Genomic DNA, 144,179 nt, shown 5'->3' on the forward strand with positions numbered 1-144,179 from the left:
TACCCACTATGATTCAGCAGGTTTGGGTAACAACCAACTAAGCAGTTTTTACCAGGTTTAATCGTAGTTTGTGCCTAATTAATTGAACTGTCATTGTTCCTTCTCTTGCCTACTGCAACTCATGATAGTTGATTAACTTGGACATTTTAAATGAAAAATAAAAGCTTTATTTGAGAAGAAAATTTTATTTTGAAAATTTTCATTAACCTATCCAGCAACAGGAATATTTTAAATAAAAACAGTAAAGCTTTGTTTCAGAAGCAAATTGTAAAGTTTCAAAAGTTTTATTTTCAAAATAAATATCAGTCAACTTAACTTTTCAAACACTTCAATTTCAATCGGTTTGTTCAGTATTATCATTTGTAGGATCAAAAGGGTAATAGCTTATATTAGGATTTTCTGATTTAAATTGATCTCCAGATAGTATTAAGAATCATAAGAAACCATTTTTCATTCATTTTAGACAGCAAAAATTGACCCTTGGACCCAGCACAACTCAAAACACAGTTCAGATGTGATTGAATGGCCTCGTCGTGCCCAATTTGGTGACACGGCGAGGCTGTAAAATCTTGCGAGTGGCCTTGGAACCCCTCTCGAGACCTAACAAGTTTTAGTGATCTGGATCTCTATCTTGCGGGGTGAGATCCAGATTAACATATTTAAATGACTTAGTGGCTCAATTGAATATGTGGGAGCCTGATTCTCCCGCGGCCCGGGAACGAACTGTCTCATCTGAGAGACTTGACCATGGCGCTGTTTAGCACTGGCCCACACCAACATGGACCAGGCATGACGGCATCTGGGGACCATCTGAGAACCTTGGTGGTCAGGCTCTGGGCAGGGTGGTACTCTTGGCACTCCTGTTGGCACCTGGTCACTGCTACACAGGCGCCTACGCAGTTCCACCCTGGCACTGTCAGGGTGTCAGAGGACCCCCTAAGAGGTAAGTTGGGGCAGTGGGTGGGGTGGGGGGGGAAAGAGTTCCGGAAGCAGTGCTGGGGTGTTGGGGCAGCATTCAGAAATGGTGCCCCGATTACTTCCTGCACTGACAAGCTGATTTTGTCAGCGCAGGAAGTGAGTTCAGTACAGGGCGTTTCCAAGAGGCCAGAAAAAAATGACCGAGTCCCATTTGATAGTGGTGGCAAGCTCATACCCCGCTATACGCACCCGAAAAGTTAAGACATCCTGTCAACACCATCCCAGTCCAAAAAATAACTTGATTATCGATTTAATGATTATATTGCTATCATGTATGGCAGTAAAATAATCTTGGGAGGAAAATTTTAAATGGCAGACCCACCACCTCTATATCTTGTGCTTGACAAAAGGTTTTGGCACTTTTCACGCAGATCAAGTTTCCTAGTTCTGGAATGGAAACAAAAGTAAATGCTTAAAGGGTTGGTGTGTGTTTCAGGGCACCACAATAAGGGATCACATCATGATAGCATTCTAGTTTACAGACTGCATCTAAAATTTGAAAAAATTATCCCCACACGTAATGCGAGCTTTCATCTTTTGAGGAAAAGTTTCTAGGTTTATATAAACCAGTGTTTAAATGGTAACCTCAAATTGCAGGTGCGGTTAGACGCCATTTCCAAATTCAATGTGGCTGATGGGGACAAGATGAAGCAAAGTGGGAAGAGGCTTATGTGAAGCACAAACACAGGCATATATTTATGTCTGTTGGGCCAAATGGGTCATTTCTATGCTTTTAAAATTCTTTGCAATTTGTACCTTCAGATGGGATTGAATATAAAGAAACAGAAGTGAAGCCAAATGCTGATAAGCTATTATATTTTCAGTTTACAAAGTTCATAATAGAATTGCTGCTGTTGACACATTTTAGGACAGTGCAGGGTGCAGAATGAATATCGTGAAAGAACTCTTGCTAAAGAAAAAACATAAGTCATATCAGCCATCATTTGAAATTAAGTGATTTGAGTGCAATTTCCATTAGAACTCCTTTAAATAGTTCTCTTAAAAGCACAACAGCTGCTGAAAATTACAATGTTGTTTCAAAAAACTTACAAAAATTCAAAAATACAAGTTTCTGTAATACAATATAAATGCATACTTTCAAATAGATTACATTACACAACCATGAAAATTGGTGCTAAGCACTTTTAGCCTACTTTATTTTATAAAGGATCAATATCGTAATTGTCTACTCAAATTTATGCAATTAGAAAAAGACAAGGTTATACAAGGGAGCAGCAGTATCAACCTACATACGTACTGAACCAGAAGTAGTTTTTCAAAAATGTAAATTTTTCTGCTTTAACAGCGTGTCAACGAGAAAAACAACGAATTGAAGTTCGATAAAAAGCTACAGAAACTAACAAAATTTTATATTTCTTCTCTTTAAGAAGATTAATCAAACTATGTACATCTCAACATTCAACTCAAAAGCTTCATATAACTCATGGACAAGTAATGCTTACAAAATGGTGTTACCCATACTGCACTACTCCCTGAAAAAGGTCCAAGAAAAAGAAACAGCAATTGTTTTGTTTTACCTTCAGGTTTTATATGGACTCTTTGCTTTCAATTATGGCAATAATTAGAAGAGTCACAAACAAGAAAGCATGGACAAAACAAGCAGATTTTAGTCTGTGCACCATATTCATTTTTAATCCAGACGTCCTTTTTAAAAAAAAACTTCAGGTTATGTTCACACTATGCCTTAAAGCGTAACTTTACACTCTTGACTTTTCCTTAGGGTAGAGAGAGAGAAGGGTTCTCAACATGAAATTTCTGCTGATTGAGGGCCAGAGGCTTCAACACCTCCCACATTAGTATTCGAGTTAGCATTGGTATTCTGGTTCAACCCCATGGGTGGGTGACTGTAAATCTTGGATGCTTCCCCGGTGTGAGCTCGACTCCTGTTGCCATCTACGCTGGATCCTGATGCTGAACGGGATCTCATAAGACGAGTCATGCTGGCTGCAGGCACTACGATTAAAGAACAAGGCAGAAATAAAAGAGTGCATGGCTCACTAGGTGCAATGATGACCATTAATATTGTACTCAACCCATCTAAGGTAAATGGTTTCTACTTACTGTAGCCCATGCCTTGCACAAAGTATTTGAAAGCTTCTGTAAGCTTTGCTGGCTACAAGAGAAAACCAAGAATGAAATAATTTAAAATGCATTAAACTTTTCAGATCTATTTTGTATTAAAAATATTCATCACGCTTACAACAGACTATGTCCATAATATGCCTTTTATTTGGAAGGTGGCGAGAAGTACAAGAGTGCTCAGAGAACTCTACTTGATTCAAATCTACCCAAGACCCTTCCCACCAAAAATATCCAGATGGGAGACAAAGTCAGTTCATACATTTGGAGGGTGTCCTAATGGGAGGATGACACCACCACAATTTATATTTATGTAGCACCTTGAATGTGATAAAATGTCCCAAAGTGTTTCACAGGGTCATTACAAATCAAGACCTTAGGGTAGTCATATAAATAGATAAGGAAGAACGAGTGGATGTGGTGTATTTGGACTTTCAGAGCACTCTTGATAAAGTAAGAGATTGTGTGCAATATTAAAGCGCTAGGGATTGGGGGCAATATACTGGCACAGGTTGAGAATTGGTTAACAGACTGGAAACATAGTAGGAATAAATGGGTCTTTTTTCAGATTGGAAGGTGGTGAATCACAGGGATCAGTGCTTGGGCCCCAGGCATAAATCACCAATTTGGATGAGGGAATCAAATGGAATATTTCCAAGTTTGCTGACAACACAAAGCTAGGTGAAATGAAGAGTGGTGCGGAGGAAGTAAAGAGGCGTCAAGTGATTTAAAATACATGGCAATGACGTATCGGTGAATAAATTGAATCTATCCACTTCAGTAGGAAAAACAATGGCAGAGGATAACTGAAAATGGTAATAATTTGGAAATGGTGATGTACAAAGGGACCTGGGTGTCCTTGTAGACCAGTAATTGAAAATCAAGTACGCTTGTGCAGCAAGCAGTTAGGAAGGAAATGATATGTTTGCCTTCATTGTAAAGATTTGAATACTGGAACAAGGATGTTTTACTGCAGCTGTACTGGGCCTTGGTGAAACCACATCTGGGAGTATTGTGTGCAGTTTTAGTCTCCTTACCCAAGAAAGGATATACCAACCATAGGGGGAGTGCAGTGAAGGCTCACCCGACAGATTCCTGTGATTGCAGGATTGTCTTATGAGGAAAGGTTGGGTCAACTAGGCCTGTATTCACTGAGGAGTTTAGAAGAATGAGGGGGAAATCTCATCAAAATGTTTTAAATTCTGACATTGCTGGACGCAGGGATGATGATTCCTCTGGCTGGGGATCCAAAACAAGGGATCATGGTCTCATAATTTGGATAGGCCTTTAGGACTCACCTATACCACATAAGGCTGTGGAGACCAAGTCACTGAATGTATTTAAGGAATAGAAAGATTTCTAGACACAAAAGACATCAAGGGGTATGGGGTGAGAGCAGGAGTACAGCATTGAGAAAGAGGATGAGCCATGATCACTTTGAATGGTGGTGCAGGCTTGATGGGCTGAAAGGGCTACTCCTTGCTCCTATTTTGTATGTTTTAAAGACTATCGTAGAGGAAAGTGAGTTCAAGGCCCAGGTAACTGAACACATGGCCCCCAATGCAGAACAGTTTAAAAATCAGGGTTGCTATAGCAGCCAGAATTAAGATGAGTGGGGATATCTTGGAAGGTTCTGGGGCTGGGGTTAAGATTAGAGATTAGCAAGGTTGAGGCCATTGAGGGATATCTCCTTAAGTCAGTATGTGAAAGACTATTTGACATAGCAGGTTTCAAATATACCTGAACAACTTGTGGCAGTCCTCCGCAGTCAGACATCTATTTCAAATCAAAAGGAGAGAATAGTTAATCAAAATCTTGTATCTAAATTTGTGGGAATGGTACAGCTCATTCTTTTTCTGATAAGAAATGTTATTCTAAACGTAAATAACAACATGAAAACCACATTCCAACAAAACAGAGTTAACAGTTTGTACATTTTCCCCTTTTAACCCCCCCTCCCCCCTGCGATGAATAGCTCCTCAAATATTGCCATGAAGGGCCTCCACCTTACCTCAAAGCCCTCTTCTGACACTCTCAAGCCAAATTAATCTCTTCCAACCGGATAAACTTGTACAGATCTCCCAGCCAAGCCGCAATCCCTGGTGGCGTATCTGACCTCTAATTCTAAAGAATTTGTTGCCGGGCAATCAGAGGCGAAGTCCAAAACATCGGGGGCAAAGCCCCCATGCCCTCTAGCAGCTCTGGCACCTCAATAGATCGTCACCATGGGGATGTGGTCCGGCTTCACATTGGCCCCCACTATTCTCAATAAGGTCCCGAACACCGCCTCCCAGAAGCTCTCCAACGTCTTACCAACCCAGAACATGACTCGCCAGCCCGCGCCCACACTTCTCACATTCATCCATTACCCCCGGAAAGAACCCACTCATCCGCACCCTGTGCACAACTTTAAATTGAATGAAGCACATTCTAGTTCACTCGCAGCATGCCTCACACCAGAGACCCCATCCTACCTCCCTCCCCAATTCCCCCTCCCAATTAAACAATTCCACCAGTGCCTTAATCTGCTCTCTCAACCACCCTAACTGTCCCCGATCCTGCACTCCCCCACCTCATCTGGGACCAGCTCCAGCAGCGCATATTCTGTAGTCGGGGAGATGCCAGCAGCTCTTTTCGCACAAAGTCCTACATCTGCCAGTAACTCAAACTGGCAGTAATCCCTCTCAGTAACTCAAACTTCTCCCACAGCTCATTCAACCCAGCAAATTTCCTTTCAGAACATATCCCTGACCTGCTCCAACCCCTCCTCCCTCAATCGCCTATACATCCCATCCATCCACACCACCCTCCCCCTTGCTTAAACCTGTGGTTCCCATGCAGTTGGGACGTCAAGACCGATATTTGGTCCAATTTAAAGTTCCCCCTCGGCTGATTCCAAATCTTAATAGTCCCCCCCCCCCCCCCCCCCATACACAACGCCCCACCTTCGCTACATTCACTGCCCAATAGTAGTGAATCAGGTTCAGGAATGCCAACCCCCCCCCCCCCCCCCCCCCCCCCCAACTGCCTCTGCTCTTGTAGCAGAGCCCTCTTCACCATGGCATCTTTCCTGCCCACACAAATTCTGAGACCAGCGCCTCACCCTTCCGGAAAAAGGCTTGAGAGAAAAATCAGGAGGGACTGAAAAACAAGCAGGACATTCATCTTTACCACCAGAACACTCCCAGTCCATGTCAAGTGCAACGTATCTCACATTTAAAGTTCCCCTTAATCCCTTCCACTAACCCTGTCAAGCTCCACCTATGCATTGTGGCACTCATGCATTACCCAAATCCCCAGTTACCTGAACTGCTCCCTTGCCACCTTGAATGGTAGCACCCCTAGGTTTTCCTCCCCATCCCATTCACCGGGAACACCTCACTCTTCCCTACATTCAACTTATAGCCCAAAAAAGTCCTGAATTTCTCCAACAAGCCTATAATTCTGCACCAACTTTCCAGTGGGTCCGACACAAACAACAACAGGTCGTCCGCATATAGTACTCCCTAACCACCCCCCGGCCCCGCCCTCACAAACCACAGAGTCATGAACATAGCCCAGTCCATCACGTAAACCCACCTCCCATCCATTGACTATCTACACCTCCCACTGTCTTGGGAAAGCAGGCAGCATAATCAAAGACCCCTCCCACCTGGTTTATTCACTCTTCCATTGGGCAGGAGATACAAAAGTCTGAGAACACACACCAACAGATTCAAAAACGGCTTCTTCCCCACTGTTACCAGACTCCTAAAAGACCCTCTCTTATGGACTGAACTATCTCTTCATACATCTTCTCTACTGAGTAGTACTACACTCCTGTATGCTTGGATTGGATTAGTTTATTGTCACGTGTATCGAGGTACAGTGAAAAGTATTTTTCTGCGAGCAGCTCAACAGATCATTAAGTACATGGGAAGAAAAGGGAATAAAAGAAAATACATAATAGGGCAACACAAGGTATACAATGTAACTACATAAGCACCGGCATCGGATGAAGTATACAGGGTGTAGTGTTAATGAGGTCAACTTCACCTGATGCATTATTGTGCATTAATGTTTGCCCAATGCTTTTTTTCATGTATGAAATGATCTGTCTGGACTGTATGCAGAACAATACTTTTTACTGTACCTCAGTACACGTGACACTAAACAAATCAAATATCTCTGCCAAGAAGCCAACAGTTACTTTGGGTACTCTCCACCTTTTTATTATTTGTATCAGTTTTTAACATCTCTAGCTAACTTGCTCTCACTATTTTTCCACTCAACTTTTTGGTTGCCCTTGCAGGTTTCAAAAACTTTCCCAATCCTCAGGTTTACTACTATTCATCACATTACACGCCACTTCTTTTAATCTGATGCTATACTTGACCTCCTTGTTAAGAAAGGAATGGGTCATTCTTGCTACATTTTGTTACGGAATGTATTTTTGGGGAACATTTATAAGTAGTCAGGACACTGGCATAGTTGAATACGCTGTTCGAAGTACTCAGCTAATTTTGATGAGCATTAATAAGCAATCCTTGCAGTGCTCCACATGATTGTTCATTACAATTGATATTTCACATTTTTCAATGCGGAGATAAACTAAGTGCATTCTAGTATGTAAACAGCACAGGATATGCTTTGAGGTTGCTAAAAATGTTAATATCCATCTTTGATGCATAAAAAGGTGTATGCAGTTTGATAATGAACTGCGTAGAACATGCAGAGAGATTCTATAGAGGATAATTTAGCATTCAACTATGCTGTTTTACCAATATTTTGTCCACATTACTGATTTAAAAAAAAACTAACTTGACATTAGAACAGAAATATAGCTGTGTTGGAGCTAGTAATCTCCTGGTATCCATACAAGTACCTAAAGATACTCCCCAAACCAAAATAAACTTTTAAACCACTTATGCAAAACCTATTTTAAACAAAAAAGTGTTTCCGAAAACTTCCCAGCTCATGAGATTTCATTTTACACCAATAAACGTCATGAAAATAGCCCAGAAGCTCAATTCCCAAGTAAAGAGCTTTCAAAGGTCACTTCTAGCAACCTTTTAAAAGTAAGCAAGGACTGGAAACTATTGAAACAAGAAACCTACAAGTGAATTTTAAACAATAGAAAAAAAAAATGTCTATTACCATGTCCTGACCAAATCACAGTTTGGTCAACAGTGATGTGACAGTGTTCAGCACGTGTAAAGTTGCACTTTCACATATTTTGTTACTGGACGCAAAAGGATGATACAGTAGCTGCATGTAGCTATCTCCAAAAATATCTGTCCAGGAGCCTCTCTCACCATGGAGTGATTCCACACCAAGTTTCAATTGGTCATCCAGGCCAGGTGACCCCCTACTCTACTACCCTTAAAGTGTAGCCATCTCACATGGCCACCTGCAAAGACCATAAGAATTATGGCCAACCCAGGACTCAGACACACTCAGAGCTTGTGTGTGTATTTGCAATCCAGATAGCTAGACGCGATCAAAAACCCCGTTTGTTTGCATTCTAATGGCCCATTTCCCCAGAACAAAAGGACTGTACTCAGATAACCGATACAGATGCAGACTAACCGGCACCACTCCCGTTGCTAAGAAAGCCTAAACCGCCATGGTCAATGACTGCTCAGGTTATGCCCAGCCATCAAGGCACCCGCTCCTTTATTGGCCAAAATCGAAGGCAGTGATCGAAGCCTGTTGAATTATTGGGTCCAAAGCTAAGGACCGCCCCAAAGAGCGTGAAATCCCAGAGGGATAAAAAGAGACACAGCCATGTGTTCGGACTCTCTTGGATCCGGCCTATGCCAACCCAAGTGCAGCATAACGACCAGACAGACATGTTCAAGACCAATGATCGCTACCAGACGGATGAGCCCAGCAGAAACAGAGCCACTTCTTCCACCCAGCCATGCAAGATCCGGACAAAGGCCTTGTCCATCAGCATAGAGCCGGTTGCCCTGAAGTTAAGTATAGGTTATTGTAGTTGTTAGGTGTAGTTTAACTTGTAGTATTTTGTGTTGCATGTCGAAGTAAATGTGTGTAAATAAACCATCTTTGAACTTGAACTGACTAACTGGTTGTGTGATCCTTTGATCGATATCCGGTAAAGCCTTGTGGTGGTATCATTTGATACCTGGCGACTCTAAAGAGCATCATTACTAATTGGCAACAAAAGGGACAATCACCACACCACGGATCTTGCAAAAAAGCTGTCTGCAAAGATCTAGTGAGTTCCGCGGCACTGCATTAATTTAATTTTGACACGATCTAGACAGAATCTCTAATGACATCACTTGACAAATGTCAAAGAGCTAATCATATGGAAGGATTCTATGACAGCAAACTAGGAAGCGACACTGCTTTTATCAGTCACTTTTCACTTTTTTTTTTAGAAGAAAAAAAATTGGGACATGCAATTGGCATTAAGATAGCTGAAATCTCAAGATTTTCAAATTTAATTTTTTAGCTTATGGAATGTTTATCATGGAACAGATAATTTTGCATTCCACAAAAACAAGTTTTTCCAGGCCGGATGTTGATCATGGCTTAGTTACACTTCATTCAACAAGGCATAACAAGTTTTTTTTAAAACAAAGAATAATAAAGTGCAATTTCTCATCAATTCATTGATTGCAATCTGCAGGAAATTCAATGGCGCACCATATAGCGTAGTAGGGAATCAGACATCAACATAATAATCTTTATTATTACCAGAAGTAGGCTTACATTAACACCGCAATAAAATTATTGTGAAAACGCCCTAGTCGCCACACTCCGGTGCCTGTTTGGGTACAAGGAGAATTCAGAATGTCCAATTCACCTAACAGCACGTCTTTTGGGACTTGTGGGAGGAAACCCACGCAGACACGGGGACAATGTGCAGACTCCGCACAGACAGTGACCCAAGCCGGGAATCGAACCTGGGACCCTGGCGCTGTGAAGCAACAGTGCTAACCATTGCGCTACCTTGCTGCCCTGGATCTCGGCATTTGCCTAAACAGGTGTGAATGTCAGAGGTTTGTAAATTACCGCCTCGGATTCACCCGCCCTTTTGAAGACCAGGGCATCATTTTCAAAGGCTGCCCCAGGTTCACCCTGGAACTCCCCACACACCACCAACCTGCACTGCCCCAGGTAGCGCCTGAGGTAATACCAGGGCATGACCCTCTTCCCCTCCACTGAGCAATGCACACACTGAGCAGGTGCACATCCTGGAACCAAAATGGGTTTTATGCCGTTCTTCCCTTACACTGATGTGGATGGTTTTCCTGACAGGGGTGGGGTGATGATTCAGGTGTAGACGCCCGATAATGATATGCTAATTAATTCAAATTATATCCTGGCATACAACGTTGGAGGCATGACCCATCATGTCACGTGTTCACGTCGATATGAAACACGATGTGGCCATTCTTGAGATTTTTCACTCCTGTTGTCGAACCCACTTGATGCAATCAGGAGTAGAAAATCCCGACCAATGTTTCACCTTAAGAAATGGTGAAAAAAAAATCTAGCAACTACAATAACAAATATAGAAATTACAATACAGAGCTACACATTGCACAGAATATTGCATATAGTACACAGGAACAAACACCCTCAAGCAGTTCTTGGCATCCTACATTGATTGTTATGAAGGTATTGTATATTCTAAATAGATATTTCAATGTTTCAGCAACTAATAAAATGAGTTCACTTTCTCCGCTTTGATACATTTCTTACAACATTAGCATGTACAGTAGTGAACATTTAAGCTTCATGCTGTACACTGTCAATTATTAGCATTTCAAAACACCAATGGGCTGTTACTCGTATAACTCAAAAGTCATTTTCTTCTTAAAGATAAGCTGTAGGTATATTGGTGTAAGCCACAAATGACATCCATTTTCCTACAATTTTAATACTTTGATACAAGGTTGAAATAACTGGATATTAAAGCTCATTAATAGCGACTTCTAAACCCAAATAGTTGGTCAAAGAGAAGTGGTCTGCCAGAACAGGTTCACTACCAAAGTGTAAATTCTGACATTAATTGTACCGCACGTAGACTTGGTCAAAATTGAAAATCGTTCTGCCACCAAACACTAGATCCAATTCTACACCAATCACCACTTGCAAGAACATTTTTTTTTTGTAATTCTAAAGACTTCCCTATTTATCCTATTTCACAGAGTCCTCCCTAAAGAGAGAAACTAAAGATTCTAGTTTGGAGCCCAGCATAAATACCGGGTTTACCATGTAAAGAGACACCATCACAACATCCCAAGAATGATTGCTTGTATTTTAAACTCGCAAGATTCATACACATTCTGGTTCAAACTGCAAGCAGTGCCTTCCAACAATGTCTTTTGCCAACAATGAAAGTTTCAGCTACACCAAACTAATTATGTAGCCATTACAACAGCATGCCAACATTTTGCCTTTTAGTAGTCATGTTATATTACCTTTAGCAGAGTAGTCTTTGTTGGATCAAGCTTAGTATTAGAGTCAACCTGAAAAAAAAAAAATCAACATTCTCAGCATTAAGCACTTTTTCATGGTTATGAAGTTATCAGTTAACGAAGAACCAAGAAGGTCCAGTTTAAAATAAACAGGTCTTATACAATCTGAACCTGTTCCAATTCCGGTTTTGATAGTCAAGCTGCTTTGTGGAATGACAGGAGGGCGAGTATGGTGTACACAATTTAAATGCAAGTAAGTTCTATACGGGTCAACAGCTTCTGGTCAATGTTGACCCTTCAAGACATGGACTCTGCATTTCCACTGATGGTACACATGGGACTTTTTCAAGTAATCAAATTCAAGCATGAAACACGCCAGCAGCTAAAAGTGACTTTGGACGGGGCAGGAGGCCAATTGGGGCTTTCAAAGGAAATTGGATAAGCGCCTGAAGAGGAAATATTTGCAGGACTATAGAGACAACGTAGGCACTCATGCCTATTGGAGTTTCTCTTGCAGAGAACCACAGCACAGACATGACATGTTGAATAGCGTCTTTCTGTACTGCAGCCATTCTCCTTGTATTCTGTAATTTGCATTGGGTGGTACGATGGCACAGTGGTTAACACTTCTGCCTCACAGAGCCATGAACTCAGGTTTGATTCTAACTGTGGGGAGGTTGCACATTCTCCCGGTACTCCGGTTTCCTCCCACAGTCCAAAGATATGCAGGTGAGATAGATTGGCCAAGTTAAATTGCCCCTTAAGTGTCCAAAAGCTAGATGGGGTGCTCTTTTGGAGGGTTGATGGGCCGAATGGCCTCCCTTCTGCACTGTATATGAATTGTTCTACCTCCCTAACAGCACTGTGAATGTGCCTACATACACCACATGGACTAGATATCTCACCATCACCAGATCAAGAAAAACTAGGTGAAGGGCAGTAAATGCTGGCATTGCCAGTTATGCCCCAATCACAGAAATAAATAAAAGTGCAAGTGCTGGATGGAATATTATTACAAGCCTGCTCTTATCATAACCAAGCATCCACTTCCACTAGGAAGTGGAAGGCTAAAATAATTTCATTCTTTTTAAAATCTTCTCTTCTAATTTTGAGGATACTTAAACCTAATGAAACTAGTCTTCCCTAGCCTGGTGTGTTGCTAAAATCCCTTTAATGTTTATTGCAGATCTCCTTCAAGCATTATTCCACTTTGCATTAATCAGCATGTACCACCAAAAGTGGTTTCCACATTCTAATTTCATTCAATTTAGATGTTTTAAATCCAAACAGTTTGGCAGTTCTGGATAAATGTGCTTACAATGTTTAAATGCTACTGGTGTAGCGTTAACAAAGTGTTGCACTTAATTAAATTTTCTACTCTAATGACTAAATCAAGTACTGAGCATTGTCATTTAAATCAGTTTGAGCAGGCTAAGATCGCAGCAAAAATCAATTGAGTAGAGATTCCAGTTTAATTGATGGATAAATCAACCAAACACTTGTGCTAATGATGGTTGCAGGTGGGAGGCAGTGCAAACAATTCAGGCAACATGCAGTTAATAACTCTTTTTTACCTCTGCCACTGAAGGTGGGTGAAGGGAATGCTGGTTAATATTCATCAGTTTGTTTCTCAATGCTAACTCAAAAACTAAATGGACGGATTTCAATGAAACTTGGTACAACAATTATTTTATTCCCTACAGGATTAATTTCCAAACATTATAATCTTTAAAGGATATAGATATTTTTGTTGAATAATTTGCACTGCATATAAAGTCAACAAGTTATATGCAGCGACATGAGTAGTCAAACCACTTTAATCTATTATTCCAACAAGAGTAATAAAATGGAATTAAAACCACTGTATTTTGGTATAGATTCCAAGAAAAACAGACTTTAGACATTATTCATTAAAATATTTCAGGCATTTATTATTTTTATAACTTACGGAGATGAAGTATGTCAGCATTAGGTACTGGAATCCATTTCAGCTTTCTTAGCCACAGGGATATGTGAATGATGGGACTGGTGCAAAACTTTAGAAAACTACCCAATTTAATTCAACTCAAATGTGCCAGTCACTAGGACTCTTTTTAAAAATAAATTTAGAGTACCCAATTCATTTTTAAAGGGTAATTTAGCGTGGCCTTTCCACCTACTCTTCACATCTTTGGGATGTGGGGTGTCATGCGAGTGTCCCTTTAAGAAAAGTGTGTATATCAAATAGCTGCAGTGATGTAATTGTGTCGGTGGAGCTGAGCTGTGTTTCTGGCTTATACTTTCATTTTGAGCTGGAAGCTGTTTTTATAGCTGAGTTTTTGGTTTAGTTTTCAGTTGGGAGCTGCATTCAAACAAGATGATGTATTTTGAGTTTTCTCTCTCTGCATGCTAAAGAATGTCTCCAGACCACTTGATAATTCAAAAGTGATAACTGTTCTCTGTAGAGAATTCAAACCTGCTGTTTTTGTTAAAAAGGGTATATGACTTATGGATGTTGTTAGGAAAATATTACGGGTTACATATAGAGTATTGTATCTGTGGGGAATATCTGTGTTGGTAGTTGATAAACTGTTTACTGTGTGTTTATAAAATGTTAACTGAATTCATAGAATAAACATTGTTTTGTTTAAAAATACTTAAGGTCTCTGTTGCATCACACCTGGAAAGAGGGGCCTGGTGCTCCCCATAACCAAAATCTCTAAACAGGCGTGGGTCAGGTGAACTCCATGATATACTTTGGTGTTCTCTAAACCCTGGCCCATAATAGGGGGTGAAACCCATGCAAACACGGGGGGGAATGTGCAAACTCCAAACGGACAGTGACCCAGAACCGGAATCGAACCTGTGACCTCAGCGCCGTGAGGCAGCAATGCTAACCACTGCGCCATGCTGCCCTGTCACTAGGACTCTTTACGATCAAATTCAAAATTAAATAATTACAGTTCCCATTTTGTGATTACACAAGGCAAGGAGTGTTAGCACAAGATAATTTGAGCATAATCTTAAATGGACAACATGGTTGCCACATCTTCAATAAGCAGCAACCTTTTTTTAAAAAATGAATGTCTATACAGTACTTTATGAAATTTGAATAATAATCTTAACATACCACTGCATCCACTGCAGGTGAAGCATCTCCAACCACCAACAAGGCAGGACATCTACAAACAAAATGCTGATCAGCACAAATTATTACAATCAATCCCGAGGTCATCCAGCCTCACTGTTACACATGTTTAAAAAAAAAGCCATTTTGATGTCATGGCAGAAAAGTCTGCAATAGTTCTGGGGAAACTGTAGCTGAAGAAAAAGGGCAGATTGAAGTCCAAAAACAATCCCCATCCCAACCAAAATCTATCCATATCCTGCTTTAATGGTAGCCAGAACATGGGCAAGGCAATCAACCCAATTCCAAGGAGGCAGCTTTGAAGATAAATGAAACTCCGCAAAATTATGTTAACTTGCCTCAAAAGCCTCTAATCAGGTCCCAATTTGTCCACTCCCAATCCAGAATGATGCCCAATTCGCTCTCTCTCACTTGCCCGCTCCAAAGCACAAAGTCACCCCGTCCTACCCCCAGCCCCCCACATTGGCAGTTCCCTTTGTTACCATATCAAAACCTGGTCAACCTGGCATGGACACATTTTCTGCTGCCAGTCAGTGACTAATACCCCACTGGGTGAAGGGCTGATCACTGGCATCACTTCATAAAAATGCCACAGCATGGGCACAAGTTGGAAGGAAATTCACAAATGGTGTTCCTCTGATTTTCTGGCTGATCCGCTGTTGTGCGTCAGGCCAGTGAATATCTGTCCCCAGTGACTAGCCAGACCTAGAATGCTCCATTGTTTTTATCCAGCAACGTTAAATTTTCTTCAATTACATTATAAATTTCAAACAAAAATCAGACTAGCTTTTATCCCAAATTACAAATTAATTGTTGGAGCTAGAAAATAACTTCTAAATAAACTCACTGCAAGGTAGTATTGTGGTGGTGATGATGATGCCCCGCAGGAAGAGGGCGCTCAATATCCAGATCTCTTCGGCTAAAAGAGGAAAAATAAATGTTTAAGAAAGCTTGTTTTAGTTAATTTGCTTATATTTGAAAAGTTATCAGTAGGTGCTTTCCTGGTTTAATTCACATATTCCTCTGCACATCTTTCTCACCATTCCCAAACTTCATCTACTTGACTCAATTTCTTCTGCCAAAACTACAGTTTTGCTTTGCTTTAGGCACAGGTGTTCTATATATTCCAACTCAAATTTTAGATGAGTATTTTAGAAATCTACCAGTTCAATCAAACTGCAAATAAGTCCATCGCCAGTTCCAGAAAAATTATTCTCATTTGGTAGCACTAATGCACCAGCCATGGCATAATATTGTAAACATTGCAAAACACTTATGTTTGAATGTTCAGTGATTTGGAAACCCCAAAGGACTACGAAAATGTTAATAAAAGAATGAGGATAAATTAATCAGGAATATAAAACACATTGCAAGAGTTTTGATAGGAAAACAGATAAGGTGAATGTTGGTCCCTTCGAGGCAGGCAAAACAGTCATGGAGAATGAGGAAATGGCAAAGACATTGAAAGAATATTGCGTACCTTTACAGCAGAAAACAAATTGTATGGTAGAAATAGATGGCAAATAAGGGGCTAATAAGAGTGAGGCAGAGAAAAAGACGTGGAAAAATTGGAGTTAAAATCAGACAAATCCCCAGGGCATGATGGCCCGAGGTAATTGGAGGAATAGTGGGGAAAAATTACGATTCTCCCCGCATCCCCCCCCCCCCCCCCCCCCCCCCCCCCCCCCAAAAAAAATTGTCTTGGATGAGAACAGCCTGCCAGCTGCCTTTTCTGCCAAATGTTAAAGTACTTAAAAAAAGATGGTAGAGGCGGGACCCACAACGTTACGCTGACAGGATTGGCTCATGCTAGCAGCCTCGGCCAGTTTGACCGGGGGGGGGGGGGCTGGGGTCTTGCCCACCTGAAAAATAAAGGACTCCCGCCCCCAATGGACAGAGAACCCCCCCCCCGCCCAAACCTGGCACCGCCCTCTGGCATGACCCCTCCCCTCTCCTCCCTGGGAGCTGTACTTACCTCTGCACTCCCGGTGGGGATTGTCAGGATCAGTTTACTTGACGTCATGCCGGCAGGGGTGGGGGTGATTTTTACATGGGGGATAATAATAGTGGGGAATTCAAGATTTAAGTGTATTCCAATCACCCTCTTTCAGACTCAGCTGGAAATTGACAGTACTTGACTCTCTTTGAAGTGGTTGTGGTTTGTAAACATTGTGGTCAGTGTACTTCAGAGTCACTGAACCATGAAGGATGGATGAATGAAGCAAGGCTCACAGCTGTGTGGAGAAACCATCAATCTTAGCCCACTATGGGAAATGAATGAATGGCTTGCAGGTCAAGGATCTGAGGGGTTTAAACACAGGTCATTGCTTTCTCTTTCCAGGAATTGACAGATGGTGCTTCCTCGGTCTGAGCCAGCAGGGTTATGCCCAGCTGAGCATTACAACAGCTTTTACCCCGGATGTCCGATTCTCCGCCACATCAGGAACCCCGCTACTGGCATCGGAGAATCCAGGCCACTGTTTCAGGTTCCTCCCTCCCTTTAGCCCCTTGCTTTTTTTCCCCATGTTTTCTGTATCTTCTACTGTGCAGACATATACAAAATACTTGTTCAAATTCTCTGCCATTCCCTTTTTAAAAAATTATTAATCCTATTATTAATCCCCAGCATCATCTTCTAGGGCAGTGGTTTTCAAACTGGTGGTCATGATGCTCTGGTGCTGCAGTCACACATTGTCATCAGTAAATTTGTATTTTGGGAAAGATTCAATACTTGTTACTCAGATAAATTACACAAGATATTTTGTATTCTGTAGGTAGAAGAGGACTTTCTTCTGTCCAGGTGCATAATATGATTCAATATAATTATTTTGTACAAGGGGTGTTAATTGGATTCTATTCATCAGTAATCACAAGGTAGAGAAATCAAATGACTGCTGAGCATCAAAGTGGAATGGTTGAACAACACAAGTCTTCACTGTCAGTAAAAACAGTTGGAGCCCTCAGGTGCCTCCCAACCTTTTTTAAGAGGCTAGAGGGCAAAGACGGAATGGTTCACAACTGTACATCTGTTTTCTTGACTATCAAGTCTGAAGACACTGCTTACTGCAGTTTCTCAAAATCTACTATGGAACACAACTTTTATCATGATATTTCAATGCCCCCAAAAAATACCAAGATGGAGTGCTAAGTAGACAAAAGGACAAGATTGAAGTCAATGGAAAAGACTCTCGGAAATAGTGTGCAACAGGTTACTTATTCACTATGAGCCCACTGTGCACTTCCATCCTGGCAATCACAATCCACAAATCCCACTCACAGTAAACATATATTAGCAACAAAATAAAAAGAACTCCAGCCATGATTTCACCCTCTATTCGGAGGATAATTATGGATGACAAAGACCATCTAGCCCAGCTCATCCCATGATGGGCATATGAATTATGGTGGCTCCTCGAGCATGCTCCGCTAATTGGAAAAATTTCCTATATTATACCAGTAAAAGCTCCCAATTTGCTGTGAAGTGATTTGGGACATTGTAAAAGGTGCTGTATAAACGCTGATTGTGGCCGTAATTCTGTTTGGGAGACTTGGGGGCGTAATTCAGTGACACCCCGTTGTCACCAGGCACAGATCTGGTCACAAGTGACTCACGCAAGAGCCCCAAATTGGGCTCCGCGCCAGTTCCCCGACTGGCTCCGTCCGATGTGATCTGGATCCCGCCCTCATTGGGAGTTCGTGCCAAAGAGCCCGACAGCTGGAGTTGTTTTAAGCGCTCCAATTCCCACACTCACAAAATTGCTGGCTCACAGAAGACCGGCACTGTTGATGATATTAAAGTCCATGTAAATTACAGTTTTGTATGGATCCGGCAGCGATATCGCCACCAGTGAAGAGGGACTCCGCAGAGCATGCCGTTGGAATCGGCACCGGGTGCAAAACGGACTTTTTTCCTTTTTGCATGATTCTCGCTTCTGGTGCTGCGAAACAGAGGATCCAGCCCTTTATTTTCTTCCATTCCACCTATATGCAGTAGGTAGGCAGTGTGACTTATGATAATCAATCATAAAGCAATCAGCTGACATTAGCCAAGTGGTTACGAAGTTACAAAGAAATCACTAATTTACTAAACAAGTCAACATTGCAGATAACCTCCCCTCAGGAGGTTCTAAAATTCCTGGACAAGATCACTCTCCTGATAGATGTTGCACTGCTGTTGACTTAAGGTCGCCTATGGCAGGCTTTCTTAAAACAAATAGACCCATGAAGCTACCCGAGGGTTGGAAGCAGTAGCACAGTGCTCAGTGAAATTGACGCTTGATAGACTGGCTGATCAGAAGTCTCTTTAAGCCAGTCTGAGCCTCAAGCTGCTCAGTCTGGACAGTGAGAAACCTAGTTTAAAATACCGGAGCCTGCCCATCCCCCGGCACCGTCCTTTATGAGGCCCCGCTTGTATACCAACTATTTGTGACGGATGTACCAGGACACCCAGTACCATAGAGCGCTGCAATCCCTCTCCATTAAAATATATTGCTTTTCTATTCTTCCAGTCAAAATTCACATTTTCCTCCGTCTGCAAAATTAAATTTTTGCCCACTCACTTAACCTTTCTCTATCCCTTTGTAGCCTCCTTATGTCCTTTTCACAACTTCCTACCTGTCATTAGAAATATTTAGCAGCGTACAAGGTCCTTTCATCCAAGTCATTGATACAAATTGCAAGATTGTACCTAATTATATTTATGGCCCCAGCACGGATCCCCATGGCACTCCACAAGTTATTAAGAGTTCCAGGCCCAGCCACAGTGAAGCAATGGTAGTATAGTTCCCAAGTCAGGATGGTGTAGGGGCCTGGATGGGAAATTTGCAGGTGGTGGTGTGTTTGATTTGGTTGTATCACAACTAGCTGCCTTGAGGAACCAGCACATTCTGCAATTGAGCTTGGAAATTTCTAACGTGTGGCTATATGCTTTACAATAGGGTATCGTTACCCAAATCCTAATTATTCATTATTTAAAAAGAAAATTAAAACTGATCCAGTAGTACTTTACCTGTTGTACGAATCAACAAATAGTTGCAGATTGTTGTGATTAATATCAGAAGAAATGTAAGAGCGGTACAACTGGATCAAATCAGGATTAGAATGCATTTCATCCTAAAATAGATTGCAAACATATTAAACAGTGTTAATTACAATATCATAACACAAAGTACAGGAAGTAGTTTAACTGTCTAGGTGACACAAAGTGGATTGACAAGATTTTACCTCCCACAAAAGACCAACCACATTATTATATGCAATATATAATCCGAAACACAATACAAACGTACAATGAAAACAAGAAGAAATGCTCCAGTCTGGCAGCAACTGTGGAGGGAGAAACAGAGGTAATACCGCCACAGATGCTATCAGACTTGCTGAGCATTTCCAGCATCCATAGTACTTTGCTCTTTTGTATCAACTGTAGATTTATAATAATCTTGGCTAAATTTCCTGGGTATACTTATCACAATTATCCAGATTTCTTCACAACATTCAAACCTGTTTTTATATCAATGGCATGGGAACTATCCTTTTTAAATGTTCGTTGGATATGTATGACGCTGCGAATAGTCACATTTATTGAATGCAGCATCACTAGTTCCACTCCACCCGCATCCCCCCCAAAAGGTGGTGGTGGTGACCCTTCTTCAAATGCTTCCACCTCATGATGCTATTTCTTCAGTAAAACCATCATGGGAACAGATAAGATATTGTGTCAGCAAATGACAGAAATTCAAAAGACGCCCAAAGGTTATTTATGCGACTGTAAAATTTGATGTGATTTGCATGAAATCTGATGTTATTTGCACAATATTGTTGCTCGTAATCTAATCTACTCAGTGGCAGAGGTCACATGGAAGCAACAGGACAACTTGAGAGTCACAGGTTTGGCATCCTGTTGGTGATATACACTCCGATGATGGGGGTTGGAGATGGAATTTCAGGGGTGCAAATTATGCGGAATGCTCTATCCTACATGTTAATCTCGGTGTGGATGTGGTGCACCCGTCAAAGCGAATGGTTAAGCGATCCATGATGCACTTGACTTGCTGTTAGAGAAGATCATGTTGAAGATATCAGGGTGACCATACATTGAAGTACTCAGCATTTGGCTTACACTTGGATCGACCATTTCAACACTGGCTACAAGTTAAACTTCAGTGCAATAGGTATGCCCCAAATTGTTGACTAAGTGTGTGTGTGTTGGGGGAGTTGCTGGTGAGAAGGATGTTGGAGATGGTCATTACATGAAAAATTGCATCTTACAATTTATCGTCAACAGAACGTGCATGTTATTGAAGTTCCTTTGTAAGTTGACATGGGTTGCTTTACGGTGCTGTTGGAAGAATTTCCCTTTGAACTAACCTTATTAACTTTAGTTGTTACATGGCTCTTGGGGGCGGCTACCATACCTGGATCAACAGCATGATGGGGTCCAAAGTAGAGTGGTAACAGTAAGAATGTGGGCAGCACGGTAGCATTGTGGATAGCACAATTGCTTCACAGCTCCAGGGTCCCAGGTTCGATTCCGGCTTGGGTCACTGTCTGTGCGGAGTCTGCACATCCTCCCTGTGTGTGCGTGGGTTTCCTCCGGGTGCTCCGGTTTCCTCCCACAGTCCAAAGATGTGCAGGTTAGGTGGATTGGCCATGATAAATTGCCCTTGGTGTTGGGTGGGGTTACTGGGTTATGGGGATAGGGTGGAGGTGTTGACCTTGGTCAGGGTGCTCTTTCCAAGAGCCGGTGCAGACTCGATGGGCCCAATGGCCTCCTTCTACACTGTGAATTCTATGATAAGAATCTGAATTGACCATTAGCATGTAGGGTTCACTTGAAAATTCCTTCCAACAATTCATTCCCAGTTGGTTTGTCCATTCAGCACCTCCTAAAGATGCTTTAGTCTGCGTTCTTATATTAAGATGCTAATTGAGCCTCTTCTGGTTAGTTGCCCAATTTCTTACCATCATTCTTGACAAGACGTGTCGAACTAGAGAGCTATGCTCTTGTCCACTGGTTACAGAACGCTCTGAGCTACACATGCAGGTAGCCCTGCATTATAGCATAATTATTGGCACATTATTCCAAAGCAAGCCAGTTGTTGCTTCTGACACGACACACCTTTCTGCACTCCCCATTGAAGCACTGTTGGTTTTAGTACTCTTAAGTTGCATCATGCCCCAATACCACAGATTGAGGTGATACACAATTCTGATGCTGCAGTGCCTCACCGAATCTCAGTTTTGGGCTGCCAGAGATTTTCTATAGTGGCAGTACGAGATGTACTAAACAATGAAGCACATGACAGTGAAGACATGACTGGTCACCAGTCATTCTGACCAATGCAAGAGTAAATTACAATGTCTTCAATAGGGATGAGAATGAGGTAAAGCTAGCTATGTCCTCATAGATTCATAGAATTTACGGTGCAGAAGGAGGCCATTTGGCCCTTGGAAAGAGCACCCTACTTAAGCCCACGCCTCCATCTATCCCTGTAACCCAGTAACCCCACCTAACCTTTTGGACACTAAGGCACAATTTTAGCATGGCCAATCCACCTAACCTGCACATCCTTGGACTGTGGGAGGAAATTGGAACACCCGAGGGAAACCCACACAGACACGGGGAGAAAGTACAAAGTCCACACAAACAGTCACCAGAGTCTGGAATTGAACCAGATCCCTGGAATGTGAGGCAGCAATGGTAGCCACTGTGCCACCGTGCTGTCTCACGTAAATCAATCTGGCAGCTACATTCCTCAAGACTTTGTTAGAGGTAGTAAGATTGACCCCATCATGAACATTCAAGATTCGGTAAAAACTGAAGGGTAGAAGGGAATTTTTTTTCAAGAGTGATAATCAACTGATTGCCTCTTTCATATCAAATGTCATGAGACGTATAGTGTCCAAAGACAATGTTGAGGATACCCAGGGAGAGACAACTTATACTTTAGCTTATTTAGTGGCAAAAATTGAACCAAATTAAATCAGCACTATTCTTTGTGGTGGAAAAATATTCTAACCACATTTCTCGTATGAAGAGATATGTAAAATAAGGAACTCACCTTTCCAAACAGATGAGAGATCACAACATCTGTCAAGTTAGAAGTCCAACCAGTAATCTAGGAGGAAATAATAATTATTTTTTTTAATGTCAGTAATAATCCTCAATACACAGCACACCCATTTCTTCACCTCAGAAAAATTAACCATCAGTATCAAGTGATGTTGTGTAACAATGGTGAGAAGAATAACAGTCTTCAGGACATAGACACAAAGCAAATGAGATTTAATGCAGATGAGAGATTATTTATTGTGAAAGGAGTTCAATACAAAGAGAGATCCCTCACGCCTAGGCTTTGCCCTCTTCCAGACCCATCCATCAGGCAGAAGATACAGAAGTATGAAGACCCGCACATCCAGATATACGAATAGCTTCTTCACCAGCTACTAGACTCAACGACTCTCTCTTGGGCTGATCTGTCTCCCTGTAAGAGCAGCATTCACGGTGCCCTGTGCTGCTCTTGTTTGGCCCTTGTTCCGCATTGTAACCAATAGCTATTTGTTGATGTACAATTGGGAATGTACTCTGTTGATTATTCTTTTGTCTACTATGTACGTACTGTGTACGTTCCCTTGGCCACATAAAAATACTTTTCACTGTACTTCGGTACATGTGACAATAAATATCAATCAATCAAAATTCTGAGAAGATGGCAGGAAGGGCATACAGGATCCACAATTTTTGGAATTTATGCTAAACCTTTACGAATATCAATGATTAGGCTGCAACTACATTGTGACCAATTGTGGGCACTACACTAGAAGGAAAAATGCTAAGCCTTGGAAAAGGGACAGATAAGATTAATCGCAATTATACCAAAGATTAGGAATTTTAATTTTTGAGGATGAGCTGGGAGTGTTCTTAGGAGAAAAGGTAATGGTGAGATTTTTAAAATGTTTGAAATTATAATAGATTTTGATAGGAAGAACCTGTTTCTTCTGGGAGTGTCAGAAACTCCCCCAGGCAAAAGAATCAGAGGAGAAACAAGTATCCAGAACATGTATTTTTGATTATGAGGTCACACCGCCTTCTTCATCGAATACAAAATTGGCTCAGCAAAGTAGTCTTTCTGGGGTGGGTGCAAAAAGTGGATACTAATCCCAAAAACCCTGATTCAAGCACCACAAGAATCATTATTAAAACTAGGTGACACTGCAAGGTAGGACAACACCTGTGTAGGTCTATCTGAATGACTGCCTGACCTACCTCAATCCTTAGAGGGCAACTAAACAAAGATGACAGTTATACGGAAAATGTATAAATATGCAGAACTACATGAAAATCATTGCATGATAATTGTGTTTATGGTCCAAGTGTAACATTCTCCCAGATATATTTTATCAATATAATATTAGATACAGCTTAATCCAGGATAGTCAGCATGGATTTGTGAGGGATAAATCTTGCCTCACAAGTTTGATTGTATTCTTTGAGGAGGTAACTAAGTACGTAGATGAAGGTAGAGCAGTTGATGTCGTATACATGGATTTTAGTAAGGCGTTTGATAAGGTGCCCCATGGTCGGCTCATGCAGAAAGTAAGGAGGCATGGCATAGAGGGAAATTTGGCCGATTGGATCAGTAACAGGCCATCACATAGAAGTCAGAGGGTGGTGGTAGATGGTAAATTTTCATCCTGGTGCCCAGTCACCAGCAGTGCACCACAGGGATCAGTGCTGGGTCCTCTGCTACTTGTGCTTTTTATCAATGACTTGGATGATGGGGTTGAAGGTTGGGTTAGTAAATTTGCTGATGACACCAATTGGTGGAGTAGTGGATAATGTGGAGGGCTGTTGTAGGCTGCAGAGACATTGATAGGATGCAGAGATGGGCTGAAAAGTGGCAGATGGAGTTTAACCCTGATAAGTGTGAGGTGATTCATTTTGGTAGGACAACTTTGAATGCGGATTACAGGGTTAACGGCAGGGTTCTGAAGAATGTGGAGGAGCAGAGAGATCTCGGAGTTCATGTCCATAGATCTCTGAAAGTTGCCACCCAAGTGGATAGAGCAGTGAAGAAAGCCTATAGTGTGTGTTAGCATTTATTAACAGGGGGATTGAGTATAAGAGCCGTGAGGTTATGCTGCAACTATACAAGACCTTGGTTAGACCACATTTGGAGTATTGTGTGCAGTTCTGGTCACCTCATTATAGGAAGGATGTGGAAGCATTGGAAAGGATGCAAAGGAGATTTACCAGGATGTTGCCTGGATTGGAGGGAGGAAAGGTTGAGGGAGCTAGGGCTTTTCTCACTGGAGCGAAGGAGGTCGAGAGGTGACTTAATTGAGGTGTATAAGCTGATGAGAGGGATAGATAGAGTGGATGTTCAGCGACTTTTTCCTCGGGTGGATGTAGCTGTTACAAGGGGGCATAACTACAAGGTTCATGGTGGAAGATATAGGAGGGATGTCAGAGGTAGGTTCTTTACTCAGAGTGGTTGGGGTGTGGAACGCACTCCCAGCTATGGCAGTGGAGTCGGACACTTTAGGAACTTTCAAGCGGTTATTGGATAGGCATATGGAGTGCACTAGAATGATTGGGAGAAGGTTGATTTGATCTTGGTTTCAGACTAGTTCGGCACAACATCGTGGGCCGAAGGACCTGTACTGTGCTGTACAGTTCTATGTTCCTTACTCGCAGGGTCTTGCCCACCCAAACGAAGCCAGTGATCACTTTGTTGACCCGTTTGAAAAAAGGACCGCGGAATAAAGATGGGGAGACATTGAAGCACGAACAGGAATCTTGGGAGGACCGTCAGCTTCACCGTCTGCACCCACCCAGCCAGTGACAACGGAAGCGCGTCCCACCTTCGGAAATCGTCCTTCATTTGGTCTACTAGTCGGGCCAGATTTAATTTTTGCAGCCGGTCCCATTCCCGCGCCACCTGAATGCCTAGGTACCTAAAGCTTCCCCCATCACTATAAACGGCAGCTCCCCCAATCGCCTCTCCTGGACCGCAAACATCTCACCTTTCCCCATATTTAGCTTAGACCCCCAAAACCGGCCAAATCCTCATAATTTCTTCCATCCCCTCTAGTGGGTACGATACATACAGAAGCAGGTCCGCCTGCATAGAGAGAGACTCTGTGCCCCCCCCCCCCCCCAGGACCAGCCCCTTCAGGCTCTCAGAGCAATCGCCAACGGCTCTATAGCTAGCGCAAACAGCAGTGGGGAGAGGGGGCATCCCTGCCTCGTCCCCGGCGCAGTCCAAAATAGTCCGATGTTGTCCCAGCCGTCCGTACGCTTGCCACAGGAGTCTGATACAGCAACCTGACCCAATCAATGAAGCCCCGCCCAAATACAAACCGTCCCAGTACCTCCCACAGATAATCCCACTCTACCCGATCAAAAGCCTTTTCTGCATCCATTGCGATCACTACCCCCACCTCCCTTCCTTCCGGGGGCAGCATGATCACGTTTAACAACCTTCTTACATTGGCCACCAACTGCCTACCCTTAACAAACCCCGTCTGGTCCTCCCCAATAACATCCAGAAGACAATCCTCAATGACAAACTTTTGGCCAGCAATTTGGCATCCACATTCAACAGGGATATCGGCCTGTAGGACCCACACAGCTCCGGGTTCTTGTCTTCAGAACCAGCAAAATCGTGGCCTGTGACAACGTCGGGGGCAGCACCCCTCTTTCCTTTGCCTCATTGAACATCCTCATCAACACCGGCCCCAATATCCCAGAGAGCTTTTTATAAAACTCCACTGGGTACCTGTCCGGCCCCGGGGCTTTACCCAACTGCATGGCCTTCAGACCCTCCACTATCTCTTCCAGCCCGATCGGGGCCCCCAGCCCTTCTACCAGCTACCCGTCCACCTTTGGGAAATTTAGCCCCTCCAAGGAGTGCCTCATCACCTCCGGCCCCTTAGGGTGTTCCAACCTATACAGCCTACTGTAGAAATCCCCAAACGCCTTATTCACCCCTGCTGAATCTCCAACCAGGTTCCCATCACCGTCATTGACTTTCCCTATCTTCCTGGCTGCCTCCCTCTTTCTAAGCTGCTGTGCAAGCATTCTGCTAGATCAGCCCCTCGCCTTTCTCAGCTGCTCCACCGCCCTCCCTGTGGGTTAACAAGCCGAACTCCGCCTGTAGCCTCCACCGTTCCCTTAAAAGCCCTGCCTCTGGGGTCTCCGCATACCTCCTATCGATCTGTAGTATCTCCTTTGCCAGTCGGTCCATCTCTGCCCTGTCCACCTTCTCCCTATGGGCCCGTATCGAGATCAGCTCCCCTCTGACCACCGCCTTCAGTGCTTCCCAGACCACCGCTGCTGAAATTTCCCTCGTGTCGTTGACTTGCAGGTAGCTCTGAATACATTTCCTCAGCCGCTTGCACACCACTTCCATCGGCCAAAAGTCCCACATCTAACCTCCAGTGCGGGCGCTGGTTACTGTCTTTACTAACCTGCAGGTCAACCTAGTGCGGAGCATGGTCTGAGATTGTGATCACCGAGTACCCAGTGTCCACCATCCCTGCCAATAAGGCCCTCCTCAAAATAAAGAAAGCAATCCGGGAGTACACTTTATGCACGTGTGGGTAGGAGAACTCCTTCGCCCTCGGCTGCCCGAATCTCCATGGATCTAACCCCCCCCCCCCCCATCTGCTCCATGAACCCTTAGTTACGTTGCCATTGCTGGCACCCTGCCCGTTTTTGAGCTTCACCAGTCCAAGCCAGGGTCAATAACTGTGTTGAAGACCCCTCCCATGACCAACCTGAGCGAGTCCAGGTCCGGTATCTTCCCCAGCATCCTCTTTACAAACTCCACATCATCCCAATTTGGCACGTACACATCTACGAATACCACCTGCACCCCCTCCAGTTTCCCACTGACCATAACGTACCGACCTCCCACATCGGAGACTATTCTACCCGTCTCAAACACCATCGCTTATTGATCAGGATTGCGACCCCTCTAGTCTCTGAATCCAGTCCCGAGTGAAAGACCTGACTGACCCAGCCTTTCCTCAATCTAATCTGGTCAGCTGCTGTAAGGTGCGTCTCCTGCAACATTACCACATCCGCCTTCAGTCCCCTAAGATGCGCAAACACAAGGCCCTCTTGACCGGCCCAAGGGGCAGCACGGTAGCATTGTGGATAGCACAATTGCTTCACAGCTCCAGGGTCCCAGGTTCGATTCCGGCTTGGGTCACTGTCTGTCTGCACATCCTCCCAGTGTGTGCGTGGGTTTCCTCCGGGTTCTCCGGTTTCCTCCCACAGTCCAAAGATGTGCAGGTTAGGTGGATTGACCATGATAAATTGCCCTTAGTGTCCAAAATTGCCCTTAGTGTTGGGTGTGTTAGTGGGTTACGGGGAGAGGGTGGAGGTGTTGACCTTGGGTAGGGTGCTCTTTCTAAGAGCCAGTGCAGACTCGATGGGCCGAATGGCCTCCTTCTGCACTGTAAATTCTATGAATTAACCCTCGAACATTCCAGGTGATCAGCCTAGTTGGGGGCCTCGCCGATCAGCCACCCCCTTTTTTGAGCCCACCTCCAGCCCTCCGCGCCTCCACCGGCCCACCCCCAGGCAGCCTCCGCCCCCAACCTCCTCACTGTCCCCTAGCCCAAGTCCCTCCCTCGTCAGCAGAACATTTAACTCCCCCCTCCCAGTAACAACACTCTGTAACCCAAACCCTTTTAATAAACCGAACATATGCACACGCCCCACTGCGCTTCCGTGAGCTAGCCCACCCAGCTAGCTTGGTGGCCCCCATCCCTGGTGCCGGATAGTCTTCCACCTATTGTTCCCTCCCCCCACTCATGCAAACATACTCCAACATCAAACAACACCCACACAATTGCCCGACAGAAAATCAAAATCTAAACAAGCACACCTCCATCCCCCAACAGTGCAAATGAAAACCTTAACTCACTCAGCTCTACCGCTGGTCCCAAATCAATGCAAAAAACATTACAAACAGTTTCCACAAAACGAAAATCAAGATACTTTAAAAAAAAAAGACAATTCCCCCAAAAAACATGAACGTTGTAGCGAAGTTCAAAAGTTCTCAGTCCACCACCAGTCCTTTCCTTTTCACGAAGTCCAGCGTGTCCTCAGGCGACTCAAAATAAAAGTGCTGTTCCTCGTGCGTGACCCAAAGACGGGCCGGATACAACAGTCCAAACTTCACATTTTTCTTAAAAAGGATCGACTTAATCTGGTTGAAGCCTGCTCTTCTCCTGGCCACCTCCACACGCAGTTCTTGGTAAACCCGCAGGATACTGTTGTCCCCCTTACAGCTCCGTGTCTGCTTGGCCCGCTGTAGAATGCGTTCCTTATCTAAGTACCTGTGGAATCTCACCACCATTGCCCTCGGGGGGGGGGGGGGGTCTCCCATTCGCGGCTTCCTCGCGAGCGCTCTGTGAGCCATGTCCACCTCCAAGGGTTGGGGAATGCCCCATCCCCCAGCAGCTTCTCAAACATATCTGCGATGTATGCCCCAGCATCCACTCCTTGGGACCCCTCTGGGAGCCCAACGATTCTCAAGTTCTGCCGGCGGGACCTATTCTCTAGGTCCTCCACCTTCTCCAGGAGTTTCTTCTGCTGGTCTCTCAGCATCCCCACCTCCAAATCCACCGCAGTTTGATGTTCCTCCTGCTCAGCCAGTGCCTTCTCTACTTTCTGGATCGCCCGATCTTGGTCGTCCAATCCAAGCTGCAGCCGCACAATTGACTCTTTTATCGGGTCCAAGCAGTCCCGTTTCTGCTTAGCAAAGCCTTCCTGAATAACTTGCATCAGCTGCTCCATTGACAGCTGGGTCGACAAACCAGAGGTCTGGTCCTCCGCCTTGCTGTCTCCTTCTGCAGCTTCAGCCCAAGCCTTCTCGGTCTTTCGGTTTCTGCCTTTACGAGCACTTCTAGTCCGTCTCTCCATGCACCAATGTAGGAATTCAGTACACAATTGCCCGTCATCAGTTTTACAATTCAAGTCCGGTAGAAAATCGGGGGGGGGGGGAAGGTCCAAAAGTCCGACCCGAGCGGGAGCCACCAAATGTGCGACTTACTCCTTCATAGCTGCCACCGGACGTCAGAACAAGCTTTTTCAAGCAATTATAATTTACTGCTGGATCACTTGATGTCTTAATTAATCTAATTGCTCCAGCATTGCATTACCTTGGTTGCTGCCCAGTCCATCCATCCTTCAGCGCAGCAATTAATATTAATGAGGCATAATCCCTCAACGAGATCAGGAAAAGTCAACTGAAGAGAACAAAAAGTGAAAAAAAGTGCTTAAGTTAGTAGTACACTCAAATCAGTATGGCAAATTAAATCTAAGATTATGGACCAGATTGTCCTGAATCAGTGATCAGTCTCCATCCTGGAGTCTGTCCAGCCTATTTTTGTCAGGAAGGTGGGCACAAGCTGGAGACAGACAAAGCCCACCTGTTTTACTGGGACATTGGTCCAGTTTTCTTCTCGGTTATCAGGCTCTCCCACCCTCAACCACCACTCCTTCCACCAATCCTACTCCCTCACCCAGTATGCACTAAGTGTGCAACAAAATGAGCCATATAACACTTGTAGAACAGTGACTGTTTTTTCAAAGATTTACCAAATTGCCATTCAACATTTACTTTCAAAATTATTGCTTCTCAAAATCTTGTCCAAATAAAATTACATTGAAAATTCTATTCCGAAGATTTGGCAACTGTATCAACAAAAAGTAGATTGAGGCAGACAGCTAGACATCCGTTTACAGATGGCCTCATTATGAATGATGGGCTGATATGAAGGGAGTTTTTTTTTCAATCCCTGCAAGTTTATTTGTACAAGATTAAGAGGTGCAAGTGGATTAAAGATTTCCCCAATTGGACTTTCACTGCCTGGTGGTTGGGAAGGTAAGGGGGAAAATATTTTTCTAAAGGGAATGTTGATTGCCGAAACTTCTGTTTCCTGTCTCAAAACTAAGGTTCCTCCGTGGCTCACAACTCCAAGATGAATGAAACACACCTAACAAAAATATGCCAACTTTGCGGGAGCTTAATATCCACCGCCACAATGCAGCAGGCAAAGATGCGCCGTTTAACCAGTGACAAAAGATATGTTGGAAATGGGAATGGGTCCTGCCCACCAATTTTAGAGATCTGTTAACTTGGTTCAACTCCCATTAAAATTCAGACCTCCAAGCTTACTCATGCATGAATTTATAGGATACACTGCTGCTGGACAAAAGGTACCATCAGACTTACAGCAAATTTAGTCAGGACATATGCACCAGCTCCAACTCCTATTCCAATAATGCTCTTTACGCTGAAAAACAAAATCGTGCCATTTTAGCCATCTATACCAGAGCAGGTGAGATGCAACCAAAGAGGTCTAAAATACTTTGGCTTACAAAATGTCAACTTGAGGTACATCAGAACCATTGTAATAAGGCAAATCCTTTTGTATTGATTTCCGCAAGTATAATTGCTTACATTTCTTTTCCATAGAATTTACAGTGCAGAAGGAGGCCATTCGGCCCATCGAGTCTGCACCGGCTCTTGGAAAGAGCACCCTACCAAAGGTCAACACCGCCACCCTATCCCCATAATCCAGTAACCCCACCCAACACTAAGGGCAATTTTGTACACTAAGGGCAATTTATCATGGCCAATCCACCTAACCTGCACATCTTTGGACTGTGGGAGGAAACCGGAGCACCCGGAGGAAACCCACGCACACAAGGGGAGGATGTGCACACTCCGCACAGACAGTGACCCAAGCCGGAATTGAACCTGGGATCCTGGAGCTGTGAAGCAATTGTGCTATCCACAATGCTACCGTGCTGCCCCTTAATGGATGGCTTCTAGTAGAGAAACATTAGCTAAAACCTTAATAGTATTCAAACATTTATACAGGAGATTGAGATTCTATTGTTTTATAAAAAAGGAATTAAAATATTTCTCTGACAAGTGGCTGTACTGTTTGATGGGTGACTGAATGGTTCAGGACATATAGACTCATTAATACTAAACCTATTAACAAGAGGGTCACGAGAACTGGCTTCTCACCTTTGAGAAGAATGGATTTCAATGGTGCTTAAAGGGGGCTATCCCTTGCAGAACCAAGAAGTGATCTCCATTCAAGGTTTGTCCACCATCAACAAGACACAAGTCGGTGATGGAATACTCTCCACTTGCCTGGATGAGTGCAGCTCCAACAGTGTTGAAGAAGCTTGGCACCATCCAGGACAAAGCATCCCATTCATAAATATTATCCTTTCCTGCACTGACAGTGGCAGCAGTGAGTATGATCTACACGATGCACTACAGAAACTCACCAAGGATCCTTAGGCAGTGCCTTTCAAACCCACGACCACCACAAGAGCAGATGACGCTTGGGAACACAGCCACCTGGAAGTTCCCCTCCAAGCCACTGACCACCCCGACATGACTTTTTTTTTTAAAAAAGATGTTTTTAATGAGGATTTTTCTTTTTAGACAAAACAAAGATGAAAGTGAACATAAGGAACTATATACATTGGTTACAATTATAAGTTCATAAGATATAGGAGCAGAATTAGGCCATTCGGCCCATCGAGTCTGCTCCACCATTCCATCATGGCTGATATGTTCCTCATCTGCTACCTACAATGCTACAGACCAAGAGCTGGATTGTGAAATCAGTCAGGGCATATCCTCCCCAGAACACATGACCTAGGAGCAGGAGCAGGCAATTTAGCTTCCCAAGCTTAAACACCCTCAATGTAACCATGGCTGATCCCATCCTGGCCTCAACTCCACTGTCCTGCCCGTTCTCCAGAACCCTTCAATCCATTACCTATTAAAAATTTGTCTAGCTCGCCCTTAAATTTACTCACTCTCCTCCATTCTTACCCATTCGGTTTCAGGTTCCTTTATCTATCCCTTTACTCTTTCCGCTGTTGCTGCCCAATGTAACTGCACCAGATTTAAATGTGGAAGCGATTCCCAATCCCTCACCAATCAAATCTATGCATGGAGAAGGGTTCCCACTATTGGGCTGCCATTTTGAGCAGGCGGCCAATAGAGTGACCCCACAGCTGCCACCCCCCCCACCCCCCACCCCCGGCGTATGGGGTTACCATACCTGATCCACTTCAAACAGAGTTAAGTGCTGTCAATTTGCAGCTGCCCACTTCAAAATCACTCAAGCATGAAGGGAGGTGATTGGAAAGCACTTAATTATATTTGAAGTGGCCCTGGGCCTTCCAATCAAAACTTGGATGATTATACATATTGTGAGCACTTCAGAGTTACTGAACAGTGAAGGGAGATGAATGGAATAATTCTGACAGCTGCTTGTGCAAAAGCTGTCAATCACAGCCTGGTATAATCAATATCAAAGAGAAACAAATGAATGGCTTGCAGCTCAAACATCTAAGGGGGTTTAAAAACAGCTAAATGGTTTTCACTTTCCAGGAATTGACAAGTTCTGCTTCCAGTGATGAGCCAGCATGTGTATCGCCCAGGTTAGTGTTAAAGCAGTAATGTTTTTCACGGCCTCTCTCTGGACAGCACTCTCGCTTCCAGGCAGGGGTCTCGCATCTGGGGGTTCCCCTCATTCAGGGGCCTCTGTGGGGATCTCCTTATTTAAGTAGCCTCTGGTGGAGGGTGGCGCTCAGGTGAACTTTGTGGGGGAACATCCATTATGAGTTATTCCCTTGGCTACTGCAAGGTCTGCCGTGTCAGGGTCATGCTTGTCACAACCTGTAGTGATTCTCATCCACATGATTCCTGGCCCAGACGATCAGGGAATCACGTGGCCCCGCTAAGTGAATGCAATGGCCCATCTGTATCCTCCTGCTGGCGCGGGCCATGAACCTCAATCCTGATGCCAATGGGAGTCGGAGCATCAGAAACAGATCAGCACCTTTTCTTCACAACCGCTGAATTTTCAGCCTCATCATTCATTCCACTATCGGCAGCGAGAATTGAGAATTTTGCCCAATGTCTTAGTTGTGGATTTTTATTTTTCCAATTAAGGGACAATTTAGCATGGCCAAGCCAGCTGCCCTGCACATCTTTGGGTTGTGGGGGTGAGACCCATGCAAACACAGGAAGAATGTGAAAACTCCACACAGACAGTGATCCGGGGCCGGGATCGAACCCTGGTCCTCGGTGCCGAGAGGAAGCAGTGCTAACCACTATGCCACCCCAATGTCTTAGCACCTGGATCTCAGTTTGTCAGATTTGCTGTCAAAAATGCATATGAACAAATACTACAGATCGTGACAGAATATTTAGCAATCGCAATTACACAAATTGAATCACATTAAACAGTTTGAAGTCTTGCTAAGTCAATTATTGTAATAATAAAATTGAAATTTAACCTTACCCAAAGTGCTTCAAAATCGCTGGAAGCATCTCAGACATTTGGTCCATCGATGGGTACTGGTATCTACAGGCAGATGCACAAAGATTTTTCCAAATAATTTTCAAAACAGCACTATTTGATTATCATCTAAAACACTTTTGAAATCAGTTATTCACAACAAGTGACAAGTCCTATTTTTCGAAATATAACTTAAGGAGTTGGCTTTTTAAAATGCAAGATAAATGGAAACATCCGACTGAAAATGGTAAATAACCTTGATGTAAATGCAAATCAAACAAGCTTGGGCTAATTACAATTAAAAAACAACACAGGTCAAGTTGCAAGTGAGAAAACCGGAGCAACAGGTGGTCCATCCTTAAGCTTGTGGTGGAACCAGAATGTTTACAATTATTGCAGATTCACGCAAGTCACAGATCAAAGGATTATTTTGAGGTAAACGATAATTATTTTGTATTTCTGTTCGAACATCCCAAACTATGTCATATTGCTATGTGAATAAGCTAGTCAAGAAGGTGCTTTTGTTTTGAGTTTATCTGTGTGCTTTCTCATTGGAGCAGTCAGTTGAGGCCAGAAGCTGTAGAGAAACTATGGGAGCAGACTGGGGGGAAAAAAGTCGGTGTCTGTCCAAAGAGCATAGGGACCATTAGGAAATGGGTGTTCCTGATTTTTAAATCACTATGCAAGTAGGTGGATGAGGCCTATGCTTGAGCTGAGTAGTCTTCCACACTGATGATGTCCCATGGGACATGGAGAATTGCTTAGTCAAATGCTCATCGGGCACCCATGAAACCTTATACACTGGAAAATACCAGAAATATGGAGGAAGAATTAAAGTGAATTCCAGAGAGCTCAAGAATTTTATAGAATGGGTGTGTGGGGGGGGCTACAAAGTGTCAAAAAAAACTTTTATTAAAAAAAGAGAAATCTTGTTTTTCGTTCAGTTAATCACACTGGGTGTTCACATTTTGCTTTAACGTCAAGTCGTGGGCAGCACGGTAGCATAATGGTTAGCATTATGGCTTCACAGCGCCAGGGTCCCAGGTTCGATTCCCGGCTTGCATCACTGTCTGTGCGGAGTCTGCATGTTCTCCCCGTGTCTGCGTGGGTTTCCTCTGGGTGCTCCGGTTTCCTCCCACAAGTCCAGAAAGACGTGCGGTTAGGTAATTAAAAAATGTTTTAATTTTTTTTAATTTTTTTATAAACAGTACCCAATTATTTGTTCTCCAATTAAGGGGCAATTTAGCGTGGCCAATCCACCAAACCTGCACATCTTTTGGGTTGTGGGGGTGAAACACATGCAGACATGGGGAGAATGTGCTAATTCCACACGGACAGTGACCCAGGGCCAGGATTCGAACCCAAGTCCTCAGCGCCGTAGACCCAGTGCTAACCACTGCGCCACATGCCGCTCTGCTGTTAGGTAATTTGGCCATTCGGAATTATCCCTTTGTGTACCCGAACAGGCGCCGAGTGTGGCGACTAGGGGCTTTTCACAGTAACATCTTTGCAGTGTTAATATAAGCCTACTTGTGACAATAAAGATTATAAATATAAATAAATAAATGTCAATCCTTGCAGGACAGTGACCTTCCCCATTTGGCTGGGCAGGCAACTTACAATATTGTGATGTGGGGAGAAAAAACACACCCTATGGATCTGTAGTCTTGAAAAGACTGGTTATGAAAGAGTGTAACTTCAGAGTGGAATACTTGCTTAAATACGGAGCAACTTCTCAGACTGGAAGCCCTAGCTTTCAGAAGTGTCTCAGACCAGGTTTTTTTCTGCTCAGGTTGAGCAGGTTCGGCAGCAGGAGCGGAAAATATCACAAGAGCAAAGTCACGTCTTTGTAAACACATGATGCGATTGTTCGCTCCCCCATCAGTGATGGGGCACATTTCCAAACATTCAACATCCAAGACCAATATAATAAATGAACATATGATTATTGACCTCTACGCCGGAATAATTTCTGCAACCAATCAAAATATCCATCCACGGCGGCGTGATGGTAGACCAGTGTGAATCACAACTGGGGTCTTAAACTGTGTTTCACCCCCACAACCAAAAAGGTGTGCAGGTTAGGTGGATGGGCCACGCTAAATTGCCCCTTAATTGGAGAAAAAATAATTGGGTACTCTAAAATTTAAAAAATTACCTAACAGCACATCTTTCTGGACTTGTGGGACAAAACCAGAGCATCCACAGGAAACCCACGCAGACACGGGGAGAAGGTGCAGACTCCTCACAGACAGTGACCCAAGCCAGGAATTGAACCTGGGACTCTGGCGAGCAGACCTCCTCTGGGAGCTTGGCATCCGGGGGGGGGGGGGGGGGGGGAGGAGAGGGGCGGAAAAAGGCTAATGCTCAACTCCAGGGTGCCTAAGTGATTGCAGCAGTAATATAGTAAAAATGGCCTCCCTAGCCTGGGCTAGGAAAGGAGCATCAAAAATATCACGCCGCACTCCCATGTGTAAACTGCAATGCTTATTAATTTTGGGTTGTTATTGCACTTAATGCAGACTGTGGGTATACCTGGAGATTGGCTTGTTCTCTAATTAATCAGGAACAGATGGAAACCAAGGTGTTTGGTGGTTTTGTTTGAGGTGTAGTTCGAAATAAAAGTTTAACTTAAAGAAAAAAAAAAATTGGTCTCTACTTCAAACGTCACCACTTGGTTTCACATTCCGTAAATGGTAAATGTGGGGAGAGGACAGGACAGGGTTCATTTGTGAAAAGTGATTTAGGAATTTGCTTACTTGGTAAACGTGTATGTGGGAAAGCTACATTCCTACGAGAAAGCAATACGTTCAGGAGCATGAGAGAGGAGGAAAAAAAGCTAAAGGTTTAAGTAACTTATATTGTTAAAGATGTTTTCATGGCAATTTACATATTTCAGATGAGCAGTGAAAAATATAGGCACAAAAAGTATCAATTTGCCACAAGGAGACACAGGAAAATCTCGCCATTACAACTATACAGTAATAAAAGAGATCAAGTCATATCCTTTAGAAAAAGGAAGGAAATGCGCTACGCTTTTGTAAAAAATAAATTTAAAGTAACCAATCATTTTTTCCAATTAAGGGTCAATTTAGCATGGCCAATCCATCTACCCTGCACATCTTTGGGTTTTTGGGGCAAAACCCATGCAAACATGGGGAGAATGTGCAAACTCCACACGGACAGTGACCCTGAGCCAGGATCGAACCTGGGGCCTCAGTGCCATGAGGCAGCAGTGTTAACCAGTGTGCATCCGTGCTGTCCAGGAAATGTGACGACAGACCCATAGCAACATGGCCGACTCTTTCCGAAATGACTGGTAAGTAAGTCACTCAATAGAATCATAGAATTTAGTGCAGAAGGAGGCCATTCGGCCCATCGAGTCTGCATCGGCTCTTGGGAAGAGCACCCTACCCAAGGTCAACACTTTCACCCTATCCCCATAACTCAGTAACCCCACCCAACACGAAGGGCAATTTTGGACACTAAGGGCAATTTATCATGGCCAATCCACCTAACCTGCACATCTTTGGACTGTGGGAGGAAACCGGAGCACCCGGAGGAAACCCACGGAGGAAACCCACGCACACACGGGGAGGATGTGCAGACTCCGCACAGACAGTGACCCAAGCCGGGAATCGAACCTGGGACCCTGGAGCTGTGAAGCAATTGTGCTATCCACAATGCTACCGCGCTGCCCTAGTATGAAATAGTTATGAAAATGGTCCAAGAATAAAACCAGATGAGTCTGGCATTCACCCAGGTACCTAACAGTGCTATGTGGGTGCACACCCAATATGTGGACTGCAATAGGTCAAGGTTCACTGCCACCTTCATGGGGGATTAAATCACTTAAATGCAGGCTTGCCAGTGACAGCCACATCCCATAAACAAATAAAAACAGATAGCTAGTTATCTTTTACTTGCCTCTATACACTTAAATGTTACAAATTCAGAAACCACAAACCATTTGTACACTCTGGTACTGGTTTTGAATGGTCATTCTTACCCATTTGGAAAAGTTGGAGCTCCCTCTTGCTGGCCAGGTGCATTAATATGATAAACAGCAAAATGAAGTGTAATTTCTTGCATGTCTTCAGAATTGAAGAGAGCGTTGAAGCACGATTTGTCTTTGAAAAGAGAGACACCCTTTAAATGTTTGTAGTAAATGCTTAAAATGAATGCAAAAAGTGCTGATGGATGGTAGAGGCAATTTTACAACAATGAGGAAGTCAACAACAAGCTGCAAAACAATTTGCCATTTATTACAGTTAACAGATACAAAAATAAATCAAGACAGTGCAATGCATCTGCAATGTAACATTCCTAATCTGAAGTGAACTGGGGGGATATTTTTATTTGTTAAATCCATTTCTATAAAGGAGGACTATTGTCGTTCGGATAAGTACTAGAATAATTTATCAGGCCTATTGGGGAGTGACTAGTCAGGGAGTTGGAGTCTCATAGGAGTCACAAATGTGTAAGGAGTCCCATGCAGGAATTGATCTGGTGTTTAAAATAGTTACCCAGAAGTTACTAGAGTTTTTAATTCTAACTTTTGTTTTGTAGCAACTATTAGTGTAAACTTGATGGAACCATCCAAATTGGTGATTTATATCCCACCAATTGAGTGTTTTACGAAGGTCTGCACAATACCCTTGCTCCTATACTCATGCCTCTTTCTAGAAACCCAAAGCACAAGTAGCTAAAGAAGATTTAGAAGAAAAGCTCTTGCTCCGGACATAACGAGTGAGGTGGACGGGAGTAGCAATCATCTGCAGAGCAATTATAGAGTTGGGGTGATTAGAGATCGAAGCTCAGGTTGTTGCATTGTTTGAGTGTGAAAAGGTAGCTGCTGAAAACACATTGCAAAATGTGAATATGGGGAACCTCCATCAGGAAGAAAATGGCTGGAGTTTTAGGCATCATGGGAGTATTTGGAGTAATGTGTCAAGGATCAGTGTTGGGCCCGCAGTTGTTCACAATTTACATAGATGATTTGGAGTTGGGGACCAAGTGCAATGTGTCAAAGTTTGCAGACGACACTAAGATGAGTGGTAAAGCAAAAAGTGCAGAGGATACCGGAAGTCTGCAGAAGGATTTGGATAGGTTAGGTGAATGGGCTAGGGTCTGGCAGATGGAATTCAATGTTGCCAAGTGTGAGGCTATCCATTTTGGGAGGAATAACAGCAGAATGGATTATTATTTAAACGGTAAGATGTTAAAACATGCTGCTGTGCAGGGGGACCTGGGTGTGCTGGTGCACGAGTCGCAAAAAGTTGGTGTGCAGGTGCAACAGGTGATTAAGAAGGCTAATCGAGTTTTGTCTTTCATTGCTAGAGGGATGGAGTTCAAGACTAGGGAGGTTATGCTGCAATTGTATAAGGTGTTGGTGAGGCCACATCTGGAGTATTGTGTCCAGTTTTGGTCTCCTTACCCGAGAAAGGACATATTGGCACTGGAGTGCAGAGGAGATTCACTAGGTTGATCCCAGAGTTGAGGGGATTAGATTATGACGAGAGGTTGAGTAGACTGGGACTGTACTCATTGGAGTTTAGAAGGATGTGGGGGGGTGGCCCGGAGCAACAAGACTTCCTGCGGCGCTGTGTGGAAGAGCTGAAGAAGGAGTTGAAGAAGGTGGTGTTGGCCCCGATATTACAGGCGATTGAAGGGCTAAAGGAGGAGCAGAGGACCCAGGAGCTGGAGCTTCGGGTCGTGAAGGCAAAGATTGCTGAAAACAAAGGTGAAATACAGGGCCTGGTGGTGAAGACAGAGACGCACGAGGCACAGCACAAAAGGTGTGTGGAGAGGTTGGAAGCACTGGAGAATAATTCGAGGAGGAAGAATTTAAGAGTCCTGGGTCTTCCCGAAGGCGCAGAGGGGGCGGACGTCGGGGCATATGTAAGCACGATGCTTCACTCGCTAATGGGATCGGAAGCTCCTACGGGCCCTTTGGAGGTGGAGGGAGCCTATCGAGTTTTGGCGCGAAGACCAAAGGCTGGAGAAATACCTCGAGCTATAGTGGGGAGGTTCCTCCGCTACAACGGCAGAGAGACGGTCCTCAGATGGGCGAAGAAAACTCGGAGCTGTAGGTGGGAGAACGCGGGGATCCGCGTATACCAGGATTGGAGTGCGGAGGTGGCGAGAAGGAGGACAAGTTTCAATCGGGCTAAGGCGGTGCTTCACAAAAGAAGGTTCAATTTGGAATGTTGCAACCGGCGAGACTGTGGGTCACACACCAAGGGAAGCACCACTACTTTGAGACGGCAGAAGAGGCGTGGACATTCATTGTGGACGAGAAGCTGGAATAGTCTGGCGCGAGAAAGAGCTTCTGGGATAAAGTGGTGGGGTGATTATGTGGGGCGAGGAAGGGGAAGGGAGGGGAGAAATGGTTGTTCAATTTGTTAATTTTTCAATCCTGTAACTTTTCTCTCTTCCCCTCGGGGGGGGGGGGGGGGGGGGGGGGGGGGAGGGGGGGGGGGGGGGAGAGGAGGAGAGGAAGAGTATGAGGAACTGTGGGCGCCGGTGGGAAGGAGAAGGGAAATGCGCCATCAGGGGCGGGGCCGAGTGGGAAACGCGGGCTTTGCTCCCGCTCTATGGTAATTGTGGCGGGAACAGGGACGCAGGAAGGAGGGGGCCTCGCACAGTGAGGGGCCTCGGGCAAAGGGGGAAGCCGAGGTCAACCAGAGTTCGCTGACTTCTGGGAGCAACATGGGGGGGTGCAACTACGCTAGAGGGGGGTCTAGCGGAGGACGGGGGGGGGGGGGGGAAAGAGTTAACTGGGTTGCTGCTGCTAAGGAGAAGGGGGAGCTGTTATGGGACGGGGTGGTCGAGACGTGGGGGGGGGGGGGGGGGGGGGGGGGGGCACCGTCGGTGGGATATACAGGTACGTGGGAACCAGGTGAGGAGCTGGGTTAAAAAAGGGGATGGCTAGTCGGCATGGGGGGGGGGGGGGGGGGGGGAGAGGGAAGGTAAAGAGCCCCCCAACCCGGCTGATCACGTGGAACGTGAGAGGGCTAAACGGGCCCTTTAAAAGGGCACGGGTACTCGCAGACCTAAAGAAATTAAAGGCAGATGTGATTATGTTGCAGGAGACGCATCGGAAACTGATAGACCAGGTCAGATTACGTAGAGGATGGGTGGGGCAGGTGTTTCATTCGGGTTTGGATGCGAAGAATAGGGGGGTGGCTATCTTAGTGGGGAAACGGGTACTGTTTGAGGCAAAGACCATAGTGGCGGATACTGGGGGTAGATATGTGATGGTGAGTGGCAGATTGCAAGGGGAAGCGGTGGTTCTGGTGAACGTATACGCCCCGAACTGGGATGATGCAAACTTTATGAGGCATATGTTGGGACGTATCCCGGACCTGGAGGCGGGAAAGTTGGTAATGGGGGGAGACTTCAATACGGTGCTTGATCCAGGGCTGGATCGGTCGAGGTCCAGGACCGGGAGGAGGCCGGCAGCGGCCAGGGTGCTCAAGGACTTCATGGAGCAGATGGGAGGAGTGGACCCCTGGAGACTCATTAGGCCTAGGAGTAAGGAGTTCTCATTTTTCTCCCATGTTCACAAGGTATATTCACGGATAGACTTTTTTGTTTTGGGAAGGGCACGGATTCCGAAGGTGACAGGGACGGAGTATACGGCCATAGCCATTTCGGACCACGCTCCACATTGGGTAGACCTGGAGGTAGGAGAGGAAAAAGAACAGCACCCACTCTGGAGAATGGATATGGGCTTATTGGCGGATGAGGGGGTATGTCTAAGGGTGAGGGGGTGTATCGAAAGGTACTTGGAGCTTAATGACAACGGAGAGGTTCAGGTGGGAGTGGTCTGGGAGGCGCTGAAGGCGGTGGTCAGAGGGGAACTGATATCCATAAGGGCACATAAAGGGAAGCAAGAGGGTAAAGAAAGGGAGCGATTGTTGAGAGAACTTCTGAGGGTGGACAGGCAATATGCAGAGGCACCGGAGGAGGGACTGTACAGGGAAAGACAAAGGTTACATGTGGAATTTGACCTGCTGACCACGGGTAAGGCAGAGGCACAGTGGAGGAGGGCACAGGGTGTACAGTATGAGTATGGAGAGAAGGCGAGTCGGCTACTGGCCCACCAATTGAGGAAGAGGGGAGCGGCGAGGGAGATAGGTGGGGTGAGAGATGAGGAGGGAGAGATGAAACGGGGAGCGGAGAGAGTGAACGGGGTGTTCAAGGCATTCCATGAGAGGTTATATAAGGCTCAGCCCCGGAAGGGAAGGAGGGAATGATGTGTTTCCTGGATCAGCTGGAATTCCCGAAGGTGGAGGAGCAGGAGAGGGCGGGACTGGGAGCACAGATTGAGATGGAAGAGGTGGTAAAGGCAATTGGGAGCATGCAGGCGGGGAAGGCCCCGGGACCGGATGGGTTCCCGGTGGAATTTTATAGGAAATATATGGACCTACTGGCCCCGCTTTTGACGAGAACCTTTAATGAGGCCAGGGAAAGGGGGAAGTTGCCCCCGACTATGTCAGAGGCGACGATATCGTTACTTTTGAAGAAGGAAAAAGACCCACTGCAGTGTGGGTCCTACAGGCCCATTTCCCCTTTTGAACGTAGATGCTAAGCTCCTGGCCAAGGTGATGGCGACGAGGATAGAGGATTGTGTCCCGGAGGTGGTCCACGAGGATCAAACTGGGTTCGTTAAGGGGAGACAGCTGAACACGAACATACGGAGGCTGCTAGGGGTGATGATGATGCCCCCACCAGAGGGGAGGCGGAGATAGTGGTGGCGATGGACGCCGAGAAAGCATTCAACAGAGTGGAGTGGGACTATCTGTGGGAAGTGTTGAGGAGATTTGGTTTTGGGGAAGGGTTTATTGGATGGGTACAGCTGCTATATGGGGCCCCGGTGGCAAGTGAGATCACGAACAGGCAGAGGTCTGACTACTTCCGTCTTTATAGAGGGACGAGGCAGGGGTGTCCCGTCTCCGTTACTGTTTGCATTGGCAATTGAGCCGCTGGCCATAGCACTGAGGAGCTCTAAGAAGTGGAGGGGAGTACTTAGGGGTGGAGAAGAACACCGGGTATCATTGTATGCAGATGATCTATTGCTGTATGATGCGGACCCAGTGGAGGGGATGCCTGAGATAATGTGTACACTCAGGGAGTTTGGGGAATTTTCGGGGTACAAATTGAATATGGGGAAGAGTGAGTTGTTTGTGGTGCATCCGGGGGAGTAGAGCAGGGGAATAGATGATTTACCGCTGAGGAGGGTAACAAGAGATTTCCGGTACTTAGGGATCCAGACAGCCAGGAACTGGGGAGCCCTACATAGGCTTAATTTAACACGATTGGTGGAACAGATGGAGAAGGATTTTAAGAGATGGGACATGGTGTCCCTGTCACTGGTGGGCAGGGTGCAGGCGGTCAAAATGGTAGTCCTCCCGAGATTTCTTTTTGTGTTTCAGTGCCTCCCTGTGATGGTTACGAGAGCTTTTTTCAAAAATTGAGAAGAGTGTTATGAGCTTTGTGTGGGCTGGGACGACCCCGAGAGTGAGGAGGGGGTTTTTGCAGCGTAGCAGGGATAGGGGGGGGGGGGGGGGGGGGGGGGAGGGACTGGCACTGCCGAGCTTAAGTGATTATTATTGGGCCGCCAATATCTCAATGGTGTGTAAGTGGATGAGAGAAGGGGAGGGAGCGGCGTGGAAGAGACTGGAAATGGCGTCTTGTAAAGGAACCAGCCGACAAGCGTTGGCGACGGCACCGTTGCCGTTCTCCCCGAAGAAATACACCACAAGTCCAGTGGTGGTGGCAACGCTGAAAATTTGGGGGCAGTGGAGATGGCATAAGGGAATGACGGGTGCCTCGGTGCGGTCCTCGATAAGGAATAATCATAGGTTTGTCCCGGGGAGAATAGATGGGGGATTTAGAACATGGCAGAGGGCAGGGATTGTGCAACTGAGGGATCTGTTCCTAGACGGGACGTTTGCGAGTCTGGGAGCGCTGACGGAAAAATATGGGTTGCCCCAGGGGAATGCATTTCGGTATATGCAATTGAGAGCTTTTGTGAGGCAACAGGTGAGGGAATTTCCGCAGCTCCCGACGCAGGAGATTCAGGATAGAGTGATTTCGGGGACATGGGTGGGGGAAGGTAGGGTGTCAGATATATACAGGGAAATGAGAGACGAGGGGGAGATCATGGTGGATGAGCTGAAGGGAAAATGGGAAGAAGAGCTGGGGGAAGAGATCGAAGAGGGGCTGTGGGCAGATGCCCTACGCAGGGTAAACTCTTCATCCTCATGTGCCAGGCTTAGCCTGATACAATTCAAGGTCTTGCACAGGGCACACATGACCGGAGCAAGGCTCAGTACATTTTTCGGGGTAGAGGATAGGTGCGGGAGATGCACGAGAAGCCCAGCGAACCACACCCACATGTTTTGGTCATGCTCGGCACTGCATGGGTTCTGGGTGGGGGTGGCAAATGTGCTTTCGAAGGTGGTGGGGGTCCGGGTCGAGCCAAGCTGGGGGTTGGCTATATTCGGGGTTGCAGAAGAGCCGGGAGAGCAGGAGGCGAGAGAGGCTGATGTTTTGGCCTTTGCATCCCTAGTAGCCCGGCGAAGGATATTGTTAATGTGGAAGGAAGCTAAACCCCCGGGCGTGGAGGCCTGGATAAACAACATGGTAGGGTTTTTAAAACTGGAACGGGACTCCCGGGTGCGGTGATGACCAGCTAAGTCGCACGTTTCGGCAGCTCCCGGTGGAAAGGACTTTTGGGCTCTTGATAGGAGCCCCAACGGCAATTTTAACGGCTAAAAACACTGTGCGGTAAACCAGAAGGGAATCCTCCCTGGACACGGATGGAAAAAGGAGAGGAAAGTGGCCGGATTGCGGTGGATCCTCTAGAGCAGCGGCAAGGAAGGCAAGCACAAAGCAAGATGGCGTCGGAAGGAGGCAGTTTAATATGGGGCCCTGACCAACAAGAGTTCCTGCGGCGTTGCGTGGAAGAACTTAAAAAGGAGATGAAGAAGGAGCTGTTGGCCCCGGTATTACAGGCGATCGAAGGGCTAAAGGAGGAGCAAAAGGCCCAGGAGCAGGAGCTTCGGGTCGTGAAGGCAAAGGCTGCTGAGAATGAGGACGACATACAGGGCCTGGTGGTGAAGACAGAGATGCACGAGGCACAACACAAAAGGTGTGCGGAAAGGCTGGAGGTGCTGGAGAATAATGCGAGGAGGAAGAATTTAAGGATTCTTGGTCTTCCCGAAGGTGCAGAAGGGGCGGACGTCGGAGCATATGTGAGCACGATGCTGCACTCGTTAATGGGATCGGAGGCCCCGACGGGCCCGTTGGAGGTGGAGGGAGCCTATGGAGTTATGGCGCGAAGACCGAGGGCTGGAGAAATTCCTCGAGCCATAGTGGTGAGATTTCTCAGATATAAGGACAGAGAGATGGTCCTCAGATGGGCAAAGAAAACTCGGAGCAGTAGGTGGGAGAACGCGGTGATCCGCGTATATCAAGATTGGAGTGCGGAGGTGGCGAGAAGGAGGGCAAGCTTTAATCGGGCCAAGGCGGTGCTGCACAAAAGGAAGGTTAAATTTGGAATGCTGCAGCCGGCAAGACTGTGGGTCACACATCAAGGGAAACACCACTACTTTGAAACGGCAGAAGAGGCGTGGACATTTATTGTCGAGGAGAAACTGGAATAAGCGGGCTAGAAAAAGAACGTTTGGGATAAAATGGTGGGGCGAATATGTGGGGTGAAGAGGGGGGGGGGAAAAGGGGGAAGAGATGATTTCCCAAGTTGTTAATCCTGCGACCCTGTAACTTTTCTCTCTTCCCCATGCAGTGGGGGAGGGAGGATGAGGAGCTGGGGGCGCCGGCCATTGGGGGCGGGGCCAAATGGGAAGCGCAGGCTTTGTTCCCGCGCTATGGTAATCACGGCGGGAACAGGGAAGCAGGGAGGAGGGGGCCTCGCACAGTGGGAGCCGAGGTCACGGGGGGAAGCCGAGGTCGGCCAGAGTTTGCTGACGTCTGGGAGCAACATGGGGGGGTGCAATTACGCTAGTGAGGGATCTAGCGGGGGAGGGGTTAACTGGGTTGCTGCTGCTGGGGAGAAGGGGGAGCTGGTATGGGGTGGGGTGGGAGGGGTGGGAGGGCGCCGTTGGGGAGAGATACGGCTACGTGGGAACCGGGTGAGGAGCTGGATTGAAAAGGGAGATGGCTAGTCGACAAGGGGGGGGTAAAGAGCCCCCCAACCCGGCTGATCACGTGGAATGTGAGAGGGCTGAACAGGCCGATAAAGAGGGCACGGGTACTCGCACACCTAAAGAAACTTAAGGCAGATGTGGTTATGCTGCAGGAGACGCATCTGAAACTGATAGACCAGGTCAGACTACGCAAAGGATGGGTGGGGCAAGTGTTTCATTCGGGGCTAGACGCAAAAAAACAGGGGGGTGGCTATACTAGTGGGGAAGCGGGTAATGTTTGAGGCAAAGACCATAGTGGCGGATAGTGGCAGATACGTGATGGTGAGTGGCAAATTGCAAGGGGAGGCGGTGGTCTTAGTGAACGTATATGCCCCGAACTGGGATGATGCCAACTTTATGAGGCGTATGTTAGGACGTATCCCGGACCTAGAGGTGGGGAAGTTGGTAATGGGTGGAGATTTTAATACGGTGCTGGACCCAGGGCTGGACAGATCGAGGTCCAGGACCGGAAGGAGGCCGGCTGCAGCTAGGGTGCTTAAGGACTTTATGGAGCAGATGGGAGGAGTAGACCCCTGGAGATTTAGTAGACCTAGGAGTAAGGAGTTTTTGTTTTTCTCCTATGTCCACAAAGTTTATTCACGGATAGACTTTTTTGTTTTGGGAAGGGCACTGATCCCGAAGGTGACGGGGACGGAGTACACGGCTATAGCTATTTCGGATCACGCTCCACATTGGGTGGACCTGGAGATAGGGGAGGAAAAAGAACAGCGTCCACCCTGGAGAATGGACATGGGATTATTGGCAGATGAGGGTGTGTGTTTAAGGGTGAGGGGGTGTATTGAAAGGTACTTGGAACTCAATGATAATGGGGAGGTCCATGTGGGAGTGGTCTGGGAGGCGCTGAAGGCAGTGGTTAGAGGGGAGCTGATATCTATTAGGGCACATAAAGGAAAGCAGCAGGGTAGGGAAAGGGAGCGGTTGTTGAAAGAACTTTTGAGGGTGGACAGACAATATGCGGAGGCACCGGAGGAGGGACTGTACAGGGAAAGGCAAAGGCTACATGTAGAATTTGACTTGTTGACTATGGGTAATGCAGAGGCACAATGGAGGAAGGCACAGGGTGTACAGTACGAATATGGGGAGAAGGCGAGCAGGTTGCTGGCCCACCAACTGAGGAAAAGGGGAGCAGCGAGGGAGATAGGGGGGGTGAGAGATGAGGAGGGAGAGATGGAGCGGGGAGCGGAGAGAGTGAATGGAGTGTTCAAGGCATTTTATAAAAGATTATATGAAGCTCAGCCCCCAGATGGGAAGGAGAGAATGATGTGCTTTCTGGATCAGCTGGAATTCCCTAAGGTGGAGGAGCAGGAGAGGGCGGGACTGGGAGCACAGATTGAGACAGAGGAAGTAGTGAAAGGGATTGGGAGCATGCAGGCGGGGAAGTCCCCGGGACCAGACGGATTCCCAGTTAAATTCTATAGGAAATATATGGACTTGCTGGCCCCGCTACTGATGAGAACCTTTAATGAGGCGAGGGAAAGGGGGCAGCTGTCCCCGACTATGTCAGAGGCAACGATATCGCTCCTCCTAAAGAAGGAAAAAGACCCGCTGCAATGCGGGTCCTAGAGGCCTATTTCCCTCCTGAATGTGGACGCTAAGATTCTGGCCAAGGTAATGGCAACGAGGATAGAGGATTGTGTCCCGGGGGTGGTTCTTGAGGACCAAACTGGGTTTGTGAAGGGGAGACAGCTGAATACAAATATACGGAGGCTGCTAGGGGTAATGATGATGCCCCCACCAGAGGGGGAAGCGGAGATAGTGGTGGCGATGGATGCCGAGAAAGCATTTGATAGAGTGGAGTGGGATTATTTATGGGAGGTGCTGAGGAGATTTGGCTTTGGAGATGGGTATATCAGATGGGTACAGTTGCTGTATAGGGCCCCAATGGCGAGCGTGGTCACGAATGGACGGGGGTCTGATTATTTTCGGCTCCATAGAGGGACGAGGCAGGGATGTCCTCTGTCCCCGTTACTGTTTGCACTGGCGATTGAGCCCCTGGCCATAGCATTTAGGGATTCCAGGAAGTGGAGGGGAGTACTCAGGGGAGGAGAACACCGGGTATCTCTGTATGCGGATGATTTGTTGCTATATGTGGCGGACCCGGCGGAGGGGATGCCAGAGATAATGCGGATACTTGGGGAGTTTGGGGATTTTTCAGGGTATAAATTGAACATGGGGAAAAGTGAGTTGTTTGTGGTGCATCCAGGGGAGCAGAGCAGAAAAATAGAGGATTTACCGTTGAGGAAGGTAACAAGGGACTTTCGGTACTTGGGGATCCAGATAGCCAAGAATTGGGGTACATTACATAGGCTTAATTTAACGTGGTTGGTGGAACAGATGGAGGAGGACTTTAAGAGATGGGACATGGTGTCCCTGTCACTGGCAGGTAGGGTGCAGGCGGTTAAAATGGTGGTCCTCCAGAGATTCCTTTTTGTGTTTCAGTGCCTCCCGGTGGTGGTCACGAAGACTTTTTTCAAAAGAATCGAGAAGAGTATTATGAGTTGTGTGGGGGCCGGGAAGACCCAGAGAGTGAGGAGGGGATTTTTGCAGCGCAGTAGGGACAGGGGGGGCTGGCACTACCGAGCCTAAGTGAGTACTACTGGGCCGCCAATATTTCAATGGTGTGTAAGTGGATGGGAGAAGAGGAGGGAGCGGCGTGGAAGAGATTGGAGAGGGCGTCCTGCAGGGGGACTAGCGTACAAGCTATGGTGACGGCACCGTTGCCGTTCTCACCGAAGAAATACACCACAAGCCCGGTGGTGGTGGCTACATTGAAAATTTGGGGGCAGTGGAGACGGCATAGGGGAAGGACGGGAGCCTTGGTGCGGTCCCCGATAAGTAATAACCATAGGTTTGTTCCGGGGAGAATGGATGGGGGATTTGGAGCATGGCAAAGAGCAGGGGTAGCACAATTGAGAGATCTGTTCGTAGATGGGACGTTTGCGAGTCTGGGAGCGCTGATGGAAAAATATGGGTTGCCCCAAGGGAATGCATTTCGGTATATGCAACTGAGGGCTTTTGCGAGGCAACAGGTGAGAGAATTCCCGCAGCTCCCGACGCAGGAGGTGCAGGATAGAGTGATCTCAGAGACATGGGTGGGGGGTTGGTAAGGTGTCGGACATATATAGGGAATTGAGGGACAAGGGGGAGATCATGGTAGATGAGCTGAAAGGGAAATGGGAAGAAGAGCTGGGGGAGGAGATTGAGGAGGGGCTGTGGGCTGATGCCCTACGTAGGGTAAACTCATCGTCCTCGTGTGCCAGGCTAAGCCTGATACAATTTAAGGTGTTACACAGGGCGCATATGACTGGAGCACGGCTCAGTAAATTTTTTGGGATAGAGGATAGGTGTGCGAGATGCTCGAGAAGCCCAGCGAATCACACCCACATGTTCTGGTCATGCCCGGCACTACAGGGGTTTTGGGTGGGGGTGGCAAAGGTGCTTTCGAAGGTGGTGGGGGTCCAGGTCGAACCAAGCTGGGGGTTAGCTATATTTGGGGTTGCAGAGGAGCCGGGAGTGCAGGAGGCGAGAGAGGCTGATGTTTTGGCCTTTGCGTCCCTGCCCGGCGCAGGATATTGTTAATGTGGAAGGAAGCCAAACCCCCGGGTGTGGAGACCTGGTTAAACGACATGGCAGGGTTTATAAAGTTAGAACGGATTAAGTTCGTACTAAGGGGTTCGGCTCAAGGGTTCACCAGGCGGTGGCAACCGTTCGTCGACTACCTCACAGAAAGATAGAGGGAATGGAAAAGAAGAAGACAACAGCAACAACCCATGGGGGGGGGGGGGGGGGGGGGGGAGGAATCGGACAGACTCTCAGGGATGTTATTGTATATGTATAGGCACTTGTTTTAGGTAAGGTATATTGGACTGTTAGATTGTATCTTTGGAGAGTATTTATTTTTGACAAGGCAGTTGCCATTTAGTTTGGTTTTTGTTCATATATTATTTATTTATTTGTTTAAAACTGGCCACTGTTATTTATATTGCTTTATTGTTGTTTAAAAGAAACACTACGTACTGTTATGTTTGGCCAAAAAATCTTGAAGAAAATATATTTAAAAAAAAATAAAAAATAAAACTGGAACGGATAAAGTTCGCACTAAGAGGTTCGGCACAAGGGTTCACCAGGCGGTGGCAACCGTTCATTGACTATCTCGCAGAACGATAAAGGAACTGGGAAAGTAGCAGCAGCAACCCGGGGGGGGTGGGGGGCTCGGGTGGGTCCTCAGGGGAGTTTTTGTATGGATATTTTTACTTGAATATGTATATTGGCTTGTTTGACTTTATTATTTGGGAGAGTTAATATTATGTTATGGCAGTTGCCATTTAGTTTATATATTATTTATTTGTTAAAAACGGTCACTATTATTTATATTGTTTTATTGTTGTCAAAGGGAAAACATTTTGGACTGTTTTGTTTGGCTGAAAAAATTTGAATAAAATATATTTTTTTTAAAAAAAGGATGCGGGGGGGATCTTATTGAAACATATAAAATGATGCAGGGAATAGATAGGATAGGATAGAAGTGGGTAGGGTAGAAGTGGGTAGGTTGTTTCCACTGGTCTGAAGAGATAGGAGAGGTCTTGAACGAGTACTTTTCTTCTGTATTTACAAATGAGAGGGGTCATATTGTTGGAGAGGACAGTGTGAAACAGACTGGTAAGCTCGAGGAAATACTTATTAGGAAGGAAGACGTTTTGGGCATTTTGAAAAACCTGAGGATAGACAAGTCCCCCCGGGCCGGGTGGGATATACCCAAGGATTCTATGGGAAGCAAGAGATGAAATTGCAGAGCCGTTGACAATGATCTTTTCGTCCTCACTGTCAACAGGGGTGGTACCAGGGGATTGGAGAGTGGCAAATGTCGTGCCCTTGTTCAAAAAAGGGAATAGGGATAACCCTGGGAATTACAGGCCAGTTAGTCTTACTTCGGTGGTAGGCAAAGTCATGGAAAGGGTACTGAAGGATAGGATTTCTGAGCATCTGGAAAGACACTGCTTGATTAGGGATAGTCAGCAGGGATTTGTGATGGGTAGGTCTTGCCTTACAAGTCTTATTGAATTCTTTGAGGAGGTGACCAAGCATGTGGATGAAGGTAAAGCAGTGGATGTAGTGTACATGGATTTTAATAAGGCATTTGATAAAGTTCCCCATGGTAGGCTTCTGCAGAAAGTAAGGAGGCATGGGATAGTGGGAAATTTGGCCTGTTGGATAACAAACTGGCTAACCGATAGAAGTCAGAGAATGGTGGTGGATGGCAAATATTCAGCCTGGATCCCAGTTACCAGTGGCGTACCGCAATGATCAGTTCTGGGTCCTCTGCTGTTTGTGATTTTCATTAATGACTTGGATAAGGGAGTTGAAGGGTGGGTCAGTAAATTTGCAGGCGATACGAAGATTGGTGGAATTGTGGATAGTGAGGAGGGCTGTTGTCGGCTGCAGAGCTGGGCTGAGAAGTGGCAGATGGAGTTTAACCCTGAAAAGTGTGAGGTTGTCCATTTTGGAAGGACAAATATGAATGCGGAATACAGGGTTAACGGTAGAGTTCTTGGCAATGTGGAGGAGCAGAGAGATCTTGGGGTCTATGTTCATAGATCTTTGAAAGTTGCCACTCAAGTGGATAGAGCTGTGAAGAAGGCCTATGGTGTGCTAGCTAGCGTTCATTAACAGAGGGATTGAATTTAAGAGCCGTGAGGTGATGATGCAGCTGTACAAAACTTTGGTAAGGCCACATTTGGAGTACTGTGTACAGTTCTGGTCGCCTCATTTTAGGAAGGATGTGGAAGCTTTGGAAAAGGTGCAAAGGAGATTTACCAGGATGTTGCCTGGAATATAGGGTAGGTCTTACGAGGAAAGGTTGAGGGTGCTAGGCCTTTTCTCATTAGAACGGAGAAGGATGAGGGGCGACTTGATAGAGATTTATAAGATGATGAGGGGAATAGATAGAGTGGAACAAACCATTACAAGGGACATAAATTTAAGGTGAATGTTGGAAGATATAGGGGGGGGGGGGGATGTCAGAGGTAGGTTCTTTACCCAGAGAGTAGTGGGGGCATGGAATGCACTGCCTGTGGAAGTAGTTGAGTCGGAAACATTAGGGACCTTCAAGCAGCTATTGGATAGGTACATGGATTACGGTAAAATGATATAGTGTAGATTTATTTGTTCTTAAGGGCAGCACGGTAGCATTGTGGATAGCACAATTGCTTCACAGCTCCAGGGTCCCAGGTTCGATACCGGCTTGGGTCACTGTCTGTGCGGGGTCTGCACATCCTCCCAGTGTCTGCGTGGGTTTCCTCCGGGTGCTCTGGTTTACTCCCACAGTCCAAAGATGTGCAGGTTAGGTGGATTGGTCATGATAAATTGCCCTTAGTGTCCAAAATTGCCCTTAGTGTTGGGTGGAGGTGTTGACTTTGGGTAGGGTGCTCTTTCCAAGAGCCGGTGCAGACGCAATGGGCCGAATGGCCTCCTTCTGCACTGTAAATTCAATGATAATCTATGATTAATCTAGGACAAAGGTTCGGCACAACATCGTGGGCCGAAGGGCCTGTTCTGTGCTGTATTTTTCTATGTTCTATGGTCGGGGAAAGCAGAAATAAGGGGAAGTAGATTTAGGACCGAGTTGAGGAGAAACTTCTTCACCCAAAGGGTTGTGAATCTCTGGAATTCCTTGCCCAGTGAAGCAGTTGAGACTCCTTCTTTTAACGTTTTTAAGAAAAAGATAGATACCTTTCTAAAGAATAAAGGGACTCGGGGATATGGTGTACGGGCCGGAGAGTGGGGCTGAGTCCACAAAGATCAGCCATGATCTCATTAAATGGCGGAGCAGGCTCGAGGGGCCAGATGGCCTACTCCTGTTCCTAGTTCTTATGTTCTAAGATATTAGGGTTCCCACATTCTTGAGCGCAACTTCAATCTCCTTAGAGGTTTACTGCAACCGGAGAAGCCAGGCACTAAATAAGAGATGAGGACAGTTGTGAAGGATGATCTAGACTCGGACTATGTAGAGTCCATTTGGGTGGAAGTAAAAAAACATGGGAAACACATTGGGGGGGGGGGTCTATGCACTAAATCTACCAGAACAGTACTGTCATGCGAGAGTGCCTTTAAGAACTGGATGTTTAAGCAATGTACCTTTAAGAAAACAGTAATGTCATAGAGTGGGTGGAGCTCAGCTCAGTTCAGCCATTTTGCAGGTTTTTAGTTTCAGTTTGAAAAGTGCCTGACTGTTTTGCTGGAGCTGAAGGCAACCAAGCTAATATGTCTCTACCATTCTACAAAAAATATATATATCCTTTGACCTGATGTGATACCATTTAAAGGTGTTAGGTCTTTTGGAAGTTTGAAGGAACATTTTAAGGAGTTATTTACTGTTGCAATATTTTCTGAGTTATCTTTGAAGTAAGGGGTGTTAAGAGATCCAATGTTTATGTAAGATGTTAAGTTGAGTTCATGTGTCCATCCACGTGTCCATACTTGTAATCCCACACCTGGGGAACAAGCCATGTGTGAGGAAAAGCAACAAATACATTAAAGGGAGAGGTTGGTTGAACTCCATGATACATTTTGGGGTTCTGAAAATGCCTCGCCCATAACAATTGGGGGCTCGAGGGGGATAAAAGTCTATCTATTGGATTGGCTTTTGTGAACTTAAAGACAGTGAAGGATTGTTGCTTTTCCGGTGTGGTATTTTAGTTTAAGTGGAGAGAGTGTTGTGAACAATGGCTCTTTCAGAGGCTCAGAAGTTTTTGGGGGTGGAGAATGTCACACGTAGTACTTTATGGACAGAAACGAAAAACAGACTGTTAGATTTGGCAAGAACATTGCAGTTAACATTACCTGACAAAATGCGAAAAGATGAGGTAATTATGGCGGTGGTTAAGCATTTAAAGTTGCCTGAGATAGAGTTTGACTCATTGGAAATGGCAAAAATTCAGTTGCAGATTAAACAAATGGAACATGAGAAAGAATTAAAGCGGCTGGCATATGAGAGTGAGAGAGAGGAAAAAGAAAGAGAAAGAGAGAGAGAGGAAAAAGAAAAGGAGAGAGAAGAAAGGAGAAAAGAAAGAATAGCCCTAGCAGAACAAAAAGAAAAAGGTGTAATGATATCCACATTAACATATCATGGTGCAATCACACACACACACTGATGGACAGGTAGTTGGACCAACCAACACACACCGCAGCCAATCACCAGCGAGAGCACACGCACTATAAAACAGGGAACACCACAGTTCCCGCTCATTCTACCAGGAAATAGCTCAGAGCACAGAGCTCACAGCATGCCACTCAGACATAGACCATGTGCTGAGTGCGTCACCAAGATAGTGATAGGGCTGGGTCCACAGGTTAGCTGGTGAAGTACGAACCACAGCCAGAAGTTAATAGTTATTATTGTACAGAACAATAAAACAGTTGTACCATCTGCAACTGTGTTTGGTTCGTTTGTTAATGGGAACACCCAACACGACAAAAGGGAGATACAGATCAGGGAAAAAGATAGAGAGGGAGTTTGAACTTCAGAAAATGGCCATGAAACATGACAATCAGTTAAAATTGGCAGACGTAAAGGGACATGTACAGTTGGAGGAGATGGATGAGGATAATGAGACAGAGCGTCACAGTCGAAGACGTGGTGAGAATCTATTTAAATATGTCAAAGCATTGCCAAGGTTTGATGAGAAGGAAGTGGAAGCCTTTTTCATTTCATTTGAGAAGGTAGCTAAACAAATGAAATGGCCACAGGACATGTGGGTGTTACTGATTCAAACAAAGCTGGAAGGTAGAGCTAGTGAAGTGTTTACATCACTACCGGAGGATGTATCTGGAACGTATGAGGAGATGAATAAATCCATCTTAAGTGCATATGAGCTAGTGCCTCAAGCTTACAGACAAAAGGTTTAGAAATTTAAGGAAAGAATTTGGTCAAACATACATGGAGTTTGAAAGGCTCAAACGGAGTAATTTTGATAGATGGATAAGGGCTTTGAAAATAGATCAAACGTATGAAGCTCTGAGAAATTATACTTTTGGAGGAGTTTAAAAATTCAATTCCTGATGTAGTGAGAACTCATGTGGAAGAACAGAGGATTAAAACTGCGAGATTAGCAGCGGAAATGGCAGATGATTATGAATTAGTTCATAAATCAAATATTGGTTTCCAACATCAGTTTCAGGCGGTGAGGGATAGAAACTGGGGACATGAGAAACACGCAAGTGGTAAAGGTAAAGGTGATCTGATGGGAGACAATAAAGAGAGTGTACCTCAGATTAAAAAAGAAATCCAGGAGGGTAGAAAAGAAATTAAAAGTTTCAGATGTTTTCACTGTAATAAACTGGGCCATGTAAAGTCAGTGTTGGTGGTTGAAGAAAAGCACTGGGAAGGCTGATGTGGTAAAACAGGATAAGACAGTGGGGTTTGTTAGAGTGGTAAAGGAAGGCCCAAGGGAAGCGAAGGAGGTGCAAACGATTGTGCAGCCTGTTCAAGAAGTAATTGTTAAGAAGGTGCCAGATGTCTTTAAAGAATTTACTTGTGTGGGTAAAGTTTACTCATGTGCATCAGGAGGAGCAGGTAAAGAAGTCACAATTTTAAGAGATACAGGGGCGAGTCACACTTTAATGGTAAGAGATGAGGAATTACGTTGTTTGGGAAGAATGTTCCCAGAAAAGGTGGAATTCAGGGTGAGAGGAATAGCGTTCCATTATACTAAGGTAAGGTTGGAAAGTCCAGTGAAGAGTGGTGAAGTGGCAGTAGGAGTAATAGAGAAACTATCTTGTCCAGGAATACAGGGCGCGATTCACCACTCCCACGCCGAAGTGGCCGCGCCGTCGTGAACGCCGTCAAAGTTCACGACGGCGCGAAACGGCCCCGATCCCGACCGATTCAGGGGCCAAAAATGGACTAGGATCGGGGCCGCGAGAACCTCGGGATGGGGGGGGGGGGGGGGGGGGCGTGCCGCGAAGGCCGCGTCGTCACCGCGCGACGCCCGAATGACGCAGCACTGCATCATAAATTGCGCAATCCGCGCACAGAGGACCCGGAAGAGAAGAGAGGAGATGGCTGAGCCCCGAAGAGTCGCACCGAGGTTCCGGGACACGGACCTGGACACCCTGGTGGATGAGGTGGAACGGAGAAGGGACACCCTCTGCCCAAGACATGGGCATGGCCAGCCATCCAGCACGGTGAGGCGCGGCTGGCGGGAGGTGGGCACCACAGTCAGTGCTGTGGGGCAGACCCCCCGGACGGGGGAGCAGTGCCGCAAGAAGCTGCACGACCTCACCCGGGCTGCCAGGGTAAGTGCCATGAGGGTGCCCCCAGGCTCCCCCAGGACGGAGGGGATGGGGGGAAAGAGACTGGGGCATCAGGGGCGATGTTGGGGGGGGGGGGGGGGGGGGGGGGGGGTCACGGTGTCCAACTATCTACTCGACCCACATGAGCCCCGGGACCACCCCTGGAGCGAAGCCATGGTGTGCTGTCTCCTGAACCAGCAACAATGTTGTCTATATCTGCATGCCCTGATGATACCCGCCTAATGATGATGCTTTATCCAACCAACACCCCCCCCCCCCCCTCGACAAGACAGCGCACAGCCAGCGGGAGCGCCTGAGAACCGGAGGGGGTTCTCCGGTCCTGCACCCCCTAACTGTTCACGAGCAGAGGGCCCTGGACCTCGCTGGGGGATCCGCCACCCAGGAGGTCGCACCATGCCAGGTCGGAGGCGCAGAAGCAAGTGAGAGAACCCTGCATGTCCTCTCCACCCCCAACCCGTCATCGCCCCCCCTCACACTCTGGCCACTGCACCCCCGATCCCATCCCCCCTCACACTCTGGCCACTGCACCCCTAATCCCATCCCCCCCTCACACTCTGGCCACTGCACCCCCGATCCCATGCCCCCTCACACTGCGCACCCACCACCACCATACACCCAGGCCACCGTGTCGAACGAACCCCAAATCTTTTATGTTCCCCAGGGCCATCCGCCGAACCTTCAGGGACGTCTCGCCCAGGAAGCAGCGCAACGCCGCCCACCGCAACTGCACCCAGGGACGCACGCCAGGGGTTGGCAGTCGGTCGGACAGGAGGGCAGACCTCACAGTCTGGGACACAGGACCGGGACGCTGAGACCACCGGGACAGACATGAGGGGCACAGGGTGGACAGTAATGCCGAAGCCCACATCACGGCCACACACCCGCTGGATCGAACTGGAGGTCAAGACGACATAGCCCGCATGGAGCTTGCGCCGGGCCATGAGGGGGACCAGTACACACCAGACTTCTTGACGGATGATGACCTCGAGCTTGCGGCACTGCTGTCTCCCACACCGTTCACCATCGCAGAGACACTCACCTCGGTCGGGCATATAAGTGATGAGCCTCCCGGGTCACTGTCTGGTGCGCACCCCACAGCCGAGCCGGTACAGCAGGTGGAGTTTGGAGCAGCCGAGGGGCTGGACGGTCGGCGGGCAGCCCAGGCCCATCAGCCAGCTGCCACCCAGACGGTTCCCGGGTTCCTGGATGTAATTGACCCACCCGGACAACCGATGCGTGTGGACACCCAGGGACTGAGTAACGGGATGAGGACCATCTTCCAGGACCTGCACACTCAGCTGGAGGATCCGCGTCCAGGAGCAGGGAGTGGTGCCGCTCATCGCAGCCACCCAGGCCGACACTGCACGTGTGGCGTCCGCGGTGGAGGCAATGGGTGAAGGGGTTTCGGCCATGGGTCGGGTTCTGCAAGGCGTTGGGCTTCACGTGCACGTGTCATCCATGGCCCAGGAGAGGGCTGCCCTCTCACAGGCAGCCATCTCACAGAGCCAACACGACATTGCCGCCGCTCTCCGGGCCCTGGCTGAGTCTCACCATGCCATGGCCCGGTCCCAGCAAGCGATGACACTGTCCTAGCAGTCGGTTGCGGAGAGCATTGACCGCCTGGCGCACGCGATGGATGGCGTCGCGCACTCAACAGGTCGAGATCGCACAGACCTTGGCAGGAATGTGGCACTCCCTGGGCCCCGTCTCGGCGAACATTCGGACCGTGGTCGATACCGCTGCAGGCCTCCAGGACTGGCAGCGCCAGCTTTCGGGGGTGCGACGGGGCATGTCTCCGAGCGCATCTCCGTCCCACAGTGAGGCCCGGGGGCCACCGGGCTCCCCGAGGGAGGTGGTGGTTCTGGGGCCCGACTCGGTAGCCCCATCAAGGGACGTCCCGGTACACTCGGCCTCCCCCCGTTCCGTCCCTGGCGCATCTGGTGGGGAGTAGGCAGATCAGGGTGGCACCACGCCATCCAGCACGCCCGCAGAGCAGCCTGGCCCATCGAAGCCGGGCCGCCCCAGGAAACGTGTGCCGACGGGGAGCCATGTCGAAGGGCGTGATTCACAGCAGTCCACCTCCACTCCTGCTGTACCATCTGGGAACACACCTAGACGTAGTGGTAAGGCAAAGTCGTTAGGCACGTAAGAGGTTGGCACGGGTGCAGGGCATAGTCTAGCTGTAGTGGGTAGGGCACCCATGTTTACCACGAATAAACGCACTGTTAAATTTGACTTGTAAGACTGTGTGCTATGTCCGGTGCCAGGGGCCTCGCGAGGGTGCCCGATTGGCGTAGTGGCATACGAGCCGTTCAAGGTCTGTTCCGGATGTGCTAACCCTTTCCCCCCCCCCATAATCGGACACAGTTGTCCTCGGTACACCAACGCCAGCCACCCCACAGGCAAGTGGTGAAATATCCGTTATCGCAGAGCGGGCTGTCATCATTCAACATGGCATTGTTCACACCCGCTTACCCAATCATCAATGTTGTGCAATCCCGTAGTGCCGCAGTGGTACGGTGATGTGGAATTGTTGCCGTGAACGCGGTGCGGGGGGGGGCGCTGTGTGGTGCCCGTATACAGGAGTGACGGTGCAAGTGGCAGTGTTCAGCGAATCCCACCCCCACAGTGCGTGAACCGTGCAACCACCAACGCGTCGCGTGCCCGCTGTCCGCGGCGGAGACGCCGCGCAGCCTCCTGGGCGTAACGAGCAGCCGGGCAGTGTCTGCGTCCTCCCCCCACCCTGATGCGCCCCATCATCCTCATCCTCCTCTTCCCCATCCCCCTAGTTTGCGTTGGCTCCGGTGCCGTCAGGTCCTCCCTCCGACTCCTCCACCAGGTCATCTCCCCTCTGCATGACAATGTTGTGCAGTGCACAGCAAACCACAACCATGCGACCGACCCCGTTGGGTTGGTACTGCAGGGCCCCTCCTGATCGGTCCAGGCATCTGAAGCGCATCTTCAGCAGCCCGAGGCACCCCTCCACCACACCCCTGGTTGCTGCATGTGCCTCGTTGTATAGGCTCTCCGCGTTGGTGTGAGGCCTCCATATTGGCGTCAGCAGCCATGACCTCAATGGATAGCCCTTGTCGCCCAGCAACCAGCCCCTCAGCCGGGGGGGGGGGGGGGGGGGGGGGGGGGGGGGGGGGCATCCATCGAACATTGCGGGGATGAACGACTGTGCCAGAATGTAGGCGTCATGCACACTGCTGGGGTACTTTGCACACACGTGCATGATCTTCATGTGGGGGTCGCACACCACCTGAATGTTCATGGAGTATGCGCCCTTTCTGTTCATGAACACTTCAATGCTGTCTGCAGGCGGGCGCATGGGGACGTGCACACCATCGATGACACCCTGGACCATTGGTATCCCGGCCACCTTGGCGAATCCACGTGCACGTGCTTCCTACTGTGCTCGGTCCTTGGGGAATTGAATGTACCTGTCCACGATGGCGTACAAGGCGTCGGTGACGGCCCTGATGCACCTGTGGACCGATGCCTGTGATATCCCGGATAGGTCCCCGCTCGGCGCCTGGAAGGAACCGGTCGCATAAAAGTGTAGGGCCACCGTCACCTTGACGGAGACTGGTATCGCGGGTCCTCCTCCCATTTCACGTGATGCGAGGTGCGCCACGAGCTGGCATATATGTGCGACCGTCTCCCTGCTGAACCGTAGTCTCCTCCTGCATGTGATGTCCGTTAGGGCCTCGAACGACATTCTGTCACGGTACACCCTCAGCCTTGCTGGACGCCTGTGGCACCACCATCGGTGGATCCTCCTGCTTTCTCTCCCCCCCCCCCCCCCCAAAGCACTTCCTCTGCATTCCTCACCGTCTGGCGGTCAATGTTCCCCTCGGCAACCCCCTGTACATTCGGGTCCTGAGCGCCTGCGGCCTGAACTGGGGGTCACGCCGTCGGGACTTCGGCCCATCCGGGCCCGAGAATAGCAGGGGTGTCGGAGAATCGCCGTTTTGGGTGTCTCGGGCGATTCTCCGGCCTGCACAGCGCAGAGCTCGACGGGGCCGTTCTCGCCGCTTGGGAGAATCGCGGGAGGGCGTCGGATCGGCGTCGCGGGAAATTTTGGCGGCCCTGGCGATTCTCCCAAACGGCGCGGTTTACCCACGGTTAGCCCACAGTTTATCCTGGCTAATGATATAGCTGGATCGCAGATGGGAGTGAGGCCAACTGTATTTGATAAGCCAGTGGAAAATCAGACAACTGAAGTGTTGAAGGACGAATACCTGGGATTTTTCCGGATTGTGTAGTAACAAGGTCGCAAAGTCCCAGGTTAAGACAAGAGGAGAAATCAAAGAGTGAAGATGAAGTTGAAGTGCAATTATCAGAAACGATGGTTGAAAAAGAACAGGTGGAGGATGAGGCGGATATTTTTAGTTCAGGAAAATTGGTGGAGTTACAACAGAAAGATGTAGAAATAAAATGGATATATCAGAAAGCATATACGGAAGAGGAATCTGAGAGTATACCAGTGTTATTACCGTAAAAATGATGTCTTGATGAGAAAATGGAGACCTTTACATATGCAGGCAGATGAAAAGTGGGCAGAAGTTCATCAAGCAGTATTGCCGGTAGGGTATAGAAAGGAGGTGTTGAGAGTTGCACATGATGTACCAGTGGGAGGTCATTTGGGAGTAAGGAAAACTCAAGCTAAAATCCAGAAACATTTTTATTGGCCTGGACTACATAAAGATGCAGTTAAATTTTGTCAATCATGTCACACATGTCAAGTGATAGGGAAACCTCAAGCAGTGATGAAACCAGCGCCCTTAATACCCATTCCAGCCTTTGGGGAACGTCTTACAAGGGTCCTAATCGATTGTGTAGGACCGCTTCCTAAAACAAAAAGTGGGAATCAATATCTTAACTGTAATGGATGTGTCGACTAGGTTTCCAGAGGCCACTTGCAGTTGCGGCTATGCAGAGCTAAGTCGCACCTTCGGCAGCTCCCGCTTGGAACAGACTTTTGGGCTCTTTTCAGGGCCCCCAACGGCATTTTTTCGACATTTCCCGGTGTGGGAAGAAGACTGCAACATTCCCCCGACAGTGTATGGCTTGGACCAGGAGCGGGGGGGGGGGGGGGGGGGGGGGGACTAAAAATGTGGTGGTGAACCCAAAGAAGGTGCGAGGGAAGAAGAGCAAGATGGCCGCGGGCGGGGACCAGGCAGCATGGATGCAGTGAGCGCAGGAGGTTATCCAGCGCTGCTTCAGGGAGCTCAAAGCGGACCTGCTGGAGCCGATGAAGGCTTCTATCGATAAGCTACTGGAGACCCAAATGGCCCAGGGGGGTGGCGATCCGCGAGGTCCGACAAAAGATCTCCTATAACAAGGACGAGATCTTGGGCCTAGCGGTAACGGTGGAGGCGCTCCACAAGAAATGGCAGGAACGGTTCGAGGAGATGGAGAATCGGTTGATGCGGAAGAATCTGCAGATCCTGGGCCTCCCGGAGGGGCTGGACGTGGTCACCATGTTAAACTCGCTGATGGGAGCGGGGTCCTTCCAGGGGCCCCTGGAAGGGGCCCATAGAGTGCTGGCGAGGAGGCCCAAGGCTAACGAGCCGCCTAGAGCGGTGCTGGTGCGGTTTCATCGGCTCGCTGATCAAGAGTGCGTGCTCAGATGGGACAAGAAAGAGAGGAGCAGCAGGTGGGAGAACGCGGAGGTTCGAATATATCAGGACTGGAGCGCGGAGGTGGCGAAGAAGAGGGCCGGGTACAACCGGGCGAAGGCGGTGCTGCACAGGAAGGGGGTGAAGTTTGGCATGCTGCAGCCGGCACCACTGTGGGTCACCTACAAGGACCGACACCATTATTTTGAGTCCCCGGAGGAGGCGTGGGCCTTTGTTCAGGCCGAGAAGCTGGACACAAACGGAGGGTCAGGATGGGTGGTCGGGGATTGCTGTTGGTGTTACATTTTGAGGGGGGGTTCTTTGCTCGTTTCTTTTTGATTCGGTGAGGTGGTTGGGGTGGGTTGGGCACTGTTTTTGTTGGGTCTGTCGGGTGGGCTTTTGGAGGGAGGGTCTGTCGGGTGGGCTTTTGGAGGGGGGTAAGTAAATGGGGTAGGGGTGGATGGCCGGCAGGGGGAGATGTGGCCCCGCGGAGGAAGGGGAGACCCGAGTAGGGGGTGATGGGACTGGGCCTGTAAAAAGGAGCTGCGTCAGGGGTGGCGGGGCAGGTGGGAAGTGCGGGCTTTTTCCCGCGCTGAAGGCTGGAGGGGGCGGGGCAGCGAGGGTTGTTTCCTGCGCTTGGGATGGAAGGGGGAGGCGGAGAGCCTGCTGATGGGTAACGGAGGAGGAGGAGGGGATGTCCCACAATGGGAGGAGTCGAAGGAGAGGTGGGAGTGGCCAGGGTCAGCTGACTTGTGGGAGTGCAATGGGGGGAGCAAAACAGGTAGGAGGGGTCCTAGTTTGGGCGGGGGGGGGGGGGAACGGGTTGCTGCTGGTATGGTCAAGGGGGAGCTGGAGCGAGTAGAGGGGGTTGGGACAGGGGTCTGCCGCCGTGGGGAACAGGCCAGGCGTGGGGTGCGGGCGAGTGGCTGGCCGAGGAAGGGTTATGGCTAATCGGGTAGCCCCCTGATCCGGCTGGTAACCTGGAACATAAGGGGACTGAAGGGGCCTGTCAAGCGGGCCCGGGTGTTCGCGCCCCTGAAGGGGCTGGAGGCGGATGTGATCATGCTCCAGGAGACACACCTGAAGGTGGCAGACCAGTTTGAGGAAGGGGTGGGTAGGTCAGGTGTTTCATTCGGGCTGGATGCCAAAAAACAGGGGTGTGGGGATCTTGGTTGGAAAGAGGGTGTCGTTCGAGGCGTCGAGCATTGTGACAGACAATGGCAGCAGGTATGTAATGGTAAGTGGTAAGCTGCAAGGGGAGAGGGTGTTGCTGGTCAACGTGTACGCCCCGAACTGGGACGATGCGGGTTTTATGCGGCGCATGTTGAGTCGGATCCCGGACTTGGAAGTGGGTGGCCTGACAATGGGGGGGGGGGGGGGGGGGGGGGGGGTGAAAACCTCAACATGTTGTTGGATCCGGCACTGGACCGCTCCAGGTCTAGGACGGGTAGGAAGCCGGCGGCGGCTAAAGTGCTGAGGGGGTTTATGGACCAGATGGGAGGGGTGAATCCTTGGAGATTTGCAAGGCCAGGGGCTAGGGAATTTTCATTCTTCTCGCATGTTCATAAGGCCTATTCCCGGATCGGCTTTTTTTTTTTGTTATGAGCAGGCGGCTGATAGCGAGAGTAGAGGATACCGAGTACTCGGCGATAGCCATTTCGGATCACGCCCCGCACTGGGTGAACCTAGAGCTTGGGGAGGAGAGGGACCACCGCCCGTTGTGGCGCTTGGAGGTGGGGATGTTGGCGGACGAGGTGGTGAGTGAGCGGGTCCGAGGAAGCATAGAGAGATACCTGGAGGCCAACGATAACGGGGAGGTCAGAGTGGGGATGGTCTGGGAGGCGCTGGTTAGGGGAGAGCTGATCTCCATTAGGGCCCACAAGGAGAGGAGAGAGCAGAGGGAGAGGCTGGTGGGGAAGATGGTGAGGGTAGACAGGAGGTATGCGGAGGTGCCCGAGGAGGAACTGTTGAGGGAGAGGCGTAGCCTCCAGGCCGAATTCGACCTGTTGACCACGAGGAAGGCGGAGGCGCAGTGGAGGAAGGCCCAGGGGGCGATTTATGAATATGGGGAAAAGGCAAGCCGGATGCTGGCGCATCAGCTTCGGAAGCGGGACGCAGCTAGGGAGATCGGGGGAGTTAAGGATAGGGGAGGGAGTGTGGTGCGGAGTGGGGTTGGCATCAATGGGGTCTTCAGGGATTTTTATATGAGGAACTGTATCGGTCCGAGCCCCCACTGGAGGGAGGGAGGAATGGGACGCTTTCTGGACCAATTGAGGTTCCCGAAGGTGGAGGAGGGACTGGTGGCGGGATTAGGGGCCCCGATTGGGCTGGAGGAACTGGCCAAAGGGATAGGGAGCATGCAGGCGGGGAAGGCACCGGGGCCGGACGGTTTCCCGGTCGAATTCTATAAAACATATTTGGACCTGTTGGGCCCATTGCTAGGACCTTCAATGAGGCAAGGGAGGGAGGCTTTGCCCCTGACGATGTCCCGGGCACTGATCTCCTTGATTTTGAAGCGGGACAAGGATCCCCTGCAGTGTGGGTCTTACAGGCTGATTTCGTTGTTAAACGTAGATGCCAAAGTGCTGGCTAAAGTCTTAGCCACGAGAATGGAGGACTGAGTGCTGCAGGTGATCCACGAAGACCAGACGGGGTTCGTGAAGGGGAGGCAGTTGAACGCGAATGTGCGGAGGCTCCGGAATGTTATGATGCCGGCGAAGGAGGGGGAGGCAGAGATAGTGGTGGCGATGGACGCTGAGAAGGCCTTCGATAGGGTAGAGTGGGGGTACTTGTGGGAGGTGCTGAAGAGGTTCGGGTTTGGGGAGGGGTTAATCAGGTGGGTTAGGCTGTTGTACGAGGTCCCGATGGAGAGTGTGGCCACGAACAAGAAGATGTCTGAGTACTTTCGGTTACATCGAGGGACGAGGCAGGGGTGTCCCCTGTCCCCCCCTGCTCTTCGCACTGGCGACTGAACCCCTGGCTATGGCACGGAGGGAGTCAAGGAACTGGAGGGGGTTGGTGCGGGGTGGGGAGGACCATAGGGTGTCGCTCTCTGCGGACGACTTGCTGCTATATGTGGTGCACCCGGTGGGGGGAATGCCGAAGGTAATGAGGATCCTCAGGGAGTTCGGGGATTTTTCAGGGTATAAGCTCAACATGGGGAAAAGCGAGTTGTTAGTGGTTCACCCAGGGAACCAGGAGAGGGGGAATGGCGAGCTCCCACTAAAAAGGGCGGAGAGGAGCTTTGTGTATTTGGGGGTCCAGGCGGCCAGGAGCTGGGGGGGGCCCTGCATAGACTTAATTTCACGAGGCTAGTGGAGCAAATGGAGGAGTTCAAGAGGTGGGACGCGTTGCCGCTGTCCCTGGCGGGTAGGGTGCAGTCAGTTAAGATGACGGTGCACCCAAGGTTTTTGTTCCTGTTCCAGTGCCTCCCCATTCTTATCCCGAAGGCCTTCTTTAGGCGGGTCAACAGGAGCATAACGGGGTTTGTGTGGGCGCGAGGGACTCCGAGGGTGAGAAGGGTGTTCCTGGAGCGGAGTAGGGATGGGGGGGGGGGGGGGGGGGGGGGGGAGATGGCACTGCCCAACCTCTGTCAGTACTACTGGGCTGCCAATGTGGCGATGGTGCACAAGTGGGTGATGGAGGGCGAGGGGGCTGCATGGAAGAGGCTGGAGACGGCGTCTTGAGAGTACGAGTCTGGAGGCACTGACAACGGCGCCGCTGCCGCTCCCTCCAATGAGGTATACCACGGGCCCAGTGGTGGCGGCTACCCTCAAAATCTGAGGGCAGTGGAGGCAGCACAGGGGGGGGGGGGGGGGGGGGGGGGGGGGGGGGGGGGGGGAAGTGGGGGGCTTGGTGTGGACCCCAATCCCCCAAGGGGGAACCACAGGTTTGTCCCAGGGAGAATGGGTGGAGGGTTTTCAGGGTGGCACAGGGCAGGGATAAGAAGGTTGGGGGACTGGTTTGTGGATGGGAGGTTCGTGAACTGGGTGAGCTGGAGGAGAAGTATGGGCTCCCCCCAGGGAACACCTTTAGGTATCTACAGGTAAGGGCGTTTGCCAGGCGGCAAGTGGTAGAATTCCTGCTGCTGCTGCCACGCACGGTACAGGACAGGGTGCTCTCGGGGGGGTGGGTTGGAGAGGGGAAGATCTCGGCAACTTACCAGGAGAGGGGGAGGCCTCGGTGGTGGAGTTGAAAGGTAAGTGGGTGGAGGAGTTGGGGGAGGAGATCGAGAAGGGGACATGGGCAGATGCCCTTGGGAGGGTGAACTCTTCCTCTTTGTGTGCGAGGCTCAGCATCATACAGTTTAAGGTACTGCACAGGGCACACATGACCGGAACAAGGATGAGCCAGTTTTTTTGGGGTGAGGACAGGTGTGTTGGATGCTCAGCGAGCGCTGCAAACCACACCCATATGATCTGGACATGCCCAGTGCTGGAGGAGTTTTGGAAGGGCGTAGCAAGGACGGTGTTGAGGGTGGTAGGATCCAGGGTCAAACCGGGCTGGGGGCTCGCAATATTTGGGGTTGCAGGGGAGCCGGGAGTGCAGGAGGCGAAAGAGGCCGGTATTCTGGCCTTTGTGTCCCTGGTAGCCCGGCGAAGGATTCTTCTTCAGTGGAAGGATGCGAGGCCCCCAAGCGTGGAATCCTGGATCAACGATATGGCGGGGCCTATTAAATTGGAGAGGGTGAAATTTGCCTGAAGGGGATCGGTGCAAGGGTTTTTCAGGCGGTGGCAACCGTTCTTGGACTTCCTGGCAGAACGGTAGACAATGGTCAGCAGCAGCAGCAGCAACCCGGGGGGGGGGGGGGGGGGGGGGTCTATTTTATTTTTGGTGGTCTACACTGGGGGATCTGAGGGGGTGTATATATTTGCTATGTGTTAATTTGGGGTGTTAATTTATTATTTATGTATAGGGTGAAGGGGGGCACGGGGGTGGTTTTATTTTGTATTTAATTCTATTGGGTTCCTTTTTCATTTTGTCGTTGATATTTTGTGAAAACTTCAATAAAAATTATTTTTTTTAAAAAAAGGTTTCCAGAGGCCGTTCCAGTACGTAATATTACAGCTAAACGGATTGTGGAGGTGTTACTTAAATTCTTTACTAGATGTGGACTACCCACTGAAAGTCAATCGGATCAAGGATCAAATTTTACCTCAAGGTTATTCAAAGAAGTTATGGATAGCTTAGGATTAAAACAATTTAAATCAACTGCGCACCATCCAGAATCGCAGGGAGCGTTAGAAAGGTGGCATCAGACATGAAAGACAATGTTGAGGGTGTATTGTCAAGATTATCCAGAGGATTGGGATAAAGGAATCCCATTCGTATTGTTTGCAATTCGGGATGCACCTAATGAGTCTACCAAATTTAGTCCCTTTGAACTAATTTTTGGTCACGAGGTAAGAGGACCACTTAAATTGATTAAGGAAAAATTAGTGGGTGAGAAATCGGAAATTACACTATTGGATTAAGTGTCAAATTTTTGGGAACGATTAAATAGAGCAGGTGAATTGGCTAGACAACATTTGAAAGTTGCACAAAATGTGTTGAAACAGGTAGCGGACAAGAAATCCAAAGTTCGTAGTTTTGCCAGTGGGGATAAAGTTTTAGTGTTGTTACCAGTGGTAGGGGAGCCTTTAAAGCTAGGTTTTGTGGACCGTATCAGATCGAAAGGAAATTAAGTGAGGTGAATTATGTGGTAAAAACACCAGATAGAAGGAAGACTCACCGAGTGTGTCATGTGAATATGCTTAAAAGGTACTTTGAAAGGGAAGGAGAGAAAAAGTAGGTTTTAATGATTCGAACTCAAAGTGACGAACCAAATCCAGATGACTGTGAATTTGACATACCTCAAATTAAATTGGAAAATGAGGATGTTCTTAAAAATTGGGATGAATTGTTAAGTTACCTTCCAGAGGAAAAACGAACTGACTTGAAAGAGTTATTGATATCACATGGGCAAGTTTGTAGAGCTAAATTGGGAAGTACTAAAATGGCTATACATGATGTAGATGTGGGAAATGCTGTTCCTATCAAACAACATCCATATAGACTTAATCCTTTAAAACTGGCACAGGTTAACAGAGATTGAGTGTATGCTGAAGAATGGCATAATTGAAGTGGGTTGCAGCCAATGGAGCTCACCCATAGTGATGGTACCTAAACCAGACGGTACCCAACGGTTGTGTGTGGACTATAGAAAGGTGAATGCAGTTACAAGAAAGGACTCTTATCCTGTCCCACCATTGAAGGATTGCATGGAGAAAGGGGGACAACCTGTTTTTATTTCCAACTTCCAGACATGGAAAGAACATTTAAAACATCGTATGGAGTTCTTTGATCGACTTCAGGAGGCGGGTTTGGTGATAAACCTTGCCGAAAGTGAATTTGAAGCCCGAATCACTTTCTTTGAGGAGTTTCCGATACCCTCCAGACGAAGGGAAATAATGCGATTTCTTAGCATGAATAAATTTGATCGAACCTTTGTGCAAATGTTTTGTGGCGTGATTACTCCACTGATGGACTTTCTTAGCATTTCAATGGACAGCGGACTTTCAACAGGCATTTGACTGCCTGAAAGCTGTGATCACCAATGTTCCTGCATTGGAGAATTGCAAGGGACTCTGTGGTCAGATTGAACTAAATTATCTGATTCTGAAGAGAAATGCCGAGGAGTAGAGAAATGGATGGATCGTGCAGAGACATTGTTCAAAGAGACTGTCAATCGAGAAGGATTTTGGTTGGAGGAAGAACAACAAAGAAAAATGGACTATATTATTATACCTGTTTGCATGTGGTGTTTTTCTAAAAAAACAAAAAAGTATATTTATTGTGTACATTTCTTCGTGGATAGTGCAAAAGTGAAAAATGAAACCATCTTGAAGTTGATGGTTTATTTTTTTTTCTTGGGGGAGGTGTCATGCGGGTGCCTTTAAGAACTGGATGTTTAAGCAACGTACCTTTAAGAAAACAGTGATGTCATAGAGTGGGTGGAGCTCAGTTCAGTTCAGCCATTTTGCAGGTTTTTAGTTTCAGTTTGAAAAGTGCCTGGCTGTTTTTGCTGAGAGCAGTTTAAAAGTGCCTGGCTGTTTTGCTGGAGCTGAAGGCAACCAAGCTAATATGTCTCTACCATTCTACAAAAAATATATATATCCTTTAACCTGATGTGATACCGTTTAAAGGTGTTAGGTCTCTTGGAAGTTTGAAGGAACATTTTAAGGAGTGATGTACTGTTGCAATATTTTCTGAGTTATCTTTGAAGTAAGGGGTGTTAAGAGATCCAATGTTTATTCAAGACGTGAAGTTGAGTTCATGGAATAAACCGTGTTTTGTGTTTAAAAATCCACGTGTTCATAATTGTAATTCCACACCTAGGGAAAAAGCCGTGAGCTCGGAAAAGCAACAAATCATAGAATTTACAATGCAGGAGGCCATTCTGCCCATCGAGTTTGCACCGGCTCTTGGAAAGAGCACCCTACCCAAGTCCACACCTCCACCCTAGCCCCATAACCTAGTAACCCCACCCAACACTTGAGGGCAATTTATCATGGCCAATCCACCTAACCTGCACATCTTTGGACTGTGGGAGGAAATCGGAGCACCCGGAGGAAACCCACGCAGACACGGGGAGAAGGTGCAGACTCCGCACAGACAGTGACCCAAGCCGGAATCGAACCTGGGGCCCTGGAGCTGTGAAGCAATTGTGCTATCCACAATGCTACCGTGCTGCCTTAATACATTAAAGGGGGAGGTTGGTTGAATTCCATTACATTTTGGGGTTCTGAAATCGCCTCCCCCATAACAGTAGCCACACTGTAGGAAAGGGTATAAATCAACAAATAATTAGGAGCGTGTAAAAAGAATAGAGCAATAATTATGGGTGACTTTAATGTTATCTTGATTGGGATAATCAAGTTGGTAACGGTAGCTACGACAATTAATTTATAGAGAGCATTAGGGATGGTTCCTTGAGCAATATGTCATGGAGCCAACCAGGAAACAGGCCATCTTGCATCTGGTAATGGGTAATGAGGCAGGTTTTATAAATGACCTCAGAGTAAAAGATCCCCAGAGCAGCACGGTGGCGCAGTGATTAGCACTGCTGCCTCACTTACTGCCAGAAACCATTCAGACAGTGCAGCCTCTGATAACCAAATTCCTGCTCCCACCCACTAATCAGGTAGCAAACCTGGCCAGGAAGCTTTATTTCAATGTTTTAACAAAGACTGGCAGAGACTTCCATGTCCAAAGTCTTTCCTCGTGTGCCGCCTGCTACTGACTCATAGCTGCCCTTCCCAGCCCACTGTGCCCTTCCCAGCCCACTGTAAAAATCAATGCCAAGACTGAGACAGAAACACAGACATACAATAAAATGTGATTAGACAGTGCGATTAAGTGAAAAATGAGACATGTTAGCAACTTGGTATTCTGTGGAAAAATGCTAGAGCCTTTAGATGTTTAGTTTCACCGATTTTCAAATTGATTTTATTTTAAGTTTATACGTAAAGTTTAGCACAACCAGAACAGCCCATGTGGAGTAACACCAATTCAGAATAGAAGTCCAGATAGACAATGCGTAAACATAAAATCAATGCGTACAAACAGGATTTCCACAGAGGCAGGCAATCTATAATAAAGAAAGGTCAGGTTTGTACCATCGTTTCTTAGAAGTTCTGACTATTGTAAAGTGCATCTTGGCTTCTAAAATATAGCTTTTGAATAGACAAAGAATGGGTGCAGCTAGAACCACAACTTAAGGGCTCTCCTCGAGACAGACAAGGAGAGAACACTGATCTCATGTCTATGGATAGAGTTGATTCAGCTGCAGCTCAATGTCAAAGATCTGAAAAGGCCTTAAAAAAAGTATAAAAGCCACTAAATAAAGTAAATTCAGGAAAAAAAAATATTTGGCTTGGTAGCAATGTTATTTTGCTGTCCATAAATAACATTCACACCTAAAACGGAGAAAAATATATTTAAATGGGCATCCCTCAAACTCTTCTATTACCCAAGGAACTACAAGCAGCATTCAGAGGATTGTCATGGTTGGCAACAGTCAATATGGTGAAGTAATTGTTGTTGCACTACTACCACTTACAGTTCATCCCAATGTCGTGAAAGGTGAGTATGACCGGCCGACTTCCTTTTGGTGTCCCACGCACCGCGACGCGGATATCACCAAATGGAGTTTCAACATCATGCTCCTGTGGAAGAGATCAGGTTTAGCAGTCAGTCATTCATTAATTGCTTCTTCAGTGTTTTTAATAATATGCACAAAATTAAATTGAACAATATCAAATTATAATAATGAGTTATTTCAATATATCCAAAATTCAAATGTCTGTGTACTACCAGTAGGTCCATATGGTTTCCGAAGACCAAAATGTTAATATGTTACATATATTGCAAATAAAAGATGCTCATGTCAGCTGGGTTCAGTTACATTGCAAAGTGTGTAAGATGCTAGTTATCATTCAATTATATAGACTTAATAAAGTATTTGTAGTCTAAGTAGGGTAAATGTATTTTTGTAATTAAGACTTCAAACTAGGAGTCATCTCCATGTTTGCCAGTGCACATGGCTCTGTCCAATGCTGGACAGACCCGTAGATGTGTGCCATGCATTATTTTACATCACTTTGTGGGCAGTATACATCAACAAGAGTATAAGGATTCAATATCTGGAGCAAAATCTAGCCCACAATGCCTGTGGAGTGCTGAAGGAATACTGCATTATCAGATGTGTTGAAAGTAACAGCAAACAGATAACATATAGCAAACAAATGTCACCACCATCTGGTAGGCTCAACCTCCTTCGACTGCTGTCCACGCCCCCACCTGCTGCTGGGAGCCTACTTCCAGACAAGTAGCCATGCCCTCTACGCTTCGGGGTATTAAAGGCCAACCTGAAAATTCCAGTCAGCCTCTCACAAAAGGCTTCAAGTAACCTTTAATACCCTTATATGGCTCTCTACCATTAGGAGGCAGGTAGCCCTTCCAAGTTCCAAATTATAGCCTTCTTAATATATGGGCCGGGATTCTCTGAGCCTCCGCGCTGAAATCGCGCTTGGCGCAGGAGTGGAGTATGGGGTCCGACGCCGGGATGCGAACCTCCGCCGACCAGAGAATCAGCAGCAGTCGCGCATGCGCGGTCGACGGTTGGGGGCCGTTGAAAAAGGCCCCCCCCGTGGTGATTCTTCGCGGTCAATTGGCCGAGTTCCCGCTGGCGTGGTTCATGTATGGTTCCACCTGGCAGGAGCTCGGCATCCTAGTGGGGACAGGGGTGGATCAGTCTCCGGGCGGGAGCTTGCACGACAGCCAGGCCCGCGATCGGGGGTCATTGATCGGCGGTCACGCGTGATCTGGGGGGGGGGGGGCTACCTTTTTTCCATGCCAGACCGCTGTGTGGCTCCGCCAAGTCGCGCGGCACCAGTGCAGGAGCGGCCGCCAAGCGCATGCGCGGACCCGCAGTACAGGGCCGCATATCGGCGGCTGGAGCAGCGCGGAGCACTCCGGCGCCGTGCTGGCCCCCTGTGGGCCATGGAATCGCTGGGCCAAGACGCCCATTGACACTGGCATGGAAAACTCCAGTGTTTCACGCCGCACACACAGCCGTGTTTATGGAGAATCCCGTTTTTCGAGAATCCCGGCCATGGCTTGGAGGCAGGAAAGCAGCACAAATTTTCATGCCTGTATTTCCCCCCATCAGCCATCCCTGCCCCCAATGAAAAACTCATTTTTCCTTGGACAAACTTTAATTAGCTCTCTCATCACAAGTTGTGTGTTTGCTTTGGCATTTTGTAGAGCGCTCAAATAAAAAGGCATGATACAAGTATAAGCTTTAGCTTCCTACACAGGAATCACACAAGTAAATTCAGTCTTAGGCGTACAACGGTGGTGTGGGGTGGGGGGTATCCCATGGGTAGGTGTGCCATGTAGCATGAGGGAGATATTGCCTAGCATCCCAATCAGACCGTGATGCAGGGACGCTGTTCCTGAACACTGCAGGAGGTAAAGGACGCAGCAGCCAACATCTGAATACAGGGGCTGGGCCCCAGCACTGGGGACATATGGTGACCAGATGGTGGATGTGTGAACCGGGGAGGACCAGCGCCCGGTCCAGATGCAGGTGTCTGGGGTACAGGGTGGGGTCCGGTGAGCAGGGGCATCCGCTGTGGCTAGGGGTGCGTGGGCAGGGCTGGCAGGAAGCAGTAGGGAAATGGAGGGTCTGGAGAGGAAGACACTGCTAGTTGTCTGTCTCTCACCCTCTCCAATTTCTTACAGATATTACACAAAATGGCAGATATCTTGGACCCGTGTAATCTGCCCTTGTGGTGCTGGTGGCAGACCAGGCGCCGGTAGCAGCGTCGACAGAGGCTCAAGGCGGGGGCCCATGTGCAGTGCCCTGCCCCACACCCAGAGGACCCAGTCGCCCATCAGGCCAAGGGGGGACCACTCAAGGTGTACAGGCGTTGTTGGTCTTTCGAACAAATGACGGACAGCGTGTGCCGCAGGAGGCTCTGCCTCAAAGAGATGGAGCGGTAACTGTGCCATGTCCTTGCGGATTTGGCACCACGTGGAGGATACCCACTCACGGTGGCTGTCAAGGTCATCGGAGCCCCAACTTCTACTCCTCAGGATCGTTCCAGGACTCACGCTACAGCCCACAAGTGCATCAGTGAGGTCACGGATGCCGTTTGTCCAGGCACCGAACTATATAAATTGACATGGACCAGGCCCAACAGGATGTTCGGGTAGCAGTTTCTCCGGCAATGCCGGAATGCCCCAGGTCGAAGGGATAGTAGATGGCACGCATGTCGTCTTGTGCTCACCAGATCATCTGGGAGTGCCCTTCATCAACAGGAAGGGGTTCCACTTCCCTGAACGTCCAGCTCATGTGCGACCGCCACGTGAAGATCATACACGTTTGTGCACACTCCAGCTACATCCTGGGTCAGTCGGATCCCAGGGCTCTTAGAGGACCACCCCAGGATGGCTGGTTGGCTCTTGGGGGATAAGGGGTAGCAACCGAGGACGTAGCTAATGATGCCAGTATGGAGGCTGGAGACCGATGCGGAGACCCGGTATAACGAGGCCCACATGGCCACCTGGGCTGTCATTGAGCGGTGCATCGGACTCCTCGAATTGCAGTGGTGTACTGCACTTACCCCCCGGAGGGTCACCCGCTTGGTCGTGGTCTGCTATGCCCTGCACAACCTGGCACAGCAACTGGGCGACATGCTGGAGGAGGAGGGACTGGAGGACGAACCTGGGGAGGACCTGCAGGATCAGCCGGATGATTAAGGACGGGCGGCAGCGGCGAGGGTCCCGCACGCTCGGAGGGCCAGGGAGGATGTCATCCTCACCCGCCTGACATCTGACATAACCTTCTCTATCATACCCCGTCCCCCATCCCTCAGCCTCCCCCTCCTTCTGTGTAACACCACTCCAGGGTGATTGGACTATGTCACCATTGTCAGATGGTCACGGTCAAAGGCAGGAGGGATGATGATAACCTGCTGAGAGCGGATTTTCCTCAATCCGTGCCACAGTCTGGCTCCTGTCTGAGTGTTCGCTCACACCCATCTCCTGCATGTAGTGTGCCTGGGCAGTGGAGTTTGGGGAGGGGAAAGAGGCATCCAGGAACTCAATTTCAGAGGAGCTGGGGCAGGGGATTGGTACTTATCCCACCTTGCGGAAGAAAGTGCAAGAGGCATCATATTTCTCGAGTGACACATGTCCCCAACGCTGCCGCCCACCCCTTCAACCCATCCCAATCATCCCGCGCCTTATCCCTTCTCCCCCACCCCACCCCCCAGTGCACTGTGATCTTTCCGTGCTCTACCGTATTTTGGCGTGATTTAACCACCACGTTGCGACCAGTGGGAATCTGGGTGCACTAGATAAATAGCAGGAAAGGTCAAAAATCGAGATTTGCACCGGGTGAAAATCAGTTTTCTATCTAACCGGCCCTCTCCCGATGGAGCAGTTCCAGATTACACTCAGATATGGCGAGCATAATGCTCATTTGCATTAATTTCAGACGCATTAATGAGATTGAAGCCGAATGCAAAGGCCTCCCAGGAATTAACCGCTCCGCAGCGAGAAATCACACGAGCGTCGTTTAGTACTCCTTTTTTCAAATATGAATCTTGTGCAATGGCTGCTATAGGGAACTGAGATGGCAAGTAGGCATTTCCATTTTCCAGCATGCAGCTCAAGGACACTGGAGCTGTGCCAGAGACTGGCAGTGACTAGGTGCCAGGTTGTCCGTGCCAGGGAACGGGCCTGGGTGTGCCTTTCCCCAAGAGGTGTGATGAGGGGAGAATGGCTCGAGGACCCCGTAAGAGGCATTTTGGATGCACTGGGGCGGAATCCGGAGGTTGCGGTGACTGGTCAAAAGAACGGGGCGGCATTTATAAAAATGATGATTCACTCCCCGAATACTCTTCAGTACAGGAAATGTGATCAAGTGCAGTCTCGGCAGAGTGCTCCTTGCCGAGGCCAAAAAAAAACAGCAAAGTGTCTTTCTCGGTGATGCAGGCGCTAAATGTGCCCAAAATGGAACTCGTTAAATCTCGCCTTAAAGTTTATTAATATGGATCATCACCGGCAGCAAAAGCACATCCATTGAAATGATTACAAAATTAGAAAAGGATTACGAAGAGTTCCCCTCTTCAAAATTACAACTTTCACTTTTGCAACAATGCTACATTTAGCAAACTCCATGTTAAACAGGGGAAAATAGAAATCTATTGCATTAAATATATTTTTGAAGAGGTGGAAATGAATAAGCAAATATAGGTTTAATTAGGAGAAAATCCAATGCCATACCTGTTCAGTTTCAAATTGTATGCAAGTTCTCCCAACATGGGGCGGGATTCCCCCCTACCCGGCGGGCGGGGGGGTCCCGGTGGGATGGAGTGGCGTGAACAGGATTTCTCCGCACCTTTCGGGGCCAAGCCCTCACCTTTAGGGGCTAGGCCCGCGCCGGAGTGGTTGCCATCCCGCCGGCTGGCGTGGAAGGCCTTTGGCGCCACGGCAGCCGGGGCTGAAGGGACTCCGCCAGCCGGCGCAAGTCCGCACATGCGCGGGAGCGTCAGCTGACATCATCCCCGTGCATGTGCCGGGGGGGATCCACCTCCGCGTCAGTCATCGCAGAGGCTGATGGCTGACGCGGAGGGAAAAGAGTGCCCCCATGGCACAGGCCTGCCCGCGGATCGGTGGGCACCGATCGCGGCCCAGGCAACCGTGGGGGCACCCCCCCGGGGCCAGATCGCCCCGCGCCCCACCTAGGACCCCGGAGCCCGCTCGCACCGCCTGGTCCCGCCGGTAAGAGAGGTGGGTTTAATTCACGCCGGCGGGACCGGCGTTACAGCAGCGGGACTTCAGCCCATCGCGGGCCGGTGGTGGCCTGCCGACCAGCTTGATTCCCGCCCCCGCCGACTCTCCGGTGCCGGAGAATTCGGCGGCCAGCGGGGGCGGGATTCACGCACCCACCCCCGGCGATTCTCCAAACCGGCAGGAGGTCGGAGAATCCCGCTCATGTTTAGTAACTCCAGCTTTAGAAGCCATGTATCCAGCTTTCTGTCATAAAGAGTTTTTACAGCACAGAAAGAGGCCATTCGGCCCATTGCGTCGACCATCAAGCACCTATCTACTCATCCCATTTTCCAGTACTTTGTCTTGTATTCTATATTTCAAGTGCTCATCTAAATACGTCTTAATGTTCAGGGTTCCCGCTTTTATCACCCTTAAAAGGCAGATTTCAACAACCCTCTGGGTGAATAGGTTTTTGTTTTTTCCTCACATCCTCTTTAAACCTCCTGCCCCTTACCTTAAATCTATGTCCTTGGGTTACTGATGCCTGGGCTAAGTGGAAATGTTCCTTCCTATCCACCCTATCTATGCCCCTCAATTTTATATAGCTCTATCAGGTCCCCCCTCAGTCTTCTCTGCTCCCAAGGAAAACGACCCCAGCCTATTCAGCCTCTTGCTAGGTGAATTGGACTTTTGTGAATTTTCCCTCTGTGTACTTCAACAGGTGCAGTGTTAAAGTAAGCCTACTTGTGCCAGTAAAGATTAAAAATACAAAAGCTGAAACACTCCAGCCCAAACATCCTGTTGAATCTCCTCTGTACCCTCCCTAGTGCAATCACTTCCGTCCGACAGTGTGGCAACCTGAACTGCACAGTACTCCAGTTGTGCCGTAACAAATGTTTTATACTGCTCCATCTCCCTGCACTTATATTCTATGCCTCGGTTAATAAAGGCAAGTATCCCACATGCCTTCTTAACCACCTTATATGCATGTCCTGAGGTCTTCAGGGATCTATGGACATGCGTACAAATGGATCAAAGTGTTTACATTAGAACGTCACTCTGGTGTTTTGGGCAATGTGGTCACATGGAAATTTTAAAGGATAGTCAGCATATGCTCCTGCAAAATTAGGTCAGTTTTAGAAAAAACCCAAGTCATTAGAATGTAGAATTATGCCCGTGTGTGTGGTGGAGGCAGATTCAATCATGGCTTATAAAAGAGACTTGGATCATTATTTTTTCTTCTTCTTTTAAATTTAGAGTACCCAATTATTTTTTTCTCCAATTAAGGGGCAATTTAGCATGGCGAGTGCTAGTTGAATGGATAAATATTGGCGAGGGCACCGGTGCTAACTCACCTGCTGGTCTTCAAATTCATGCCATTGAATCTTTAACACCAACTTGTACACCAACTGGAGCACGCTGATGGGGCCTTGGGTTAACTTGTCATCCACATCCAACAGTATAGCACTGGAGAGCATCAGTTAAGATTTTAGCGCTCAAGTCTCAGGAAGTGGAACTTGAACCCACAAGTTCTTACTCAGGTGAGCGGGCTGCCAGCTAAGCATGGCTGCCACACATAGCTGATCCACTTACATGTATTGTTTAAAAGGATAAGAACAGAATTTTCTCCTAATTAGTACAACTGCATCACAGCACCGGGGACCCTGGAAATTCTGGTCTTGGATGACGGTCTGTGGAGTTTGCACGTTCTTCCTGTGTCTGCCTGGGTTTCCTCCGGGTGTTCCGGTTTCCTCCCATAGTCCAAAGACATGCAGGTTAGGTGGATTGGGCATGCTAAAAATTGCCCCTTAGTGTACAGCGATATGCAGGTTATGGGGTTATGGGAATAGGGCAGGATATGGGGATAGAGCAGGAGAGTGGGCCCAGGTAGGGCATTCTTTCAGAGGGTCAGTGCAGACTAGATGGGCCAAATAGCCTCCTTCTGCACTGTGGGGATTCTTAGCAACGTTCAGCCATCACCTGTAAAGAACATTAGTGCCCTACATGAAGAAAGCCTAATTTTGCCAGGTTATAAAATGGAGTGTAGGATCAAACTGGAAGCTCATTCAAAAGATCCATCACTGGCACAAGGAATTTCATGGCTATCCTCAATGCTGCAGAATTCTATAGAACACCAGGTCAACATTGGTTTAAAAAGGTGGGAAATAAATGATTTAGGCTTCAAGTCCCTTTATTGTGATGTGTAGGATTTGACTGAAGAGGCTTTAGCAGTAAAATAGTCTGCTGATATTCAATCTGGGTTCTGCAGAACAAGAACCATTACGACAAAGTACTGAATAGAAGGCAAGACTCGTCAGTCAAAAGTGGGGAAAGAAAAGGAAAATCACAGCTTCTGCATTAGTTGCCCATGCCACATGTTCAACATTAGTTTGGATTATTTTGATCAAGCAAATTGTCATCCACCCACCGCACATTAGTCATCAAATTTCAGAGTTAATATCAGCTTTTGATTTAAAATGATACTGTAATCTTGCCAGTCTGGAAATCTATTGTTTGGAAACACAGGTGTTCTCGAAATTCTGAGCAGACCCAAGCAGTTCTCTCAACTTAGTACAGAACTTTGCAGAAGACGGAATACACAATATTGTATTACTACTTAAATGTTTTATGTTTCACATAAATATAGGGAGTTTTCCTGTTCGCACACTTGTTGTTAGGCATTGTAATGCAATTCCATAATCCAGAAAATGTCAAACTCCAGAAATGATTTGGGTTCCTAGCATTCTGGTCCGGAGAGGTTACAGGGGAGACAGTGGCAAAGTGGTATTGTCACTGGACTAGTAATCCGGGCACCTAGGGTAATGCTCTAGGGAGCCAGGTTCGAATCCCACCATGGCAGATGGTGGAATTAAATGTCAAATGATGACCATGAAACCACTGTCGATTGTTGTAAAAACCCATCTGGTTCACAAATGTCCTTTAGGGAAGGAAATACCTCCTTAGTGGTCAGGCCTACATGTGATACCAGATCCACAGCAATGTGGCTGATTTTAAAATGCCACTCAGTTCGAGGGCAATTGCCTGCAACACCCACATCCCAGGTGCCGTAGTGTGGTGACTAGGGAATTTTCACAGTAACGTCATTGCAGTGTTAATGTAAGCCTCCTTGTGCCACAAATAAAGATTATTAGATGAAAGAATAAAGAAAATAAAAAATGAGGATTTAAAAATTGAAAAATTACCTGAGTTTCAAGTACTTGAAAGCTTCTAGCATTTGCCTGTTGCAAAAGAAAAATTTATTATAGACCAGTAACTGAAGCCTTGATCCAACCGTGCTGGACAGAACCCTCTGGTCTGTGCTGTAATTGATGCTTCTGAATCCGACTGACTTCCTGTTAAGTTTTTCCACGGCTTTGTTTTCTTCCACGCTCTTCAATAACTTGCACATCTTTTGTTGATGATTTCAGTCCACATTTCATCAGGTGTCTTCTGATTACATAGAAACATACATAGAAGACGGAAGCAAGAAGAGGCCTTTCAGGCCCTTCGACTATGCTCCACCATTCATTATGATCATGGGTGATCATCAAGTTCAACACCCTGATCCCACCTTCCTACCCCTCCCATCCCCATATCCCTTGATCCCATTCACCCCATCTAATTCCTTCTTGAAGTTACACAATGTTTTCACCTCGACTACTTTGTGGGGTAGTGAATTCCAGATTCACCATTCTCTGGGTGAAGAAATTTCTCCTTACTTCAGTCCTAAATGGTTTACTCCTTATCCTCAAACTATGACCTCTAGTTCTGGACTCCCCCATCATCGGGAATATTCTTTCTGAATCTACATGCCTTCAGTCTCTTAACCACCATTCCTTTTGTTAACCACCATTCCTTTTGGTTTTTTTTTTTACGTATTAACTAAGTCACAGCACTTTAACCAAATTCATATTCAATAGTGAAATGAAAATAGTTTTATTTCCATTTTTATCTTTGATGGCTCCACTTGCTTCATTTAAAAACTTTTAATTACCTGAATGCAGACTGGAATAGCGATAGTGTAAAGGGCGAGAGGTGCAATGCTGCTAGAGAGCAAAAAGGAGTAAGTGTTCCTAGATGGTGTTCGGGAAGTTTTTTCAACATCAGTACGTGTCCAGTCCAACAAGAAAGGATGCACCTGGTTCTTGGAAATGCTGTGGGCCAGGTTGATCAAGTGTCATCAGTACAGGATCATTTAGGAGACAGTGATCATTGTATTGTAAAGTTTAAGATGATGATAGAATAAAATAGGCAACCCAGAGTAAAAATAATTAACTGAGGAACAGCTGACTTCAATGGAGCAAGAAAAGAGTTGGTTCAGTTAGATTTGAATGAAAAGTTGGTGGGTAAACTGCAGCTGAACAATACAGATATGGTCCAGACAGTCAGTCTATTTGCTTAAAAGGGAAAGATAGGACAAACAAGTCCAGAGCAGTCTGCAATAAAAAAAAGTTAGAAATTTAGATAAAGTGTGCTTATGACACATGTCTGGTAGAAAGTACAGTTGAGAACCAAGGGGAATACCAGAAGGTTCAGAAGGGAGGTAAATAAGCTCTTTAGAGAAATGAAGGACTGAGAAAAGACTGGTAGCCAATATAATGGGGAATCCCAAAGTCTTTTTTCAGCATAAAAATAGGAAAAGAAAGAGTAGGGGCAATTAAGTACATACGAGGGAATTTATACAGGAGGTAGGGGCATAGCCAAGTATTAAATTAATATTTTGCATCGGTCTTTACCAAGGAGGTAGATACTATCCAATACATGGTTGACAAGACAAGGAAATAACTCCCCTAGAAGGGTTTGAAATTGATGAGGATATGTGGATATGTTGGATCAACGGTCAGTACTGAAAGTTGGCATGGCATCGGAACCACATTCAATGATATTGAAGGAAGTGAGAATGGAAATTGCAGAGATACTGGCCATAATCTTCCAGCCATCTCTAGGGTCACGAGAGGTGTGAATGTTAGGCACATATTCAAAAAGGGTTGAAGAGATAGCCCCATCAGGCCAGTCAGTTTAACATTCGTAGTGCACAAGCTTCAAGAGACAATTATTTGGGATAAAATTAGTCGTGACATGGAAAATGATTAGGGTTGATTAGGAAGAGCCAAAATTGATTCTAAAAAGGGAAATCATGTTTAACTAACTTACTGGAGTTTTTGAGGAGGTAACAGAAAGGATCAATGAGGGCAATGCTTTTGATGTGGTGTACATGGACATTCAGAAGGTATATGATACAGTGCCACACGTGTGAGAATTATAGCTCATGGAATAAAAGGGACAATAGCAACATGGATACAAAATTGGCTTAATTAATAGGAAGCAGAGAGTAATGGTCAATGGACATTTTACAGACTGGGAGAAGGGCTGTAATTGAGTTCCCCAAGGATCGATATTGGGACCCTTGCTATTCTTCATATATGTTAATGACATCCTGGTGTACTGGGGACAATTTCAAATTTTGCAAATGACACAAAATTGTAAGTATTGGAAACTGTGAAGAGGACAGTGTAGAACTTCAGGATACAGACGAGTTGGTGGAGTGGGCAGATAGGTGGCAGATGAAGTTCAGTACAGAAAAAACTGAGGTGATGCATTTTGGTAGGAAGAACATGGCAAGACAAAATAAAATAAGGGGTAAAATTCTTGAATGGGCTTAGAAGCAGAGAGACCTGGGTGTATATGTGCATAGATCACTGGAAGATGGCGAGAGCAGTTAATAAAGCATATAGTATTTTGGGCTTTATTAATAGGGCACAGAAGGGTAGCACGCTGGCACAGTGGTTAGCACTGCTGCCCCATGGCACTGAGGTCCCAGGTTCAATCCTGGTCCTGGGACACTGTTCGGGTGGAGTTTACATTCTCCGTGTTTCACCCCCACAACCCAAAAACGTGCACGGTAGGTGAATTGGCCACGCTTAATTGCCCCTTAACTGGAAAAAAATGAATTGGATACTCTAAATTTATTGTTTTTAAATTAATAGGGCATAAAGTACAAAGCAAGATTATGCTGAACTTGCACAAGAAACTACTTTAGACCTCAGCTGGAATATGGGAAGGATGTGAACACATTGGAGAATGCAGAAGAGGTTTAAAAGAATGGCTCCAGGGATAAGAATTGGAGAGGTTGAGACTGTTCTCCTTGGAGAAAAGGCTAAAAAGGAAATTTTATAGACATATTCAAAATCACCAGTAAATAGGGCAAAATGGTTTCTGCTCGTAAAGGATCAAGAAAAAGAGGGCACAGATATAAAGTGATTTGCAAAAGAAGCAAAATGTGATGAGAAACATTTTTACACGAGCGGTTTGGGATGTACCGGAGGCAAGTTCAATTGAGGCATTCAAGAGATGAGTACTTGAATAGAATCAATGTGCAGGGGTATGACACTAAGCCACACTGCTCATTTGGAGAGCTGGTACAAACATGGGCCAAATGGCCTCCTGCTGCGCTGTAACAATTGTGACACTAAAATTTCAGGACAAGAATACGAAAAAAGCGAGTTCTCCACTTCTCCTTCCTATTCCATTTTCCTTCCTTATTCTTCAGGTCTTTAATCACCTAACAAATTGCCCCCTTTCAACTTGTGGTGTCTTCCATTTCAACAAAGTGCGCGTCTTCAATAGGATTGCTTTATGAACCATAAATTCTTCCACTGCTTGAAACGGATAACTTTTTTCTACACTGGAGCCTATACACTGAAAATCTGCGTGAAAACATAAATCCATACATTACATTGAAAATCATTCGAAGTGAAACATAAATCCATACATGCCAGGTTTTCTAGTCACACCTTGCAGTAGAGTAAAAAAAAGCAATCCAGAAATGCGAAAGCCCATCTGCTTAACATTTTTAAGATTAAACCACATGTTCACAAAAGTCTCTTTTGCTTCAAGTTGAGTATTCTTCAGCTACATATCTCTCTTCCCTACCACATTAATTTCTTGGCTGTACAAGCAATTTATTCCTTCTTAGATTAAGTTGGTGAGTGAGACTGTAATTAGGTAAATTGACAATGTTGAAATTCTGTCACTGCATAAATAAAAGAAAACTTGATTTTGATTTTCAAATTTTAAACAATTCTACCCATCACAAATAGGGCAAGAACGGCGAAATAAATGAACTACTCCGACTAACAGATCCAATTTTACAGGTTTGAAATGTTATTCATGAGGTGCATAGTTCCTTTCCCCATCCAAACTTTATATAATGGAAGATAATACCTCATTAGGTATTTTTTGAAATACAAAGTTAAAGGAACACAACACTGCTGAAAGGCTAGCATGGAAAACAAACGCAGAAACCATGTGATAGGTCAAATTGAAGACAAGACCAAAAAGGACAATTTTATATCCACCTACCCAATGGAAACTGAAGGAAGAGTTTTTGCCAGGGTAGTTACCTGCTGCAATGTTGCCCACTTCCAGTGACACTCTCTCCGGCTTCATCAAAGTTACCCACTAAAGGCAGTAGTCTATTTTTTTCCAATCAGCATATCAAGATTTAATAATGTCATTAGGTCCCAGCTGCAATTTACCTCATTGATGTAGTTGCTGTGGATGATTTGCCAAGTGAAGGCAAGTCCTGCTAGGAAGAGGAAGCGGCCACAAGAGGCAAATATTACACTTTTGTTTTGTGGAGCCAGAAATGTTTACGCCTCCCAGGCTCTGGATGCCCAGTCATTTCCTTCTCTACCCAAACCTCCTTTCTCATGCTTACCAAAGTGCCAGCAGGTGCCCTTTGCTGCTTACTGTAATGCAGGCAGGCTGCTAGCTATTTGCTGCCCATTGCAGACAGGTGGTGAATTGGCATTATGGTAAAATTGCCACGGGCTATTTTCTGTTTCACTAGGTTAGTTTCTAACCAGCTACCTGCATAAGTGTACCATTAGAGAGCAATAAATATCACAACACAATAATGTCCAATTACTATTTTAAAATGTTTTCTATTATTCCCCACACCAGTGTTCCTAGTCTCAGGAACACTCTATTTTGCCAGGAACATCCCACCTGGGAAGATCAAAATGAAGTTTCTGCATCCAGCAGAGGGCAGTAGAGCGGAGCTGCTGATTGGTTGTTGCAAGGGAAATTTGCATACCTCCGCTGTGGTCACCCTGACTTGAAGGTGTACCTGAGCTAGAGACCCTAGCTGTTCGAGTGAAGACAAGCATCCAGCAGAGGGCAGTAGAGCGGAGCTGCTGATTGGCTGTTGCAAGGGAAATTTGCATACCTCCGTTGTGGTCACCCTAACTTGAAGGTGATTTGTGGAGGAGCTGTTGTCAAGTGACACTTAAACCCGAAACACGTCTTCAGTGTTTCCCTCCCTACCCCCTCCTCTAACCAAAAAGAAACAACCACTGTAAAGATCAAGACGAAGGCTCGAGGTCAGGTAGAAGTAGAAAGAAGTGACGCCACAGCCTGCAGGTAAGGGATTGACTGGTGACTGGTAAGTAGTTTGTCTTTTATTTTCCCCCAGGTGTTATCGTGCAGGGCGCAGAGGTTGCTGAGTGAGTGCTTGCTTAGAAGGGGAGTGAATAACAGTTAAGCTCTTTCTTTCTTTTTTTTTATCTAGAGGGGATGGCAGGGAAGGTAGTGCAATGTTCCTCCTGCAGAATATTTGAGGTGAGGGACGCCGACAGTGTCCCTGCTGATTTAATCGGTGGAAAGTGCACCCAGCTCCTGAGAGTTAGGGAACTGAAGCTGGATGAACTTCGGATCATTCGGGAGGCAGAGGTGGTCATAGATAGAAGCTTCAGAGATGTAGTTACTCTGAAGAATAAAGATAGATGGGTGACAGAGAGAGGAGCTGGGAGGAAGCAGTCAGTACAGGGATCCCCTGTGGTCGTTCCCCTTAGTAACAAGTATACTGCTTTGGGGGACGACGACTTATCAGGGGTAAGCCATGGGGTGCAGGTCTCTGGCACAGAGTCTGTCCCTGTTGCTCAGAAGGGAAGGGGGGGGGGGGGGGAAGGAGGAGTAGAGCATTAGTCATTGGAGACTCCATAGTTAGGGGGATAGATAGGAGATACTGTGGGAACGAGAGACTCGCGGTTGGTGTGTTGCCTCCCAGGTGATGTCTCGGATCATGTTTTCGGGATCCTTAAGGGGGAGGGGGAGCAGCCCCAAGTCGTGGTCTACATAGGTACCAACGACATAGGTAGGAAAAGGGATAGGGATGTAAGGCAGGAATTCAGGGAGCTAGGGTGGAAACTTAGATCTAGGACAAACAGACTTATTATCTCTGGGTTGTTACCCATGCCACGTGCTGGCGAGACGAGGAATAGAGAGAGGGAGGAGTTGAACACGTGGCTACAGGGATGGTGCAGGAGGGTTTCAGATTTTTGGATAATTGGGGCTCATTCTGGGATCGGTGGGACCTCTACAAACGGGATGGTCTACACCTGGACCAGAGGGGTACCAATATCCTGGGGGGGGAAATTTGCTAATGGTCTTCAGGAGGGTTTAAACTAGTTCAGCAGGGGCGTGAGAACCGGAATTGTAGCTCCAGTATACAGGAGGTTGAGAGTAGTGAGGTCTTGAGTAAGGTTTTAAAGTTGCAGGAGTGTACCGGCAGGCAGGAAGGTGGTTTAAAGTGTGTCTTCTTCAATGCCAGGAGCATCCGGAATAAGGTGGGTGAACCTGCGGCATGGGTTGGTACCTGGGACTTCGATGTTGTGGCCATTTCGGAGACATGGATAGAGCAGGGACAGGAATGGTTGTTGCAGGTGCCGGGTTTTAGATATTTCAGTAAGCTCAGGGAAGGTGGTAAAAGAGGGGGAGGGGTGGCATTGTTAGTCAAGGACAGTATTACGGTGGCAGAAAGGACGTTTAAATGAGGACTCGTCAATTGAGGTAGTATGGGCTGAGGTTAGAAACAGGAAAGGAGAGGTCACCCTGTTAGGGGTTTTCTATAGGCCTCTAAAAAGTTCCAGAGATGCAGAGGACAGAGATGCTGAGGAAAGGATTGCAAAGATGATTCTGGATAGGAGCGAAAGCAACAGGGTAGTTGTTATGGGGGACTTTAACTTTCCAAATATTGACTGGAAACGCTATAATTAGAGTACTTTAGATGGGTCCATTTTTGTCCAATGTGTGCAGGAGGGTTTCCTGATACAGTATGTAGATAGGCCAACGAGAGGCGAGGCCGTATTGGATTTGGTACCGGGTAATGAACCAGGACAGGTGTTAGATTTGGAGGTAGGTGAGCACTTTGGTGATCGTGACCACAATTCGATTAAGTTTACTTTAGTGATGGAAAGGGATAGGTATATACCGCAGGGCAAGAGTTATATCTGGGGGAAAGGCAACTATGATGCGATGAGGCAAGACTTAGGCTGCATCAGATGGAGAGGAAAACTGCAGGGGATGGGCACAATGGAAATGTGGAGCTTGTTCAAGGAACAGCTACTGCGTGTCCTTGATAAGTATGTACCTGTCAGGCAAGGAGGAAGTGGTCGAGCAAGGGAACCGTGGTTTACTAAGGCAGTCAAAACACTTGTCAAGAGGAAGAAGGAGGCTTATGCAAAGATGAGACATGAAGGTTCAGTAAGGGTGCTCGAGAGTTACAAGTTAGCTAAGAAGGACCTAAAGAGAGAGCTAAGAAGAGCCAGGAGAGGACATGAGAAGTCTTTGGCAGGTAGGATAAAGGATAACCCTAAAGCTTTCTATTGATATGTCAGGAATAAAAGAATGACTAGGGTAAGAGTAGGGCCAGTCAAGGACAGTAGTGGGAAGTTGTGCTTGGAGTCCGAGGAGATAGGAGAGGTGCTAAATGAATATTTTGCGTCAGTATTCACACAGGAAAAAGACAATGTTGTCGAGGAGAATACAGAGATTCAGGCTACTAGACTAGAAGGACTTGAGGTTCATAAGGAGGTGTTAGCAATTCTGGAAAGTGTGAAAATAGATAAGTCCCCTGGGCCGGATGGGATTTATCCTAGGATTCTCTGGGAAGCTAGGGAGGAGATTGCTGAGCCTTTGGCTTTGATCTTTCGGTCATCTTTGTCAACAGGAATAGTGCCAGAAGACTGAAGGATAGCAAATGTTGTCCCCTTGTTCAAGAAGGGGAGTAGAGACAACCCCAGTAACTATAGACCAGTGAGCCTTACTTCTGTTGTGGGCAAAATCTTGGAAAGGTTTATAAGAGATAGGATGTATAATCATCTGGAAAGGAATAATTTGATTAATCATAGTCAACACGGTTTCGTGAAGGGTAGGTCGTGCCTCACAAACCTTAGAGTTCTTTGAGAATGTGACCAAACAGGTGGATGAGGGTAAAGCAGTTGATGTGGTGTATATGGATTTCAGTAAAGCGTTTGATAAGGTTCCCCATGGTAGGCTACTGCAGAAAATACGGAAGCATGGGATTCAGGGAGATTTAGCAGTTTGGATCAGAAATTGGCTAGCTGGAAGAAGACAAAGGGTGGTGGTTGATGGGAAGTGTTCAGACTGGAGTCCAGTTACTAGTGGTGTACCACAAGGATCTGTTTTGGGGCCACTGCGGTTTGTCATTTTCATAAATGACCTGGAGGGCGTAGAAGGATGGGTGAATAAATTTGCAGATGACACTAAAGTCGGTGGAGTGGTGGACAGTGCGGAAGGATGTTACAAGTTACAGAGGGACATAGGTAAGCTGCAGCGCTGGGCTGAGAGGTGGCAAATGCAGAAAAGTGTGAGGTGATTCAGTTTGGAAGAAATAACAGGAAGACAGAGTACTGGGCTAATGGCAAGATTCTTGGCAGTGTGGATGAGCAGAGATCTTGGTGTCCATGTACATAGATCCCTGAAAGTTGCCACTCAGGTTGGGAGGGTTGTTAAGAAGACGTACAGTGTGTTAGCTTTTATTGGTAGAGGGATCGAGTTTCGGAGCCATGAGGTCATGTTGCAGCTGTACAAAACTCTGGTGCGGCCGCATTTGGAGTATTGCGTGCAATTCTGGTCGCCACATTATAGGAAGGATGTGGAAGCATTGGAAAGGGTACAGAGGAGGTTTACCAGAATGTTGCCTGGTATGGAGGGAAGATCTTATGAGGAAAGGCTGAGGGACTTGAGGCTGTTTTCGTTAGAGAGAAGGTTTAAGAGGTGACTTAATAGAGGCATACAAGATGATCAGAGGATTGGATAGGGTGGACAGGGAGAGCCTTTTTCCTCGGATGGTGATGGCTAGCACGAGGGGACATATCTTGAAAATGAGGGGAGATAGATATAGGACAGATGTCAGAGGTAGGTTCCTTACTCAGAGTAGTACGGGCGTGGAATGCCCTGCCTGCAACAGTAGTGGACTCGCCAACACAAAGGGCATTCAAATGGTCATTGGATAGACATATGGACGATAAGGGAATAGTGTAGATGGGCTTTAGAGTGGTTTCACAGGTCGGCGCAACATCGAGGGCCGAAGGGCCTGTACTGCGCTGTAATGTTCTATGTTATTTAGAGACTCTCATGAAACTTCTCGGGAGCAAGGCAAGGGCCACATATATCAAGGGATGGCATCAGATTCCAAAACTGAGAAAACATGAATCATCTAGACAAAAAAAAAAAAAAAAAATCAAAATGCCATCTTTTGACTGTCCTAAGCAACAGTGAGACTGAAAATTTTACAATCCATAAAAGTTCTATTTAAGTTGCTGTTGTGGTATCCACGTTGTTTGAATGGGTCTATTTTGCAGGTCCGACTTCTTCAGAAGTGGAAGCACATGTCATTTCAAATCTACATTTGCAGTATTCTATTTTGTATGGTGTGCAAAATATCTCAGTTTTAAAAGCTAATCAAGCTTGAGATGAAAGATTTGCAGACATCTATGGATAGCGTTTTTCTCAAACTATCATAATTAGACAAGCATTTAAGCTTCGTTATGGTACCTGGCATGGCCTCTGCACCAAATTCATCATAGTAGTCTCTATTTTTATTTCTGAAATAAACGTGGGGACTTTTCGGGTCCTAACATTACTTTCCTCAGTTCAAAACCAGATTACCTCACACCACAGGCTTCATTTGAAGATGCAGCAAAAAAGGACTAAGTTCCGTAGGTTGAGGGAAAGACAGAAAATGCATCGCATATGCCATTTGCTAAGAGGCTAAACTAGGATTTACTTCCCCCAGCTTTTGTCCTGGTTCATTCCAAAAGAACTGAAAAGCAGAGAAATTAATCTCGTTATCAAACCTCTGTTCGGTCACAAGGAATACTGTGCAGAGTTCATATTATGGAAAAGATAGAGGCATTGGAGAGCGTGTAAAACCAGACGGAGGACATAATTATCAGGAAAGATTGAATAAGCTGGGTTGCTTTTCTCTAGAAAATAAAGGTTGAAGGAGGTTCTTTTGTTATGAACTGATTTGATCAGGTAGTCAGATGCTTCCACTAGTGGAGGGCCAAAAGAAAAAAAGGCCACAACTACAATTCAGGAAAAATGTCTTTACCCAAAAATATGGAACTCACTACCTCAAGTAGTAGTTAAGTCACATCATAATTTTTCATTATGGTGAAGCCTAGATAAACAGAGGCAGAAAGAAACACAAGGATATCCTAATTGGATTAAACAAAAAGAGGGGTGGGAGTGGGCTCATGTTGAGCATTAAGAGCTTGTTTCTGTGCGGTCAATTATTTCTGTGTAAAAGAATAGTCAGTGTCTAAATCGTTAATTAGCTTCAGAACAGGAGAAATTCACTTGCACACCACATTTTTAAAAAATTATAGTTTCAATCAAATACAAGCAAAGCAGTTTTATTTTCTTCTTTATTTGTTCATAAAATGTGTGCATTACTGACGGGCAGTATTTGTTGCCCATCCCTAACTGCCCTTGAAATGAGTGGCATGCTAGGCCAGTTAAGATTCAACTAAATTGTATGTGGATCTGCAATCACTCATAGGCCACACCAGGCAAGAATGGCAAATTTATTGCCCCAAAAGGAATAGTGAACCATACAAGTATTTTTTTAAATTTTTTATAACAACTTTGGGTTTGCTGAGATTAGTAAACTTTTGTTTACTAAGATTAGCTCTTATAATTCAGATGTGTTAATTGAATTTAATTCCCCCAGTTGCCATGTTGGAATTTGAACCAGAGCATTAGCCTGGGCCTCTAGATTATTAGTCCAGTATCATTACCATTATGCCTAAATACTTCACCTAAGGGTGGCACGGTAGCACAGTGGTTAGCACGGTTGCTTCATAGCGCCAGGGTCGATTCCCCGGTTGGGTCACCGTCTGTGGGGAGTTTTGTACCAGTGTCTGTGCGGGTTTCCTCTGGGTGCTCAGTTTTCCTCCCACAAGTCCCAAAATTCGTGCTGTTCTGAATTCTCCCTCGGTGTACCCGAACAAATGGCGGAGTGTGTCGACTAGGGGCTTTTCACAGTAACTTCATTGCAGTGTTAATGTAAGCCTATCTGTGACAATAAGATTATTATACTCAAAATGAACTACATCAAACCACTCAATTATTTGCTTACCTCAGTGAATCCCGAATTGTCCGCTAGTAGCTGTCGGACTTCAGAAAGTTGAATGTCGCGGAGAGACATAATGCACACTTTGTAGGGTAACTATGATAAACAAAATGAATATCACAAAGAGGATTACCGCAAGAATGACAATTACCAAATTAAGAATAAGAAAATACATTTCTATTCTTGATTAAATTCCCTTTCGGTAGCCAAGAAAATTACTAGTGTAAATGTATTGAATTAAAAACACACTGCAACACACACACACACAATTAGAGTGGTGAGCAAGTGTTCTGTCTGGCCTGTTTTATTATATGGCCGTGTGCATCAGTGACTTGTATTTTGGTCTAGCAGACTATTGGTTCCCGTGAACCACTGCTTAAGTTGGGAAATACAGAAAATTCCTCCATTTATTTTACTTTGCGAAAACCAAGAGACACTTAGCAGATGGACTACTCGATTACAAAATACAAATAAAAAAGATGGAATAGGGAAAGTAGATTATTTTTCTCCTTCATATACTGCCATAAGCAATACATTTATTTTGTGTTATGGAATAATTTACTGAAATATGAAAACAGTGGAGGTACTAGCAAAATGCTGGAAGGTAAACTTCAGTTCATTTGATTCAAATTTACAGCTGTAAGCAGAGAGTACACATCTGCAGTGAACGGCTTGGGCAAGGAAGGTGTGGTTGGGTGTAAGGGAAGATAAATGGACATAAGGATGTTAAGTCTAATGACAATTGACTAGGTTGTAATAGCAGGAGCTCAATAACACTTCTACTGGACACTGCTTTGATTTTTACATTAGTCCAGGATCTGTAGAGCCGAAAAAGCTGCACAATGCCAGACTTTCTTTTTTATAAATTGAACCTCCGGTGAGATTTTGTTTTAAAAAATGGCTGGAAAAGGTTCGGGGCGATTTAACGTGCAAAAGCAGAGTCCTGTTTTGGGCACGTATAGCGGTGTATTTCTCGGACGGGACCTTAGGCCTCAGTCAGGAACGCCCCACCAAGGCCACACTTGCCTCGCACTGACAAGCTGACATTGCAGGAAGATGACACGCGGATCGGGACGCCATTTTTAAATGCTAGCCCCTCTACTCCTCCTCGGCGGCATCCGAATCCACACTCCTTCCTCCCCACCACCCCCAAACCTACCAGAGGGGGGGGGGGGGGGGGTCGCCCACTCGTGGGCAGAGCACCCCATGGCCTGATCCCGGACACCCAGGCAGCAGCAGTGTCAGTCTACCACCCCACCAGAGCCCAGTCTCTGGGATCCTTCAATGGCCAGGGAGACGCGCCCCCCCCCCCCCGGTGCCATTATACCTAATCCACGTTCGTGTGGACCTGTGCTAAATGGAGTCATGGTGAGCTCTTCCAGACGTTAGTTCCCGGGCTTCGGGAGAATCCGACGTAGACATAGTTAAATGACAGCGAGAGCGAGATCCAGACTATGATGCCTTAAACCTCGCAAGGCATTCACGACATCGCAAATCTCGCGAAAGGTCTTGCGAAATTTAACAGCCGCGTCAGGAGTCGGACACGACGAGGGCATTAGGTCATGCCCTAGGATCGGAGGACTTCTGCTAATAGAGTAAGGAAAGAAAATTGGATGCAATAAAAAGACCTGTTTGGACAGCAAAAATAAACATCTAAAACCAGTTGTGCCAACAGAAGAAATACTACTATCCACAGCATAATACCTCACACTGACTTTCCATTTTAACACAATTGGCTCAGCCTCTGATCTCCGGGTAAGCGTTCTCCAAGGCGGCCTTCAGGACGCGCGACAACGCAGAATCGACGAGCAGAAACTTATAGCCAAGTTCCGCACACATGAGTGCGGCCTCACCGGGACCTGGGATTCATGTCGCATTACATTCATCCCCACCATCTGGCCTGCGATATCCTACCAACTGTCCTGGCTTGATACAATTCACACCTCTTTAACCTGGGGTTACCCCATCTCTGGATCTGTAAAGATTTAATCACCTGCTAATGCTCACATTCCAAGCATTGTTTGGCATCTTTGAATTTGTCTACATATGTTTCTGGAACATACCTCTTCATTCACCTGAGGAAGGAGCAGCGCTCTGAAAGCTAGTGATATCGAAACAAACCTGTTGGACTTTAACCTGGTGTTGTAAGACTTCGTACTGTGCTCACCCCAGTCCAACGCCGGCATCTCCACATCATAACATGCAAGCCATATTCCTCCCCACCAGATCCACCATAGACCTAATTCACTTTCAGACTGGGTCAGGTAAGGCTGTCATTGCACAGACTCTCTTCTTTATCTTCCTTACTGCAATGCTCCATCACACCTTAGCAAGGCTCCATCACACCTTAGCAAGTTTGTTGCTGGAGAGGAGCTAATTTACAGAAATAAGAAATCGGTTCATCCTCTGCCGCCTGCAGGCCAGACCCAAGGTGGTCCCATCCTCAGACATTGAACTACAGTACGCAGAGGAGGCTTGCATCAGCGCACACAGAGGCCGATTCAAAGTCATCAACACCTTCATCAAGGCGTACAAAAGCATGGGCCTTACACTAATATCTAGGGTGGCACAGTGGTTAGCACTGCTACTTTACAGCTCCAGGGTCCTGTCTGTGTGGAGTTTGCAGGTTCTCCCCATGTCTGCGTGGGTTTCCTCCGGGTGCTGCAGTTTCCTCCCACAGTCCAACGACGTGCAGGTTACGTGGATCGGCTCTGCTAAATTGCCCCCTAGTGTCCGAAAGTTTAGGTGGGGTTATTGGGGTACGGGGATGGGTGCAGGCGTGGGCTTAAGTAGGGTGCTCTTTCCAAGGGCCAGTGCAGACTAGATGGGCCAAATGGCCTCCTTCGGCACTGTAAAAACCAATGATCTAAAACATCAGGTCATCGACCAAACCTGTCCATGCCACACAGCGGGTTATCAAAATCCACAGGGGCAGCACGGTAGCATAGTGGTTAGCACAATTGCTTCACAGCTCCAGGGTCCCAGGTTCGATTCCCGGCTTGGGTCACTGTCTGTGCGGAAGTCTGCACATTCTCCCAGTGTCTGCGTGGGTTTCCTCCGGGTGCTCCGATTTCCTCCCACAGTCCAAAGATGTGCAGGTTAGGTGGATTGGCCATGATAAATTGCCCTCAAGTGTTGGGTGGGGTTACTAGGTTATGGGGCTAGGGTGGAGGTGTGGACTTGGGTAGGGTGCTCTTTCCAAGAGCCGGTGCAGACTTGATGGGCTGAATGGCCTCCTTCAGCACTGTAAATTCTATGGATCCACAATGAAGTCTTGGACAATTTCCCATGTCTTGGGAGCCTACTGTCAACAAGGGCACAGATAGATGATGTGATTTAGCAACATCTTAATAGTGCCAGCACAGTCACCTGAGCAAGAGAGTGTGAAGCTCTGGCAGCAAGCTCACAGCTGATGCTCAGAGGTGTGGACTATGTACAGCAGGCACTTCAGAACCCTGGAGATCCTGCTAATCCATTGCAGGACAAGTACACATTTGTCAAATGTTCTCACTCAGTCCAACATAGACCATAAGACGTAGGAACAGAAGTAGGCCACTTGGCCCATCGAGTCTGATCTGCCATTCAATTAAATAATGGCTGATTGGCTATAACCCTCAACTTCACTTTCCAGGTTACAGATTAGATATCTGTCTCTCAGTCTTGAACATACTTATCAACCCAGCCTCCTCAGCTCCATGCAGTAAAGAATGCTACAGATTCACTACCCTCAAAAGAAATTCTTCCTCATCGCGGTCTTAAATGGGCGGCCCCTTACTCTTTGATAGGTCTTCAGGTCCTAGACTCTCCCACAAGAGGAAACATCCTCTCAGCATCGATCCTGCAGCTGTTTACGGTTTGCTTTTGAGCCACAAGGCTCTGCATTCAAGTCCTGCCTCCAGGACTGGAGTACAAAAAACTGACACGTGCACCCTTTCAGATGAGACCTTCAGGCTCATCTGGCTGCTCGGGTGGATGTTTTACGGTCCCATGCCTCTATTTCAAAGAAGAGCCGACACGGATTCAAATAAATAAAATGTTTTGTGGTACTCCTGAATTAACGACATTATCCAGATTTGCTACTTGGATAACTTTATTAAAAATATTTATGGAGCACAGTGTCTGAATTAAATACACAAGTTTAAACTAATGTTAAAAGAGAGAAGAGAAAACCAAAAAACCAGAAAGTTTGATTTGACCTTTTCCATGCTTCAAATTTAGATTTTTTAGCCTAAAATGAGAGAGCAGATAAAAGAGTGTTGATCCATCAAAAATAAAATGGCCATGGATATGATAAGTTAGTTATATAGAATTAGCAAGCTTTTTTTTAAAAACTTGAAAACAGTGCTCTGCTAAGAGCTTACGTTTTATCTCCATCACCAAATACTGAGAAATCGCGTTTGGCAATCGGCTGGCGAATCCCCGTTTGGGGAGACGTCGGGTTTGCTATACTCCGCCCCCTCGAAAACGGCATACTTGCAGAGACGTCACCGGAGGCCCTCCCCGATGCGCCGAGTTCCCAATGGCATGGAACACTCATCCTATTTTTTTGGAAACCCGGTGTGGCGGCTGGGGACGGAGTCCAGCGCCGCCACAGTCAGGTGGGAGCCAGGGGTGGCGAGCCTGGTCAAAGAGGGGCAGTTTTTGGCAGGCTGGATCCGTGCACGGCTGCCGCCAAGTTGCATGGCGCAGCCACTTCAGGCCGCCGTTGCGCACATGTGCGGCCACGGACCCGGCAATTCTCCGGCCACATCCGCAGGTAATGCCAGGGGCTTTACGCTGTGTGTCTGCGAGCCCCCCAGCAAACGGAGGATCGGTGCAGCTTTTGCGCCGTTTTTTTTGGGTGTTCCCATGCCGGCGTTAGCACTTAAGTCTTCAAATCGGAGAATCCAACCCCATGTTTGTGAAATCTTGGTGAAAAATACAGGAGTTCCAACTTCACAACAACTGGTATCATGCACAATGGCAGCCTTCTACTAGTGAAATTAAATGCAAACCTTATTACACCATATAATTTGAATTTTAGGGAGTTACTTTATTTTCATGCTGGAAAAGAAAACAGTACAACTGGTTAGTGTTTAACTGCTATTCTCATTGCAGTTATTTGGAGGTGGTGTGGAGGAAAAGGATGTACAAATTCAGCTACTCAAGAACAAACACAATCAACTTTTCTTTCAAGCACTTAACATATGTATCTCAAATATAACAAAATACTGAGATAATGCACAATGACTTATTTCACACAAATGATCCAGCCTTCTGATTCTAAAGATAAAAGCAAATTACTGCGGATTCTCCCAAACGATACAGCATTCTGATTCTAAAGATAAGAGCAAATTACAACGGATGCTGGAATGTGAAACAAAAACACAAATACTGGACAATCTCAATACGTCGGGCTACATCGGAGGAGAGAAGGGGTCTAACGTTTTGAGTCTGAATGACTTCTACAAGGGGGGGGGGGGGGAAGAGAAATAATTCCCAATCGTATAAACATCACGCAAAGCAGTGTTTATTTCAGCTTTTACATCAACCTCAAGTGACAAGATGCAATTTTGAATTTTTTTGCTACAAAGTGCTTTGTAAAATGTACACTTATTGGTGTGAAACAGGGTGATATGCAGAGATACTCGCATGTCATAGCAACAAATCAAGGAGTGGATTACATGTTGAAGGCCAAATGTTCAGATCTTACTTTACTGGACAATAAACAGAGCAAGGTGATCCATAATGATGTATTTCACATGTAACAGGAACTATTAGTCCCGAAAGATGAAAGACGTGCTAGTCGCACCTATTTCGCAGCAAAGAAAAAGGGGCTCTGACATTATGAAAATGCTTGGGGTTCCCCGACGTCCATGGTCAGTCATCAGGTGTTCCATGGTTCAAACACAGTAAGAAGTCTTACAACACCAGGTTAAAGTCCAATAGGTTTGTTTCAAATCACTAGCTTTTGGAGCACTGCTCCTTCCTCAGGTGAATGAAGAGGTGGGTTCCAGAAACATATATAGAGAAAGTCAAAGATGCAAGACGATACTTTGAATGCGAGCAATTGCAGGTAATTAAGTCTTTACCCCCACCCCCAACTGACAGTGACTAACTTTTTTTTTTTTAAAAACTAAATGAATGACTGCCATCTCAGGTCGAACCACTCTACCAACTCCCTAATGGTGTACTTGACCTTCTCCAAATGCAACAATTCCATGAAATCACCCAACCAGGCTGAGGCACTGGATGGAGTAGGAGACCCCCATCCATGCAGGACTTGCCTCCGACTATTAACGATTCAAAGGCAAGGACGCCCGCCTTTGCTCCCATCTGCAGCACCGACGAGTCAAGTTACTCTGAAAATGGCCACCAACGGACAAGGCTCCAGTTTGTCACGAAGGATCTGTGACATGGCGTTAAAGAAGGAGGCCCAAAAGCTTAACAACTTGGGACACAACCAGAACATATACGTACGATTGGCCGGCCGGCACCCCCCCCCCCCCCCTATACTCATATTAACAGTGCAATGCAGTTAAAATCCCCTATACTCCGGCGGAGAATTCAGAATGTCCAATTCACCTACCAGCACGTCTTTTGGGAATTGTGGGAGGAAACTGGAGCAAACCCACGGCGAGAAAGTACAGACTCCGCACAGACAGTGACCCAAGCCAGGTATCGAACCTGGGACCCTGGCGCTGTGAAGCAACAGTGCCGTGCTGCCGAACCTCGAACTGGATCAAAGCAAGCAGAGCACGACGTGGAGTTTACTCTGCAAAGAGCCTCACACCATAAGTCCTCATCCAAAATAGCACTCTCCCACTTTTGTCTTCACCTCATCAAACAGGGCCAACTCTGCCACAGATACCTAAAATGGAGAAGGGGCAGCATCGTCCCTAGACTAGTAATCCAGAGACCAAGGTTAATGCTCTGGGGTCCTGGGTTTGAATCCCACCATGGCAGATGGTAAAATTTGAATTGGATTTTTAAAAAAATCTGGAATTAAAATGTGATTATGAAACCATTGCCAATTGTCATTAAAATCCATCTGGTTCACTAATGCCCTTCAAAGAAGGAAATCTGCTGTCCTTACCTGGTGTGGCTTACATGTGACTAGACTCCTAGCTCTTAACTGCCCCTCTTAAAATGGCCTAGCAGGCCACTCAGTTCAAGGCATTATGCGCCAGGGTTTAGAGAACTCCAAAGTGTATCATGGAGTTCACCTGACCCACAACTTTTACTAGATTGTGGTATGGGGAGCACACGGCCCACTCTTCAGGTGTAGTACAGCAGAAATGGAGCAGTATATTTTAAAACAAAACAATGTTTATTTTATGAACTCAAGTTAACCTTTTTGAAACATTGAACATCTTAGCAACCATTAATTCAAATACAACCCCCCAAAGAATACAACACTAAGTAATCCTTAATAAATTCCCAAACAACAAGAAGACAAAAGACCCTTTTAACACAAAGATCAGGTTTAAATTCACTATTGAGAACATTTATAATTCTGAATTCTCCAAATGATCAAGATTTAGTCTTTTCATGATGTGGAGATGCCGGCGTTGGACTGGGGTGAGCACAGTACGAAGTCTTACAACACCAGGTTAAAGTCCAACAGGTTTGTTTCGATGCTGCTCGACGATTCTGCGTTGTCGCGCGTCCTGAAGGCCGCCTTGGAGAACGCTTACTCGGAGATCAGAGGCTGAATGCCCTTGACTGCTGAAGTGTTCCCCGACTGGAAGGGAACATTCCTGCCTGGTGATTGTTGCGCGATGTCCGTTCATTCGTTGTCACAGCGTCTGCATGGTCTCGCCAATGTACAACACTTCGGGACATCCTTTCCTGCAGCATATGAGGTAGACAACGTTGGCCAAGTTGCACGAGTATGTACCGTGTACCTGGTGGGTGGTGTTCTCACGTGTAATAGTGGTATCTAGGTCGATGATCTGGCACGTCTTGCAGAGATTGCCATGGCAGGGTTGTGTGGTGTCGTGGTCACTGTTCTGAAGACTGGGTAGTTTGCTGCAAACAATGGTTCGTTTGAGGTTGCACGGTTGTTTGAACGCAAGGAGTGGGGGTGTGGGGATGACCTTGGCAAGATGTTCATCGTCAATGACGTTTTGAAGGCTGTGAAGAAGATGACGTAGTTTCTCTGCTCCGGGGAAGTACTGGACGACGAAGGGTATTCTGTCGGTTGTGTCCCATGTTTGTCTTCTGAGGAGGTCGGTGCGGTTATTCGCTGTGGCGCGTTGGAACTGTCGATCGATGAGTCGAGTGCCATATCCCGTTCGTACGAGGGCATCTTTCAACGTCTGTAGATGTCTGTTACACTCCTCCTCGTCTGAGCAGATCCTGTGTATACAGAGCGCTTGTCCATAGGGGATGGCTTCTTTAATGTGTTTAGGGTGGAAGCTGGAGAAGTGGAGCATCGCGAGGTTATCCGTGGGTTTGCGGTAAAGCGAAGTGCTGAGGTGATCGTCCTTGATGGAGACGAGTGTGTCCAAGAATGCAACTGATTGGAGAGTAGTTCATGGTGAGTCGGATGGAACTTAATGTCATCATGTAGTCGTTTCAGTGATTCTTCGCCGTGGGTTCAAAGGAAAAAATGTCATCGATGTATCTGGTGTATAACGTCGGTTGAAGGTCCTGTGCGGTGAGTAGGTCCTGTTCAAACTTGTGCATGAAGATGTTGGCGTATTGGGGTGCGAATTTGGTCCCCATGGCTGTTCCGTGCGTCTGGATGAAGAACTTGTTGTCGAAGGTGAAGACGTTGTGATCCGGAATGAAGCGGATGAGTTGCAGAATTGCATCTGGGGATTGGCAGTTGGCGGTGTTGAGTACTGAGGCTGTTGCAGCAATGCCGTCGTCATGGGGGATGCTGGTGTAGAGTGCCGAGACGTCCATTGTGACGAGGAATGTTCCTGGTTCAACTGGTCCATGGGTGCTGAGTTTCTGTAGGAAGTCTGTCGTGTCGCGACAGAAGGAGCCTGAGGAAGGCTGGCCAGGGCTGCACCCGAGGAAGGAGCAGCGCTCCGAAAGCTAGTGACATCGAAACAAACCTGTTGAACTTTAAACTGGTGTTGTAAGACTTTGTACGGTAGTCTTTTCATGGCAGCGAGCACAACAGTACACCTGCTTTGTCTGGCTTCAGCTCCAACACTGAAAGAAAACCAAATAAAAACAGACACACCCAAGCTTTTCGCAAAGTGAAACTAAAAACTGACAAGACCTAGCCCAGCTCCACCCCACTCTGACATCACTGCAGTAATAAACACCCATTTCTTAAAAGGTACCCCCACTACAGTTATTCTATGGGAAACAAATGCTGGCCCAGCCTATGATGCCCACATCCCAAGAACAAATTTAAAAAATACTCCCCTACCAGACCCGGCCAAAGATAAAATTCTCTTCAGCAAGGAGGACGGCGGTGTCAAGGGAAGGAACAGCTTTCTGCATAAAGTCATGAATCTGGAAGTAACGAGACAAATTAGTCCCAGGGAGTTGAAACCTATGCGATAGCTCCTCAAAACTGGCAAACCATCCTTCCACGAACAAGTCCCCAAACATATCTAGGCTCTTCCCCTCCCATGACCTAAATGTCCAGTCTATATTCAATGGCACAAAGAGATGATTACTACAGATAGGATCCAGCAATGACACGGAACTAGATTTGAAATTGTGTCGGAATTGTTTCCAGATCCTCAGGATGAACACCACCACTGGATTCGAAGAGAATCTTGCAGAACAAACTAGTGCACTTACAAGCACCCACCTCCATCTGTTCCCATATGGAATCCGGATCACTAAGCCACCCCAGCACTTGCTCAATATTGGCAGCCCAACAATAAAATAACAAATTGGGTAAAGCTAAGCTGTCTATTCCTCTGGAGAAACGCCTTATGAATCCTTGGGGCCCTGCCCACCCAAATAAAGAGGACAACAATTTGTTCACTCCAACAAAAACAGATTTAGGGAGAAACGTGGGACGACACCGAAAAACAATTAAAACCTCGGGAGGACATTCATTTTAATAGTCTGAACCCTGCCCACCAAGGACAGGGGGAGTCGATCCCACTTTTGCAAGTCAGATTTGGCCCCACTCAGCAAACGAGCATAATTCAATTTATGAAGCAAGTCCCAATCGTGGGACACCCAGATAACAAAAGCTAGATCTGGCAAGTAATATGCCCAGATTGGCTCCCTTCAGAGGTATTGGCTGGAAAGTATTTGCTCTTATCCAGATTCAATATATACCCAGGGAAGGTGCAAAAACTCGTTAGCTTCATTATCTCATCAACAGTGGAGAATGGGTCCGTAATATAAAGCAGATCATCTGCATACAAGGACACCCAATGCTTTCCTCCCTCACCTATTGGAAGATCTCAAAGCTATGGCCAATGGTTCAATCACTAATTTAAACAGAAGCGGAGGCAGTGGACATCCCTGCCTCGTACCCGTTAACAAAATTAAAAAATATCGCAAGCTCAAGACATTGTGCGGATGTTAGTTTTTTTTTTTGGGGGGGGGGGGGGGGGGGAATACAGTAACCAAACCCAAGATATGAACTTTTGCACCAAACCTCCCAAGAATCTTGAAAAGATATCCCCATTCCACCCTTTCAAACGCCTTATTGGCATCCATGGATACAATCACCTCTGGCTCGGGCACAGGAGGAGAGGAAAGAACAATAATTAACAGCCAACGTATATTGGCCGTCAATTGTTAACCCATGGGGCATAGCCTCAAAATAAGGGGAAGTAGATTTAGGACTGAGTTTAAGAAGAACTTCTTCACCCAAAGGGTTGTGAATCTATGGAATTCCCTGCCCAGTGAAGCAGTTGAGGCTCCTTCATTAGATGTTTTCAAGATAAAGATAGATCGGAGAATAAAGAAATAAAGGGTTATGGTGTTCGGGCCGGAAAGTGGAGCTGAGCTCACAATTATCTCATTGAGTGTCGGAGCAGGCTCGAAGGGCCAGATGGCCTACTCCTGCTCCTTCTTAACGAAGCCCCTCTGTTCCTCTGCGACAGGGCTCCAATCTCATTGCCAACACCTTGGCAAACAATTTAGCATCTGCATCAAGTGGTATGAGTCGATACGACCCACATTCTGTAGGGTCCTTTGTCCTTCTTCAGGATCAGAGAAAGGGATACCGGTGTAAGTGTAAAGGGCAATGAACCACGGGACAAGGAATCAACTGACCCACAAACTTCTTGTAAAACTCAATGGGGAATCCATCAGGGCCGGGAGCTTTACCAGTCCGCATTAACCCAATACCTTTCAAAACTCCCCAGGGCTCAAAAAAGGGGGATTCCAGCTCCTCCCTTCACCAATGGGAAGGACAACCGATCTAAAAACTCTGCCATAACCTGAACTTTCCTCCGGAGCTCTGATCTATAAAAGATAGCTATAGAATGCTATGAAAGCCATGTTGATTTTAAATGGGGCAAAAACCAAACTGACACTCAAGTTCCTAATCGGTATAATCTCCTGGGAAGCCGCCTGCCCCCTCAGCTGATGAGCTGACCGTACTCAAAATTTGAATGCCACAGCTGACTCACTGTCTTACCTGTTGATAATTCAAATTGAGTCTGCATCTTTTTCCTGCTAGCAATCAACTCCGGGGTCAGGACAAGCATGTACTGATAGTCCCCTCCCTCGGCCACTCCACCCTCGCAGTCCTTTCCATATATGTGCTTTATAGGAGATTATCTCCCACATAATAATCACTTTACGGGCTTACCATAGCGTAGAGGGAGAGATAGATTCATTCTTGTTAAACGTATTCCTGAATGGTGGAATACAAGTTTGTAAAATCGTTCATCTACTAACAACACTTTGTCCAACCTCCATGGCGGGTGCTAAAGCGACCTGACTCTAGGACTAAGTCCACAAAAATAGTGGGGAGCATGGTCTGAAATCACAATAGCCGAATATCCCCACCCTCTTCAACCAGGGGAGAAAAGAGACCTACACAGCAGAAAAACGTCAATCTGTGACTAATTTGATGGACATAATAATCTTTATTATTATTACAAGAAGGCTTACATTAACACTGCAATGAAGTTACTGTGGAAATCATGGTGGAAACAAAAAAAAATAGAAACAACCTTATCCCTCAGATGCAAAAACACCATGGACCTACCCTGCCGCCCACCCCGCCGGGCCACCTGCTCCATAAAAGCGAACAACACCGTTGCCACCCCTGATAGATTGGTCCAACTTTGGGGCCACCGTGATCTTGACAATCAAAATTGGGACTAGTTTATTGATCAAAATTGCCACACCATGGGCCCTACTATTGAAGCCGAATGAAAAATCAGGCACATCCACCCCTTCCGCAACCTTGTCTGGCCCCTTGCCTGCAAAAACACCACTTATCCCACCTAAGAACCGAAAAATACAAAACATGTACGTACAAAGAACATAGTGCAGAAGGAGGCCATTCGGCCCATCAAGTCTGCACCGACCCACTTAAGCCCTCACTTCAACCCTATCCCCTTAACCCAATAACCCCTCCTAACTATTTTGGACACTAAGGGCAATTCAGCATGGCCAATCCACCTAACCTGCTGGTCTTTGGACTGTGGGAGGAAACCGGAGTACCCAGAGGAAACCCACGCAGACACAGGGAGAACGTGCAGACTCCGCACAGACAGTGACGCAGCAGGGAATCGAACCTGGGACCCTGGCGCTGTGAAGCCACAAGTGCTACCGTGCTGCCCAACAACTTTCCACACCCACTTGGCCACCCCAACAACCAAGAATGCAATCAGCTCAATAGAGCCCATTTGTTTTTACAAAGGCATCCGACATCCTCTGACGCACATCGTCTCTTAAGTCACTCGGAGGCGTGCCACCCCAAACCAAACTCCCTTCTTGTACAGAGCGGCTTTGGCTTTGTTAAATGCTGCCTGCTACTTTGCCAGCTTCACTCTAATGTCCTGGTAAATCCTGATGCCGTGACCTTCCCACTTATATTCCCGATGCTCCTTAGCTCATTTCATGACCCCGTTCTTTTTCTTGGGAGCTGTAGAAATGCACAGTAACAGCCTGTGGTGGTTCGTTGGATCGGATAGCTGCTCGAGTGATCGATGGGTTTGATCCAGCTCGGGAAGGGACGTGAATCCACCCTACCTAACCATCCTTCCCAAACATCTTCAAGAAGTACTCTGTTGGAGTTGGGTCTTCCATACCCTCTGGTAACCCCATAATTCTAAAATTCGGTCTCCCAGCGGGGTTCTCCATACCTTATGCCTTATCTCACCAGCCATCAGGGTGATTTCAGCCTCCAGCGAAGCAATTATTTGCCATGCTTCAAAAGCACTGCCTCCACGTCCTTATTGCGGCACCATGCTCTTTTAGAAAAAGCAAAATTACAGCACAGGAACAGGCCCTTCGGCCCTCCAAGACTGCGCCGATCCAGATCCTGTATCTAAAACTGTCGCCTATTTTCGAAGGATCTGTATCCCTCTGCTCCCTGCCCATTCATGTATCGGTCTAGATACATCTTAAATGACGCTATCGTGCCCCCCTCTACCACCTCCGCCAGCAATGCGTTCCAGGCACCCACCAACCTCTGCGTAAAGAACTTTCCACGCCTATCTCCCTTAAACTTTTCCCCTCACCTTGAACTCGTGACGCCTAGTAATGGAGTCCCCCACTCTGGGGAAAAAGCTTGTTGCTATCCACCCTGTCTATACCGCTCATGATTTTGTATACCTCAATGAGGTTCCCCCCATAACCTCAGTCTTTCTAATGAAAATAATCCGAATCTACTCAACCTCTCTTCATAGCTAGCGCCCTTCATTCCAGGCAACATCCTGGTGAACCTCCTCTGCACCTTCTCCAAAGCATCCACATCCTTTTGGTAATGTGCCGACCAGAACTGTATGCAGTATTCCAAATGTGGCCGAACCAAAGTCTTATACAACTGTAACATGACCTGCCAACTCTTGTACTCAATACCCCTTCCGATGAAGGAAAGCATGCCGTATGCCTTCTTGACCACTAGGACCTGCACAGCCACCTTCAGGGTAAATGGACCTGAACACCCAGATCTCCCTGTACATCAATTTTCCCCAGGGCTTTTTCATTTACCGTATAGTTCGCTCTTGAATTGGATCTTCCAAAATGCATCACCTCGCATTTGCCCGGATTGAACTCCATCTGCCATTTCTCCGCCCAACTCTCCAATCTATCTATATTCTGCTGTATTCTGACAGTCCCCTTCACTATCTGCTACTCCACCAATCTTAATATCATCTGCAAACTTGCTAATCAGACCACCTATACCTTCCTCCAGATCATTTATGTATATCACAAACAACAGTGGTCCCAGCACGGATCCCTGTGGAACACCACTGGTCACAGTTCTCCATTTTGAGAAACTCCCTTCCACTACTACTCCCGGTCTCCTGTTGCCCAGCCAGTTCTTTATCCATCTAGCTAGTACACCCTGGACCCCATGAGACTTCGCTTTCTCCACCAGCCTACCATGGGAAACTTTATCAAACGCCTTACTGAAGTCCATGTATATGACATCTACAGCCCTTCCCTCATCAATCAACTTTGTCACTACCTCAAAGAATTCTATTAAGTTGGTAAAACAGGACCTTCCCTGCACAAAACCATGTTGCCCATCACTGATAAGCCCATTTTGTTCCAAATGGGAATTGATCCTATCCCTCAGTATCAGAGATCTTTTTCAACTTAGATTGGATGGGAGCCAGGGCAACCTCCATTGATCTATGGGCGGCACGGATGATGTAAAGTGGCTACAGGAAGATTTGGAGACTTGGTGAATGGGCAAGATGGCAGATGGAATATAATGTGGAAAAATTAGGGGTAATCCACTTGGTAGAAGGAACAGACGTACAGAGTATTTTCTAAATGGTTAGAAATTAGAAAGTGTTGATGTACAAAGGGATCTGGGTTTCCTGCTCTATAATAAATAATAATATTTATTGTCACAAGTAGGCTTACATTAACACTGCAATAAAGTTACTGTGAAAAGCCCCTGGTCACCACATTCCGGCACCTGGTCGGGTACAGAGGGAGAATTCAGAATGTTCAATCCATCTAACAGCGTGGTTTTGGGGACTTGTGGGAGCAAACCAGATCACCCGGAGGAAACCCACAGAGACACGGGGAGAACGTGCAGATTTGATTTGATTTATTGTCACATCTACCGAAGTACAGTGAAAAGTATTTTTCTGCAGCCGAGGGAACGTACACAGTAGACAAAATGAATAATCAACAGGAGAAATTGATAAATGGTACATCGACAAATAGTGATTGGTTACAGTGCGGAACAAGGGGCCAAACAACGCAAATACATGAGCAAGAGCAGCATAGGGCGTCGTGAATAGTGTTCTTACAAGGAACAGATCAGTCCGGGGGGGGGGGGGGGGGTCGTTGAGGGGTCTTGTAGCTGTGGGGAAGAAGCGGTTTCTATCTCTGGATGTGCAGGTCTTCAGACGTCTGTACCTTCTGCCTGATGGAAGGGCTGGAAGGCAATGCATCTTCTCTACCGAGTAGGACTACACTCCGTATGCTTCACCCAATGCCCGTGCCTATGTACTTACATTGTATATTTATGTATGTCCTATGTTTTGTTTTCATGTATGGAACGGTCTGTCTGGACTGTACGCAGAACAATAATTTTCACTGTACCTCAGTACACGTGACAATAAACCCAAATCTAATCCAACCCCCACGCTAGCCAACTTCATCATGTCCAGCCCCCATGGCCCTTTGTTGCCCCTTGCCAACTTTATGCCAATGTCCTCCCCACCCATCAGTCTACTATACTAAGATCACTCAGTATCCACTTACCATTTCTCCCCTCCAAAATGTTTATAGGGCAGGAATTTTAAATGCCTTGACAGCTCCTCATGACATTTTTGACAGGTCATCTTGACTGTTCCAATGAGCTTGTATATTTTTTAATGCAGTCATGCCTTTTAATAATTCTAAAGACCACCTGACAGGCCCTAATATTTGGCCACTTCTGCCATGGAAAGAGATCTCCATTGTGCTTAAATATGGACCTAAATGGTTTGTGTCACTCACTTGCATTTAAAATTCTCCAATCTTTTGCACAGCATCAATGCCACACTGATTAGCAGAATATTCACTCCAATTAATTGTAATCGGCTTTTTACTGGAAAAGACCTCTACTAGTGTTAAGGGTGGAATAGTCATGAAATTAGCCATCTTTCATCTTTTAAAGTCAATTAATTTGCAGCAGAGCAAGCAACTTGAATATTCTTGGTCTTTTTTTTTTATAAATTGGCTTTTATTACATGACATCAGGTGCCTGTGAATTTGGATGCAAATGTGACACCACCAACCTGCTACCCCCAATCCCTGAAAGCGTACCAATCAGGTAAAACTCATCGTTTTGACCTAGGGGTAGTTTTGTGGTCAAGAAATGCTTCAAGCAGCCTGTTGAACGAAAGATTGCAGGTATTCAAGCACAACGTTGCCACAGGCATAACTCACTAAAATACTGAAATCTTTTGTGCTTTGCTTTGATTCCACCCAAAATTGATTTCTGGGCATAGGAGAATTCCAAGTCAATATGGCTGTATAAATGTACTGTGCCAGTATGCATATCAAATGGTGAAATTCCTTATATTTAATGCTATTTGTTTTCCTGATGGATTCCATCATTTTTCAGAAAATAAGGTTGTTGTAGTAATTACATTTACAAAGATTACAGAAATGCTCTAACCATTCAACAGCCAAAGCAATAACATTGTTGCCTAATGGACTTGTACAGTGAGTAGGCCCAGAATCTCTCATTTAACTGGCCACTGCAGCAAGGAGAAGAGTATAGAGGAATAACATTTTGAAGGAGCATATTAAACAATTTCTCAACTGCTCCCTTGTCAGAATCTTTAAATCATTCACTGAGTGCAATGGCAATTTATACAAAACCCAATATTAGTTATATCAGTAAAAATGGCAAATGCTAAAATATATAGCACTTCCCACTCAGTTTTTCTCATATACGGGTTTTAAACGGTCCACTGATCTGGTTAAGTTATTCTTCAACTTATTTTTGGTGCTCTACTTAGGCTCACGCCTCCACCCTGTCCCCATCTAACCTTTTAGGCAGTGAGGGACAATTTAGCATGGCCAATCTACCTAACCGACACATCTTTGGACTGTGGGAGGAAACTGGAGTACCCGCAGGAAACACACGTAGACATGGGAAGTGCAAACTTCCCACAGTCATCCAAGGCCGGAATTGAACCAGTCACTGGAACTGTGAGGCAGCAGTGCCAACCACCATGCCACCCTTTGCTTTGAGAAGGGAGAACAACCACTGCAAGATGATGCTTGTGCCTCAGAATTATTAAAGCACTGAAATATTAACAAGAGAGTGGATTAGTTGCCTAGTTGGTCAGGTACCATATTTGCACAACACTGCAATCATTGTGGGCCAGCACAGCAAATCTCTTATCTTATTCAAACAAATTTAACAAAGTCAGTGTGCTAAATGAAGAATGGGATTAAATTTCAAACGAACAATGAATAACTGTGCATTTCACAGATTTAAATGCATCTGCAACCTGGGCATTACTGGTTGCAAATCAGAGTCTAAAGTAAAATGAATATAATGCACACTTTATACATTTGGGGCAATGTTTTCCCCATTGGGGAAACATTGCATAGAAAAGCATAAATTAAGAAACCATTTTGTAATAGCACTCATATTTTAATGACCCCAAAAATTGTAAGAGGGAAAGAGATTGGTACAATTTAGACTTTGAAGAGAATTAAACTATGTTGCTGTACAATTTTGAATTTAGGGACAAAAAATTTACTGGATGGCATTATAAGAGCCCTTTGTCATAGTATTAGCAAGAGAACTCTAGACATACTGGTAGCAAAAAGAAAAATGAGGTTGAAGACTACCAAAGGATTGCATATAAAACTATGGCACCTCTTAAGAGTCTGTCCTGATATTAAAACATATCAGAACAAAATTAAATTCTTGGGAAAAATATGTATTAAAAGAGTAAAAAATGGAAATACGTTACTCATTGATGAGCAGAATTATGCATTAAGAATCAAGAATGAGAGTGTCATTTTAGGTTGCTTATAATTAGGCAATAGGAAGACAAATGAATGATGTTAAAATTGAGGATAAAACACCAGAGGTAATCAATGGAAAGGGTGAAAAGATTGAAGGAATTATATTGGAAGAACGGAAAGCAGCATTGTTTGCCTCAATTTCTCACCATGGATACTTTAAAATAAATCCAAGCTCAAAATGCCTTCATGATCAGAACACATGGCATCAGTTAGGAAATGCAGGAATAGTCGGGTAACAAAACAGGATGGGGCGGGAAATTCAGCCACATTCATAGAACATAGCACATGCAGTGCAGGAGGCCATTCGGCCCATCGAGACTGCACCGACCCACTTATGCCCTCACTTCCACCCCATCACCCCTCCTAACCTTTTTTTTGGTCACCAAGGGCAATTTATCCTGGCTTATCCACCTAACCTGCACGTCTTTAGACTGTGGGAGGAAACCGGAGCACCCGGAGGAAACCCACGCAGACACGGGGAGAACATGCAGACTCCACACAGACAATGACCCAACGGGAATCAAACCTGGGACCCTGGCGCTGTGAAGCTACAGTGCTAGCCACTTGTGCTACCGTGCTGCCCACGGTGTTATCTTTCCCAGTTAATATTCAGCAACATCTACTGAACATTCGAGTGAACATCAGATCAGGAGATCATCAATTTCAGTTTTGAAGGCTCCATTCTTCACCCGGTCATCAATTTCAGTTTTGAAGGTTCCATTCTTCACCCATTAATATGTTGATATTCATCTTCTAGGCTCAGATGTGCAAACTGGCATTTCAGCAATGTAATTAGGGAATCTATTGAACATTGTCTCAGTTGTCAGGAGGTGGGAAAAATAAATGGGAGGTGTGGGGGGGGGGGGGAAATAATCACTAGCTTGAAGTATTGGTGTCTGGACTAGAAATGGGGTACTAAGTCTACTTCATTAAAAAAGGTTGCAATTGCCCTTCTTGTGAAGTTAGTCTGGTACAGGCAGCATGGTAGCATTGTGGTTAGCACAGTTGCTTCACCGCTCCAGGGTCCCAGGTTCAATTCCTGGCTTGGGTCACTGTGTGAGCGGAGTCTGCACGTTCTCCCAGTGTGTCCGTGGGTTTCCTCCGGGTGCTCCGGTTTCCTTCCACAGTCCAAAGATGTGCGGGTTAGGTGGATTGACTATGCTAAATTGTCCTTAGTGTCCAAAAAGATTAAGTGGAGTTACTGGGCTAGGATGGAGGTGTGGGCTTGGGTAGAGTGCTCTTTCCAAGGGCCGGTGCAGACTCGATGGGCCAAATGGCCTCCTTCAGTACTGTAAATTCTAATTTGAATCAATGCAGAAATGCTTCACGCCTAAAATACATCTAATCCAACCAGTTAGAACCCAGAAAAAAAAATGTTAACCAACCGAAGTCCTCTCCCCAGTGACTATTTAGGGAATAGGAAAATGATTTCCTGTGCTTAAGTACAAGACCTAATCACCATTTCTGCTTCTATATTTAGATAGCTAACTGCATCTTGCTACGCAAACAGAAAGAGACAGGACCTTGAATATTGTTGAAAAGAGAAATGCTGCCAACACTTCATCTTATTCTAATCAGGATCTAAATAAAACATTAGAATGCCAAATTTATATTACAGGAGAAAGATTTGAATTACTAGAGGCGTGGGAGCCATAGTCCCTGCTGCTTTTAACACCTCAGCCAGGCTTGAATAGCCAACTAAATAACACCTCAATTCTCCTACAAAGGGATTCCGGTGTTTGTCCTGATGAGTGCAAGATGAAAAGCTTCTACGTCTTTTTAACAATATTCAAGACAGGACCTCGTGTGCACTCATACATGTTGAACAATGCAAAACCATTGATGTGTTATAGTTTGTGCCACCAAAATATTTTGGAACCATTACATTAAATTGGCAGTCGAGGCATGAAAAAAAAACAACAAATAAGAGATCAATCTTACATCATCATCATCAATGTGTGCTCTGTCAAAGACAGGTCCTTCGCTCCATACCTGTATACTGTGCAAGCCTTTTCATTGACATTCTTTTCTTCTTGAAGTCTTCCCTTCTATCCCTTACAATGCTGTTCTCTTAAGATGTGCCCTAACTGTCCATTTCAAATTACATCAGCAAATTTCTTTGCTCATTCAATTTGTTCATTTCTGTCCAACCTGATAGTTTCCATTCTCTTCCAAACCCATATTTCAAAGCCATTTTGCAAGTTGGTCTTCTCTTTCTGCAAGTCCAAGTCTCACATACATACATACAAGGGGGAAACATTCAAATCTAAGTTTTTTTGAGTCCTTTCCGAGTTGTTTATTGAGCTTTCTGGTCAGCAACCATCTTTCTACCAAATATACCCTTTTCCATTGTTGCAATTTTTGTTGCACCTCCCAGCTGCAAATATTATGCATCCAATATAATTGAATTCTTGCATCTGTTCTAGTTCTTTCCCTTCTAAGATTTCTTGGCGATTGATCACTTTGTCAATGTTAATTTTCATTCCAAAATTCATTCCTGGTGTTACCAGTCTACCTACTAGTTCTTCTAATACTTGCGTTGGTTACAAGTGCTTTTGTCACCTACAAATGATTCACCACTCCCAGCCCCCAAATCTTAATGCCAAGGTTCACTTAGACTGGTTCTTGGGATGAAGGAGTTGTTGGGTTATGAGGAAAGATTAGACAACTTTGGTTTGTCTTCATTTGAGTTTAGAAGAATGAGGGGTGATCTTATTGAAACACAAGATCCTGAGGGGACTGGACAGACTGAATATTTCCCTTGAGAGAGACTAGAACTCAAACAGTTTAAATACAAGAGTCACCTATTTAAAAAGAGAATTTTTTTCCCCCCTCAAGGCGGCATTGGTTAATAATAATAATAATAATAATAATAATCTTTATTAAGTGTCACAAGTAGGCTTACATTAACACTACAATGAAGCTACTGTGAAAATCCCCTAGTCATGACACTACGGCGCCTGTCCGGGTACTCTGAAGAATTCAGAATGTCCAATTCACCCAACAAGCACGCCTTATGAGACTTGCAGAAGGAAACCGGAGCACCCGGACGAAACCCACGCAGACACGGGGAGAACGTGCAGAATCCGCAGACAGAGCTCCAAGCCTGGGTTCCTGGCGTTGTGAAGCAACAGTGTTAATCACTATGCTGCCATGTACCAGGGACCTGGGTTCAGTTCCAGCCTTGGGTGACTGTGCACTTTCTCCCGGTATCTGCGTGGGGTTCCTCCGGGTGCTCCAGTTTCCTCCCACAGTCCAAAGACGTGCAGGTTTGGTCATATTAATTTTCCTCTTAATTGTCCAGGCTAGGTGGGTTACAGGGAAAGGGTGGGGGCGTGGGCCTAGGTAGGGTGCTCTTTAAGAGGGTTGGTGCAGACTCGATGGGCCGAATGGCCACCTTCTGCACTGCAAGGGTTCTATAAAAAAAGAAAAAGAAAAAAAAGAGGGTTATAAATATTTGGAATGTTTGCTCAGCCATGGCAGCTGCGTCATTTAATATTTTAAACAGGGACAGACTGACTCCCCTCTGTTAGTCAAAGGTTTAAGGGCATAGGGACTGGGCAGAATGCCACAATCAGCAGCCCTGACCTTATTGAATGGCAGAGCAGGCTTTCAGGACCAACTGGTCTACTTCAGCTCCTAATTTGTATGTTGCCTGGTACTCCGGACCCCTAGAAATGTGGTTGACTCTTGGGTGCCCTCTGAAGTAACTTCATTGCAGTGTTAATGCAAGCCTACTTGTAATAAAGATTATTACTACAAATGGCCTAGCAAACAGAACAGCCATATCAAACCGCTACAAAGTCTGACAGGAACAAAACCAGACAGACCACCCAGCATTGATCCAGGCACTGGAAATTAGAACTGAACATCCAGCCCCGTCAACCCTGAAAACTCCTCCTTACTAACATCTGGACGCTTGTGTCCAAATTGGGAGAACTGTCCCAAACTAGTCAAGCAACAGCCTGACAGCCATCCTCATTTAATCATACCATACATCCTCATCATACAGACATACTCATTAAAACCATACCATACAATGACCCGGATTGTCCCAGGGTTTATGTCCCGTCCCACCTGCAGGTGACCCACCAGAAGTGGCAGCATAGTGGTATACAGTTAGGTACGAGTTGCCCTGGGAGTCCTGAACATTTGAGATCTCATGACATCAAGTCAAACAAGGACAGGAAAATCGCCTGCTGGGGACCACCAATTGCACCCCAACTCCAGCTGATGAATCAACACTCCCTGTTGAACGGCAGCACAGTAGCACAGTGGGTTAGCACTGTTGCTCCACACCACCAGGGTCCCAGATTCGATTTCAGTTGGGGTCACCGTGTGTGGAGTCTGCATGTTCTCCTAGTGTCTGCGTGGGTGCTCCGGTTTCTTCCCACAAGTCCCAAATGATGTGCTGTTAGGCGAATTGGATATTCGGAATTCTCCCTCAGGTGTACCCGACCAGGCGCCAGAGTGTGGCAACTAGGGGATTTTCACAATAACTTCATTACGGTGTTACTGTAAGCCTACTTGTGACAATAATAAAAGATAACACCACTTGGAAGAAGCAGGGCACAGGGTTAACTTTGGTTGAGAACTTCAATGTCCATCACTAAGAATGGCTTGGTAGCACTACCAAGTGGCAGAGCCCTAAAGGATATAGTTGCCAGACTGAGTCACAGCAGGTTGCAAGGGAACAAAGAGGATAAGAACTATTTGACCTCAACCTCACCAATCTGCCAGTCACACGTGCAACTGCTCATGCCAATATCAGTAAGAGTGACCACCTCACAGTCCTTATGGAGATTAAATACTATTGTCACATTGAGAATACCTCCACATTGCATGACACTCCACCATGATAAATGAAGTAGATTTCAAACAGATCAAGGAACTCAAAACAAGGAATCAACGAAGAACTGTGAGCAGCAGATTTACATACAACCACAATCTGTAACCTCATAGCCTGACATATTCCTCATTTTACCATTACCATAAAGCTGCAGGATAAATCCTGGTTCAATATAAAGAGTGCACAAGGAAGGACATACCAGGAGCAGCACCCAGGCACACTCAAAAAAAAAAAAATGAGGGTTCAATCTGGTGAAGCTACAACACAGGACTATTTATATACCAAAACAGCAGAAGCAGCATGAAATAGACAAGCAATCCCACACCAACAGATCAGACCTACGTTTTACAGTCCTCCACATGCATTCATGAATGTTGGACAATTAAAACTAACTGGAAGAGAAGGCTCCACAAATATCACCATCCTCAATGATGGGACAGTCCAGCACAATGTAAATGATAAGTAGGAAGGATTTCCAACAAGTGCCAAGTGGATGATCCATCTGTGTCCTAAATCATCAGAGATGCAAATCTTTTGACAATTTTATTTACTCCATGCAATATCATCAAGAAATGGCTTAAGGCACTGGATACTGCAAAGGCTACGGACCTTGACAACATTCTGTCAATATTACAAGAAACTTGCGCTTCTAAACAAACCGTGTCCCGAGCCAAGCTGTTCCAGTACAGCTACAACACTGACATCTATCTGGCCATCTGAAAAATGGCTCTGGTAGGCCTTAGAAGAGTGCAACTCCAACAACACTCAAGAAGCTTGACTATCTCCAGGACAAAGCAGTCTGCTTGATTGCATCCTTCACTCCCTGCACCACTGACACACACAAAAAGCAGTGTTACCACCTACAAGATGCACTCTTGAGAACTCACCAAGGCTCGTTACACAGCACCTTCCAAACCCACAACCACATATCTGTTTGGTGTCTATGCTCAGTGCTGGGCTGAGAGGTGGCAAATGGAGTTTAATGCAGAAAAGTGTGAGGTGATTCATTTTGGAAGAAATAACAGGAAGACAGAGTACTGGGCTAATGGTAAGATTCTTGGTAGTGTGGATGAGCAGAGAGATCTTGGTGTCCATGTACATAGATCCCTGAAAGTTGCCACCCAGGTTGAAGGTTGTTAAGAAGGTGTACGGTGTGTTAGCTTTTATTGGTAGAGGGATTGAGTTTCGGAGCCATGAGGTCATGTTGCAGCTGTACAAAACTCTGGTGTGGCCGCATTTGGAGTATTGCGTGCAATTCTGGTCGCCGCATTATAGGAAGGATGTGGAAGCATTGGAAAGGGTACAGAGGAGGTTTACCAGAATGTTGCCTGGTATGGAGGGAAGATCTTATGAGGAAAGGCTGAGGGACTTGAGGCTGTTTTCGTTAGAGAGAAGGTTTAAGAGGTGACTTAATTGAGGCATACAAGATGATCAGAGGATTGGATAGGGTGGACAGGGAGAGCCTTTTTCCTCGGATGGTGATGGCTAGCACGAGGGGACATATCTTGAAAGTGAGGGGAGATAGATATAGGACAGATGTCAGAGGTAGGTTCCTTACTCAGAGAGTAGTACGGGCGTGGAATGCCCTGCCTGCAACAGTAGTGGACTCGCCAACACAAAGGGCATTCAAATGGTCATTGGATAGACATATGGACGATAAGGGAATAGTGTAGATGGGCTTTAGAGTGGTTTCACAGGTCGGCGCAACATCGAGGGCCGGAGGGCCTGTAATGTTCTATTTCTCTGGTCTCTGCTTCCAAGGGGCCAACATGATCTTCAGCTACTCTGTTCCCTTTTATAGTTGTAAAAAATCTCAAAACTCTCATCCCTCCAAATAATCTGGCCTTCATAGATTTGGCACGCCAGCAGCTGTCCCCAGCACATGCCCACCACTGTCCAATTTTACTAGTGGTGGTAGTGATGGTTGGGCAGCCCACTTGCCGATGTGCATCAAGGCCCTAGAGCAACCACTCAATCCTCCCACGTGTGGCAACTTACCCACAGCATCAGAAGCCCAAGCCTGTCCATGACTGTCAGGTGAAATCTGACGAGCCTTGCTGCTGGGTTGGAGAGTTTGAGTCCTTGCTAATTGGAGGTCCCCCTTCCCCCAGCCAAGGTTCAAACCTCCCCCTTGCCCTTTCCAATCTCCCCACCCCACAGCCTACCTGCCTGGCCTCATCTTACAGCCTGGCTTCTGAAGCTGTATGAAGACCTTGGTGCAGTAACCATTGTCCTGTTGGTGCTACTTGGACGGTGCTACTTGGACAAGAATGCTAGTTTTAAGGTATGGCCAACAGCTCTGGAGATAGAATTTCTGCTCCTTCCAAGGAAAGAAGTGCTACCTCAAGCCAGTTAAGGGCCGACAGCTATTTAAGGGCTGCAGGATGAGCTGAATGAGCAAAGCCTCACTGGGGGCTGGTGGAACTGCTATGCACCCAACCCAACATAACTGTAGGCAATAGATCAACGCACTTTTTAAAAACAAACCTCTCAACTCATCTCACTTTCTCCAAATCAAAGGTGTAGCAATGGGTACCCGCATGGGTCCCAGCTACGCTTGCCTTTTTATGGGGTATGTGGAACATTCCTAGTTCCACGCCTATCCGGGTCCCCTCCCACAACTCCTTTACTGATACATTGATGACTATTTTGGTGCCACATCATGCTCTCGCCCGGACCTGGAAAAATTCATCAACTTTGCTCCTTGTTTCCACCCCTCCATCACTTTCACCTGGTCCATTTCAGACACTTCTCTTCCTTGATCTTTCTGTCTCCATTTCATAAGAACTAGGAACAGGAGTAGGCCATCTGGCCCCTCGAGCCATTTCCGGCAATAGACTATCCACCAACATCCACTACAAGCCCACTGACTCCTACAGCTATCTGGACTGTAGCTCTTCACACCCTACACCCTGTAAGGACTCCACCCTTTCTCTCAACACCTTCAACTCCGTCGCATTTGTTCTGATGATGCCACTTTCCAAAATGGTGCTTTGAAAATGTGTTCCTTCTTCTTCAACCGTGATTTCCCACCTACAGTTGTGGACAGGGCCCTCAACAGTGTGCGATCCATCTCCTGCACCACTACCCTCGCCCCCTCCCAAACAAGGATAGAGTCCCCCTTGTTCTCACATTTCATCCCACCAGCCTCCGTATGCAAAGCATAATCTTCCACCATTTTCACCACCACCAAACACATCTTCCCTTCACTCCCTCTGTCAGCATTCCGCAGAGACCGTTCCCACCGAGACAATCTAGTCCACTCCTCCACCATACCCAGTACCTCTCCCATCACCCACGGCACCTTCCCATGCAATGGCAGAAGGTGTAACACCTGCTCCTTTACCTCTTCCATACTTAACATCCCAGGCCCAAAACACTCATTCCAAGTTAAGCAGTGTTTCACTTGCATCTCTTCCAATTTGGTCTACTACATTCGCTGCTCCCACTGTGGTCTCCTCTATAAATCGGAGAAACCAAACGCAGACTGGGTGATTGTTTTGCTGAGCATCTTCGATCTGTGCACATTCAGGACCCTGACCTTCCTGTTGCTTGCCATTTTAACAAAATACCCTGCTCCCATGCCTACATGTCTGTTCTTGGCCTGTTGCAATGTTCCAGTGAAGCTCAACGCAAATTGGGGGAACAACATCTCATCTTCCGGTTTGGCACGCTACAGCCTTCCGGCCTGAACATCGAATTCAACAACTTCAAATGTTCAACTCTACCCTCACCTCGACCCATTAGTTTTCATCCCATTTCATTTTAACTGTCTTTCACCATATCTTTCTTTCTATATATTTAATCCCCCCCCCACCCCCGTTATCCACCTTTCCTTCACCTTTCTCCTCTTTGCTTCCCCCTTCCCCTCCCCCCACATCTACAGTTCATCCTCTGATGTTAGTTTCTCTGCTGTTTGACCCTTCACATCTTTTGTCCTCTCTGGGCACTGCCATTAGCACTCTTTCCCCTTGGTTTCTGTGGCCATTAGCACCCGGTTTCCCGTGGCAATGACTCATCTTTCATTCTCACTCCACAGTATAAATATTTCCCACTTTACTCTGTTAGCTTTGACAGAGTCATCGGACTCAAAACGTTAGCTCTTTTCTCTCCCTACAGATGCTCCCAGACCTGCTGAGATTTTCCAGCATTTTCTCTTTCGTTCTAAAAACAAAATTAGGTGACCTAGTGCAATGCAAGAAAAAAATGGGAGACCTTGGTCAAACTTGGCGAGTTGAAAACTATATATGTGTATATACATAAATTGTATAATTTGAAGTTTAAATTTAAGGGGCCCACTTTGACTCCACGGCAGCACTCCTCCCCTGGCAACGGCAAGGTGGTGGGTTCACACCACGCACGAGTATGTAACGCCACTCAAAGTCACCATTCAGGTAAGATGAGTATGTCCATCCATTTTGTTATGCCAGCTTTCAGTCAAAAACACCGAAACGGGCGGATCATTGCCTTGTTGCCGGACGCAGGAGCTTATCGTGGCGAAACTTAACGGACACGTTTCCTACAACGGTGTTGTAAAAGGACATAAATCTAACCCTCAATTTCAAATCACGATCAACGTAGTAATTTGACTATTAAAGACATGGACGACGTCCCTGCCGCGTTTCATTTTGAGGCGGGGTGGAAATAGTTACCCGCTATTTGAAGGTCCAATTCAAAATGGCCGCCTTCGCCCTGCCGTTAGCCCAAGCGATTGGTTTTGAAATCACGGCCGCGCAGCCAGAGGCGGGAAGCGCATTGACCCTTTATTACCCTGTCCTCGCCGCCAATCAGTGCGCCGGACTCTGCAGGAGGCGGGACCTGCCCCTGATTGACAGCCCGACCTCCCGCTTTTGATTTTCGCCCCAGCCATGGGCGGCGGTTAAAACGGTTGGTGGCAGGGTTCCAACCAACGGCTGTTTTGAAAGCGCCGGGTTCTCAAAACGGTGCGAGGTATATTCACGCCTCCGGCCCCTTCAGTTTAATAAAATATTTTTTTTAAAAAAAAATATGCGTTTTCTGTCCGCCATCAGTAGAACCGAGTCGTTATGAAAACCTCCTCCCGGTTGAAGTCGGCCCCGGGCTCCCGAGTGCCCAGTGGCGCCGCCTGGAGTGAGTGTCACCAGAATGGGTGGGGGAGTAGCCGCAAACTGCGCCGGCCGACTGGCCAGCATCAGACCGTTGCAGTGAAATCGGGGAATGACCTACACCCATTAGATTTGCAGAGGGGCGGGAAAACGTCGGAAATATGAACTTAACAAGCGAGGTGCGGTCGATGCAGCTTTGGCGCGATCGTGTCCCGTGGCTGCGGCTTACTTTTCAAAATGGTATCTGCAAGGCTGCCAATGGCAAAGGGGAAAACTTCCCTCGTCAAGGCTCCCGCTTGCCAGCCTCGTCCCGCATGCCACATTTTCCGAGGGAGGAGGCGGATTGTCCCCAGATGCCGTGAGCTAAACCTCCTGGGAGAAGTAGAAAGAGGAGAATCACCAACCCAGAAGACCCGACTCCCTCTTATCCAAGCAGCACTTTTGGTCACCAGCTGTCTGAGGGAGGAAGAGAAGAAAGCACCAAGACAAACCAAAGACCTGGAGAACAGGAAGAAAATATCCAGAAGTCAACTCAAGTTTAATATGCTCGTTTAAAATAAAAAATGTAAATGACAAGATGTCCTTATTTCAGGTGTCCAGCAGTGGCCAGCTCTTATTCTCAAGAGTCGTAGAGCTTTACAGCACAAAAAGAGGCCCTTCAGCCCATCGCATCAGCGCAGGCCACCAAGCACCGATTTGTTGTGCATTTTCATTGCATGCATTGGCTCTAGGGACATAATACAGTAATGCTGACCACGCCTCAGCAAGGCAACTTGTGGGTGGAAGTGCACGCATTGTGAGCAACCCATTGGAGAAGGAAGGGTTCATGTAACATCTGAAGCTGTCACAGGCAGACTCCAGTGGTGAAGAACTCTAGCCAAACTTTACATGATCGACATGTAGTGTATTCCCAGTTATCTAGCTTTTTTTGGAGGGGAGGGGCAGCTGTTCATCTGTTGTTTGGCCACATATTGGGTTCTTTGAATGTTATTTATATCTAGATAATATCTGATAACAATTTTACAGGGAATAAATTGACGAGTGGCACCTGTAACACAACTGGCGTGCCCTCGGAACATCTATTTTGTTTACGCAACAGAAAATAAGCATTTTTAAGGCGCACTTGGGAGTATCAACGCCAGTGGGTCCATTTTGCAATAAGGACTCATTTAATATGTGTTGGTATTGTTGCATAATACGCTACTGGGATGGGAGGAGAGGAAAGGGGTCAATAACCAAGAGTTGGAAATATTGTATAAACACAGGAAGATGAGACGACTGGATATCTAAATGTAGTACAGTAAATACAGCTGCATCTATCAAGAACGCCGTGAAGAGAATAAATCGAACAAAGACGAAGATGTCAGCTGAAGAGACTTTCCATGTGGGTTTCAACTGCAAGATACTTGAGCAAAGAGTTGAATAGTTATTTATATTTCACTCCCAATCTCATTTACAGTTTCTGAATGTTACATGCTGCTGGAGAGATTAAATATCTCATCTGCTGCACTCGACAGGAGTCATAACTCAATCCTCTAATTTTGTTACTCAATCGGTGCTTGATTTTTTTTTATTTCAAAACGCCTCTTTTCAAAAGCAAGTCAAAATTAATACGTTGAAAGCAACTTTGCCAAAACATAAAGACAAAACTTACCTCGAACTAAAGAAAGATCTCGCACTTAGTTAAGTTGTAGGGCAATCAGCCCGTTTGTTTTTAAAATCTTTATCCTTTAAAGTTCAGGGAATTTCTTTCCGTATGTTTTGCTCGGCTGCCTGGTACTGTTTTGGTATGAGCGGATGTAGGAGGTTTTTTATAAAGCGTCCAGATTCAGCCCTGCCTACTTTTTTCATCCTACAGACACGTGTCTTTCATTAGAAAGAAAAACACTTTACATTTAAAGCTATTGCTTTGCAAGCAAAACTCACTTTATTTGCAAAGTACGCGTTAAAAAATAGAAAAACAACAAATCAACGAAAAATGCGCGTTTAAACTATTTTTTTAATAGAACTAGGTGCAATATGACGCATGTACTTTCGAGCACATCCACGTACTGGGCTAATTAACTGTCAGGAGGCAAAATGCAAAAAAAAGTTTTCATTGTCAAAACTTGTCGGCAACTATTTTGTGCAGTTCTAACAGCTACGTGATTACGTGCACCAACAACATACCATTACACCACGCAAACAAAATGATGCAATGTAGAACAGATGATGAATAAATCCTTGGACGATTATCCAATGGAGATATTGTGTTTGTGTTTATCTCGCATGCAAGAAAACCTATAGCAGACAACGAGAGATACAGATATTTTGGAAATATTGAGTTTTTTAATTGAAGTGCCGTTACAATGTCCACATTCCTTAATTTAGGCTGTGTGCAGCTGTCCAGCAAGGATATATCTCTTAACCATTTAAAATACTTTGTCACCGCCTAAAAGTAGTTTACAGAACATTTACAATACCGAATCAAGCCATTCAGCCCACATGCTCCAGACTGGCATTTTATACTCCGCAGGCGCCTCCTCCCACTTCAATTACCCCCTCCTACCTGTTTCTCCTGCTTCCTAGTGGATGTATCGAGCCTCCCCTTAAATTAATCAATGTTACTTGCTCCAACCACTCCACATCTTCAAAAATCTGTTTGAAGAATTTTCTCCTAAATTCTTTATTTAATCTGTCACAGAGTATGTTCAGTCCTTGTTCTGGGCTTGACCACAAGTGGACACATTCATCCTATCAACTTCATCATTTATTTTCACAGTAACTTCATTGCAGTGTTAATGTAACCCCACTTGTCACACTAATAAAGATTATTATTATTAATTTCGTTTTTCAGATAAAAGTGCCTCCGCCTATTCAAACTGGACTGGTGTTTGTATACATGCATCAGGAGTGAAGTCTTTTTGATGCAGTCATATCGTTCAAGTCATCACTGATAGGTCAGAAAAATTAAATTGTTAAAAAGCTAGTTAAAATAATGGCAACGTGTGAAACATCTCACTTGAACAGACATTTGGTCAATTTTCTTGTCAATTATGCCTATTCCAGAGCAACAATGGCGGAATGCAGCCCAAGGACCAGTGAAGGTAGGTTTCATAGAGCCATTACCGCACAGAAGGAGATCATTTGGCTCATCGAGTGTGTCATGACACCCTGGGCTGGTGTGCGGTCAATTCCAGCCCCATTTAACCCGGTGTTGCAACAGTGAAATTAGATGTTATTTTTAAATACCCGAGGACCTTGGCTGAGCCCAATAAACTACAGTCACCAGGGATGTAACTTCAACACAAGTAACCTTTTATTATGCACAGTATTATAATTAAACTGACAGAAAATGTAACTGACTACCTTAAACTCCTTTTCCACCTCCCCTGCCGATCTAGAACAAAGAACAAAGAAATGTACAGCACAGGAACAGGCCCTTCGGCCCTCCAAGCCCATGCCGACCATGCTGCCCGACTAAACTACAATCTTCTACACTTCCTGGGTCTGTATCCCTCTATTCCCATCCTATTCATGTATTTGTCAAGATGCCCCTTAAATGTCACTATCGTCCCTGCTTCCACCACCTCCTCCGGTAGCGAGTTCCAGGCACCCACTACCCTCTGTGTAAAAAAACTTGCCTCGTACATCTACTCTAAACCTTGCCCCTCTCACCTTAAACCTATGCCCCCTAGTAATTGACCCCTCTACCCTGGGGAAAAGCCTCTGACTATCCACTCTGTCTATGCCCCTCATAATTTTGTAGACCTCTATCAGGTCGCCCCTCAACCTCCGTCGTTCCAGTGAGAACAAACCGAGTTTATTCAACCACTCCTCATAGCTAATGCCCTCCATACCAGGCAACATTCTGGTAAATCTCTTCTGCACCCTCTCTAAAGCCTCCACATCCTTCTGGTAGTGTGGCGACCAGAATTGAACACTATACTCCAAGTGTGGCCTAACTAAGGTTCTATACAGCTGCAACATGACTTGCCAATTCTTATACTCAATGCCCCGGCCAATGAAGGCAAGCATGCCGTATGCCTTCTTGACTACCTTCTCCACCTGTGTTGCCCCTTTCAGTGACCTGTGGACCTGTACTCCTAGATCATTCTGACTTTCAATACTCTTGAGGGTTCTACTATTCACTGTATATTCCCTACCTGCATTAGACCTTCCAAAATGCATTACCTCACATTTGTCCGGATTAAACTCCATCTGCCATCTCTCCGCCCAAGTCTCCAAACAATCTGGATCCTGCTGTATCCTCTGACAGTCCTCATCGCTATCCGCAATTCCACCAACCTTTGTGTCGTCTGCAAACTTACTAATCAGACCAGTTACATTTTCCTCCAAATCATTTGTATATACTACAAACAGCAAAGGTCCCAGCGCTGATCCCTGCGGAACACCACTGGTCACAGCCCTCCAATTAGAAAAGCATCCTTCCATTGCTACTCTCTGCCTTCTATGACCTAGCCAGTTATGTATCCACCTTGCCAGCTCACCCCGATCCCGTGTGACTTCACCTTTTGTACTAGTTTACCATGAGGGACCTTGTCAAAGGCCTTACTGAAGTCCATATGGGCAACATCCACTGCCCTACCTGCATCAATCATCTTTGTGACCTCCTCAAAAAACTCTATCAAGTTAGTGAGACACGACCTCCCCTTCACAAAACCATGCTGCCTCTCACTAATACGTCCATTTGCTTCCAAATGGGAGTACATCCTGTCTCAAAGAATTCTCTCCAGTAATTTCCCTACCACTGAAGTAAGGCTCACCGGCCTGTAGTTCCCTGGATTATCCTCCCTACCCTTCTTAAACAGAGGAACAACGTTGGCTATTCTCCAGTCCTCCGGGACATCACCTGAAGACAGTGAGGATCCAAAGATTTCTGTCAAGGCCTCAGCAATTTCCTCTCCAGCTTCCTTCAGTATTCTGGGGTAGATCCCATCAGTCCCTGGGGACTTATCCACCTTAATATTTTTTAAGACACCCAACACCTCATCTTTTTGGATCTCAATGTGACCCAGGCTATCTACACACCCTTCTCCAGACTCAACATCTACCAATTCCTTCTCATTGGTGAATACTGATGCAAAGTATTCATTTAGTACCTCGCCCATTTCCTCTGGCTCCACACATAGATTCCCTCGCCTATCCTTCAGTGGGCCAACCCTTTCCCTGGCTACCCTCTTGCTTTTTATGTACGTGTAAAAAGGCTTTGGATTTTCCTTAACCCTTTTGCTAATGACTTTTCGTGACCCCTTCTAGCCCTCCTGACTCCTTGCTTAAGTTCCTTCCTACTTTCCTTATATTCCACACAGGCTTCATCTGTTCCCAGCCTTTTAGCCCTGACAAATGCCTCCTTTTTCTTTTTGACGAGGCCTACAGTATCTCTCGTTATCCAAGGTTCCCGAAAATTGCCGTATTTATCCTTCTTCCTCACAGGAACATGCCATAAAACCATAAGACCATAAGACATAGGAGCGGAAGTAAGGCCATCCGGCCCATCGAGTCCACTCCACCATTCAATCATGGCTGATTTCAACTCCATTTACCCACTCTCTCTCCATAACCCTTAATTCCTCGAGAAATCAAGAATTTATCAACTTCTGTCTTAAAGACACTCAACGTCCCGGCCTCCACCGCCCTCTGTGGCAATGAATTCCACAGACCCACCACTCTCTGGCTGAAGACATTTCTCCTCATCTCTGTTCTAAAGTGACTCCCTTTTATTCTAAGGCTGTGCCCCCGGGTCCTAGTCTCCCCTGCTAATGGAAACAACTTCCCTACATCCACCCTATCTAAGCCATTCATTATCTTGTAAGTTTCTATTAGATCTCCCCTCAACCTCCTAAACTCCAATGAATATAATCCCAGGATCCTCAGACGTTCATCGTATGTTAGGCCTACCATTCCTGGGATCATCCGTGTGAATCTCCGCTGGAAACGCTCCAGTGCCAGTATGTCCTTCCTGAGGTGTGGGGCCCAAAATTGCTCACAGTATTCTAAATGTGGCCTAACTAATGCTTTATAAAGCTTCAGAAGTACATCCCTGCTTTTATATTCCAAGCCTCTTGAGATGAATGACAACATTGCATTTGCTTTCTTAATTACGGACTCAACCTGCAAGTTTACCTTTAGAGAATCCTGGACTAGGACTCCCAAGTCCCTTTGCACTTCAGCATTATGAATTTTGTCACCGTTTAGAAAATAGTCCATGCCTCTATTCTTTTTTCCAAAGTGCAAGACCTCGCACTTGCCCACGTTGAATTTCATCAGCCATTTCTTGGACCACTCTCCTAAACTGTCTAAATCTTTCTGCAGCCTCCCCACCTCCTCCATACTACCTGCCCCTCCTCCTATCTTTGTATCATCGGCAAACTTAGCCAGAATGCCCCCAGTCCCGTCATTTAGATCGTTAATATATAAAGAGAACAGCTGTGGCCCCAACACTGAACCCTGCGGGACACCACTCGTCACCGGTTGCCATTCCGAAAAAGAACCTTTTATCCCAACTCTCTGCCTTCTGCCTGACAACCAATCGTCAACCCATGTTAGTACCTTGCCTCGAATACCATGGGCCCTTATTTTACTCAGCAGTCTCCCGTGAGACCTTATCAAAGGCCTTTTGGAAGTCAAGATAGATAACATCCATTAGCTCTCCTTGGTCTAACCTATTTGTTATCTCTTCAAAGAACTCTAACAGGTTTGTCAGGCACGACCTCCCCTCACTAAATCCATGCTGACTTGTCCTAATCCGACCCTGCACTTCCAAGAATTTAGAAATCTCATCCTTAACAATGGATTCTAGAATCTTGCCAACAACCGAGGTTAGGCTAATTGGCCTATCATTTTCCATCTTTTTCCTTGTTCCCTTCTTGAACAAGGGGGTTACAACAGTGATTTTCCAATCCTCTGGGACTTTCCCTGACTCCAGTGACTTTTGAAAGATCATAACTAACGCCGCCACTATTTCTTCAGCTATCTCCTTTAGAACTCTAGGATGTAGCCCATCTGGGCCCGGAGATTTATCAATTTTTAGACCTCTTAGTTTCTCTAGCACTTTCTCCTTTGTGATGGCTACCATATTCAACTCTGCCCCCTGACTCTCCGGAATTGTTGGGATAGTACTCATGTCTTCTACTGTGAAGACTGACGCAAAGTACTTATTCAGTTCCTCAGCTATTTCCTTGTCTCCCATCACAAAATTACCAGCGTCATTTTGGAGCGGCCCAATGTCAACTTTTGCCTCCTGTTTGTTTTTAATGTATTTAAATAAACTTTTACTATCATTCCTAATGTTACTGGCTAGCCTACCTTCAAATTTGATCCTCTCTTTCCTTATTTCTCTCTTTGTTATCCTCTGTTTGTTTTTGTAGCCTTCCCAATCTTCTGACTTCCCACTACTCTTTGCCACATTATAGGCTTTCTCTTTTGCTTTGATGCATTCCCTAACTTCCTTTGTCAGCCATGGCTGCCTAATCCCCCCACTGATAACCTTTCTTTTCTTTGGGATGAACCTCTGTACTGTGTCCTCAATTACTCCCAGAAACTCCTGCCATTGTTGTTCTACTGTCTTTCCCACTAGGCTCTGCTCCCAGTCGAATTTCGTCAGTTCCTCCCTCATGCCCCTGTAGTTACCTTTATTTAACTGTAACACCTTTACATCTGATTCTACCTTCTTTCTTTCAAATTGGAGATTGAATTCGACCATATTATGATCACTGCCTCCTAAGTGCTCCCTTACTTTAAGATCTTTAATCAAGTCTGGCTCATTACATAACACTAAGACCAGAATGGCCTGTTCCCTCGTGGGCTCCATCACAAGCTGTTCCAAAAAGCCCTCCTGTAAACATTCAATGAATTCCCTTTCCTTGGGTCCACTGGCAGCATTATTTACCCAGTCCACCTGCATATTGAAGTCCCCCATGATCACTGTGACCTTGCCTTTCTGACATGCACTTTCTATTTCGTGGTGCATTTTGTGCCCCCGGTCCTGACCACTGTTAGGAAGCCTGTACATAACTCCCATTATGTTTTTTTTTGTCTTTGTCGTTCCTTAACTCTACCCACACAGACTCCACATCATCTGACCCTATGTCGTTTAGTGCTATTGATTTAATTTCATTCCTAATTAACAAGGCAACCCCGCCCCCTCTGCCCACCTCTCTGTCTTTTTGATAGGTTGTAAATCCCTGGATGTTTAAATGCCAGTCCTGAACCCCCTGCAACCATGTCTCTGTAATGCCTACCACATCATACCTGCCAGTCACAATCTGGGCCACAAGCTCATCTACCTTGTTCCATACACTGCGCGCATTTAAATATGGCACCTTTAATTCTCTATTGACCGTCCCTTTTTGTTTTCTTAGTGTGGTGGACCTTGGTTTACTGAGCCTTTGCATACACTGTGTCATATTTTGTGGGATGGGGACAATGCCGGTCCTGAATTCCTTTCAACTGACACTTGAAAGCCTCCCACATGTCAGATATTGATTTGCCCTCAAACATCCGCCTCCAATCTAGGTTCTTCAGTTCCCGCCTAATATTGTTATAATTAGCCTTCCCCCAATTTAGCACATTCATCCTAGGACCACTCTTATCCTTGTCCACCAGCACTTTAAAACTTACTGAATTGTGGTCACTGTTCCCGAAATGCTCCCCTACTGAAACTACTACCAACTGGCCGGGCTCATTCCCCAATACCAGGTCCAGTACCGCCCCTTCCCCTGTTGGACTGTCTACATATTGTTTTAAGAAGCCCTCCTGGATGCTCCTTACAAACTCTGCCCCGTCTAAGCCCCTGGCACTAAGTGAGTCCCAGTCAATATTGGGGAAGTTGAAGTCTCCCATCACCACAACCCTGTTGTTTTTACTCTTTTCCAAAATCTGTCTACCTATCTGCTCCTCTATCTCCCGCTGGCTGTTGGGAGGCCTGTAGTAAACCCCCAACATTGTGACTGCACCCTTCTTATTCCTGATCTCTACCCATATAGTCTCACTGCCTTCTGAGGTGTCCTCCCGTCGTACAGCTGTGATATTCTCCCTAACTGGTCTAGCACACTGGGCTAAATCGCTGGCTTTTAAAGCAGACCAAGGCAGGCCAGGAGCACGGTTCAATTCCCGTACCAGCCTCCCCGAACAGGCGCCGGAATGTGGCGACTAGGGGCTTTTCACAGTAACTTCATTTGAAGCCTACTTGTGACAATAAGCGATTTTCATTTCATTCAGTAGCGCAACTCCGCCACCCCTTTTACATCCCCCTCTATCCCGCCTGAAACATCTAAATCCTGGAACGTTTAGCTGCTAATCCTGCCCTTCCCTCAACCAGGTCTCTGTAATGGCAACAACATCATAGTTCCAAGTTCTAATCCAAGCTCTAAGTTCATCTGCCTTACCCGTAATACTTCTTGCATAAAAACATATGCACATCAGGCCACCAGACCCGCTGTGTCCAGCAACTTCTCCCTGTCTGCTCTGCCTCAGAGCCACACTGTCCCTATTCCCTAGTCCTCCCTCAATGCTCTCACCTTCTGACCTATTGCTCCCATGCCCACCCCCCTGCCATACTAGTTTAAACCCTCCCGTGTGACACTCGCAAACCTCGCGGCCAGGATATTTATGCCTCTCCAGTTGAGATGCAACCCGTCCATCTTATATAGGTCACACCTGCCCCGGAAGAGCTCCCAGTGGTCCAGATAACGGAAACCCTCCCTCCTACACCAGCTGTTTAGCCACGTGTTTAGCTACTCTATCTTCCTATTTCTATCCTCACTGGCACGTGGCACAGGGGGTAATCCTGAGATTACAACCCTAGAGGTCCTGTCTTGTAACTTTCTGCCTAGCTCCCTGAACTCCTGCTGCAGGACCTCATGCCCCTTCCTGCCTATGTCGTTAGTACCAATATGTACAACGACCTCTGCCTGTTTGCCCTCCCCCTTCAGGATGCCCTCTACCCGTTCGGAGACATCCTGGACCCTGGCACCAGGGAGGCAACATACCATCCTGGAGTCTCTCTCACGTCCACAGAAGCGCCTATCTGTGCCCCTGACTATAGAGTCCCCGATTACTATTGCTCTTCTGCGCTTTGACCCTCCCTTCTGAACATCAGAGCCAGCCGTGGTGCCACTGCTCTGGCTGCTGCTGTTTTCCCCTGATAGGCTATCCCCCCCGACAGTATCCAAAGGGGTATACCTGTTCGAGAGAGGGACAACCACAGGGGATTCCTGCACTGACTGCCTGCCCTTTCTGGTGGTCACCCATTTCTCTGCCTGCACCTTGGGAGTGACCACATTTATATAACTGCGACCTATGACGCTTTCCGCCACCTGCATGCTCCTAAGTGCATTCAATTGCTGCTCCAACCGAACCATGCGGTCTGTGAGGAGCTCCAGTTGTGTGCACTTTCTGCAGATGAAGCCATCCGGGACGCTGGAAGCCTCCCGGACCTGCCACATCTCACAGTCAGAGTACTGCACCCCTCTAACTGACATTGCGTCAATTAATTAGTAAATTAAAATTAAAAGTTACTGTTAACTATCTGTTTCCTGGCACTAGATTTCTACTATAAATGTGAAAGCTAAATATAGTACTCTTCGATCTCTGGCTTAGATACCCCTCTAAATTATAATTAAGTAATTATGTTTAATTAGTGTAGATTCCCAACCAGTCACTAAGGTCACACCTTCTTACCTTCTGAGGGTCTTGGATGTTCTCAGGTTCTCTCCCTGACAGAGACTGCTTCTCCTCCTCCGAACGGCTCCCAAAACTAGGCCGCAATCTTTTTAAATCTCCGCTCCGACTCGCAGCTCCCGCTTTTTTAAAATCTCCGCTCCTACTCGCAGCTCCCGCTCTTTTTAAATACACACCCATACAAACGGCACAGGGGAAGGGGTGATTGAGAAGTAAAGAAAATATTTATAAAAATAAAGGATAAAGGATCTTTGATGGGCTCGGATGGCTTCCTGGATTTCAAGCTTTTGTTTTGGTACTTCCTTCTTGGCTTGAGATGGCTTTTTCTATTGCAACGTTGCCTACTTTCTCTGTTTCTTCCCACAAGTCCCAAATGATGTGCTGTTAGGTGAATTGGATATTCGGAATTCTCCCTCAGTGTACCCGACCAGGCGCCGGAGTGTGGCAACTAGGGGATTTTCACAGTAACTTCATTACGGTGTTACTGTAAGCCTACTTGTGTCAATAATAAAAGATAAAGATTACACCACTTGGAAGAAGCAGGGCACAGGGTTAACTTTGGTTGAGAACTTCAATGTCCATCACTAAGAATGGCTTGGTAGCACCACCACATCGCAGAGCCCTAAAGGATATAGTTGCCAGACTGAGTCACAGCAGGTTGCAAGGGAACAAAGAGGGTAAGAACTATTTGACCTCAACCTCACCAATCTGCCAGTCACAGGTGGAACTGTTTATGCCAATATCAGTAAGTGACCACCTCACAGTCCTTATGGAGATTAAATACTATTGTCACATTGAGAATACCTCCACATTGCATGACACTCCACCATGATAAATGAAGTAGATTTCAAACAGATCAAGGAACTCAAAACAAGGAATCAACGAAGAACTGTGAGCAGCAGATTTACATACAACCACAATCTGTAACCTCATAGCCAGACATAGTCCTCATTCTACAATTACCATAAAACTGCAGGTTCAAGAGTGCACAAGGAAGGGCATACCAGGAGCAGCACCCAGGCACACTTTTAAAAATTGAGGTTTCAACCTGGTGAAGCTACAACACAGGACTATTTATATACCTAAACAGCAGCATGAAATAGACAAGCGACCCACACCAACAGATCAGACCTACGTTCGACAGTCCTCCATATGCAGTCATGAATGTTGGACAATTAAAACAACTTACTGGAAGAGATGGCTCCACAAATATCACTATCCTCAATGATGGAACAGTCCAGCACAATGTAAAGTATTTCCAAGTGCCAAGTGGATGATCCATCTCAGTGTCCTAAATCATCAGAGATGCAAATCTTTCGACAATTTTATTTACTCCACGCAATATCAAGAAATGGCTTAAGGCACTGGATACTGCAAAGGCTACGGACCTTGACAACATTCTGTCAATATTACAAGAAACTTGCGCTTCTGAACAAACCGTGTCCCTAGCCAAGCTGTTCCAGTACAGCTACAACACTGACATCTATCTGGCCATCTGAAAAATGGCTCTGGTAGGCTTTAGAGGAGTGCAACTCCAACAACACTCAAGAAGCTTGACTACCTTCAGGACAAAGCAGTCTGCTTGATTGCATCCTTCACTCCCTGCCCCACTGACACACATAAAAAGCAATGTTACCACCTTCAAGATGCACTCTTGAGAACTCACCAAGGCTCGTTACACAATACCTTCCAAACCCATGACCACATATCTGTTTGATGTGTATGCTATTTCTCTTGTCTCTGCTTCCAAGGTGCCAACATGATCTTCAGCTACTCTGTTCCCTTTCATATAGTTGTAAAAGATCTCAAAACTATCATAACTTCAAATAATCTGGCCTTCATAGATTTTGCACCATGCCAGCAACAGTCCCCAGCACATGTCCACCACTCTCCAATTTTACCAGTGGTGGTAGTGATGGTTGGGCAGCCCACTTGCCCATGTGCATCAAGGCCTTAGAGCAACCACTCAAGTCTTCCACCCTCTCACCTGTGGCAACTTACCCACAGCATCAGAAGCCCAAGCCTGTCCATCAGACTGCCAGGTGAAACCTGGCGAGCCTTGCTGCTGGGTTGGAGAGTTTGAGCCCTTGCTAATTGGAGGTCTCCCTTCCCCCAGCGAAGGTTCAAACCTCCCCCTTGCCCTTTCCAACCTCCCTACCCCACAGCCTACCAGCCTGGCCTCCGCTAGGCCTCATCTTACAGCCTGGCTTCTGAAGCTGTATACTTTCCCTACCCTCTCAACAACTTCTCCTTTAACTCATCTCACTTTCTCCAAATCAAAGATGTAGCAACGGGTACCCGCATGGGTCCTACCTACGCTTGTCTTTTTATGGGGTACGTGGAACGTTCCTTGTTCCAGGCCTATACGGGCCCCCTCCCACAACTCCTGTACCGATACATTGATGACTATTTTGGTGCCGCGTCATGCTCTCACCCGGACCTGGAAAAATTCATCAACTTTGCTTCCTGTTTCCACTCCTCCATCACTTTCACCTGGTCCATCTCAAGCACTTCCCTTCCCTTCCTTGATCTTTCTGGCTCCATTTCTGGCAATAGACTATCCACTAATATCCACTACAGGCCCACTGTCTCCCACAGCTATCTGGACTACAGCTCTTCGCACCCCACACCCTGTAAGGGCTCCATCCCTTTCTCTCAGCTCCTTCGCCTCCATCGCATTTGTTCCGATGATGCCACTTTCCAAAATGTTGCTTCAAAAATGTGTTTCTTCTTCCTCAACCATGATTTCCCACATACAGTTGTGGACAGGGCACTCAACAGTGTGTGGTCCATCTCCCACGCCACTACCCTCGCTCCCTCCCAGAACAAGGATAGAGTCCCCCTCGTTCTCACATTTCATCCTGTTGCTAACTTTTGGTTGGTTCTTAATTTGGCTCTATTTAATCACGTTTGCTCAAGAGTCGCCAGGTATCTTTCGACACCGCCACAAGGTTCGGAACCGAATACTGATCAATGACTCGATACACCAGTTAGTAAGTTCAAAAGCAATGCTCATTTATTTACACTGTCAAATCTACTCATGCATAAACTCTACAAACTAAACTACCACTATTACTAAAGCCTATACTTAGCTTTGGGCGCCCACTCAGTCAGAGGAACAATGGCTGTTGCTCGGTTCTGAGGCTGCTGGGTTGAGCTGTTTACAGGGTAGCAACTAGGAGCGTCTATCTCGTAGCGTGCGTTGACTTGGAACTTACTTGGTCTGCTGTAGTTGCTAGGCTGGTCTCTCTCTTCGCTGAGAGCCAAAGCTAAAGGAGAGCGTTCTCCCTTGGGGGATACCTTTTATACCCAAAAGGGCTTCGCGCTCTTTTGGGCGAGCCTTGAACTTGGCCTCAATTGGGTCTTTTCCAATCATCGGTATCTATTTTCCTCCAATAGAGGGGTGGTTCCCTGATCGCTGGGCGTGTCCTGGTGACTGTCAGTCAGCTTTGTCTTAGCTGCTTCTGGCGCCGGGGAGTCTGTCCTAACATTGCGTATCTAAATGTTTCCTTTTTGTCCCCGGAGATGGCTCATTAGTATGTAAATCGTTTGGTAGTTTCTGTCCTGCCTGAGCGTTTAAGGTTCTAATCAACAGACAGAGCTTGCACCTGCTTGTTTCTTAGCATTGTCCAATTTTCCCTGCAGTCTTTGCAAGTGTCCATTTTGTAATCGGGACGTGGCCATCCCAGATGGCTACACTCCCACCAGCCTCCGTATGCAAAGCATAATCCTCTGCCATTTTTGCCAACTCCAGCGTGATGCCACCATCAAACACATCTTCTCTTCACTCCCTCTGTCAGCATTCCACAGAGACTGTTCCCTCGAGACAATCTAGTCCACTCCTCCACCATACCCAGTACCTCTCCCATCATTTACTTTCTCTGTAGATTCAAAATTAGTTTAAGTTTACAGCAAAGATGTGGTAGACATTCACTGGTTTTAGAACAATAAAGCAGTTCTTTACTTCAGTGATGACAGAAATATACTGCTCCTTTCACTTCTACCAAGCTCTCTCAGAAAGCATCACACAGGTACCAATCACTGACCATTGTCAGGCAAAACACTGGCCTCGGCCAACCCACAGGTTGCCAGTTAGCCAATCAAACTGATTTCTTGCAAAACCGGTTCCTAAGATTCACTTGGTGCTGATGAATCTGTTTCTCCTCTCCAAAATACAAAACCTAGGAACACAATGTCCTGACAAGTAGGCTGCTTCAGCTTGAGTCCTCTGCTTAACGGCACATGCCGAATATGGATCCACGGACCAAGAATAATAAACTAAAATGGGAACAAAGGAAATAAACAGGAACAACTCTTAAAAGTCCCACCAGCTTTACTCGATTAAAGATGTCCTTTGGTCTGCCCAAAACCTGATGGTCTTCCAGTGTGGGGTGCTGACTATGACTGATTGTTGCTGACTGGCGCATTCAAAAATTTTCAAGGTAATGTAGATGCACTGGCAGATGTTATGCGCCCCCCTGCCAATGCATTCATACCAGATCTGATGAAAGGTCATAGACCTGGATTTTTTTTCTCACCAAAGATACTGCCTGACCTGATGAGCATTTCCAGTGTTTTATGTTTTGATTCCTGAACTGAGAGTACATAAAGGCAAATTAAGAGGAAGGATTGTATAAACTAAACTTGTATTCTTTGAAATTTGGGAGATCACGGGGTGATTTGGTTGCTGTTTGAAGGGTTTGAAAAGATTTGCTTCCTGATTCCACTCTTGAATGGGCTGCTCCTACTTTTAAGATTATAAGGACAGATCCCCAATGGTGGCGGGAAAAGTGGATAAAGTGGTCAAGAAGGTATATAGAATGCATTCCTTTATTGGCTGAGGCCTATAGTATAAGAGCAGAGAGGTTACTCTATAAAACATCAGTTACACCACAACTGCCTACACTGTTGGCCACCAGAATATAAGAGATGGCAACATTGACTCTGGATGAAGTCTCATGGTATCAGGTCAAAAATTGGCAGGCAAACATTTTGCTGATTACCACCTACCATCTTCCCTTAGTACTCACTACTCTTCCATGTTGGACACCACTGGCAAGAACCCTGAGGGTGGAAAAGGCACAGAATATGGCATTGGCAAGGAACTTCAAGGCCCGAGTGACTCAGCAGCACCACTACTGACCAAGCTGGCTGCGTCCTGAAGGACATATGACAGATGGTGCAGGAAGCAACAAGAGGAAATCAACCTGCTAGACCTTTGCCCTCATCTGTCTATCTTCACAGGTGCTTTTGTCCATGGCTGTTTTGGTCGGGGTAAGCACTGCACAGTCCATGTTGAGACAAAGTCCGATCTTCACTTTAAGAATACTGTCCATCTTGATCTATGGCACACCACTGTGCTAAATAGAATGATTCGGACTGAAACTGGGCATCCATGAGATGCTGTAGGCCATCAGAAGCAGCAGAATTGCATTCAACCATAATCTGTAACACCATGGTCCCGAGTTCACAAGCAACACAAATCATATCTAAAAATGAAGTTCCAACCTGGTGAACTAACAACGCAGGACTAAGCAGTGGAAGCAGCATGCAATAGATGGAGCTAAGGATGAACACAACCAAGGAATCAGATCAAAGCTCTGCACTCCTGCCACATCCAGTTGTGAATGGTGGTGGACAATTACACAACTAACCAGAGGAGGAGACTTCACAAATCTTTTTAATATATCCTGTCATGGGATGTGGGAATCATGGCCACACCAACATTTATTGTCCATCCCTAATTGCCCTCAAGAAGGTGGAGGTGAGCTGCCTTCTTGAGCTGCTGCTGTCCACCTAGTGTAGGTGCACCCACAAAGTTGTTAGTGAGGACATTCCAGATTTTTGACTCAGCGACAGAAGGAACGGTAATACATGTATATTTTTATGATATGGCAGTTTTAAATCTACTTATAACAAATGAAGCAAACAAATCAGTATTTCAATATTATTGCCCTGTTCACTCTTTCATCTTGTTTTGCAATGCAGCTGCAATTGTATTACTGCCCAGGCATATACCATATGATTATGACTACTCGATGATATATATAACTATGAATAACTGTCCATCTGATGATGTAACATTTCGTAACCTGTATGATTTTGGGAGTTTTATTCCTTTGTACATACCAGTCCCACCACCAAATCAGGGGATCTCAGAATTAAAAACATGTTTGAAGTGTATTTTATTTTGGTTAAGATAAAAAAAATTAATTTAGCTCAAATTTTGTTCCCCTTATTCAAATATCACTCAATCTCCTTTTCTCTCCACCTCACATGTCCAGACCGATGCATACACATTGCGATCATTGGACAATCAAACAATAGTCTATCCTTTCCAGCTATCCTTGCTGTTCAGTTGGGGTTTTGGAGCATGCATCAGAGCTCAGGAAAAATTGTGTCAACTTATCTAATCCTAAAGGAAATAAGTACCAATGATTGTTGATGTACAGTAGCTTCCTCGTTGCATTGTACTGTTTTAAAAAGCGGGCAAACTTGAGCCCTAATGGTAATACAAATACACATTTTGTGGTTTAGTGATCTTTCACCCATTTAAAAGTGTCTGACATCTCCCTGTTGTTTTATTACCCACTGAGGTCAAACCACTGAGATGTTTATCAATGGTGCTGTTGCCTTCATTATAACCTATTATTATGCAACCTAAATAGTACCTAATCTTAGGGCTGCGACTTGCAAGAGAGTCAGTCTTTATCCAAGTATTTTTTCCCACTGGCTTTCTGCGCAATACCCTCGTCCATCATATGGCAGAAATCAAGAACTCAACTGGTGGCAAACTGAAGGTGCACAAACCAGCGTTATTCATCCTATTTTCTTGTAATTTTCCCGATCCAGTTCATCCCCTTGTATAACTTTATTCTGTGACTTCCTGCACTCTGCTGAGCATATCCCTGTCCCTGCTGCAATCTGTTCCCCAGCTTGAGTGCTTCAATATGTAGCCATGCTAAAATTAAGAGCCACGCTATAGAATGTTCCCCCTGTGTCTGGGTGAGTTTCCTCCGGGTGCTCCGGTTTCCTCTCACAAGTCCCGAAAGACGTGCTGCAAGGTGGATTGGATATTCTGAATTCTCCCTCTGTGTACCCGAACAGGTGCCGGATTGTGGCGACTAGGGGCTTTTCACAGTAACTTCAGTGCAGTGTTAATGTAAGCCTACTTGTGACACTAATAAAGATTATTATTATTATTAGATCCAATACCACAGGAGACTGGTGGTACAGTCTTAAGTGGAAAGATGATGAGCCATATTTAAAAATTGGCTTATGCACCTGCAACATGAGTATTTAGGTATGTGAGTGTAATTATTTTAGTCCAGAGACGTGGACTAATAATTCAAATAATATTTCAAATCCAAGAGTGGCTGAGAACTTGAATTCAGTTTTTAAAATAAAAATCAGGGGATATAAAAAATTAGTAAAAACGACCATGAAGCTGTTGAATTGTTGATTAAAAATCCAACTGTTTCACTGAAACCTTGGAAAAGGAAGACTGCTACCCTTACCTGGTCTGACCCATGTGTGACCACAGTCCCCACCACTCCTGCTTTCTTAACTAAAGTGGCTAAACAAATTATTCAGTTGTGTCTGACTGTTACAAAGGATAAGACGAAAGCTCAGTCACTTCCTTGGGGCAACCAGGAATGGGCAAGCATTGCTAGATTTGCCAAAATGCCCATGTCTCAGGGTTGAATAATTATGCTGCTCTATCTGGAGATCCCACTCTTGCTTGCTATCCAGTGACTCCTGAAGGTAATGCATGTGCATAGGTTGAGGATTCATATTGAATGGCACACAGACTGGCAGTGCCATTTATAGAGCCCACTTGCCCCCAATCCTGGCGGATGCTATAAATCAAGCATTACGTTTCATCCCATTGGCATCATAGAATCATCAGCACAGAAAGAGGTCACTTAGCCCAACAAGCCTGGGCCAGGCTTTGAAGAGCTGTTCATTCTCTGTTCATTTTCATTATTTTATCTTCCAGCTCTGCAAATTTCTCCTTTTCAGGTATATATTCAATTCTCTTTTGTTAGTTATTATTGAAGGTCCTTGTCATCTTTGTTTCAGAGAATGCATTCCAGACCATAGCAGTTTACTTTTTGAAGAAAAAAATCTGCTCGTCTGCTTCTTGACCTTTTCTGTATCCAGACTTAATCTTGCTGAATCTTCCTCGCCTTCCGAGCTATAAGTATAATAATTCTAATTTCTTCACATAACTGAAGCCCATCATAGAATCATAGAATTTACAGTGTAGAAGGAGGCCAATCAGCTCATCGAGTCTGCACCGGCCCTTGGAAGGAGCACCCTACTTAAGCCCACACCTCCACCCTACCCCCGTAAATCAGTTACCCCACCTATCCTTTTTCTTTTGGACACTAAGGGCAATTTAGCCTGGCCAATCCACCTAACTTGCACATCTTTGGAGTGTGGGAGGAAGCCGGAGCACCCGGAGGAAATGGGGAGAACGTGCAGACTCCACACAGACAGTGACCCAAGCCGGGAATCGAACCTGGGAGCCTGAAGCTGTGAAGCAACAATGCTAACCACTGTGCTATCACGCTGCCCTGGTACCGTCTGGCAAATCCCCTCTGCAAACTTTCTAAAGTGCCACATCCAGAATTGAATACATGTTATTAGCTGGGAACAAACCAGTGATTTGAAATGCTTGGCACAACTTCCTTGTTGTTGTACTCTATTCATAACGACAAAGATCTCAGTTGTCTTTTCAACAGATTTATCAACATGTCCTGAAATATTCAAAGATTTGTTTCTCTGCCAAACCAGGTCAGTCTTACCTTCACTTCATTTAAAATTTCATATGTTATAAAGATGTATTTTACAAGATATTCATTTATAGTGTCATTGGCTGGGCTATTACTTTATAATTTCATCAGCTGGACATATATAAATATATATTTACAGAACTTTTCAGTAAGAACATTTATAGCTAAGCAAAGGAGGCTAGCCGATGGAAGTTACTATGTTTCACATGTAAAGAATGCAAGCTGCTTTTTTATGGGGACACAGGGCACGATCGATTTGGTGATGCAACAAGGCTGTTAAATCTCATGAGAGGCCTCTCATGAGACTTGCGATGTTCGGAACACCTCGCGAGATCCAACAAGAACTCGCTGAGCGAGATCCAGATATACATATAGGATATACATATATGCATGGTCTGCACATATGTCCCCATAAAAAAGATATACATATATACATATACATACCCTGCTCCTGCACGCGGTTAGGCTCCTCCACATGCGTCTGCAGGGTCTCTGGCTCTGTAACTGCACTTCTCTGTTCCAGAAGCCCGAAACCCATCTGGACGGCAACTAGTCCCTGGAGTCGGCCTGCCTCCGGCCCAAGCTCTGGGATGTCCTGCATCTCGTGTGGACAGCTACCATACGAGCTGCTCTCCTTGCGCGGGGGCTCTGGCTGTGGCACTGGCTGACGGTCGCCCACTCCCCCACCCAGCAGTCCCCACCAATGTCACCCCAGGGATCCGATGAGACCATGTCACGGAATGGCCAGCTCGCATGCACGGATCACTCAGGTGGACAGGTGCTACCATGGGCAGGAGTCAGATGTTGTGATACGATGCGGCTCACCGGAGCTCATTGCAGAATGGGCACTCATCTCCCCATGTGACTCCCCAACCCACTCCCTCCCCCTTCAAACGCATCCTCCCGACCCTCCCTCCACACTCCCCCTCCAACCACTGTGAACCACGCATGTAGCTAACAACGCCCCCCTCTGTGTCTCCTCAGAAAAAGCTCTCCCATAATTGTCAGGAAAGGACCCAGACTAGCGGGAGGGTGTTGGACTCAGGAATCCTCACCACCTTTGAGGAGCGTGCCCTAGAGGTAACGGGGCTGATGGAGGACAGATTGGTCACCCACACGGAGGCTGGCGGACGCTGCAGAGGTGAGGAACCACCGGGCTCCACCCGGGGACCTGTCAAGCGTGAGTTGTTATTGCCTTACTGACTGACCCATCTCTCTCACTGACCACATGTTCATTCTCCAACAGGTCCTCCAAACAACGGCGTCGGCCCATCCCGGGCGGCACCCTCTCCTGTCTCCCATAAGAGCACCTCGGACTGTCATCCACACCCTCCACCAATGCGGATGCACACATCTCGGTGGGACATGTTAGTCGGCAGGCATCTGGAACACAATCTGGTGAGCATCATACAGTTGCTGCTGCACATTAGGTGGAGGCAGGAAACCTCAAGCTATTGCCAATAAAACCAATATACAAGAAAACACACAGATGGAGCAGGAAGCATCGCTTCAAAAGGCTGAAAGAGTTGGTGATGCAAAGATCAGCCAGAAAACCGGTCTTCCAAAAGATAAAGCAAGACCAAGTGTTCAGTCAAGGTTCAGGAGACCAAGAAGATTATGTCAATTTGAACATGGAATAAACTGTGTACAAGGGACATGCTTAAAATCATTATGCATATCATATTTTGTAAAGCACAGTTACATTTGTGCACTTCCAAAGGAAGAAGGCTCTGCTGATATGCATGTGTCCAGTAATGTACATAGTTATCCATTCATGTTTGTAGTTATCGATATGACCTCCAACTAGCAGGTGGAGATAGAGATCCACCATGTGACTCGAGATATCTGGCAGTTGGCAGTAAGTTGTACTCGAGGATAGTCGCACTAAAAGTAGCTCCAGGAGAATTCACTGAACTCATTTAATTGTTACCATTTTTATTATAGTTTGTTAGTTATCTTACCACGTGTTCAGTTTGTTAATAAACTATCTTACCAGTCAAAGACCTAGATGTTCTGTGTGCATCTGTACTACAGCGACAACACAGAACATAACAGTGGCGACTGCAGTGGAGAGCCTGGTGCATGGCGTCGGCACCATTAGTGAAGGTGTCCAAGGTGTCACACAGTCGGTGGCAGCCATAGCTGAGAGTTTCGGCAGAATGTCCGACTCGCTGAAGGATGTCACCCAGTACCAGGCTGATCTTGATGAGGTTCTGCAGGGCATGGCTGGGGCGCTGCGGAGCTTGTCCCAGTCGAGGTGTGCATTGCCAAGGCACTGCAGAGCATGGCCCAGTCACCGAGGAGCATCGCCGAGAGTGTCAACATGATGGTGCAGACCATGCAGAGCTGGCAGAGCCAGATGATGTAGGGGCACCCACGGCTCATACCAGCTGTCCCTACGTCCCAAGGTGAACCCCAGGGCCCTTTGGGCACCAACCGGGAGGGGGGCACGCTGGGTGCCAACCTGGACTTGTCCCATGGAATGGCGACGATGGCCACCAGCTCCCCTGAATTCCACCACTCTGATGTGGCCGCGTCTCACAGTCAGTACACGGGACAGGGTGGTACAGCTGTGCATACATAGATACATAGAAGATAGGAGCAGGAGGAGGCCTTTTGGCCCTTCAAGCCTCCTCCGCCATTCATCACGATCATGGCTGATCATCCAACTCAATAGCCTAATCCTGCTTTCTCCCCATAGCCTTTGATCCTATTCTCCCCAAGCATGTGCCATTGACAAGTGTGCCGGGGCCCTCTGGCCTCAGAGCCCCCAGAGGATGCCTACCAGGGGCATCAAAGGCCATAAGACATGGTAAGCAGCTGGCTGCCTCCACCTCTGATGTGCATCCTGGGGAGACACCCAGACATGGTGGTAGAGCTAGGAGGGCAAAGCACGTTGAGAATCACTGAGGGCACCAGGGGAGGGGGTGGGTGGGGTAGATAAGGGATTGAGGGGTGGTGGGCATTTTGGAGAGTGAGGGGCGGCACCATCGGGAGTTGGGTGTTTAAAGTATGAGACTTTAAACACCCTTCAAAACAACCATTATGATGCGTCCATCACTTTCTTCTGCAATGCAGGCTGTCCTCCGATCCCTTGGCCCATATCTCCAGGCATCCCCCTCGTCCCCGTGGCACCCACCCACCCTCCTATGGTGAACATGATCCAGGGGTTGGCATGTTGGTGCCGCCAGCGGTTGCCCCCGGTTGCCCATCCAGCGCCTCCCTTCCCCACCCTCCTATGGCGATCCACCCCTGTGGAGGGTCTCCCACCCCCTTCCGAAGGGCCCCCCCCCCAACCGAGCACTGGGGTGACAAGGCCAGCACCCCCGGTCTCTTTGCCTGTGAGCAAAGATGGCTACTCACATCCTTGGCTCCCCACAAAAGCCCTTCCGCCAGGTTACGTTTTTCAAAAGGAGTATTAATCGGCCAGCGTGACCACTTGCTGGGGAGGGTGCGAAATGACAGGAGGCCGTTGGATAAGGGATGGCTCTCGTTAATTGTATGGAAATGGGGCTTAAGTGGTGATATATGGCGAGATCCCGATTTTGCCTACGGGAACGAGAAACGGAATTGTTTGGCGCCTGGATCGGTTCTCACTTTTGGCTTCTCCCGCTATTCATCGGCCTCGTTTCACTTGAGCGAGAGCGTAACGAGGCCAGAGAATTGCGTCCTTAGAAATATTTCCGTTAAATTGCGCCCATATATGGAAATCTCAGAGAGAGATTACATGATCCAGCTGTTAGAGGAAAGATACTGGATTTTATATAGTCGGAATGACTGCCACAGGGGCAACAACCTTGCTGTTTGTGATTTGAACAAAATGCACCAGAGAACTCCTTCTAAAAGGAGAAATCTGAATCGACCAGCCACGACTGCCACCTAACTGTGGAAAGGGACCTTTGGCTGGAAACAAGCTTCTGGACAATCCGTGATTTTTTTTTCTGACTTATTACTTGACTAAGTTTTTTTTTTAGATAGTATGCAGAGTTTTATTTTTATTTTTTGCATTCTAGGTGGGGAAGGGAGGAGGGCAGATTGTGTTGTTTTTGCATCACCGAGCAATTGGACATATTTGTACATTTTAAACCTTGCTGTTATTAATTTATGCATCTTTACCTTAGTGAGTTTTAGCAATACAGTAAAGCTTGCTAACTTAAGGAATCTGGCTGGCTTTTTTCTTGCACCAAGCTATACATAGTTGAATATAGATATATATGTAATTTGGTAGTAGAGAACTTGTGAATTGCTGAAAAAAGCAACATGGTATCAATGCTTTTCTTGTTGCCTCATCAGGGAGGGTGGAACAGTAGCACAGTGGTTAGCATTGCTGCCTCACAGCTCCAGGGACTTTGGTTCAAATCCAGCCTTGGGAGACTGTGTGGAGTTTGCACTTTCTCCCTCTGTCTGCGTGGGTTCCAGGTGCTCCGGCCTCCTCCCACAGTCCAAGGATGTGCAGATTAGGTGAATTGGCGAGAATAAATTGGCCCTTAGTGTCCAAATGTTAGGTGGGGTTACTGGGTAATGGGGATAGGGTGGACGCGTGGGCTTAAGTGGGTTGCTCTTTCCAAGGGCTGGTGCAGACTTGATGGGCCGAATGGCCTCCTTTTGCACTATGATTCTATGAGAAGAGACTTCTGGTTAATTGCAATGCTTCTACCAATCGGAGTCCATTTGCCCACCAATCATAGTTCATAGCTCATTGTATGTTAGCTTTTATTGCTACAGGAGCAGCGGAGTCTTGCTTCAATTGTATAGAAATTTGGCTATACTGCACCTCAAGTACTGTGAGCAGTTCTTTGTCCCTTTATTTAAGGAAGATTATTATTGCCATAGAGGGAGTGCAATGCAGGTTCACCAGATTGGTTCCCGGGATGGTGGGACTGTCTTATGAAAAGAGATTGGGGAATTTGGGCCTGTATTCTTTAGGGTTTCAAAGAGGTCACTATGAGAGGTGATCTCGCTGAAACCTGCAAAATAAGGGATAGGCAGGGTAGATGCATGTCAGATGTTCCACTGATTGGGGAGTCCAGAACCAAAGGACACAATTTCAAAATCAGAGGGAAGCCACTTTGGAACAAAATGACAAGACATTATTTTTCTCAGAGAGTTGTGAATCTTTGGAATTCTCTATCTTTGAGGGCTGTGGAAGCTCAATCTTTGAGTATGCTTAAAGCAGAGATTGATAGATTTCTTCATACCAATGACAGGAAGGGATATGGGATAGTGTGGAAAAAGGATGATCAGCCATTATCATATTGAAAGGCGGAGCAGGCTCGATGAGCTGAACGGCCTATTCCTGCTCTTGCGTTCCTACTCCTTGATTCCACAGGCAGGATTTTCATCCGGCGATATAAATAGGAATGGTCAATTATAGAAGCTTAGAATTTTTTGCAGTGAGTTCAAATTTGCAGCGGTGTTATAACCCGACTGGAGGCCACGGGGTTTGTAACCTCAGAGTTCCTGTGGCCTCACCTGAGTACGATCTCCGTAGATGAGGGAGGGGGGAACCACCCCCTTAAGCCAGGGGCCTCCGGGACATAAGTACCCCGGCCCAAGCGTGGGCAAGTCGCGGGAGACCCTTCGGGGAGTAGGTGGTGTAATATTACAGGTGAAATAAATTTGGTTTCTTAGTCATTGCTTCTGTGTGGTTGCTCGCCTGGAACTTTACACTGGCGACAAGGATGGGATTGGCTGTGCTGACCAGGGTCTCCTCTCCATGTGGATTTTGCGA

General features: G+C 46.5%; 1 protein-coding gene across 8 annotated transcripts; it reads right to left on the reverse strand.

Annotated features, from left to right (window-relative positions):
• Positions 1-265: 265 nt before the first annotated feature.
• Positions 266-120,789, reverse strand: LOC140385759 (protein NDRG1-like). Of its 8 annotated transcripts, none has more exons than XM_072468240.1 (17): positions 120,622-120,789; positions 119,372-119,465; positions 90,945-91,034; positions 79,699-79,734; positions 71,271-71,376; positions 38,009-38,129; positions 34,003-34,065; positions 30,894-30,954; positions 29,818-29,904; positions 22,701-22,757; positions 19,649-19,752; positions 15,488-15,559; positions 14,623-14,674; positions 11,517-11,564; positions 4,819-4,854; positions 3,061-3,112; positions 266-2,952 (listed from the first exon to the last, which is right to left on the reverse strand). In XM_072468240.1, exons 3-17 carry the CDS (start codon positions 91,011-91,013, stop codon positions 2,741-2,743), a joined length of 1,176 nt encoding a protein of 391 aa, XP_072324341.1. In that variant the 5' UTR covers positions 91,014-91,034; positions 119,372-119,465; positions 120,622-120,789; the 3' UTR covers positions 266-2,740. The 8 variants fall into 8 exon arrangements, with proteins under 8 accessions (XP_072324341.1, XP_072324342.1, XP_072324345.1 ...); XM_072468241.1 differs by lacking the exon at positions 119,372-119,465 and adding an exon at positions 119,197-119,339 and having other exon boundaries at positions 120,622-120,765; XM_072468244.1 differs by lacking the exon at positions 79,699-79,734 and having other exon boundaries at positions 120,622-120,788.
• Positions 120,790-144,179: the final 23,390 nt, after the last annotated feature.

Source organism: Scyliorhinus torazame, chromosome 11, assembly GCF_047496885.1.
Source record: "Scyliorhinus torazame isolate Kashiwa2021f chromosome 11, sScyTor2.1, whole genome shotgun sequence".
NCBI classification, from domain to species: domain Eukaryota; kingdom Metazoa; phylum Chordata; class Chondrichthyes; order Carcharhiniformes; family Scyliorhinidae; genus Scyliorhinus; species Scyliorhinus torazame.

Coding starts and splice junctions, on each gene's coding strand:
- LOC140385759 (XM_072468240.1), bottom strand. CDS start 91,013: ATGTCTCTCCGCGACATTCAACTTTCTGAAGTCCGACAGCTACTAGCG. Junction 34,066..38,008: donor GCTCCAACTTTTCCAAATGG/GTAAGAATGACC, acceptor ATCTGCCTGTAG/ATACCAGTACCCATCGATGG. Junction 15,560..19,648: donor TTTGTTGATTCGTACAACAG/GTAAAGTACTAC, acceptor TTCCTCTTTTAG/CCGAAGAGATCTGGATATTG.